This window comes from Microtus oregoni, unplaced genomic scaffold, assembly GCF_018167655.1.
Source record: "Microtus oregoni isolate MIOR12 unplaced genomic scaffold, Mior012 000025F_ref0000491, whole genome shotgun sequence".
Lineage (NCBI taxonomy): Eukaryota > Metazoa > Chordata > Mammalia > Rodentia > Cricetidae > Microtus > Microtus oregoni.
The window spans coordinates 10,854,579-10,975,885 of NW_024543084.1; the positions used below are offsets into that span (position 1 = coordinate 10,854,579).

Genomic DNA, 121,307 nt, shown 5'->3' on the forward strand with positions numbered 1-121,307 from the left:
AAGCAGGAGGGCCCAGCCCAGTGTGGGCCAGTGTGCCTGGGCAGTATAAGTAGGGTCGCTGAGTGAGCCATGGGGAGCAAGTATTCTTCTGTGGTCTCTGCTTCAGTTCCTACCTCCATGTTCAGGCCTTGGCTTCCTTTGATGATGGACTATGTAACCTGTGAGCCAAATAAACCCCTTTCTGCTTTTGGTCATAGTATTTGATACAGCAAAAGGAACCAATGAAGGTTCTGTCTCTAGGAGGCATCCAGACTTGAGTGGGCCAGCAGAGAGCTGCAGGGAAGTTTCCGAGCAGGGATCAGGAGTGGAGAGTAGATGGGTGTTTGGGGGTGGCATGGGTGGGAGCCCTGGGCTCATAAACAGAAGAAGGCTGGGTATTGTGGAACATGTAAAACAGGATTTGGGGACAGCTTGGACACTTCTTCAATTTCCACAGTGAGACTTCTAACTACTTCCAAGCTCTCCCTAGCTATCCCCCAGCCACTCTGGGAGGATGCCAGCACCCTGACCCTGCCCTCACAGTCAGCCCCAGTTTGGGAAGGCCTCAGAGAAAAGCATGCACGTTCCTCTGGTTGGGATAGAACTGTCCTCCCACCACAGGCTGGGGGACTGCTTTGTCAAGCTGGGATAGGGCCAGGCAAGCCTGAGGACACGCCGTCCCTTGGCCTGGCTTGCTGGAGAGAGGCCCACGAAGGGAATGGTGTCTGACCCTGTGTTCCAGGCAGGGCTGGAGCAGTGTACTTGGATGCAGCTGTACCCAGCTGTTCTCTGAACGACAGTGGGAGATGTCTGTGTCTTCCTCAGCAGCTCTGCTGACCAAAGGGTCCCCCACCACAGGTGCCAGGCCTTTTAAGGGACCCATGACCTCTGAATAATAGGACAGAGTTGGCTTGCAGAGTTTGGGGGAATGGCAGGAGTTGTGTCCACAGCTCTGTGGGATGGTACCCTTCTCTCAGGCTTACAAAGTCACTCAAAGGTCTGACACTCATGTCTCCACCCTGTAAGGTTACAGCAGAGAAAAGACACTGTGACCTTCATCTGCAAGCAGGGAGGAGTCTTCTGACCAGAGCTTTCCCCCAGTCTTGTTTGCAGCATCCGTCTTCGAAGGCAAGAGGGAAAGTCTTCGACTGTTCTGCGGACCCCCACAAACAAGCCACCCCTGGGCTTTGGGTTTCCATGTTGTTGTTTCCCGGGGATCTGGGCTCTGTCTCTGGGGACTTAGCAGAGGGGAACCACCTTGAGACTGAGGCTGGGTAGCTAGTGGGCCCCTCTGAACACTGCTATGTGTTCCAACAGTAGCTTCGTCCCCAGGGAGCCTTCCCTTCAACCCTGTGTCCACTGCCACAGCCGTGGAGGCACAGAGAGGAGTGTTGTTGCCACACCCAGTGTACCCCCAGGACTAGGAGCAAGGCTGGCTGGGAAGAATGACTGAAGAATTGGCTCAATAGTTGTTCATTTGACAATGGCAGTGATACTCAAGACCCGCGTCAGGCTGACTGGCTTCTGAAGTCTGAGCTGATCCTTTGTTGGCTTTTAGTGAATTAGGCAATGTCCCATGCCTCTGTTTCCTCATCTATAAACTGAGAAAATCCCCAGTCCTGAAAGAAGTTGGAGAAAACAAATTGCATTTGTGTTTACGCCATGGGTTTATAGAAGAAGAAAATTCAAAATGGAGTGGGTAGGGAGGTAAGTGTGGATCTGGGAGGAATTATGGGTGGTGTGTGTGTGTGTGTGTGTGTGTGTGTGTATGGTTTGTGAATGTGTTGTGTGTGTTATGTATCTGTATATGCACCCTATGCTTGGTGCCTTTGGAGGTTGGCAGAGGTCATCAGATCCCCTGGTTCTGGAGTTATGGATGGTGGTAAGACACCATGGGGGTGCTGGGAACTGACCCAGGTCCTCTGAGACAGCAACAAGTGCTCTTAACTGTTGAGTCAACTCTTCAGCCGTCTTTTTTTTTTTTTTTTTTTTTGGTTTTTCGAGACAGGGTTTCTCTGTGGTTCTCTTCAGCCTTCTTGATTGATTGATTGATTGATTGATGGATTGTGCACACACATACTTTAACACACATGTGGCGGTCAGGAGACAACTTGTGGGAAGCGGTTACTGCCTTTCATCATGTGGTCCTGAGGTTTGAACCCAGGTCTTCAGGTGGGCGTCAAGCACCTTTACCCGCTGAGCCGTCTCTCTCCTGCTCTACTGTAGACTCTGGTGAGCAGTAGTTGTGAAGATGGAGACGGTGCACACCTACTAAGGTAACACGAGAGAGGGAAGAATCAGCTACTGAGTAGGAAAGGGAAGAAAAAGATATGAAGTAGAGGAAAAGCTGGAGATACGACGCCAAGCTTCAGAACACACGCTGCTCTTGCAGGGGACCTCAGTCACTTCCCAGCTGCCATTGTGGGCAGCTCATAACCACCTGTAACTCCAGCTCTGGGCAATGGCCTCATTGGGCACTTGTACACACACACACGCACCACAGAGTCATACTTAAAATAGTGTGATCTGTTGGGAAGATATAGCTTTTTGCCTTGAGTGTGCTCAAGAGTAAACCCTCAAAACGTGGAAAACAAAATTTGAGCCGATGAGATGGTTTAGTGAGGTAAGGCACTTGTCTGACAACCAGAGTTTAATTCCCTGGATTCACATAGATGGGCACAACTGATTCCTGCTGGGTACCCTCTGGCCTTCACATGTGTGCTATGACATGCATGTGTATACACACATACACACATACAAATAAATGTAGCATTTTTAAAAAAAGATTTATTTATTTATTTATTATGTATGCAGTATTCTGTCTGCATGTATGCCTGTAGGCCAGAAGAGAGTACCAGGTCTCATTATGGGTGGTTATGAGCCACCATATGGTTGCTGGGAATTGAACTCAGGACCTCTGAAAGAATAGCTAGTGCTCTTTAACTTCGGAGCCATCTCTCCAGCACCATAAATGTAGTAATTTTTTTTTTTTTGATTTTTCGAGACAGGGTTTCTCCGTAGCTTTTGGTTCCTGTCCTGGAACTAGCTCTTGTAGACCAGGCTGGCCTCGAACTCACAGAGATCCGCCTGCCTCTGCCTCCCGAGTGCTGGGATTAAAGGCGTGCGCCACCACCGCCCGGCTAAATGTAGTAATTTTTAAATTAACATAATACAAGAGATTCTAAGTTATTTTTTGTGAGAATAAGAGAGTCATTTACAAGTCAGGTTTATGAAAATACACATTACAAACTCACTGCTTTAGGATTTGTATGTTTTGTTTGTTTGTTTTTTGCTTTTGGTTTTCTTCGAGAGAGCGTTTGCCTGTATAGCCCTGGCTGTTCTGGAACTCTTTGTAGACCAGGTGGCCCTGAACTCAGAAATCTGTCTGCCTCTGCCACCTGAGTGTTGGGATTAAAGGCGTGCGCCACCACAGCAGGCAGGTCTCTATGTTTTTATGACAATGGAGGCAACCCAGTTTTCAGACGCTTCAGTCACCTCCGGGAGTCCTCTCGTATTCGTGTGCAGCCCTGACACCCAGCACTCTGCTTTGGTCTTGGGAGATCTCCTTTCATGAGAGAATGGTCTTTCTGATGTTAGGTCTGCTGGGTGTGAAGCTGCATCTCAGTGCTTTCCTCCCTGACGAAGAGAGCTGGAGCCGAGATGTAGCTCAGGGATGGAGGGCTGGCCCCTTATGTGCGAGGCTGTGATGTAGCTCAGGGACAGAGAGCTGGCCCGGTATGTGCAAGGCTGTTGGTTCTATCCCAGAGCCATAAGAACAAAATAAAAGCTCTCCACCATGTCAATACACATCGGGCTGTTTGTTAGCCTTTGGCAAAATGTCTATTCAAACCTTTTGCCCATTTTAAAATTGGGTTTTGTATCTTTTGTGATTGATTTTGGGAATTTGCTCATGTGTTCTGTATAGAACTCCTTTGTCAAATATTGTTTTTCTCTGGTGCGTATCTCAAAACAAAAAACAAACAAACAAAAAAAACCCACAAAACTTAAGTAAAGGACAGTAAGCATCTACAGTCAATCCTGTTGACTGAGATTCAGTTTCTCGGACTTCCATGGTGGAAGGAGAGTACCGACCCATGAAGGTTGTCCTCTGACCTCCACACACCTCCTGTGGACTGTGCGTACCCCCATCCACCCACTCTCTACTGGCTAGATTATTGTGAACTTGACACAAGCTGGACCATTTGGAAAGAGAGAACCTCAGCTGGGAAGACGCTCTCATTAGAGTGGCCTGTGGTGCATTTTCTTTTCTTTTTTTTTTTGCATACTTTTAATTCCAGAACAAATAAAAACAAAACAAAACAAAAAAAAAACACAATACACAATACCCAACCCTGCTATTCTGTGGGAGGGGATTTTCCTGCCTTAAGGCACAAGACAGGGTAAGAGATCCTCTAGCATGAGCAGAGAGCCAGGTAGGTCAGGGCCAGTCAAGGCTGCTAGGGGAGTACAGGGAGACTATACAGAGGACATGGTCTTCCCAGGGCATCTCTAATCTACTTCTTCCATGCGGGAAGCATCTTCATCACCCTCAAGTGGGGGGATCTCATCAGGAACAGCAGCACTGGGCTCCTCTGCTGTCACCTCATCTCCATCAATACCCAGGCCTAGTTTGATCATGCGGTAGATGTGGTTGGAGTGGGTCTGGGGATCCTCAAGTGAGAAGCCAGAGGAGAGCAGAGCAGTTTCAAACAGCAACACCACCAGGTCCTTAACAGCTTTGTCATTCTTGTCAGCCTCAGCCTTCTGCCTCAGGGTCTCCACAATGGGGTGGTCAGGGTTGATCTCTAGGTGCTTTTTGGCCATCATGTAACCCATTGTAGCGTTGTCTCGAAGTGCCTGGGCCTTCATGATCCTCTCCATATTGGCTGTCCAGCCATAGGTGCTTGTCACAATGCAGCAGGGTGAAGACACAAGCCTATTGGAGATTGTCACCTTCTCAACCTTCTTATCCAAGATCTCCTTCATGAGCTTGCAGAGATTCTCAAACTTTGCCTTGCTCTCCTCCATCTTCTTCTTCTCTTCCTCATCCTCTGGCAGCTCCAGGCCCTCCTTAGTCACAGAGACCAGGCTCTTTCCATCAAAGTCCTTGAGCTGCTGCACGCAGTACTCGTCAATAGGCTCAGTCATGTACACCACCTCAAAGCCCCGCTTCCGCACACGTCCCACAAATGCAGAATTGGCCACCTGCTCTTTGCTCTCACCAGTGATATAGTAGATGGACTTCTGTGTCTCCTTCATGCGAGACACATATTCTGACGGGGAGGTCATCTCATCTCCAGACTGAGAGGTGTGATAGCGGAGCAGCTCAGAGAGGCGCCGGCGGTCAGTAGAATCTTCATGGATCCCAAGCTTTAAATTCTTGGAGAAGGCCTCATAGAATTTCTTGTAGTTCTCTTTGTCTTCAGCCAACTCAGAGAAGAGCTCCAGGCACTTCTTCACGATGTTCTTGCGGATGACTTTCAGGATCTTGCTCTGCTGCAGCATCTCTTGGGAGATGTTCAAGGGCAGGTCCTCAGAGTCAACCACACCACGGATGAAGTTGAGGTACTCAGGTATCAGCTCGTCACAGCTGTCCATGATGAACACACGGCGGACATAGAGTTTGATGTTCTTCTTCTTCTTCTTGTTTTCAAAAAGGTCAAAGGGAGCTCGCCGAGGGATGAAGAGCAATGCTCTGAACTCCAGCTGACCTTCCTTCCACAGAGAAGTGCTTGACTGCCAAGTGGTCCTCCCAATCATTGGCGAGACTCTTATAGAATTCACCATACTCCTCTTGAGTGATGTCATCAGGGTTTCTGGTCCAAATGGGCTTAGTCTTATTCAGCTCTTCCTGATCAATGTATTTCTCCTTAATCTTCTTTGTTTTCTTTTTCTTATCTTTGCCACTGTCATCCTCCTCATCCGATCCCACATCTTCAATCTTAGGCTTCTCCTCATCATCCTTATCTTCCTCCTCTTTCTCGCCCTTCTCTTCCTCTGCCTCATCATCACTGATCTCCTTCTCTCGTTCCTTCTCCAAATATAGGGTGATGGGATAGCCTATGAACTGGGAGTGCTTCTTCACCACTTCCTTGACCCTCCTCTCCTCCAGGTCTTCTGTCTGGTCTTCTTTGAGGTGAAGGATCACTTTGGTGCCCCGGCCAATGGGCTCACCGTGGTCGGCACGCATTGTGAAGGACCCACCAGCAGAGGACTCCCAGGCATACTGTGCTTTGTGATCACAACCACTTTCTCCGCCACCAGATAGGCTGAGTAGAACCCAACTCCAAACTGCCCAATCATGGAGATGTCTGCACCAGCCTGCAGAGCCTCCATGAAAGCCTTTGTGCCAGACTTAGCAATGGTTCCCAAGTTATTGATGAGGTCAGCCTTGGTCATGCCAATGCCTGTGTCCACCAAAGTCAGCGTGCGCTCCTGAGGGTTGGGGATGATGTCAATCTTCAGCTCTTTACCACTGTCCAACTTGGAAGGGTCTGTCAGGCTCTCATAGCGAATCTTGTCCAGGGCATCAGAAGCGTTGGAGATCAGCTCTCGAAGGAAAATTTCCTTGTTCGAATAGAAAGTATTGATGATTAAGGACATGAGCTGAGCAATTTCTGCCTGGAAGGCAAAGGTCTCCTCCTCTTCCTCTCCATGGTGCACTTCCTCAGGCATCTTGACAGAAAAGCCAAGTAATAGCACAGAGCAGGGTGGGCACGGAGCGCGTCCGACTCGCACGCCAAGCCTAGGCTGCGCGGGGGGTGACTCCTGTGGTGCACTTTCTTGGTTGATGACTGCTGTGGAGGGCTGAGCCCACTGTAGATGGTGCTACCCCTGGGCAGGAAGTCCTCGGGTGTGTGAGAAAGCAGGCTAAGCAAGTCACCAGGAACAAGCCAGTTAACAGCATTCCTCCAAGGCTTTTCCTGGAGTCCCCATCTCCAGGTTCCTGCCTTGAGTTCCTGCCCTGACTTCCCTTCATGATGGACAACGTGTTCTAAGCTGAAATAAACCCCTTCTTTCCAGGGTGCTTGTGGCCATGGTGTTTGTCACAGCATAGGACCTCTAACTAAGACACATACAGTACATATACACACAAAATGAATTTCTAAAATGCTTAAAAGGTTCTTAAAAAAACTTGTTACAATGTATTTTAAAGGGCAAACATTTTAAATGACGACATTTCAGTTTAACAATTTTTTTCCCTAGTTCACACTTGGCATCCTACCTGGGACTCTTTGCTTAATCAAAGGCCACAAAGCTCTTCTCTATGTTTTCATGTAGAAGTTTCTAGTTTTTCAAGTTAATTTTAGAATTTGGTGAGAAGTAAAAGGTGAGGATTCTTTGTTTCTTTAAAATGTTTTTTAGTGTATATGCATGGATATATATTGTGTGAGGGTATGCACAGATGTATGTGCGTGTGAGGGTGTGCACAGATACATGCATGTGGGAGCGTGTGGAGGGCAGTGTTCCATGACTCTCCACTTTATTCTTGGTGTGTGTGTACATGTGCACATGTATGAGTAGAGCCCCCCACCACAGTGCACGTATGGAGGTCAAAGGACAGCTTTGTGGAATCAGTTCTTTCTCTTCCTCCTACAGTGGTTTCTGGGCCAGGCTTGTACAGGAAGTGCCTTTATCCTCTGAGACACCTCTCAGATCTCTCCTTTTTTGTTCCTTCATTTTTGGAGACAGGGTTTCGCTGTATAGCTCTGGCTGTCTTGGCACTCACTCTTTAGGCCAGAATGACCTCAAACTCACTGAGATCTTCTTGACTCTGACTTCCAAGTGCTGTGTTTACAGACTTTCCCTTCTTTTTGCAAAAGAACACTCACTGGTTTTGGCATCCTTTGATTTTTTTTTTTTTTGTGACAGGGTCTCAGTATGTCTAGCTGTCCTAAAACTCTCTGTAGAAACCAGGTTGCCCTCAGGTTGTCCTCAAACTCACAGAGATCTGGGTGGCATGAGAGGCACCATTCACACAGCTCATGGGCCTGGTGAGAGCCCATGCTGCCTCTAGCAGAATGTGCCTGTGGTAGCTTCTGCTTTGTTGCTCACTTCCGGTTTGTGCACTGGGGTTTTGCAGGTCACTGCCTGACATGCAGCAGGTCAGAGGGCAGGGGGCCACTGCAGTTCCTGTCCAGTGAGGAGAAGCTACTTCCCAGATGGCGGCATAGACTTGACAGCCAACTGCTCCCAGTGCTCACCGTCCAGTAAGCAATGCACAGCCACTTATATGGTCACAGCAACATCTTCCATTTTTTACCAGAACAGGGCGCCAGGGGCAGGGGTCAGCACCAGGACTAGAAATGCCTTCCAACTAGGGCCAGTTGTAGCTCTGTCAGGTTATAGTCTCAGGTACACCAAATGAGACAGTCAAGATGGCCGAGATGCCCAATGAGGTTGCAAATGTGAGGAACCTCAGGGATGTGGTTCACAGTCAAGATGGCTGAGATGCTCAATGAGGTTGCAAATGTGAGGAACCTCAGGGATGTGGTTCACTGTGGAGTGACCATGAGGATGGGAAGGATGTGGTTCCTGAGGGCCCAATGTAGCAGAGCCGGTGTCTAGGAGTGATGAGCCAGACCTTCAGGGTCTCTGAGTTACCCTGTGCGGGTCTTCTGTCCTGTGATTTTTAGAGTCAGTTGGCTGATTGGAGGCAGGGTGAGGCTCTATAGCCTGCTCCCTTCTTCTCCCCAACTCAGTGGCTCCAGCAGCTTGGTCTGAGGCCACTGCTTCCCAGGAGTCTGGAACTGGGGCAGTGCTTATCGGCTGCTATTCTGTGGCTGACTGCTGCTGCTGGTGGTGTGTGTGTGCATGTGTGTATGTGTGCGTGTGCTGGAACAACTTCCAGATGTAGCTACAGCCACCTGATAGCCTGGTTCCAGCTGTGGCCTAGGGTCATCAGGCTCCAGTTGGCCAAGCTGTTAGGAAAACAAAACCCAGCGAAGGTGAGGGAGACTCAGCTTCTGAAAGGGAAGGAAGCAAAATGAAGTGAAGGGAAAGGAAAGGGAGGCTCAACCAGGCCAGCCCAGTGCCACGCTCCTTTCTCATCCTCGTGACTTCCTGCTTTTGCCAGGCTGCCTACTTGACTCTGAATGTGGGATGCTCAGCTATCTTCCAGCAACTCTGACCAAAGGGGTTACCTTGTGGACAGACCAGAGTCCTCATCTTTTCTATTGCCATAATGCATGCTGGTTGAGGAGGTGGAGTTTGCATAAAACACAGCTGGACAATTTGGTGCCAACAAGATGGTATTCCATGTGTATGTGGCCCAGAGTTGGGATGAATTCTCTGGATGTACTGGGGGCGGCAGGTGGCCCCTCTACCTCCGCTGTCTGACTTGGGTGGCTCTGAAAGAAGCAGCAGGTGCTGCTGCTGGGAGTATTGGGGGCCATGGGGTGGGCACCTCAGAACTGCCAGAAGCACACCAGTCAAGATGAACCAAGAGCAAGCCCTCTGTGGTCAGGGGCTCATTTGCTGAGAGTGGACTCATCGCCTAGGCAGAAGCCTACCCTCAGCAAGGCAAAAGTGAGAATTTGCCTTTCTATCTCCTGGTCATCTATGCCTGACATGTCGCTCCAGAGCACTGGACCCACACTGCAAGAGGTGACGGCCTCATGGCAACCAAGCTTCCAGACATCCCCAGGTCTCAAATGTCCCCTGGGCTGGTGGTCGGCTGCGTGTGTAATTCGTGTTCTGTGTTGAAGTATCCCTTCCCTCTCCCTTTTGACCCATTAAGGTGTGGGAAGCAAGACACTACAGAGACAGAGTGGCCATGGTGCTTTGTTAAACAAGTTGGCCCCAAAAGCTTCAGGCACAACTGGCTTCACCAGTACTCCCAGGAGAGGACAGCCCTGGAAGGCTGGGGACAAGGCCGGGAGACACTATGTGGACACATCTCTTTAATGGATCACCAGCAACAAAGGACCTGCTGGGCTCCACAGCACACACAGTTCAGAGGACAGCCAGGAAGCCCTTCTCACTCTCTCCTCCTCTCTGCTCTAACTGGCCTTCTCTTGCCTGGTGGTATCTGAACACACCTCTTTCTGGCCATATCTCCACTCAGGCCAGAGTCACCCTGAAGTTTCAGACCTTGGGACCAAGTCCATTTAAGATGCCCAGCACAGCCCACATGCAAAGCTCACCCCCCTGCCATTTTGCTTTTCCACTTTTAGTCTCAAATATGACCTTTCCCAGAAGCCTTCCTGAGTTATTCAATCTATAATTCTTAATTTAGAGCATGTTGATTTCGTGGAAATGGGGCATTTGGTACCTCCGCTGGGGCTGATTTCTCCCTTTTGCCTTTGACAATTTGATCAGTCATTTTTCTGTCACTGTAATGACAAGTCATGACCAAAGGCAACCAAAGGAATTGAGAGTTTATTTTGGCTTATGGTTCCAGAGGGATGAGAGTCCATCGCGGTGAGGCAGAGGCATGGCAGCATATGGCAGGCCTTGTGGCAGGAGCAGGGAGCTGAGAGGTCATGTCCTTAGCAGCAAACACAAAGCAGAGGGAGCGAACAGAAGACAGGGCGGCACTAAATGCTCTCAAATCCTGCCTCCAGTGATGGACATTCTCCAGCAAGGCCACACCTCCTAAACCTCCCCAAACTGTACCACCGACTGGAGACCAAGTATTCAAATCCCTGAGCCTATGGGGGGGGGGCATTTCTCATTCAAACCACCACAACAAAGATCATGAAAGACTGTGATATCACCATTGAAAAGTTTCATCAAAGGGACATGGAGGTGGCTCAGTTGGCGGAGTGCTTGCTGCTCCTGAATTCAGATCCCCAGAATTTACTGCAAAGCAGGGCATGGAAGTGGAGATTTAGAAACAGCCTGGACGTTCACTGGCCAGAGAGCCTGACGTGTGGAGCAAACAACAGAGGCCCAGTTGCAAGCAAGGTGGAAGTTGAGGATGGACACCTGAAATTGTCCTCTGACTTCCAAATGACCTGCAGTGATGTATGTCCTTAAGCAAGGCCACACACACACACACACACACACACACACACACACACACACGGGGAGGGAGGATGGGGAGGGAGGGAGAGAGATTTAAAAACATTGTAAAGTGTTATTTAAAATATTGTCCTGGGATGGCAAAGAGAATCAGAGGGCAAAAGTGCTTGCTCTGCCGGCCCTGATGGCCTAAATTCAATCCATGAAATCCCTGGACCCCACCCCAACAGCTGTCCTCTGGCCTTTATGCATGTGCTGTGGCGTCTGTGCACCTACACGCTGGCCTATCAATCTCCACCCCCCCTCTCTCTCACACACACCCACATAATAAATAAAAATATCTAAAAATGCAAAGCTACCACACCTGAGCCCACTAAACTATTTCCCAGCCCCTATCTGCTTCATCTAATCTTGAGAAGATTTAAATGTCAGATTCTGTTTAAAGGGGCAAACTGAGGCTAAGAGGACCCATGACATTTGCCTGAGATGGTAGGGAGAAGGCTGGAACCTGACCTGCCTGGATCGGTCTACATCCTACGTCCACCCGCCCAGCTCTCTTCTTTCTGATTTTAATTTCCTAACCCTTTTCCAAATCGGCTTGGTTCTGACTTAACTCTCTCCAAGGGACGGCAGGCTGAGGCTGCTGATCCTGTTTTTAAAGGTAAACAAACAGTTTGCCGATGTAGAAAAGGGGGCGGAGGTCAGCTAAAGTGTTAGGGTCCATGGTCCTGGGTCCCCATGCTTCTGCTTAACCAGCTCATCAGCCAGCAGGATGGACACGCGGAACAGCTAGCCCGTTCCATCTGTCCTGGGCCATTCTAGCTCCCCAGCTCTCCCTCCTTCTTTCTTTCTGTTCCTCCTCAGCCAAGACCCTGTGGTTGGCCTGCCCACAGAGACCCAGTGCCCAGCATGCTGCCCCAACTACAATCCCAGCTCTTCAAGCAGGACAAGTCTGGGAAGCGGGTGGGGAGCTGTAAAGCCCTTTTAAAGGAGCAATAAAAGTTTTGGGTTTCAGATCTCTTCCTGAAGAAGAGAATAACAGAGACAGGAAATTTCAGTAGCAGACCGACAGAGGCAGGCGGCAGCGCGCAGACGGCCTCAGACAAAAACACCTCTGCACACAGGTCCTGGCGGCTGCCCAGGCGCTCTCCTGCTCCCCAACAGCCTCTCCCCTGCTGGGGGAAGCCAGGCTGCTGCCACAATGGACTGTTGTGTCTACCTAGCTGTAAATGTTTACACTATCCCTTTCCATTTGCCTTGCTGTCAAAGGTAGGGCACACTCTCTCCCTGAGTGGGGCCCTAACAGGGTGTGCCAGGAGGGTATGTGTGCACACTCATTGGGGGACCAAGGCCAAGATGCCTTTGCCCTGGACACCGTGATGACTGTGGTCATGCCCAGGCCCAGGATGGCTGTGATGGGCCTGCGCCCACTCATCTTCCCAGATTTAGATGTGACAGACTAGGAGGAGGGCCCCACCCTCCCACCCATATCCTGTCAGGGAAGCCCCAGCCAGATCTGGGAGTCCCAGCCTCTTTGTTTCTGCCCCTTGTCTTAACTTGGGATTTCTCAAATCTGAACATCCAGGGAACTTAGAAACAGGGCTGTGGCTGTGGGTGTGTTGGGGGGTTGGGGTGGGGGACAGCATAGGACACTAGGTTCAAGCTGAGCTTGAAAGGACCATGTCTGATTTTGAATTGAAGTATGTCTTTGGCAAATGTGCCGGAGACAGGGACATGCACAGGAACCAAGTGCAGGGAGGGCTAAGGCTTTAGCTCGGGGGGCGGGGGGGGGAAGGCTACCCACTGAGAGCACAGAGTGTCCACGCTACCCTTTCTTCGGCAGCCACGGCTACAGCTCCCCAGTTGAGCTGGAGGTTCTTCCTCACAGCATGCCAGGGTCTGCCCCTTGTCCACGTTAGCTCACTCCTGCACGTACACAAAAACTCTGTCTTTGTCAGGGGCTGGCTTGATGTCTCTCAGAGCGGCCTCCCCATCTCCTCCATCTGAACACCCCCATTAGAACTTGGCCCGTTCAGTCTGTGGGTTGTGTCCATTGCACCTCCACCATCACTGAGGCAGAGGGTCCTCTATCATGTCCTTGACACACTATCTCCTCCCCTTCTCTCTGTGTGTGGGGAGGGGAGGTCTAATTCTGTACCACGGACTTGGAGTTCAGATGCACCCCCTGGTCTCTGCAGTCCTGTTCATGACTGCTGCTACTTACAGTTCTGACTCAGTTTACCAACAACCCCTGTGTGCACGATCAGCTGTCCTACGAGGAGACCCTATATCCATGCAGCATCAGGTTTCCTCAGGCAGTGTGGTTCTTCAACTCCTAAAAGCACCCATAGTAGTTTTCCTAAGCACTCTGTAGACAGGGATATCAGGATATATGCTTTTGGGTCTCCCCATCACGCGAGATAGGAGAGGATGTTCTGTCTAGAGTCCTAAGTAGCTGGATAACCTTGGGAGCCCTCTTTGGCTCCACATGCTATGACTCCCAAATTCCAGGGATAGAGACACTGGGCTGGACAGCAGCAGGGTTCAGAGTCATTGGGATCTAAGAGCTGGTCCTTTCTTGCTAGTTTTGAAGTGTCAGTAGCCATTGGGGAGCACAGTGGCTCCTTTTTCCCCTCCTGACCCTGATTAGCGTCCAAAGATGTCAATGTAGACTTTGAAAGAGGCCACAAATGGAGTGCCTAAGGAAAACCCTGGGTGCCATTGCTAGGTCTGCAGCCACTGTCGTGTTACTAGCATCTGTGGTCCTCAGTATTCTCATCAGCAAACTGGGCTTAGGACTGTGCCCAGGGCCCCCACAAGCAGGCATGGGATCTGAGATGCTTGGAGGGTAAGGGTCCATTCTGGAGCCCTAAGAAGCCAGGTACAGGCTGCAGTGGCTGGGCTGAGGGCTGGAGTGCACCTCCTAATCTTCCGTGACTTACAGCCTTGGCCAGGTGCCCAGAAGGCTCTCATAAATCAGCAGCACCACCGGGGAGAGCCCGTCAGGCCCTTTGGCTGGGCCACCTGTGGCCCCTCCCTGCTCAAGGACATCTTGTTGCCTCCAGCTTCCCAAGAGTGGCAGCAGAGCTGGAGGCAGGGTTGCTGGTTTGGGGCTGGGGTAAGACAGAGACGTGATGGGCTGGGTACACCCTGCAGGCACCTGCTTCTGGAGGGGCCCAGACACCTCACCTGGCTTGGTTCATCTCTGCCTCTCACTGGGGTGAGCATCTCTGACTCAGCTGTTTGTCCTATGGAAGTAAGAGGTGAACCAAAGGAAGCCTGGGCTCTAGGACACCCTGTGTCTCTGGTGTGTGAGCTCATGTGATACGTGTTTAAGGTACATAGGTGTATGTCACGTGCAGGTGTGTGTTTACCTCTGTCTGTGAGGTATGAGCCTGTATGTGACTGGAGACCAGATGAGGGCTTAGCAGCAAGATGAGAGAGGCCTCCATATCTCAGTGCCCTTCTCCCTACTCTGTTCCTGGTCTTCCCCCTCTGAGTTTTATTTTATTTGGTTTTTATATTTAGGTATTTTTACTTTTTTGTGTGTGGGTGTTTGCTTCCAAGTATGTACTTGTACCACATGTGTGCCTGGTCTTTTGGAGGCCAGAAGAGGGATCTTATCGTGATCATATCTTCTAGCTCTGGATTTACAGACAGTTGTGAGCTGCTGAGTGGGTGCTTGGAATTGAACTTGGGTCCTCTGGAAGGGCAACAAGTACTCTTAACCACTGAGCCATCTCTCCAGCTCTCTACTCTTTTCTTAGGAGCCTCAGAGCCCAGACTATGTGCCGTGTCTTCCTTACCTGATAAACCTATCCTAGTCCCTAGGAGCCAGGTTTGAACTTTCTGAGGTGCCTCATGGCATCATAGGCTGTTCTATCATTAAAAGTCTCTGGGGCCAGAGAAGAGGTGAGGCCTATGGGTAACCTCTGTCTACCACCAGGGCTTGGAGGGGATGGTGGTAGGGAAGGGACAGGTAGAGATGGCCGAGAAACACGGAGTTGTGGGTGTTCATGAAGGTAGGCATCCAGAAGGCTAGGCTGAGGGGTCAGCTGGGAAGAGAGGAACATTCAAACCAAGTGGTGGAGCTGGCTTCCTTAGGAGGTACAGGAGGTGACTTAGGAGAGATTGCCAGGGCCTAGTGGGTGGGGACCGGATGTGGGTAGCTGCTCCCTTGAAGTGGTACCATCTGGAGACATTAATAAGTCCCAGACAGGTGTAGGTAACTTCCTGCTGGGCCTTGGGTCATCAGGAAAGGGGATGACTGGGGGTGCTGGGGAGATGCAGGCTTGTGAGGTGATGTCTGAAAGCTGTTGTGGTGGCTGCCATGCCCTTTCATGCCCTGCCATGCCCTGGTCCCCAGTCTGTCACAGACAGGACTGTCCACAGTACAGTACAGTCCCAGCAAATCCTGGCCCAGGGGTATTGCCTGCACCCACCTTTCCTTCAGGGCCCCAAAGTAAGCTTCAGGACAGTGTAAAATAAACTGAAGACCAACCTCACCTCCAACCCAGGTACCCAGGCCAGCAGCAGACTTAGCTCTGTGTCTCCCAGCACCTGCTCTTAGGGCAGCTGCTGACCCTGACAGGCACTCCCCAAAGACAGGAACTGTAACACTTAGCGTACAGATTTGTTCTAGGAACCGATGTATGTAAGGTATTCTTGGAGGCTGATTAGAAGTTTACTCTGAGTGGCTTGATCTAAGACCTGGCTAAAGCTTGGGTCCAGGCCAAAGCTGGTTTCGCTGGCTCCAGCTTCCTAAAAGATGGGGAGAGGTTTCAGAACCTGGGCAAGGGGTAGAAGTGGCAATACCAGTTTTCTAGAGAAAAGAGACAATCCAGGCAGGCAGGATTTGGGGGCAAGATAACCTCTGTTGTGTATGCTGCTGGGCTGGGACTGTGACCAGTATCTACTGACCTAGAGCTCTGCCAGGCATACCTATGCTTATGAGGTCTTGGAGGAGAAAATTCCTTTTTTTTTTCCCTGCAACGGAATGAAGCAATTGGTGAACAAGGAGTCCGTGGGTCCCTAAGCAGCGTTCAGCAGAGGGTAGCAAGACTGTTGGTCTCTTGGAGGTGCAGAAGAGACCATTTCTCATTGACACAGCACATGGGAAAGAGTGGGAAGTATCTTGAGAGAGATGGTAGGGCTGCTAGACAGAAAGTCAGGACCAGAACAGGGGCTGTGGTCAGACACAGGTGCAGCAGAGGGTGGAGAAGGTCAGCTTCGCGGGCTCCCCCGCATTCCCAGCCTTCTTGTTGACCTTGGGCAGCAGCAGGACGAAGGACATGGCCAGGGCACAGTGGTAGAAGCTGTGGACATAGGTGTAATCCCATTCCTGTGGAGGAGAGCGAGTCAGTCTGGGGCCTTGGCCCCATCTCTCAACTAAGCTCTGCTAGCCATCTGGTGCCTCGAGGGGTCAGTTGTCCCACCCTGAGAAGATGGCTGAAAGGTTCTCTGCCTCTCTCTGTCCCCTGTCCCCTGGTTCCGGGCATCAGCCCCTGGTCTCTTCCAGGACATGCATGTTGAGTCTTCTAGGATATGTAAACGTCCTGAAGTCAGGGCCTGATTTGACTCCCTGGGACCCTCAGGTCCACGCAGACTATAATGCTGGCACACTAGGGTTGAGGAGTACCAACTTCAATTCCCACCACAACAGAATGCATGACTGGGAGTCTCCCTGTAAAGCCAGCCAATCTTCTGTTAAGCTGAGCCATTTCCAGAGGGCTCTTGGAGGGCTCCATTCCCTCCCCACAGGCCTGGTACCTCAAAGAAGAAGCGAAGCATCAGGGCCAGGGCCCCAAAGCAGAGACCGGGGCCTATCTGCTGAGTGTAGATGCTCTTGTCTGGGTACAAACCCTTCTTCTCCTTCATCTTCTTCAGCTGTGGGCACAAGGTGATAACATTAAGGTTTTTGGGGTGCAGCACAGGGAAGGGTCCCTTTCTGAGTTGTCTGGGCATGATCCCACTGCCGTCCCCTACCATCTTCAGGTAGAAGTGCTGCACCCCTATTCCTCTGCATGCCTGAGCACGTTTGTCAGTTCTGCAAGGACTGGGCACCCCTTGAAGTAAAACTGACAGAGATCTCTGCCTGAGAGATAGGGCTGGGAATCTCTAGGCCAATTCTCTCTGGGACCCCACTGCCCTTGTTGCCTCATTGGGAAGGAGCAAGGCCACTGATGCACTCCTATCTCCCAGCTATGGGGCGTTCCCATGGAGACTGTTAACAGAGAAAGGGTATCAGCTTATTTGGTACCCATGAGCCCTGTACTCCTCTCCAGGTGGTGTGTGTGGCAGTCTGGGACTTCAGTGACATAAAGACAAATACAATCAGCGTTACCAGCTCAGTGATCCTTTTTCATTTACCCTGATTTCTCAGGCCCTGTTGCCTTATGTGAGGGTCTGCTGTGTGTTCAAGCTTGGGAAGACGAGGTATTACACAGACGAGATGGAATACCTGTGGTTCCTCTGTGGAATGCAGACCCCTGGGGCCCGGAGGTATTTTATATCCAGGATGGTTCAGGTTTCAGTGCGGTGGACCATTTATACATACCACCATCCGGGGCATGCAGTGGGCACAGGACAGCAGCCCTTGGCTGCACCCATCACTGAATACACTGGAAACACAAAGGCCGTCAACAGCTGGCCAGAACTGGCTTTACCAGCAAATGAGTGGCGGTATGATGTTTCCGGCATTATTAACTTGCCATTATTAACAGGAGTTGAGGACTCAGTGGATGGTGTCAGTGCTGTGGGTAAAGCTAATTCTCCTGGGTGCAGGCGGTATTGGCATGGGAAGCCTTCATGGGGTCAATCCCGCAATTGTAACCCTGGGGCCCCAGAGAGGGGAAGAATATCCAAGATCACCCATGGGCCTTCCTTGCCCTGAGAGCCCCTGTTTTTCATCTAACTCAGCTTCTGCTCTCCAAGAAGAAGTTCCCATACTTCTTCCCCCAAAGGGTGAGACATGGGAAGGAATGATATCCCCTTTCTAAGAAACAAGTCCAAACCTACACATCTAGTGGTCTAGGAGATGGGATCTGTGCCCCAGATGTGGATGGCTACAGCCTCTCTCACTCCTGTTCTCACCAGAGACCTGGGAAGCCTGGCATTTAGTGGGAGGACACTAACACACACATATTCAGTCAGGATGGGCATACTGGGCTTTAATCCCAGCACTCAGGAGGCAGAGGAAGGCGGATCTCTGTGAGTTGGAGGTCAGGCAGAGATAGAAAGTGAGACCTATCTTAAAAAGATCTGGTCAGATCCAGACCCAGCCAAGGGTAACAAAGGAGCCATGATGGGCGGGAAAAGGAAGCAACATCAGAGGGAGCCTTCATGTCTATTCATTCCAGCTTGTTAACTAACTGTGCAGAACCCCAGCACCTTTGCCACAGGAGGCTCTGGCCTCCAGGGTCAGCCAGGGCCAGCTTCTCCCCAATTAGAGCGAGGTAGAAGTTCTTTATTGCCCTGCTAAAGGCCAAGTCCAGCAGCCACTGCTCACTGGGGCTGCAGGTTTGTCTGCTGAACTCTGTGTACCTTAGCTTTACCCTTAAACAAAAAGCAGAATAAGCCTGGGTTCTTCAGGGCCTACACGAGTAGGAGACGGCTTGGAAGCTTCCTGCCTGCTTTTACCGGTTGTCCCTTTGCTGCAGATGAATTGGAGGACTCCTCCCTCCCTCTGAAGCACTGCCTGCCCTGCTCTGCACTGCTGGGGTTCTACTTAGGGGAACCCTGAGATCCAAAGTGGTCTTGCATTGAACATACACAGGCATGGTGAGAACTTGGGACCTGGGCTGCCAACTGCTTGATCTAAAGCCTGTTGACCTTCCAGGTCTGTGTTTTGGGACTGACTGCTCTGAGTGGGGCCAAGGAGACATCCCCAGATCTAGTCTGCCGTCAGGACCCTTGTTCATGTTGGCTAGCTTAGGTGGGCTCCAGGCCTTGCGGCCAGGAGTGCCTTGGGACTGCATAGGGCAGAGTAAGTGCCAGGCACCACGGCATCCTCCAGGGGTAGTCCTACTTAAAACTCTGCTCCACCCCCACCTCAAACCTTCTTTCCTCACAAGAACTATATCCAAAGCTTGCTCCTTTCAGGCAGGTTCTCCAGCTCAACCTAGCTGCTCTCCAAACAGCTGTTGTAAGCAGCCATTGTCTCTCAGAATGATAATGATGATGTTGATGAAATAAAGACAGTGACGGTCGTGATGATGAGTGGTCTCCTGATCTCTGGGTAAATTAAAAGCCATGTATATGTCTGTGTTTAGAAACAGTCCCTGTGGGTATTGGACCCAGAGCAGAGAAAAGGAGCTTTGGCTTTACTGAGGATCAGTAATTACTGATGCGCCAGCAAGGAATAGGGTTCAAACATGAGTTACCATTTCTAGGGACTCTAGGGGTTTTGGCTCAATTCTTATGTTAGTCCACTTTTCATATAAGGGTATGAGGTATAGGACCCCATATAGGAGAAAGCAAGGTCATGGGAGAATTGCAGGGTCCCTGGACCCTGTCAGCCGAGACATACATAGTACTCACCCACTTCATAGCGATGATGAGGATGGCTGTACCTATGGGGCCTGAGTACACCCCATAGCCCCAGCGGTCATGGAAAGTCCTCACAGCGATGGTGAGGACACCAAACATCGTGAAGGTTGACCTCTGCGGTTCATCAAAGTCGGCCAGGGCTGGAGAGATGCATGGGCATGGTGAGCTGCTTCCCTCCTCTTGGCTGTGCCTCCACCCTTGGGGACCCATTGGGTGTCCTCTCAGTCTGAAGTACCCAAAGGACCCGCTTGGTCCTCACAGGGTCTGAATTTTCGTTTATTTGGAGGAAACAGGGGATGCTGCTTCCCCAGATCATGGTGGCTGGAATTACACGGTAGGTCGAGTAATCAATATTTCCTGGGAGTCCTGGGACAAAAGTCTCAAGACCAGAGATATGTGAGTGGGTGAGTGGTGTATAGGGCTGAGTCTCAGGAGGGACCCTCAGATAAACACAGCCACCTGTGACAGCATCCCTGAGAAACAAGGCTGAGTATGTTTGGTTCTCCCTTTTCTTTTTATTTTCTTTCCTTTTCTTCTTTTCTTTTTTTCCTTTCCCTTTCTTTCTCTTCCTTACTTTCTTTTTCTTCTTTCCTCCATCCTTCCTGCTTCCTTCCTCCCTCCATCCCTTCTGTGAGGGTTTGAAAAAAAAAAAAGGCCCACTCCACCCCCAGGGAGTGGCACTATTAAGAGGTGTGATTTTTGAAATAGGTGTGGTCTTGTTGGAGGAAGCCTGTCTCTGTGGGTAGGCTTTGAGGTCTTAGACTCTTAAGCCAGGCTTAGTGTGCCTCATTTCTCTTCCTGCTGCCTGCAGATTCAGATGTAGAACTCTCAGTTTCTTCTCCTGCAACATGTCTGCCTGCATGCCACCATGCTTTCCACCATGATGATAATGGACTAAGTATCTGAAACTGTAAGCCTACCCCAATTAAATGTTTTCCTTTATAAGAGCTGCTGTGGTCATGGTGTCTCTTCACAGCCATAGAAACCCTAACTAGGACATCTTCCTTCCTTCTTTCTTTTTCAAATTTTTGCAGTGCTGGAGATGGAACCAAGGGATGAAACCTATTGCTCACCAAGCCAGTGCTCTACCACTAAGCCTTACCCCAGGTCCAAAGTGAGGATTTTGAATGACCCCACGCCTAAAACCCAGGACTGAAGATGACCCCTAAGAGCAAATGTTCCCTTGAGCCTGGAGGATGCTCTGGGAGATGAAGTCTCTGAACTGAGGGCATGGTGGTCTCTGCACAACTGAGTGTGGAGACACATTTGGTCTCTCCTTTGTGTGCCTTTGCTTTCCCAGTGTCACAAGTGCTTATTACAGGAATCGCTGAAGGATTAGAAAAAGCGAGACTGTAGGCAGCTAAGAAATGTGTGTGCTTCTTTTAGTAGATTAAGTCGCTGGCTTTGCAAAGCAGAAAGGAGGGAGAGGATCTCAGAGATGGGTTGGGCTCTGGCTGGTCTTGGGGACTGGCTCCCACCCACTGGCAGAGATAGCTACTCACCCATTAGTGAGACCCACATGCTCAGTGCCGTCCCATAGATGCTGAAGTACTCCAGGATGTCGCGGCGCATGAAGCACAGCATAGACAAGCCGGGTCCGTCGCAGGCATGGGAGAACTGCAGGGAAAGCACACTAGGTCAGCAGGCCGTGAGCATCAGTGGTGGGCGAGAGCTGGTCCCAAGCCACAGACACCTCACTTGCTGCGAGACCTTAGTGGCTCTGTGTGTCAGGGCACACAATTGGATACTCCCCCTAGCTAGGTGAGTCCTTGAGGCCTGGAAGTAAATATCACTTTCAGACTCTCTTACCACTGGCCCAAAGCTGGTAGTCACACAGATGAAGCCTGCTAAGGAGGGGACCCTAAAGCACCACACACACACACACACACACACACACACACACACACACCCCTTTTGCCCCTGGGCTGATGTGAAAGTGCACACATGTTCCCGCATCAATCTTTGGATTTGAGCTTTTAATCTTGGACCCCTGCCCCTTCAAAAAGGAGGAGGACCTTAGACTCCCCAAAACAGACGCTGATTCCTGCCACTCTCTTTTCTGCACCTCTCTCCGATACTCTAGCAGGCATGTTCATGACGTGTAGCTGAACAGATTTGCTCTAAAGCAAAAGGCCCTATATGAAGTATTTCCAAGTAGTCAACTTATTTCTTACAGAAGACCTCTCTCTCTCTCTCTCTCTCTCTCTCTCTCTCTCTCCTCTTCCTTCACATTTCATCGTTTTAAGTAATATTTAATTACATGACATAATTATTTTGACAAGTGCGACTGGCCCAAACAAGCCCGGGAGCCAACACAATCAGCTCTTGGTTGAGCCCAGCTCAGCAGGAGGGAGCAGGCAAGCTGGAAAACAGTTCTTGTCTGGAGGCAGCAGGGGCACCACAGGGGGCTGGGGACCCTGGGTGATGGATGTGTCAGGCAAGCACGGTGGGGCCCCGCCTTAGAAGCTTAGAGACCTCCTGCTGATTGCAGTTGCACGCGGACTGTCAGTCAATTGAGAGCATCCAGGGGAAGGGAGGGAGGCGGTGGTCCAGCTTCTGTGTCGGGTCAGCCTCACCCAGAGCTTTGATGCTGCCTTGAGCTTTTGGGTACTGCATCTTTTTAAAGGGGCACTGGGGAAAAGGAGGCTAACCTACTAGGTGTGAGCTCTATTTAGCTCAGGGGAGGACAAGCTTCAGGTGGGGCCAGATCGAGGCTCTTGAGCAGAAGAGGAAAGGAACTCAGCTCTGGGAGGGGCTCCTGCTCTTCCAGCTCCTTATAAAGCCGCATCTCACCTTCTGTAACATCTGTGCACTCTTTTGTTGTATAGCCCTCCCCCCCAACAAGTAAAACTCTCTTGCTGTGAGATTCTGAAACATCGGTACTTTCCCCATGAGGAACAGAAGAGCCTCACTAGACTGGATCCCAGCGTAGTGTGCTTGCCTGTGGGAGGGCCAGAGGTTTTCCAGCAGGGGATCTCACTGTCCTCAGGCCCTGAGGTTCTTTTGGGCTCTGTGTGACTGTGAATTTCCCTGGGGCACCTCCTGCCCAAGGAGTCAAGGCAGTGATGGGTACACTCCCTCACCAGAGGGCAGGTGGATTTGGCCCAATCCGGGCTGGGCTAGGACATAACTGGGTGTGGCAGTAGCTCCAACCCTGCTGTTCACTCAGCAGATCTAGCTGAGGGGTGCAAGCAAGAGGCTGGTCTCTCGGGGTCTCCTCTGTCCAATGGAGTGAGAGCACCTGTTCTGCGGGGCTGGCAAGGAGACCCTGATGATAATTGCATAACACAGCACCCCACGAGGGAATGCTTCTCCTGGGAAATGCTGTTCAAAGTTTGCCTTTGCAAATCAAACTTTCACTCAACCCAAAACCAAGTTAATATTGTGCTTTGAGGTCAGTTAGCATGCTGCACTCACCCACAGTGAGAATGAACTCACCTCTGGAACAAACAGTGCAATCAACCTTTGAATTTCTAGCGTCACCGAGTCCTACAGGCTCAGGTGAACGTATGAACTTTGATTGTTCTATATTCTCTATTTCTCCTTTGGGATTCTTTTACACCCCTGACTCAGAGCAATGTATGTTTGTGTGAGATGTGGTGACCAGGGCTAAGACCATGTGTTAAAGTCAGCAAAGCATTGAAAAACGCCCCCAGCCAACCAAAAAGCATGTTGAAAGCAACATGTGGGTATAGGCTGATACTATCTAATTGTGGCTTTGTGTGCTATGGAGTCAATAGGCTCAGGGAAACAGCTGTCTCCCTTGTGAGACTCCCGGGAAGATTAAGACTCAAATCCTTCATTCTTTTTAGCATATTTGCTGTGCTGTTCAGCACACGGAGGTGACGCTGCTGTCCAAGATTCCTAGATTAGAACCTGCTTTTAGACTCGATGGCTATAAAATTAGGACAGGAGAGAGCAGGAGTCTTTGGAATAAATCAGGCCCACTCTTGGGTAACTGACACCAAGAGCCATCCTTGTATTCTGTATCAGCATACCACACAACTGGTGGTTGCCATGGAGGGTCCTGGAGGAGCCACGTGGAAGGCAGAACTCTGGGAGGCACAGACTGTGGCTTTGAGGCCAGGGGACATTTGTCATAGGAGACAGCTGGCCCTGCCACTCTGGGTGGGGTGGGGCAGGGTGGGCCTCTGAGGCTGGCACAGAAGCAGCTGTAGGCCAGCCCAAGCCCAGGCAGGCAGGGTGACTTAACCGGAGCCTGTGAGTTTCTGGGCTGTATCTAATGTGGGCCTTAGCCACAAGAACCTGGTTTCTGTCCTTGACCTTGGGTCTCGTCTTGGCTCTGACCTTGACTGACCAGGGTCTCGTGAGGAACAAGTGACATTTTGTGGGAAAGTACTGTAGGTAGACCAGGATCTCAGTGGTACCCATGGTGACATTGGTGGCTCAGCTTCTCTGAAACTTTCCTCTTACATCAAATGTAAATCACTTCCTTAGGCTCATGAGTGATGGTGAGCCCCTCCTCACCCTGGTTGCTGTGGCGTGTCATGGTCTAATATCCTCCCCTCCTGAAGTGAACTCAGAACCCTAGAGCTTCCAATTGCCTTGGAGAAACTCACTGCTGGGACCACCACAACCAGGAGGTAGACATGTGCCAACCCCTCTCTGAATGCTGTCAGCCCAGAAGCGCTGGCGGCTTCTCCCACCGCTAGACAGTCACTCTGGCTTACTCAGGATATCGAGTGATGTGTGAACACACGTGTGTGTGCTCGTGGCCTCACTCACTCAGAACCAGCTAAGTATGCTCACACACTCCAGGCTCTTGCCTACTGAGACCCTGCTGCTGGGAGAGGTGGACCTAGAGACCGGACACTATTTTCCAAAGCTTTGTCTACCTTAAGGAGGAGACTAACAGGCTGCTTGCCAACCCTGGGCACGTATCCTACCAACGTGTGGGCCACACACCACACAAACTCCTGAGGGATGGGTGTGATAGAGAGAAACAGAGGCTATGGAGCAGTGAGGGAGATGGCGTGGCCCCTGGTGAGGACAGCAGTGAGGACCAGTGTGAGGGTACTCAGAAGGACTCTGGGGCATAGTGATGGGGGGAGCTTTAAGACAGAGAGGATAGATGGGTAGGTGAATGGACAGGGACAGACGGTTGGTAGACAGATAATAGAGTGATGATAGATAGATAGATAGATAGATAGAGAATAGGTATATTAGAACAACAAGACAAATGATAAATAAATAGATGGTAGATAATTATACAATTAGATAGATGGCAGGTTAGATAGACAGACAGAAGCAAGTTAGATAGGTAGATAAAGCCAGAGAGACGCAGAGGGTAAGGAGAAGAAACGGGAGGAGGGCAGACCAGGGAGAAGAGGAGGAGGGTGAACTTCATGGGGGTGTAATTCTAGTTATCAAAAGACCCAGAGAGAGATAGAGGCGGAGAGAAAACTAGACATTGGACTAGTGAGAGAAACGGAGGGAGAGAGACAGACACATGGTGGGGGTGAGGAGAAGCAGAGGCCCTGACACCAGGCTTCAGAGAAGCTGGCCAGTGCCAGACGTGCCCCTGAAAACAAGAGACTCACTCCAGGACGTTACCAGGGAACAGCGGGGAGAGGGAACTGAGAAGCAGCCAGCCAGACACATTAACAGGATGAAAGAGAAAGGATTCAGAGAGGCTGGCCTTCTCAATGGAGGAACTTCCGATTCTGGAGTTAGATCACCCAGGTCCTCTACCTTCCCTCAACCTAGTGGATCCATTGCTAAGCTTGCTCACTCACCCCTTGTTCTCCCTGGCTCAGCAGCTCCGGGACAAAGTTGGTAGAGAGGAGGGTGCGGGGAGCCCAAGAAGAAGCAGCCTGCAAAGGTTTTCCTCAACTGACACAGGGCCATCAGTCACATGTCAGCCGCTCCCTTCTCCCAAATTCCTGGCACAGATGGGTAAACTGAGATCCATAGAGGAAGACAGACACCAGAAAACCTCTCTTTCCAGTCAACAGGATACCCCCACCTTTCTCTTCCAAATCCTCTTTCTCCATCACCTGGCACAAGACAATGGTATCGACCCTGCCTGTGAGGTCTTCCTCCTAGGCTCCCACTTACCACCACGAAGAACATGGTGAAGAGATAGACCATGGCCTCCATGTAAAACCGCCTCTTGGCCGCGATGCTCACGGTGGGGAGGAAGGCCAGGCTGCTGAGCGTAGGTAGGAGCAGTTTGGCTACAACTGCCCCCATGGACCAGGAGGAAGGTACGGGCTGGGGAGAAGGTGGTGAAGGCCTTCCCGTTCTCCAGGGCAGGGAGAAAAGGAGTCCACTTCCTCGCTTCTTCAGCGGCCCTGACTGCAGCTGTGGCAGCGCCCACAAGGAGGGCTTAAGTGCCCCAAGGCAGCATGTGTCCAGTGACACATGGAGACGGTCCAACAGCTGATGCCCCGTACCATGTGTCCTGCACTTGCCTCGGATTCTCCCTCCCCTCTCTCTCTTCCTTTCTCTCCCCCGCCCCTCTCTCTCTCTCATTCCCTCAATGAAGTTGTATTTCTTCCTTTAGAGGTAGGACTCTCAGGGCGGGGCGGGGGAGGGGGGGTGTTCTATCCAGGTCTTTGTCCTAGGATGAACATGTCAAGGTGCTATTTGGGTCACAGGTCAAAGGGGTGCAGGAGGTGAGAAAACTTAAAACTTAACCAATTCTTTTCTAAGGAGAGCCGGCCCATGGGCCTGTTTTACTCAACCGCTTACCCACCGGCTTCTCTGTTTAGTTACATTGTTTCTTACCTTAAGCAAGCAGACAGAACCTTCTCAGTTGGAAAGCTGTTGTTCTTGAAGCTCTCCTGCTCTCTTTTAACAACAGCTACTTGGCCTGATTTCAGGAAATCACCTTCTCCTGTTGCAAAATGTCATAGAGGAACCATCTGGCAGGGACCCCTCAACCCCCAGCCAAGGAACAACGGGTGTGTGGTCTGAGCTTCTCAGGCCAGCTCTTTCTCAGGTTTATTGGTGATCAGCTTCTTTTGCTATTTGTGCACAAAATTTAATCCCATAGACTGAAGGGTTCTGGCAGGTGCACACACCTGTGGGATACTCAGTGTTCACTCCCGGGGCTCCTGGACAGGACATTCCTTTATGCCCTTTCTGGCAAGCTACTCACTGCTGCCTAACAGAGGCAGCCACCCTTGTTGATTTCTGCCTGGGCCTGACTTCATAGAACTTAAGAGTGGATCGCATAGTGTGTGTTCTTCAGGGTTTGGCTCCTGTACAATGACCCTGAGATCTGTCCATGCTGTTCTGCTCCAGTTCCTTTGGTGGCTGGATGGGCCAGAAGGCTATCCCCTACTTCCCTCGCCCTGGTACCTAGACCTTGGGGTATAACAGGCTCAAGTACCAATACACCCTTAGTGGGCTTTTCTAGGAGAGGTTGTAGGCTTCCTGTCTCTGTGAGGCCTGGCTGCTCCACCCATACTCAACTGCCAACTCCCACATCCCTTTCTGGAAGCCCCTTGTCTGATGTTGTCTGAGATCCATTTCTCCTGCTCACAATGAAATATCTAACTTGAGACACACCTGGCCCTGACATTCTGCTTAAGGCTTTTCCAAGGTTCTCTCAGTCCCCGGAGGAAGCTTAACTCTTCAAAGAGATCCCAAGCTGCCCATATCCATACCTAGACGCGCACCCCAGCCCTTGCACGTGCTAGGCTCTCCTGTCAGATACAGTGTCTCCCCCAGCTTCTGCTTCCTGACCCTTGTTCCAGCTAAGGCCTGGTTCACTCCCAGCCTGGACAGTGTGTCTGAGATGAAGACTTCTGTGATTGACAGATAGTGAGCCAAGAGATTTCTTCGTTCTTCTTCTGCCCCTCCCCCAACCCCACAGCCTTCCTATCTTGGCCCTAACCACTCTCTCTGATGGAGATGCTGGTGTTGAACTGCTTGGGTCTTGAGCAGGGGATCTGTCTGCCTGGCTCTCTGCCATAGCCCCTTCAAGCCCAACCTAGTATTTGTGGGTCTTCAACAAATACCAGAGAAATGAATGGCTGTTAAAAGAATGAATGAAAATCCAGGGAGGCGGGGCTGATTTCAGTCTGGGGCCAGTTCCCTTTCCAAATGGGAAAACCAGTCCCTGCTATATGAACACTGGTGATGGGGGCTGGGGCGCTTCATGGTTGCCCCTGAGCAACTCAGGTGGGGTCTCCCATGCCTGCCACTTCTCCCCTCAGTGGTCCATAGTTCTAACTCAGCCTCAGCTCCCTGCAGGAGTTCAAAGGGGGAGAAGGAATAGGCAAGATGTCACGGCCTTGGGGAGGTGGCAAGGAGCACATGCCCTGGAGCCATAAACCCCAGAAGCAGGAAAACATTCCACAGCTGTGTGTGTGTGAGCGCGCACATGTGTGGTTATATGCACGAGTCTGTGTGTTGCAGCTATGAACTCCAAGCCAGGCTGTAAGCTTCAGGAAGAGAGAGAGGGGTGGGGTGGGGGGCGGGAAGGAGAAGGAAGTGGAGCTGTACAGATGCTATAGCCATTATAGAGGAAGGTGCTGAGGAGAAGATGTTTCAAAGCAGGGAGACAGGTGGCTGGGCCTGGGGTGCTGCCCCCCTAGGGGGTGGACGTGTGTGGCACCCATCCCAGCCTGGCTGCCTGGCCACAGACCAGCTGACTCTGGAGAAGGCATCCAGTCTTGAACAGGACTGAAATGACCCTTGGGTCTCTCTGGAGCAGGGGAAGTGATTTGCCTGGGGCCTGGGGTTGAGGTAAGTAGAATGGCAAGTCAGGAAGCTGCCCTGGGAGGAGGCGTTTCCCTGGAGACCGAGGGAAGGGGTCAAGGGTCCACCTGGGCAGGCTCAAGGCCAACAGAGCCAGCTACCCTGGTCCTTCCCACCTTCGACGCCCCACCCGCCAGCTCCCTATCTGCTCTGTGCTTTATAGCCCAGCAGACCCCAACAGCTGTGCCATCAAACCACGAGCGTCCTTCAGAACACAGCCTGGCTCAGAGTGTGGCTGTTTGCCCATGGCCCTGCCTGGGCAATGTATGTGTATGAAAATCACACATACACGCAGGGCTTGTCCAGGGCTAGCCATGTGCAGAGAGCTCTTCGTGCTGTGCCTCACGGGTCTTCTGGCAACCAGCAGGTGCAAACTGCGGCCTTTTCCATTTTTACAAAAGAAGATCGAGGTTTCACTCAAGGTTACCCAGCCATATCAGACTGCCTGGACTTGTCATTTATTTTCCTTTGTCCTGTGAGACTGGAGAGGCCCCGAGCTGTTGCCTTCTTGTCTTGGTTCATGGGTGGGTGCAGTGGGTTCTTGGCATGACCTGGCTTCAGTGCCCAACAGTTCCAGGTAGCATCCCTTCTCTGCCCAGCAGGTGGCATGGTCCCATTGGGACCATGTAAGGGTCAGCCTCTAGGCCAGAAAGCTTGGAGCGAGGGCTGACCAGTTGGTTCCCCCTTCCCTAGCCCCTCAGCTGAGGGAGTGGCTGGGTTTTATAGAGGTGCTGACACGCATGGAATGCTGAGCTCTCAGCCTTCAGGACAGCTGTCTGTCTGCCCAGCCCAGGAGCCCTGTGCCAGCTGCTGTATTGGCCTCCTCCAAATTTTGAACACTCGGCCTACAGTAGTGGGTCACCTCAGAGCACAGAAGCCTTGTTCCTGTCTGGGGTCTACTGAAGTTAACCTGGCAGAAGAAAACAAGCTTCAAGTCTCTTTAATTCTATCTTTGAGGTCTGTGTCTAGGCTGCCTTTTGGGGTTCTGTCTGTGTGCAACACAGGGACTGTGATTGGCGGCTGTCACAAGCATGAGCACCTCAGGACACTGCAGCCTGTTAACATGCTAGAAGGCCGAGGAAACATCTGCCCTACGGCCCCACGAACTTCTGCTGGCATCTGCACAAGGCCGAGGGGCTCAGGGCAGGCCAGTCCTCTAGTAAGAATTGTGTGGTCTGCCCCACGTATTGGTGGGTTCTCACTGTGGAAAGACACTGGCTATCTTCTGGAGCTGGGTGCTGGAACAGGGCTGGGTCTCAACTCCTGATTCCCTGCTGTTACCTAACCCCCAGACTGTCTGGCAAATGACATTCACTACATGAGGCCAGAGGAGACAGCTATAGGCCAGGTTTTTCTGTGGACCCAGGAACTTGGACATAACTTATAAATCTTCTCTATGAAAAAAAAATCTAACTCTAAGTTTTAATATAGCACTCAAGCTTCTAGATGTAATCTGGCTTGAAAGAGCTATTTCAAAACCTTTCAGCCATTCATATTTGGACCTCAAAAGCCCTAACTAACCAAGAAGGCCTATCAGGCTTTTTATCATTCTTTATAACATTCGTCTTGACCCCTGGATTAGAAGATTCAGGCTAGAGGTATAGAAGTTGGTGGAGATGCCCGTGGGTCCCTTGGGCAGGAGAACTTCTCCTGGATTAGCAGGTCCCCTGGGCTGTCCCTGGCTTTTGTTACTGTGTCCATACCAACCATGGGCAAGTTGTGATGTCTCAGGAGCAACACAACTGCAGTACCAACATTTCCCAACTAGCATGAGCCTGGGTGTCCAGCTTCGTAGCTTTCTGTTGATGGAGCGCCAGCAACCGCTCACTTGCGGGCACCCTAGGGCTTCTAACCCTGTCCTTGATTAGGTTTTGGAGGCAGAGGAACCCTTGCTTTTTGTGGAATCTCAGACCACAGTAGCCTGAGGAGTCTTACCTAGCCAGAGGCCTGGGTTCCCCAACTTGAGCTTCATGTGTAGGCTCCCCACAAAAAGCCAGTATTCCTGGACGAGATGGGTGGCGAACTCAGAAGTCTGTGTGGTGGTCTGACCCAGGACATTCTAACCTTCTTGTCTCTCGGGGGTCTGCAGTCTCCTTTCTGGGCAGCTTACACTGGGTGGAGGGGTAGAGACTCAAAATGTCCTTTCTTCTGCTTTGAGCTAAACCTCAGGGCAAGTTCCAGCCTCAAGTCAGAGAGGCCATTCCAGCCAAATGGGGGGGGGGGGAGCTTCCCAGGAAAAGAAGCCTCAGAGGAGCATCTTGGGGGTCTCAACTGTGGGGAAGAGTGATGAGGCAGAGCCTTAAGGCTGTGGGACAGGAGCCAGACCAGAGGCCTGGAGCTGCTGGCTCCTTTGGTGACTCTAGGCTACCTCAGGCCCCAGAAGTTTAGCGGGTGGAACCGAGAACAGGGATACTGTGGCTTCCTGGACTACATGGACAGGTGATTTATGGGACTCAGTACAAAATGCCCCCATTTGAAAAGCAGGATAGGACTTTCTCTTTCTCAGTGCATCTCCCCTGGCACGTCATGACATTTTTATCATGTGGGGCACTTGACAGTAAAGTGTCCCCCTCACAGGTGTGAGGGAACCCACTGAAGATAGAGAGAGTAGCAGTTATCACTGTGTAGAAGAAGAGCAGTGTGGGGGGCACTTTGAGTCTGTTTCTGTTTCTCTGAAATCTTCAGCCCATTGTGGACCAGGTAGTTACACCATGGCTGCCATAGAGTATTGAATCTGGAAGCCCCGAAGAGTCAGGTGTAGGGGAAAGAAGGCACAGCTAATGCAGGGAGCCAGAGTCTAGAGGGTCACACACTGGTGGAGGTCACAAGGCCAGTGGGATACTGGCCCCATGGGTATGTCTTCCAGGTGTCCAGACTATGGCCTGTGTTTTGCCAGGCTGAGGGAAGATGCTAGGTGGCTGTGTCAGTTGGGCTGCGGGGTCCCTCCCAAGGGAAACTGTTAGTCACCCTGGCACTGGGGCATGTGGGAGCCAGAAGTGCCAGGAGAGGCTGGGTCTATTCCAGGTTGTGCAGGGCCTGGTAGTAAGCCAGGATGGAGGAGAGCAGTGGCAGAGGCTTCCAGAATAAGAGAGATCTGATCTGTGTCTGAGTGAGATCCTGTGCGTACGTGCGTTCATGCGTGTGCGCTTTGTGATCGGTAATAGAATGTCTGTGCTTCAGCTCGCTGGCCCCAGGGGGCAGTGTGGGCCTGGGTAAGGGTCAAGGGAGGTCAGGGTGCCAAAGAGCAGAAACTGAATACCCTAAGGTCGGCTGCTACAGAACAAGGGGAGAGTGAGACCTGATCCCTTGACCCCCTTCAGGCTCTAAGATGGGAGAGCCAGCCGGCAGCTTTGAAGAAGCAGGCAGAAGGAGCGGGCGTGTGGAAGAGGAGCATGGCACTCATATCTGTCCCAGCTTTAATGTGTGGCCTTAGGCAGGTCACTCCATTTCCCAGCCTCGGTGTCTCAGCTGTAAAGTACAGATAATGAAGATGCTTGTTCCCCAACACAGCCCTTTACAAGGCTGAGTGTTTATTGTTACTCCTGGTCATTTTGTTTCTGGACTTTGTCTGGTGGTCAGACACAGTACTTCCCTAGGGTACAATGCTGAGCAGCCCAAGGAGGTAACTGGAGAAGTTCACCATCCAGCAGGGAGGGAGGGAGAAGGAAGAGAGGGAAGAAGAGGACTTCCAGTCCCTACATTGTGGAGGCAGGGGCATGGATGAAATGGCTGAGCCATCTTATGAGATGCTTCAGTATCACTTGCCCTTTGAAGGGGCCTGTTTTCCAGGATGCAGTGCTCTGGAGAGCCAGACACATCAAGGCAGACATCTTGAAGTCTGCTAGAATTCACGGGTAGGACTGACGTTGGGCATCCTTCAGCTCCAGCTCAACAAGACCAGAATCCTAGAGTTCAGCTGGCTTGCCACTAGCTGCCCAGCTGGTGTGGGATCCAGCCAAACTGATACCAAACATCTGCCAAATACCCAATGCCTACCCTCAACCTGATCCTCCTAGGCATCTGGTCAGCAGACTGAAGCACCTCTTCCTCTCTCTGGAGCCATTGGTTGGTTGATCTCTGAACGCCCCTCAGTTCCTCAGGTCTGTTCTCCAAGGATGGAGGGTGACCTGGATGCACACAACCTCTGGACCTCAGTGTCTCCCTGTGAACGGGAGTTGGCAGCTTGGACAACACATGGTTCCCAGCCTCCTATGGAAGCTGAAGTTGGATGGGTGGGGCAAGGGGTTCTTCTTCCACCTTTGTCAACCTCCCTCCACGTGACCTCAGGCGAGTTGCTCCATTAGGGTCAGTCACTCTAGACCCAGGCAAGCCAGTCCCAGGCGCACTCACGGCTTCTGGACTCTGGCGGCAGCAGCCAGCAGGCAGCTGGACAGCCTGGCCATGCTCCAGAGGCGCAGAGCGGGTTAAAGTGTGCGCCCGGCCAGCTGCCAGCAGGCTGGGCGGGGGAGCAGCGGTGGGAAGTGTGAGTTCCTCCCCGTCTGCCTGACAGCTATAAAGGCAGCTGCGGCCACAGAGCAGCCACTGGGCTGAGCGCCCCTCCTGGGAACCCCCTCCCTTGAATGCTCTTTGAAGTGGGAGAGGGAGGCAGCTGGGGAAGCAGGACAAGAGACAGACAGAGCCTGCACTTCTCTGCCTTCCTCTTCCTGCACGGTGCACCTGGCAGCTAGCTCTCACCCCTTTCTCTGGGAGGACAACCTGCTGACCCTGGGTGAGGTAGGCCGCCACATACTTGTCCCAGCTCATATTGTGGTCTCTGGGAGGTGTGAGATACAGCTCAGTCCAGGCCAGACAGCTGCTCAGAATGGGGCTGGGGGATATCCTAGCACCTGGGGAGGGTCTTTATCTACAGAGGAAGGGGGAGCGAGCTGCACCACACAGTGGCAGGGTGGCCCTGAGGCAACAGCCTTGGTGCTAGCAATTGCTGTCTGTGCTGCAAACCGCTGCTGTGGGCCTAGTGAAGGTTTTGGACCCTAGGGAGAGATGGATCCTGTTTGAGCTGGACTTGGCTGGAATCCAGCAGTGTCTGGGAGCCTTAATGAAAACCAAGTGTGAGACTGACTGGGCACCTGTCTTCTGCGGGCGGCAGGGACTGGGGAACCAGGGACGCCAATGGGACTATGTGGGATGGGGGTTCGGTGTGAAAATGGGGATGCAGATTGAGACCTGCAGGGGGAGAGCAGACAGATGGGGTAGGGGAGGTGGTGGGCAGCTGATGCGATGGAGGGGTCTGAAGGATGAAGCTCCCCACTTCAGGATCCACAGTATCATTGCATGCATGGTCTGTCTGGGTGCAGTCTGGGTGTAAGGGTGTTGCTGGCTTAGCTCCCACACACCTGCAGGTGCTTGGGGAGCGAGGGATGGAGGGGGGGAAGGAGGGAGAGAGAAAAGGAGGAAGGCAGGAGGGAGGGAGGGAGGGAGGGAGGGAGGGAGAGAGAGAGAGAGAGAGAGAAGCACATAGTTGGTGTCAGTGTTTCGAGGGTGCAGACAATCTCCAGACTTTCTTTCCCTGGAATTAGTGGGTGCTGGGCTGGGCCCCTGAGTTTGCTGTGGGGTGTGGGGGCAGTAGGCTGCCTGACTGTGTGGCTTTGGGTAAGCTGACTTTTCTCTCTAGACTTGCTGTTTTCTGAAATCCATTGTCTAACTCACTGGCGGCTGACACCCACCTGAGACAAACTCTAGATAGAGGGCATTAGCTCCCCTGCAAAGACAAGGTTTATGCTGAGGCTCAGGGGAGCAGTTTTGAGAGTTGGGGCAGCAGGGCTAGATGCTCTCCTTCATTTGATTCTCCTTCCCCCTTGGTGGGTGTTGGGGTTTCAGGTGTTAGCTTGCTGGGAAGGAGTCAGAACAGGGGTCCTGGGCCCATTACACATACAGGCACAAGCTGTGCCTCCTTCTGCACCTCCCCCATTTCCATGTTCTTGCAAGAGAGAAGGCCCCAGACTCCTGGATTGTGCCCCACCCGAGGACCAGAATACAGAATACCCGGCTATGAGGATGTTCCTCTGACAAGGGAAGGCTGCCATTTTCTGAGGATCATGGGGCAGGGGACAAGTGAAAGTAGGGAGGAAAGGGAGGACACCCCTCATGAACCCTACGGGGTGGTCATTCTCTCACGTGGCCTGCACGTTAAGCAGGTAAAACTCCCAAGATGTGCTGGACAAGGCAATGGACTGAGCCCGGTTCCTATCCGTCGTCATAATGACTGCTCTACCAGGCTGGGCCTCCATCCTCCTTGGCTGTCTCTGTTCTTCACAGCCGTTCTCCAGGGGCAAAGCTTGGCAGAAGACCTCAGATGAAGGGTGTCTCAGACTTGGCACTCCTATCATCCCTTTGTGCCTAAGCCGGGCAGACATCTGTAATCACTTACCAAACTGCTTGCTGAGCCCAGATGGATGGCTCCGTCTCAATCAGATGGCAGCCGCTACCACAGGATCCCAGATAACCTTACCACATGGAGCACTGGGAGAACCCTGAGAGTCTATCCCCAAAGCAGGGCCTCAACTGATAGTGACGGTGGTCTTGCTTCATAGGATGGACGGCAGATGGCAACATTCACACTGGGCTTGGTCTTTGCTGGCCATGGCAGTTGTGGCTGGGGGTACAGCATCTACTGAGGCCTCGGTGAGTAGTCTTGTCCAGTGCCCACCCTCCACCTGCTTCTCAGCCAGTGTTGAGCTCCCTCTCAAGTGGGATTGGGCAGTAAGGGTGGGCACATGCCCAGGGGTGTTGTTGTTCCCTTGGGCTCCAGAAACTTGTTCAGAGGCCTGTTAGACCTGCCCCTGAGCTGGGACTTTGGCCATCCTGGAGTCCCTGACCAGCTAGCCAGAATGTGAAGGGTGTCTGGTGTCTCTCCTTCCATCAAGGGCCTAGAGTAAAACACATGGATGGGAGGTATATGTGAGGGGAGCCTGCAGGTGTAGTGTGGCCTGTGAGGAAGAAAGCAAGGTAGGTTAAGATATACTCCAGGTTCAGCCCACAGATAGTCTCCAGTAGGGTTCTTTCCAGTCACCCGTGAAACTTGAACTCAGGTTTCTGAGAGACCTAGCCAGCAGCCCCACAAGAGGATGTGCCATCTGCTCCCCTCAGCTGCCAGTAATGCCTTGTGGGGCTTGGGGTATAGGTTCTCCTGTGTTGTGGTTGAACCTTCTGCTCACTATTGGGGGGCTTTTCACCCAGGACAACAGCCCCACATCCAACAGCCTGGAGGGGGGTGCCGATGCTACTGCCTACTGGTGGGGGGAGTGGACCAAGTGGACAGCGTGCTCCCGAAGCTGTGGAGGCGGGGTGACATCCCAGGAGCGCCACTGTCTGCAACAGAGGTGAGTTTGTTGAAAGCCCCAAGGGAGGGTGAGCAGAGGCAGCTTGATCCATGAGCTGGTGACTTTTCTCCTGGGCTCGCATTTGGTATATGCAGGCTCCTCTTCCCATTGGCCTTCACGGGGCATGGCGCTACTAAGAGATCTTTAGCAACAATGTTCTGGGGTCCCAGAGAGGGAGCGTCAAAAAGGAAGTTCTGGCTTTTTTTAGAGCTCTACCATTGAGGAGTGAGCCTCCCCTGTTCTCTGAAGCAGGGAAGAGCACAGGCCAAGTTTTAAGAACCCTTGCTCTCAGAGGGACCTGGGTTTGAGTCTTGCCTCTGCTACTTCTAAGCTGTGTGACCTTGGACAGAGCACTTAATCTCTGCGCATCGGTTTGCTCATCCATGGCATCACGTGGAGAGCAAGACGCCAGCTGATGTTTCTGGGCACACATGACATCTCATGTGTTTGCGTGTTAGTACGGGCTTCAGCAAACATGGTTGTCATTCACGGTATAACTCTGTGGCTGGTACTGGGAATACAGAGGGGAATCAGATGCCATCCTAGGAGTCTGGGAAGCTACTGGAAGCTCATAGTTGGCAGAGCAGGTGTCAGGACCCATAGCTGCCACTCCAATCCTGGCTTGGTACCACATTTTCCCACCAGGAGGAAGTCTGTTCCAGGAGCAGGGAACAGGACCTGTGTGGGCACGTCCAAACGGTACCAGCTCTGCAGAGTGCAGGTGAGACTAGATGCCTGAAGCACTTCAGTCTTGGTCTTGCCCCTACACCACGGACATCCTTCTGCTGCCACAGCCCTTTCAGTGAGAGTCCAGCATAGGCTGGCTAATGCCCAGGCTAACACTGGGTCCATCATGCATCAGATGCTGCATGCTTTGTCTCCTGCATGTTGGGAGTGGTAGGATGGCTTGGACTCCAAACTATTCCTGGAAATCTAAGTAACAGTTTCAGAAGCTGGGGTCTTCCACCACAGTCCCAATATGCCTTGAACATTTGCACAACAGGAAGCCACAATAGTTACCTCTTCTTCCCACCTATGAAGCGGTCTTGCTGGGTAGCCACCCCAGGCCTCTCGCCCCAGCTCTTAGGTGTGCCTGCAGGCACGGTTTCATTAGCCTTGGCTGGACGCCAAGATGGCAGAGGCTTGGGAGAAAGGCACTGATTCCAGCCAGGGTTCTGAGGAGTACCCTCTATGGGACCAAAGTCAGTCTGAAACCTGGCTGCTTATCCGAGAGCCAGCAGGGCATGGTGGTTGAGGTGCCAGGTCTACCTGTCTTACTTGGCTTGCCCAGCTGTGTGCACGTGGGGTGTGAGAGCTGAAGGGAATCTAGTGGCCACGGCTGGTCGCGGAATCAGGGTTTGGTGGTCATTCATGAGCTCCTGAAGGAGACAGACACTAACCTAGTTTGGAGTCTATCTCCAGCATGAGCAATTGCCCCCTGTATGCCGAAGGTTCTTTATACAGAGTCCGCTCCTGCTGATTCAGTCCCTGTGTGTAGCCATCAAATACACTGGATTAGTTATAGGCACTTTGCACCCAGGTGTGTCCACATGTGGAGATTCCACATGCCAGAGGATGGAGTGTGGGGAGAGTCACCAGTGTCCCATCTATCCCAAGGTCAGGGTGAAAACCAGAATATTAGGAAGGCTGGTACCTGGTGGTACTGGAAGAATAATCACTGTCCCTTCTAAGTAGTTGGAGGTGAAGGGGAGTGAGACCGGGAGCAGGGGGCAAAATGGACTGAGTCCCTCCCACCAAGAATCATCTGTAGCCACTTCCTGCTCAGTTCCTCCTGGAGCCTGTGCGCCTTCTTCTTTCAGGAGTGTCCACCGGATGGGAGGAGCTTCCGCGAAGAGCAGTGTGTCTCCTTCAACTCCCGTGTGTATGACGGCCGGGCATACCAATGGAAGCCTCTCTACCCGGGTACCTGAGCTTCAGAAATAAGCTCTACGGGTGGGCATGTGGGGAAACCAAGACTCAGAGCCAGGTCTTGTTGAAGGCTGCGTTGGTCATTTACTCTTCTCTAGAAGAGGGCTTGGAGGTCTGTCCCCTCCCTCCCTCCCAACCCCGTGACCTGTGACATCACCAGGGACAGATTGTAGAGCTGAGTTTCCTGCAGGGCTGCCCTCAGAGGTCAGGACTCTCTCACTGTCCCCAGGGGTTAGACAGGAACCAGCTCAGACAAGCCCAAATGAGGACTGGCCGAGGTCTCATGGGACTGGGGGCTTGCGTGTTGTTCCACGCCCACCTTTTTCCCTCTCTCCCCCCATTGGAGAGGAAACTAATTGTTCAGGCACAGTGTAAATGAACCATTCTTCCCCCACCCTGTGGAAACACTGAGGTGTCCAGCTCCTCTGCCACGGGAAACCCTTTTGTGGGTCTCAGGTGTGACGCCCGCTCACAAGGAGGCAGAATTTGGACCTTGGACTGGGCTCATGTCATTTCTGCTATCAGCACTTTGTCAGGTCCTTCCTTTTCAAACCTCGGCTGCCCCGTCTGTGAAATGGAAAGATGCTGTATTAGTAGGAGGGGATGGGTCCAGCACCCTCTCCCCTGAGACTCTCTACCTCACCCCCCCTCCCCAGATGACTACGTCCACATCTCCAGTAAGCCATGCGATCTGCACTGTACCACTGTGGACGGCCAGCGGCAGCTCATGGTGCCCGCCCGCGATGGCACTTCCTGCAAGCTCACCGACCTGAGAGGGGTTTGCGTGTCTGGAAAATGTGAGGTTGTTAAACATTGTACCAAAAGTATAGCCGTTCTCACTGCGCTGGCCACCCTGCCTGTCAGAGGCAGAGGCGCCCCTGTGCCAGTCCCAGTGCCCCAGCGGCCTCTCCCCTTGCTTCTTGCAGCCCATTGGCTGTGACGGAGTGCTCTTCTCCACCCACACGCTGGACAAGTGCGGTGTCTGCCAGGGGGACGGGAGCAGCTGCACCCACGTGACGGGCAACTACCGGAAGGGCAACAATCATCTTGGTAAGAGCGGGTGTGGTAGCCTGAGTGGGTGTGGCCCTGCATCCCACCTGCCAGGTAGGTGTCCTATCCTGGGTCCTCTCCTTCTCTGCCCAGGCCCAGGCAGAGGTGTAAGGCTCCTTCCTGCTGGCCATAAAAAGGGGCTCTTTACATCACCTGCACACCAGTGGACACAGTATGGGATCACATGTGACCTTTGAGGATGTCTTCAGGGAGGACGGAATGGGGAAACTGAGGCATGAGTCTTGGAGTGTGTGGGACTTGACTCTGGACGTGCTGGCTTCAGGGCTCAGACTGAGACTCCTCTCTCTAGTGCTGTGTTTAATGACCTGATGTTTGCATCTGACCCTCATGTTTGGGACCCATGCGTGAGACAGACCTTCATGTATCACTTGTGATAGCCAGTGCACTACAGAATGCATTTCTGTGTCCCAAGAACTGTGTGCGGAGTCAAACTAAGTTATTATGAAGGAAGGGAGGGCAACTTGAAATCCACTTAGCAGATGGGGAAATTGAGGCTCAGTGTGGGAATTGAAGGCTCACGTTCTCCCAGGGAGGCAAGGGAGTCCTACTGAGACCCCTGAAGGGCCCACGAAGCCAAAAAGTCTTGTTTGCCCCCACATGAGAGGTGATCACAGAATCAGTATGGGCTCCAGGAGTCCCTGCAGGAGGCCACCAAGAATGAAGCACCAGTATAGGGCAAAGGGAGGAGACTGACCAAGGAGGGGTGGGCACAGCAGCTGCTTGCGTGTACGGAGTTGAATCTGCATGCCAAGTGTCTCCCTAGTGTGGTGGGCAGATGCTCTTTCTTTGGAGGCCTGAGAAAGGTGGAGTGTGGCAAAGCTGGGCTGTTCCTCTGTCCCCCGCTTCTTTCCACACGCCTGCTGCACAACTTTCTGCTGGACTCGAGGCAGAGATGGAGTCAGGGGTCAGAGGTCAGAGGTCAGGCAGTGCCTCTCCTTTAGAGCACTCAGCTCACGTCAGATGCCACAAGACCCACCTGTCAGGGCCTGTGCTCTGGGTGATGCAGCCTCTGGAGAGGCTGAGGTTGAAGTGAGAACGATCCTTCTTATGCTGCTGAGTGTTTCCCATCCAGGCACAGAGCCAGGTCTGGCCAGCATTAACTCATCCACATCTGTGGACATCGCTATAAGGCAGCTGCTGCTACTGGTGCCCAAAGCTACAGAGACAGCAACGGGCTACGGTGACCTGAGTCTAAGGCCCTGGGCCTCAACCTGGGAAGCTGGGCCCTGGGTCCTAGCTACAGAACCACATGTCTGCCTTGAAAGATCTGGGCTCCCTAACCATATTCAAGGCCAGGCCGTGTCCTGAAGCTCATGGGAACGCTAACTGCTCAGGAGTCTTGTGGACCACTTGCTAATTTAAAAATTAAAGCCAGGTGGAAGTCCGTGGGCTGATAGGGAGTTCATCAGGAGGGCTCTGTCTTCACCCAGAAGCTCCCTTAGACTCCTATCCCTTCGTTCTGAGGCTGGCTGTGGTCGGGGGTGGGAGCTCTCCCTTGGGTGCTGTGGGGCTCACCCCGTACACTCGGCTCATCTGCGCGTTGGGTTTGCCGGCACCCTGTGGGGCTCTTGGTGTGTTGCCTGTTGCCGGCCCCTGTCGGCCAAAAATTAAAGCCAACTGATGGTGTGTGCCTGTAATCCCAGCACTTGGGAGGCAGAGGCAGGAAGATCACTGCAAGTTTGAGGCTGCCTTGTTTTGCGCAGCAAATTCTAGGCCAGTCAGGGTCACATAGAAAGACCCTGTCTCCGCAAAGTGACCACTTCCCAGTCCTTAAGCCTCAATCGGCATTTTGTCTTATGGCCATGCCATCATGAACCTCTTTCCTGCTTTCTGCCTGGAGACACCACGTGAACAATGCACCCTCCAGCAGCCACACTGGGGCAGTGTGCAGCACAAAAACAGCTCAGTGCTGCAGACCAGAGCCCCTCACCCCTGCTTCTCAAGGAGCCCCATGTGAGACTGTCTCAGAGCAGGCTCCTCAAGGACCCATAGGGGAGGGGTCGGGTCAGGGACCAGGCGGGAACATCTGGCCCTCAGCGGCTTGAGTGTGGCCTCTGCGGCCTTCTGCAGGGAATTTAGGATAGGAACACCAACTCTATGAAACCATGTCCTGAGATCCCTCTCATCTCCCAGGAGATGGTTCTGTTCTTTTTAACTCTTTCCTGCCGGGACCCTCTCCACCAGCAGCTGTGGCTCTTTGTCTCCTGCCTCCACTACTGCTCCCTGTTGTACTTGGAATTGTCTATGACTGTCTCCCAACTATTCCAAGGCCTGGGTGATGGGGTCTGAAACGGCCGGCAGCGCCTCTTACAGCCCAGGCCTGTAGACAGTAGCTCTTGCAGGGTGGTCAGCTTCTATCTTAAGAACTGGTACCCACTCTCTTTGTGTGGATGCATCAAGCCTTGGCCATCAACAAGATGTTCTGAGAAGATGCGAGTTGACAATAGCCATATGTTGACATAGTTCTGGGGTCTGTGTCTCTGGACCAGATGAGAAAATGGAGGCCAAAAGTCTCTCAGGTGATAAAGTAGAACATGATCTATGTCTGTAGACTTCAGCGTGTTTAAAGTCTCTGCAGTCCACTGTGTCCCTTCTTGGGGGAGGGGCAGGCCAATGGTCTTGATGGAAGAGGGTCAGCTTCCTGGACAACATGAGCAGTTCAACAGGACTAGGTGAGATCACACACCTATGGCTGGGACAGCCTCTAGGCAGGTGCCCCTTACCTCTCCAGAGCCCACAGATGGCACTGACACCCAGGAGTGGCTTTGCAGGGGACAAACGGCAGCTCCCTGCTGCAGCATCCTGCCTTCCCTGGCTTTGCTCACAGATGCTTCTATTCTCCAGGTTACTCTTTGGTGACCCATATCCCAGCGGGGGCCCGAGACATCCAGATCGTGGAGAGGAAGAAGTCAGCAGACGTGCTGGGTAAGTAGGTGGAACTGGGTGTGTGTGCGTGGATGGATGGGGAATGACACCTGAACTTTGACCTCTATCTGGAGAGTGGGACAAGTCAAGTGCAGGGCGCAACTACGGAAGCCAGAGAAACAGCTTACTTCACCCCCTATGTGGAAGGTCCTTGTCTTTAAAGGTGCTAAACAAGAGACAGGGTTTGACATCAGGTAGTGAGCTCCCCATCACTAGGGAACCTGGCCCAGACAGAATCCAGGGAGCCAGAGGTAGGGTCTATTCAAGAAGTGAGTCACAGGGCTGAGAGCTGGGTGGCCAGACCAAGGCCATGAGCTGCTGAGGAAGGATTTGATCACAGATCTATCTGAGACGCCATGCTGACCGTGCCCAGTTTCCTGTGAGAGGTGGCACTCTAGAGTAGAAATGGCGACCTTGGACATTCTGGAAATAGTGACCAGTGATGAAGCCCCATCTTGATGACAGCCTTTGCATGGGTAGTGGGTGAAGCTGGACTGTTGGCATGGCCTAGTGGCTGAAGCCCCATATGGGCAGGTACCAGTACCTACGAGCCATTCTGCCCTTGGCTCTGCCCTGTATGAGACAGATCTGGGGCCCAGCCTAACTAAGAGAAGTTCTCCGAAACGAACTTAGTCTTGATACTGTGTCCTGTCACCCACTTGACTTCCCATCCCACACCTCAGGGAGCTGAGCATGACAGAGCTCTCTACTCCAGGGATGTAGAGAAAGAGAGGTGTTCTGAAGATCCTCAGGTTGAGCCCAGCACCAGGCTCTCCTGCCTCCTGTCAGGCTCTGAGAGCATTTCAAGGCCAATCCCAGCAAGTTTGCACATGGCTGGCCCCAGGCCTACACTGCTGGGGACATCTGTGGGTTGAGCAGGGAGAGCCGGGCCTCCAGCCAGGCCGGTGGCTCTGCTGTCTGTGAGCTCACTAGGGCTGCAGGGAGGCCGGGAGACGCTGTGTTCTCTGAGCTGGCTGCAAGGCTCTCATTCTTGAGGCAGACACTGGAAATACCAAGGGCTGGGAAAGCCACAGGAAGGAAGGTCCTCGCTGTCAGGAAACAGGTTTTGGATGTGGGCCTTGAGCTGAACCCTGGGCGCAGATCTGGAAGCTGAGCCAGGACAACCAGGCCCCAGCCGAACTTGGACTTGACGCTGTGTTCTGACGTTATTACGTTAAGGGTATTTTTCAGACACGTCCTGCTTGTTGCGTCTGCCTGATAATAAATTAATTGCCCCGGCTCCTCTGCTTGGATTGCGTCAGGGCCTTTGGAAACAGCGCTCGCTCCTCTGGCGGGCCAGTTCCTGGAACCGGCGTTAAGGACACCCTCTAGAAGACAAAATGTCCCCCCAGTGCTGAGGCTGCCTCCTCCCTTCCTTCCCCAGCTCTGGAGGCTCAGAGGACCTTTGCTTAGTCCCCATAGCTTCTGGAAAGGCTAGCTTCCAGGCCGGTGTTTGGCCCAGGCCAGTAGGGATATGGGCTCTTGGGGTGTCATGGGCATATTCCTTTCTGAACCCAGCTTTCAGTGGCTTCCAGCCAGGTCCTGAAAGTACCCAGTCATATCTGCCCAAGGGAAGTGGTAACAGGTGTGTCCAGGCTCTGCTTTTGCCTGATTGGCTTCCCAGTAGGTGTTAACCCAGCAGAGCGGACAGATTAATTGGGTAACTGAATGCCATTGTTTCTACTAAGAAGGGCAGGGCTGGTCATCTTGGGGTGGTCCAGGAAAAGACTTCTGAAAGCCAGGCTGGGCTACAGTGTCAGTCACAGTGGGTCCTGAATGAGGCACTGAGACCCTTCCTCAGCTGAGGGAACTCGAGTCCCACAACCAGGGGCCCAGTCAGGCTGTGCCGTCTAGTCTAGTATCTGGCTGGTACCTGTTGTTCACAGTCGCAGACCCTCCTGGTCCAGACTGGCCACTTGGCTATGGCGCTAGCTCATTACCTTGCAATCCCTTTGGCCCATCTGAGGCAGCCAGAAGGGCAGGGCCAGCCTTCCCTGTTGGCTCTTCCAACTACCCAGACTGGCCTGTGGTTGTTTGTTTTAGACTGATAGGAAAGTGTGTTTGTGTCTCTTAGGCCCTCACTGGCCAGGGCCACATGCTGGCCCCAGGCAGAGTGTCTGTCTGATTCCCTGTGACATTGAATTTCCTGTCTTTGGGTCATTTTGGAGAGGGAAGGCAAGGCTGGCCACCATTCTTGGAACCTGTGTGCTGGCTCCTCCCTGCGTCTCTCTCCTTTCTGCTCAGCCTGTCTAGCCTATGCGACACAGTGATTTTTTTTTCTCTTCCAGCTCTTGCAGACGAAGCTGGCTTCTACTTCTTCAATGGCAACTACAAGGTGGACAGCCCCAAGAACTTCAACATTGCTGGTACAGTGGTCAAATACCGCCGGCCCATGGATGTCTATGAGACTGGCATTGAGTACATTGTGGCACAGGGACCCACCAACCAGGGCCTGAATGTCATGGTGCGTGTGCCACAGGCTTCAGGGCCAGTAAGGGTTGTAGGCGCTGACTTCCCAGAATCCAGCTACGGGTTGGGGCTTGAAGACCCTGAGCGCATTATCAGTATTGTTGCAGCCTGGGAGGGTGGAGGTGTGTGAATGGGGTTTGTTCATTCATTCCATCTATTCACTGGTCACTTTCTCATTCATTCATTCACTCGGATTTTAGCTCACTTACTTCATTTCCCATTGATTCATTAATTCATCTATCCATCCACTTGCTTACTTTCCCATCCATCCATCCATCCATCCATCCATCCATCCATCCATCCAATCTGCACTACGTGCTCTGTGTTAGCTCGTTCTGTGGTCATTGGGAACCTCGCCGGAAGCTAAGGACAGGTGGCTGGAACCACTTCCCATGTTTCAGTTGGCTCTCTGTGTCCCTTAGGTTCATCCTGCCTCCAATGGTACTGCAGTGTTTTCGTTGCTCATGGCCCCTTTCCCCCTTGGATTCTCAGTGCCCTGAGCAGCAGGCAGGGCAGAGTTGGGACCTGTTTTGTGCCTCATGTTTTGCCGCAGCTGGCATCAGGAAATGCAAGTCACTGCAGTACCAGCATGGTGTCTTGTAGAATGGTCCTGTTGTTTTGAATTACACGGGACTGGATCCCAGCTGTGTATGTTGGCTATAATCCACCCAGGTAGAGGGAAGCGGCTCTTGGAGGACTAGAAGGAGACCATATACCACACCAGGACCAAATATGCTCAACCCAAGGCCATGTTAATTTTCTCTAGAAAAGTCAGTACACCTGCAGTAAACCTGAGTATCTGATGCTTGGTTGAGTCTACAGCACTCAACTGGGCTCTGATGACAGGTCACTGAAGTCACAGCCATGTGAGCTGTGAGGATGAGTGTGGGCTATGCTTCCTACTCCTTTGTCCTTGAGGTCACGATGCATGGCACGGACATTTATGACAGCCCAGGAATCAATGGTGTCTCAGATTTGCTCTCTTGGATATGTCAAGTGTGTCAACTTAGCACTGTCCATTGCTTATGCACTCGGGTATGAGGGACCCAGTGAACACACGGCTAGCCAAGACCTGTGCCATCTTCTGGTCATCACTTACCCAAATGCTTGCAATGAGGACAAGTCAGTGGTGGTTAGGGTCCATGGTCAACAATGACAACTTAGACCTGGTTCCAGAATGTCCAGCCTTCTCTCTGGGAAACAGTTGAGTTAGTAGACAGCTGTTGGCCTTTTAGAGGAGAACTGTGGGTCCCTCCCTTGGAGAGTGGATTCTGAGTCTAGAAACTGGTTTAATAAATGGGGGCAAGGGTCATAACCTTGCCTGGACAGCTGCTTCTGCCTCCTTCTCCTCTGGTTTAACCTGTGTCGATCAAGAAGGACCTTTGTGGGCCCGTTTGTCCATCCCCAAAGTGTGGGTGTGGCATTTTGTCTTTTGTTAGCCATGTCTCTGTGTCTTGTTACTCTTACTGAGTGACACAGAGATACTGAATCTGCCTTGTGATTGCGGCATGTCTGGGGTGGGGCATGAATGCATTGGGACGTCACAGGAAGATTTCAGGTGCCTTCTTCATTAGCCTTATTCTCTTGAGACAGGCTTTCTCACTGACCCTGAAGTTCATTGTTTGCGTTAGGTTGGTTGGCTAGCAGGCTCCAGGGATCTGCCTATCTCTGTTCTCTGATGGCAGTGTTACAGGAGCACCTAGCTCTTACGTGGGTGTTGGGATTTTAAACTCAGGCACCTATGCTTGCATAGCATGTACACTTACCTATTGAGCCATCTATCCAGCCCCTCTGTTACTGTTTTCTTTTTTTAGGATGTATTTTTTTTATATTATATATACAGTGTTCTGTCTGCATGTATGCCTGCACTCCAGAAGAGGGCATCCAATCTTATTATGGATGGTTGTAAGCCACCATGTGGTTGCTGGGAATTGAACACAGAACCTCTGGAAGAGCAGCCAGTACTCTTAGCTTCTGAGCCATCTCTCCAGCCCTGTTACTGTTTTTTTTTGTTGTTGTTGTTGCTTACCTTTATCAATTCATAGCCTGCTCATATCTACAACTGCTAGGGAGTTCAGAACTTGTCAACCCCTCTTGCCACCAGCCCTGTCATGTGAGAGTGTACCACACTGTCCCTCTAAATGACACTGATGTCACTTGGCCACCCCTGAGTGAACAGAACGTGAATTGACTGTTGTTGAATCACTCCCCTTGCATCTGCCCTGTGTGGGCCTCACTCAGTCCACCCTCCCTCTTAGCAGGCCAGCATGCTATTCCAGAGTGTAAGAGCACTCTTCAAGGGTCTGCCCTGGTCCCGAAAGCCCAGCAGGAACCGCTGATTCTCTTGGATTTCCCTGCTGGATGGAGAACATGCCTTTACCAGACCCTTTGGCCTGGCACTCAGGGGAAGCCCAAGGTTAGGAAGGGAAGCTTTTCATGCCATTTCTTCTAAGACAGCTTTAAATGCTGAGGAAGAACTGTTCCTTCCCAGTCCCAGACCATTAGGGACATTTGAGATTTCAGCATTTCCAAGCATCTTGACCCAGATCTTTTCTTTGCAGTGGGTCCCACTGACCCAGCCTGACTCTGTCTGGTGCAGCAGACCCAGCAGGGTGAAGCGCTGACCTGGATTTTCCCTTTCCCACCTTTTCTTCCCTGAAGCTTTAGGCATCAGAGTTTCTTGACCACACCTGCAGCCATCTGGTTAGCTTGAAACGATGCTGGTTCTCTCTGCCATCTTGTTCCAATGGAGTGCCTTCCATAAGTCCCTGCTCCTGTCCCCAGCCACCCTTGAGATGTCATCCCAGTGGTGCTATTCATGCCCCGGTGTCCTGTTATGGCTTACCCTGGCACTGCTTAGCTTTCTGCGGTCTGTTTGTTGTCACCCTTTCAGGGTCCTTGTGTGCCATTTCTTCAGCTCTATGGCCCCATGAGCAGCTAGTCCCACTGCCAAATCCACTCCTGCCAGCCTCCGGATCTTAGGATAGCGACTCTGAATGAAGGCTTTGAAGTCTGTCTAGGGGAGAGGTCGCACTGGCTTGTGGTCTCTACAGAGGCTTTGACTATCTCCGGGAGGTCCGTGACTGCGCTGATCCGTTAATGCTGTCCCGAATGGAGGCATAGTCTGGGTTCTAGACCTCATCAGCTGCTCTAGGAGTCCTGGGCAGATGCAATGAGACCAGTGCTATTCGGATTGCTGACCCGAGATGGCAGTGACATGCAGTGTGTCCCCTTTTCCCTGTCCCTAAGGTGACCTGCCCCTCTGCCCCCTTTGTTGTGTCTCATTCGTAGTCTCTGAGCACAGCTACCCTAGGACGAAAGCAAGATGCCATATTCTCGGATCAAGTGTGATTCCCTGGGAAAGACTCAGCTGTAATCAGGGCCACTTTTTGTCTCAGGAGGTTTTTGCTGCTAAGTAGGGGCAAGGAAAGAAGCCAGGTCTCACTTCTTCTCCTTCCCCAGGTGTGGAACCAGAATGGCAAGAGCCCCTCGATCACCTTCGAGTACACGTTGCTGCAGCCACCACACATGCACCACCTGCAGCCTGTCTATTATAGCTTCTCCGAGCCAGCCTCCGAGAGCACCGAGAGCACCGAAGGCCAGGAGCTGGACGGTGCAGGGCTGCTGGGCTTCATGCAGCACAATGGCTCACTCTACCGCCCGGCTTCCTCGGAGAGGCTGGGCCTGAATAACCAGCTGTTTCAGCCTCCAGCCCCTGGAGTGGAGCTGGGCCCAGGCGGAGGCCAGGAGACCAACGAGGTGTGCAAGCGAGCCAGCGGTGGGGTCTGTGAGGGACCTCCCAGGGGCAAGGGCTTCCAAGGTGAGAAAGAAGAAGAGTGGATATGGGAAAGGCCAGGGCTTCCCAGGTACAGAGGCCTCAAGTGAGGAGTGTTGGTTCCCTTTGAAGTCTGCAGAAGAGGCTAGAGAGAATTGCCAGTTGCTTGCATACTCTCTGGGCAAGCACAGTGTGAAGTCTGAGCTATACAGTCATAGCTTGTGACCTGCAGATTGATTATAGACTCATCTTGGATACAGAAATTCTCAGCTTCTCAAATCCCTGTCCACAATGGTGTGTTTGCTTAGAACCCAAACTATCCTCCATGTACCAGTGATCATCACAGCTGACCTAGATGCAGTGTGTGTGCCGTGGGTAGTGATGACACCAGGTGATGGCAAGGTGATACATGACAGGCCCTATGCATCAATGGATTAGTTACCTGTCTTGTTTCTGTAACAAAATACGCGAGAAAAGCAGCTTCAGGAAGGAAGGTTTTCTTTTGGCTCACAATTCCAGAGATACAGTCCATCATGGCGGCAGGAGCTTGAGGCAGCTGGTCACATTGCATCTGCAGACGGAGCAGAGAGAGGTAGAAGTTGGTGTTCACGATCTCCTTTTACATGGGATGGTGCTGCCCACAGTTTTGGTGGGTCTTCCCTGCTCCATCGGCCTAATCTAGAAAACTCCTCATAGACAAGTGCAGAAGACTGTCTCCTTGGCATCTCTAGAGCCTGTCAAGCTGACAGTCAATATTAACTGTCAAAATCACTTCAGCATAGATGCAATTCTTCCTCCTCCTCCTCCTCCCCTCTTTCTCCTCCTCTTCCACTTCCTTTTCCTTCTTGAGACAGGATCTCGATGGAACTTGCCACATAGACTAGACCAGACTGGTCTCAAATTCATAGAGAACCATCTGTCTCTGCCTCCTCATTGCTGGAATTAAAGCATGCACCACCAGACCCAGACAGTACGCAACTCTCTTTTCAAAACATTTTGGTCCTTCACTCTCTGATTCTGAGGATGTAGATCCCATAGCTACAGAGGAAGAAGAGTGGGCTTAGAGAGGAGGTAACCTGTCAGCTCTTCCACCCAGTGGAACTGGAGGTCAAAAGCAGCCACTCCATGGCTCGCTTGGATAGCACTGGGCACCGGGAAATAGATATTGCTCGTGGCCCCAGGTGTGTTGCCTCTCTCCTGAACTGGACTTCTTGAGGTTTACGTGTCCATGTTCTCTCTCTTTAGGCAGGTGCTAGTCATAAATTGAGGGCTCGCCCTACATTCAGGTTAATTTATTTCATGAGCCCATAAAGATCCTCTTTCCAAATCAGATCTTAGGTTGAGCTTCCAGCTGAGCCTGGTCTCTGGGGACACTGCCCAACTGTCTGCCATGGCCATTGGGTTTCCCATCACTTGATGTTGGCCAACTGTGTCTGATGGAGTAGAGCCTGGGAGTCATCCTCATTATGTAACTCACCTGCCACACACAGGAATGTGGAGGAGGAGGGGCAACAAAGACCAACACAATAGCAGCTATGGATGTTGAAACACCCATCTTTCTGCAGACCGCAATGCCACAGGGATGGCTCTCTCAGGGGACAAGGATGACCGGGAGGTCGATGCGCGTTTCCCCTCCCAGGAGCTTCTCTCAGCCAACGCCATCTCCGACCGGCTGCTGGGCACAGGCTCTGACTCTGAAGAGTTCTCTCTCAATGAGACCATCAACAGCATCTTTGCCCAGGGCACCCCCAGAAGCTCCCCAGCTGAGAGCTTCTATGTGGACTATGAGGAGAACGAGGGGCCTGCTACCTACCTGGTCAACGGGTCTTACCTGGAGCTGAATAGTGACAGAATCAACAACACCTCCTCTGAGGCCCCATTCCCCAACACCAGTGCCAGCCTCCCTACCTTGGCTGGGAACAGGACTCACAAGGCAAGGTAAGAGGCTCTTCTCCTTGCCCCATCTTAGCGCCGATGGAGTAGGAGTCATTACAGGGGGGTCTGGCTGGAAGGTGCAGGGACCTGGAGGCAAGTGGGAGAGAACCACACTTTCAGCCACCCTATAAATCTGACATGAGATTGTGGGCCTGGACGGTAACATGTCTTTCTGAAAGGTAGATTCATGAAGCTATGACAGCTTCAACTCCTGATGCTAACCATGAGCTGGAACTTGCTGGAGGTACGCTGCTCACAGCCTCCTGATGCATAGGTCAATGACCCTCAGTGTTAGTTCCTGGGAACTCAGAAGGGGAGGCCATGCCAAGTGCACAGAGCCTAAGGATTTGGGGTCCTGGGTTCTATGCCTGGATAGTCATTGAAACATGGCTATCAGGCACAAGATGAGCTCTGCCCACAGGTGAATGTGTAACCTCAATAGCAGCCTTCACCCCAACCAAACAGAGGATGATAGAGGAACCTGGGGTTCTTTCCCTGACAATGAGACCCTGAATCAAAGTTAGGAGTAGGCTGGAGCTGCTAGCATGGTGGGTCTATGCAGTAAGCCATCATCACAGACAGACAAGAGCTATGGTTGAGAATCAGGTATAGAATCAGGGTTGGGGACACCTGCCTGGAGAGCAAGGCTGGAGATCCACCAAGAGGAGGGCCTGGGGATGCCTGGACAGCCAGGGCTCTGCTGGAGGGGCCTGAAGTCTCATCCTCCTGGGCTAGTGGTGACCCTGGTCCTTCCATGCCCGTACTAGAGAATCTCCCCAGTTACTAAAGTTATTTCTTAGGTGCCGGGGTGTACATCAAGGCTTGCCTAAACATCTAGGGTTAGAATTGTTTGCCTCTGGGGGTGGATGAGGACTGGAGATGGGAACCAGCCCATTAACTTTGTTTTGTTTCCTGGGAACCCACTCAAAATCTTGAGGTGAACTCTATCCTGATGGAGGGAGGCTGAGATGGGGATTTGATGGGAGATTTGACAGTCACTCTAAGATGACAGAGTTTAGGTCACCTCTCCCACTTGTCTAGGGCTTGAGGGTAGCAGAACTGGAGATTCTGTTGCTGCCTCTTCTCTCACACTGCCTTCTGAAGTCTTGTTTCCAAGGGCTGGTGCACACTAGGGACCTTGCTGATGACCCCTGACTAGATGGGATTCTGGACTGGCCTCTTACCCTGACCTTGGCACCATCAAAGTTTCTAGGGGACTCTGCCTGGTTTGGGGGACCCACAGACTGGCAAGGAATGACAGTCTTTTATCCTGGGGGGGAGCAGGATCAGGGACACTGAGAGAAGTCACAGACAGTGGTGATGGGCCAGATGGTTCTGAATCAGAAAGGTCTCTCTTTGGGACCCAGCCAGTCTCCCTGGGATGCTGGCTCTCTCTGCATCTTCCTTGGGGACAACAGGCATGATATATATATATATATATATATATATATATATATATATATATATATATATATATATATCACAACAAAGGCCTAGAAATGGATGCTCCCAGTTAGTCACTAAGCCTCCAAAGATTAGGGAAGGGACTGCCCAGACACCCACAGCCCAAATGGTGACAGCAACCAGGGCTCTATATAGATTTATCAAGTGGCACCACCTCTCCTTTATTCGGCTGTGATATAGGCTATGTGGGCAGTTGTGTGGCATAGTGAAAGGGCAGGTCATCCCTGGGAGGTGGATGCATCTTCATTCTCTTCTAGGCCTCAACTTCTCTGTCTGTCAAAGGTCTGGTGGCTCAGCAATGCAATGCTTCACAGGCCAAAGTCACATACAAGCTGTTGAGAGCAGGGAAGGGCCCAATCAGGCGTCTCATGTTGTTTAGATCAAGCCTTAGGGACTGTTATTTCCTCCTCCCCACAAGAGGTTTGGATTACCCTGAATGGGTGCTCTAAGCAGGTCCCACTAGAGTGCCCAGGAACCAGAATCTCTAGGACACATTTTAAAGTGTCTGTCTCTTCTTATCCTGTCCCTTTAGCCCTGTGGGACATACTGGATTCCCAGAACCAGTCATTAAAACGGGTTGTCAACACTCGGAAAAGTGCAGCTCAGTTAGATACCCAACCGGCTGCCATCAAAGGATGCTGCTGGTGGGGACCAAAGATGGTCTGGGGAGATAATGGGCTGAGGGAGGCCATGGGGGAAACTACCAAGCCGAAATAGCCACGTCTCGGCGTGTTGTCCAAACACAGGAAGTCGAGTCTGCTCTGGGAGCAGGCAAAATCAAAGGGGCAGCCCAGAAAGGAAGGGCTATTTTCATCTCCTAGAAAGGCTTCAAACAATCCCGGGAGGGGCTGTCACCAGACTCCTTGGGAACAGGCGTCTGAGATGCAGAGGCACACATCCCTCTCTGAGGCCTGGAGCGGGGTAGGAAGAGACTTTCTGGTTCACCTATAAACAGTCATTTCAGAGCTTCTGCTCTCTGGGGATTTCAGGAGCCTGTGTCCCGCCAGGTGCTGGACAAGAACCCAAAAGCAGTGGCCACCGGTATCTTGGAAACCATCACGGCCGAGGGCAGGGCCCTTCCAGATTGGGGTGGTGATGGTTTCCAGGGCGTCGTGCTTCTTGATACACCTTCCAGCAAGGAAACCTGTTAGATGCTGCCTTGCAATTCGAGCAGCACCCAGCACCCCACATGTGCTGGAGAGTGGGTGTAGACAGCCCCTCCAGAAATACCTTTAAGGCTTAAAATCCAAAGGGTTATTTTGAACCTGGCGGCTAGCTCTTGAGTCAGGGCTGAGTCATGCGGGCTGTGGCTGGGAAGTGTGTAATTATATAAAGATGGAGGAGCGTCTACACCAAGAGCATCTTCTCTCTTTTTGTTCTTGGAAGGAATTTAAGGCTGCAGAAAGCAGTGGCGGGGTGTGGGGGGGGGGCAGACAATTCCAGCGTTGTCTGGGTCAAGCCTTAGGGACTGATTCCTCTCCCCAGTTCTTCCCCACTGAGGTGTTTGACCCACCCCCAGTTGGTGCTATAAGTGGGTCCCACTGGGAGCTCAGGTCCAGGAACCCTTTCTTTGAAACGAAGGGTCTTGGATCCCCTCCCTCGGTGTTATAGTTTTGTTTGTAAGCAGGAAGGAGGGCAGAGCTTCCCCTGCATAGAGCCAGGCTCAAGGGTTGGTCTGAGCCCCAGGAGAGGTGGCCCAGGCCCCTGTCTCCCTCCTTTCTGCAGGCACCCTCTCCTTCTGAGAATTCACAGAGCACAGCAGGAAACTCATGACTGAGGCTCCTGTTGGTGGATCATTTCCTGGGTTCTCAGAGCATGGCGTGCTATCGGGGCAGCGCTCATCCTCAAAGCACTCTCTTGGGAGACATGAGCCAATCGGAGCAAAACACAGGCGCAGTTCTCACCCACTTGACTAACAGTCCCAACAGCTGTCCCTACCACAGACTCAGCCAGAATGGCTTTTAGAATGTAATGGCCTATAACACCCACAATCCTCCAGTAGTCCCCAGGAAAGAGACGGTCCATTTAAGAGCTGTAATAGGTGTCAGGGCAGAGCCCTTAGCTAACCCCTCTTGATTCCAAGAAAAGTAGAGTTGGCCCAGGCAGCCTAAGGGAGCTGCTATCGGTGGGGCTGGTCCCCCAACTGCTCTTCTTGGCTTTGGAGTTATGAGACTCAGGGGCTGTGCTCTTACTTGAGGGGCTAGGTCTTGAAGCAGACACCCTGGGTGGAGGTAATGCTCCAGCAGCCACATCCTCCCCCTGCAGAGTCCCCAATAGCCTGCACAGGGGGTGTTGAGGCTGGTTCAAAGAAGCTAGCAGTCCTAACAATACTTGGCTGTGGCCACCAGAGCTCTGGCCAAGAATCATAGCTGTTGGCTGGCCGGCCCCCAATGTGCCTCTTCCCGTCAGCTGGTCTGTGCAGCCATCACTGACCTGAGCCGCAGTGCGGGACTAGACCACTCTGCCTCCTGCAGCTGAGCTTTGTGAGTTTGAAAACTGGAAGCTGAATGGCTGGTGTCCCCATTCATCAGCGCCCCAGCTGAGGGAGGCAGCTGGGGAAAATTCTGGACCATCTCGGTCCCGAAGAGCCTTCTGAGATTCCTTCTGGGGTGGGAAGAAGGGATCCGCTGACCAGAGTGAGATGACCAGAGGGAGAGGTAGCGAGAAGCCCGTGTTGAAGGGCGGTTGCGATGTTGGTGAGATCCTCATTGTTTAGTGTATCTCTGAAAGAACAGAGTGCCCCCAGGGTAGCCTGTTCAGTTCAGTTGCGGAGATGGGAAATGACCCATGTCTGCTCAGTGCCAATATGCGTGTCTCCTTTTGTGTGTGTGTGTGCGTTTATATGGGTGTGTGTGTTCCAGAGGGTGGGAGTCCTGGTCTTTCAAGAGGGTACTGACTCAAGCCCAGGAAGGTGTGTCTTTAAGGAGAGTGTGTAGCCTCAGAGGGGATCCATCCACCCAAGAATGAAGCCCATAAGCATCTAGTTCTCTCACCCCACTCTTCTGACCTTGTTTCAGGACCAGACCCAAGGCGCGCAAACAAGGTGTGAGCCCAGCTGACATGTACAGGTGGAAGCTTTCATCCCACGAGCCCTGCAGCGCCACGTGCACCACAGGTACTGAGCCCTGAACCACTGGGCCACCTCGCTGAGTCTACCTTTACAGTGGCTGGGGCTCAGCTAGAGACTCCAAAGTCAACCCCAGGGAGCTTGCATGGTTTCTCCATCTGGGAGGTGGAGTGGGATGGCCGGAACTGGAGGGTCAAAAAACAATCCTCATTCCCACGGCATGCAGGATGACAAGCAGGTCCAGGCCCCTCTGCCAGACCTAAATATTCTCTGACATCTCAGGAGAGGGGCTCTTCAGAGTAGAGATGAGAACCTTCAGCGTTGAGGGTCTGCTCATGTTGGCCCTGCCCCCAGACACACAATGCTGCCCTGTACCTAATAATCTGGAAGCAAACAAACACATTGGGATAGAGGAGCATTTGAACCATACTGCCTACTGTATCACACACCAGGTTCTCAGCAAACCACTCTTATTTCTACCTGTGAAAGGGAATGCACTGTACCGTGACGAAGGTGTTTGTGGGATGAATGAGAAGAAACCACCTGTCTGGTTTAAATTCAGTCAGTGAGCACTATTGCTACAGACCTGCTGTGGGTTCCAAGGCTGAAGCTGGCCCTAGCCCAGGACCAAGCCAGATGAGCCCTGCAGGGTGCCTTTCATAGGGATGGACTGTCAGGACCAAACTGTATGGCAGGCGCTGTGGCCCTTAACTTCTCAGAGCCTGTCGAAGCTGGGTGTGGGCACGCTATGGATCCTTCGAGCCATCCTGGCTGTGGAGCTTCCCATGTGTTGTGACAGTGGAAACTTTCTGGAGGCTGGGGAGGTGACATCACTTTAGATGTCTCCAGGTTGAGGCAGCCTTGGTGGCAAGGGGCCTGATGAATGAGCCCTGCTAGATGATGTCTCCAGGGACAGCATGAAACTATTGTCTTTTAACACTTCGACAGTGGCCAGGACAGGGAGCAGGGCTGTTCTGGGTTTCCCACAGTGCAGAGCAGGACATGGGAAGGAAGGAAATAGGACAGGCCTGATACTAGGAAAGGGACGAGGGCTGCCTTAGACAAAGATGTCAGAAGCAGAGAGGCTCCTGTCACCCCAGGAGGCACTGATCCAATTGGGTGACACCAGCAGAAAGGACAGAGAAGGGTCCATACTGTGGACAATTCACTGCCTCGGCCCCTTCTGGCACAACCTCGTTCATTGTCTGGAAACCACACTGAAGAAGCCAGGCCGTGTAAGTGGGTTTTGCCAGCTGCGGACACACACACTGTCTGCAGATGTTCTGTGCAGTCGTGAGTGCTCCACTTCTCTCTGCTCCCCTCATGCTGAGATCTGTTCTCAAGGCTGTGCTAGGTTGTGGGGCCTGCCTTCTCTGTACCCTGAACTCTCAACTGTAGTTAGGATCTTAAGTTTGTTCTTTTGGAACAGCAATGCTGTTAAGTGGTCCTGGACTCTGCCTGGGACTCGGGGTATGGCTTCTAGACTGTCCCTCAGTCTCCCACGGCACAGCAAAAACTTCCCAGGATCAAGGAAATTGGTGGGACTGTTACTGAGGATGGACATCTGTGGCTAAGAAGTTTTGAGAAGCTCCCTACTCAAGACAGGTGTAAGGAAAAGGTGCAGAAAAAAAATGATATTTTGATCTTGTAGCATTTCTGGAAAGTTCTCATTTTGGAGATGAGCAATCTGGGGTTTTGACAAGTCTGGTGGTCCTAAGTGGGTCTTGGATTCCCATCTGAGTGTTTCCATTCCATTACAAGTCAGTACATAACCAGGTACTTGGGGCAACTGCAGAAATCCCCAGCCCTGTCTGTACATCCTTGGGTCCCAGAGCTAGTGTCTCTGAGGCCTGAAATGTTCCAAGTAGACCTGGCCAGGAAGCTGTCTCCTCCTCTGGCACACTGAAGACTGCTCAGCCCAGGGTTGGCAAGGGAGGAACCAGTAATTGCAACCTGGCTTGGCCCTCATGGAAAACACACACACACACACACACACACACACACACACACACACACGGTTTCTTCCCGGATTTGGAGCAGCAAAGGCTGCTGGGTCTCAGGGAAGGTAGATACACTGAAAACCCCAGGAGGCTCTTCCACACTGGCTTTCCCCAGCCACACACATCCCTGGCACACCTTACTTTGAGGGAAGGAGATGCTCAACTTCTAGAGAGCCCCATGAAGGTTTGCTCTTAGGTGTAGGAAGTAGGTCCAGGAGGAAAAGAGAGACCAGGTAGCCAGGGAATCCATATGGTTAGGAAAAGGCTGGCTGGTGATTTATGTGTGTAACCCTTCCTGTCCCCAAGCGATTTTAGACTCCAAGAATCCCAGGAAAAGTCATACAGATGGTTAAAGATTTGGAGGCGCTGGTTAGGAGACCTTCAGTAAGAGCTGGGGTACCTAATCTGATATCTGGGGCCAGGGCTGTCAAGGACGGCAGTGGTTTGTTCTTTCTACTTCCTAATGGCTCATTTCTTACAATGGGGTTTATCAGACAAGTGCACATCAGGCTTCATGGCTGCACTTTCTCAGCCTCCATAACGCTCATCTAGATTTATGGCGGGTGAGCTAGACGCCTGGGCTGGGCAAAGAAAGAGGTCAGAGGTCAGAGGTCAGATCCTGAGACTCTGTCCCACAGAGCTTCCCCACATCCGGCTCTGGGTTTTTACCACCCCCAACCCAAGAAACAGATCTCTGAGCGGTCATGTGACCCATCCAAGATCACAAGGCTCACCCATCCGCTGGTATCCAAGGTACTTACTGCTAACCACACAGTTTACAGACCCTTGCCTTGCCCCAAACCTAGGAGTCATGTCCACATACGCCATGTGTGTCCGCTATGATGGTGTGGAGGTGGACGACAGCTACTGCGATGCCCTCACCCGTCCTGAGCCTGTCCACGAATTCTGCGCTGGGAGGGAGTGCCAGCCCAGGTACCTGTCCTCGAGCACCCAGCTGAGTGTCAGAATGAGTGTGCGCGCGCATGCGTGAGTGCATGTGTGTGTGTGTGTGTGTGTGTGTGTATGTATATTGTGTGTATGTGTATGTGTGTGTATGTTTGTATGTGTATGTGTGTGTATGTAAGTGCGTGTGTGTGTGAGTGTATGTGTGTGTATGTGTGTGACTGTGTGTGACTGTGTGCATGTGTGTGTGTGTGTATGTATATGTATGTGAGTGTGTGAGTGTGTCTGTATGTTTGTGTGTGTATGTGTATGCGTGTGTGTATGTGAGCGTGTGAGTGTATGTATGTGAATTTGTGTGCATGTGTGTGCATGTGTACAAGCACTCATGCTCACACTAGGCTCCGCTTTGCCTCTGCCGCAGGCTGAGCTGTGGGGCTATGTGGGGAGCAGAGCAGAGCACATGGGATAGTCACTGAACACTTTCTATCACGGGGTGTTTTCCACATTACTCTCCACACTAGATCGATATCTCTGTGCTAACTAGGGAAGATTACACCCTGGGATGTGAGTGGGTCCCCATCTTTCTAGCCCCTATGTCTCATATCTTGTCTTCAAGGCAGAAGTAGAGCCTTGGTGTCACTTCCAAGGAGCCATGTATCTCTGGCTCCCCAACATGCTCACACTCATTTTTTTCTTCCGGCTACTACATCTGAGCATTTGTTCCTTGCTGGAGCAAAAGACCACAGAGTTGGCCTGAACTTGATTTAGATTCTTCTCCAAGTGTGTCTTCTCGAGGACCTGCATGGAGGAACCTGGTCTTTCATAGCCCCACACAGTACAGGGCGCAGACGGGTGGTCATCCCGCACACTGGAGATGCCCTGCTTTGGGTATAGAGCTGGACCAGACCTTTGGTTCACTTCCACCATTGCCCATGAAGAATCAGAGTCCATAATGGGCCACAGTCACCTGTGTGACCCAGCAGGGCAAGTGAGGCCTGGGACTCTGGGGCACTGGAGTATGGACCTGAAGGGTGGCAAGTGTGGAAGGGGACAGAAAGAAGGCCTGGAGGTGAGGGTAGGTGAAGGTAGCCAGGTACCCTAAGGCATGGGCCCTTGCAGGACACTCACCTAACATTCTACTTGGGACTACCTAACACAGGCTTATCATGGGCATAGCCCCCACTGGTTGGTCTCACCTCCTTCCAGTCTGGCTTGGCCTGTGTGATTTGGGGCCACTGAGGGCTTTCCTCGCTCCCGAGGCAGGTGGGAGACCAGCAGCTGGAGCGAGTGCTCACGCACCTGTGGTGAGGGCCATCAGTTCCGGATCGTACGCTGCTGGAAGATGCTGTCTCCCGGCTTCGACAGCTCCGTGTACAGTGACTTGTGCGAGGCCACAGAGGCCGTACGGCCTGAGGAGCGCAAGATATGCCGCAATCCGGCCTGCGGGCCACAGTGGGAGATGTCTGAGTGGTCAGAGGTGAGAGCCTGCCGATGCTGAGGTGGTGGCCTGTGCCCCCGAATGGGGGTGTCAGGATGTCTCTCACCCGACTTCCTTGCAGTGCACAGCCAAGTGTGGGGAGCGCAGTGTCGTGACCAGAGACATCCGCTGCTCTGAGGATGAGAAACTGTGTGACCCCAACACCAGGCCTGTAGGAGAGAAGAATTGCACAGGGCCTCCCTGTGACCGTCAGTGGACTGTCTCAGACTGGGGACCGGTGAGGGCAGATTCGGGGCATGGGGCTAGGGACGGGACCCTGAATCTGAGGACTCTGCTTTGCTGAGCCTCCGTGTTCTCATCTATCTGTAATAAAGGCATGAGAAGAAAAGCACAATGACCCCCCCCCCCCCGCTTCCATTCTTTTAGGAACTCAAACAGGAGTGGACATAACTATCCCATCAATGATGTCTCTCTTTCCACCTCGCCTGACATCTCGCCTTGTCTCTCCTTTCTGTCTGCACGTCTTTCCCTGTCTCTGATTCCCCATGTCTCTTTTCCCTCCCTGTCTCTTTCTCCATCTGTCTGTCTCACCCGGAACAGAGTTGCTCACGCGCTAGGAAGGGTCCTCTCCGGTGGTGGGGGCTCAGGTGACCTTTTGAGCTGTGCTTTTCTCCATGTGTGTTTTGCACTGAGCATGTTGTTTCTGTAATTAGAACAGAAATGTTATTTAAAAAGCGGTTGCCATGGAAACTGCTTCCCCTACACTGCCCTGGATGCTGTTTCTCTTCCTCGGGGATGATGCAGGTCGGGGGCTTGTGGAATGGCCCCTGATATTCCACTGGCCCCCGCTGTCCTCTCTTGCAGTGTAGTGGAAGCTGTGGGCAGGGCCGTACGATCAGGCACGTGTACTGTAAGACCAGTGATGGACGGGTAGTCCCGGAGTCTCAGTGCCAGATGGAGACAAAGCCTTTGGCCATCCACCCCTGTGGGGATAAGAACTGCCCGGCCCACTGGCTGGCTCAAGACTGGGAGCGGGTGAGTACCCAGGAGCCTGCATAGAGCCTATCTTTGAGTCATGTAGGGGATGGGGGAATTAACCTAAGTGCCAATGGCTGGTTACAATGAGGAATTCATGGCAAACCATGAAGAACAATTGACTAACAATCTGGAAAAAAGCCAAAAAGAAAAGTAGTAAAACCACTTCCTGTCCCCTCTCCCAGAGATGCCCGCAAGTCCCCAGTATCTTCTCACTGGGCCCTGTTCTGGTGAACACAAAGCCAGAGACAGGGTGTACTGGCTGCACACTTTCAGCCTGCAGGCCTTGATGACCTTTTGCTATCACAACCCACTTGTCTTCTGTCCCCACCAGCCCTTGTCACCAACGTGCCATTTCAGGCGATTGTTCTCCGTCAATGGTTTCAGGCGGGCCACTACTAACTAAATAATCTCGGGCCAAATCGCTTTCTGCAGAATTGATTTTGGCCTAATCATCCTTGGACAAATTACATTAGCCAATTTGTTTCAAAACAGATGGTTTGGGGCCTAATTGCTCTTGATCAGATCCGGATGGGGCCGAATGGTTACCTAACAAAGCGTTTGTCAGCCAATCCCCCAGCTGAAAGTGCTTGTACTTCCCCCAAATATCATTGACCAAACTTTGGCCACCAGAGGTGCTGTGGTCAGGGTTCTGGTTCTCTGGGCTTCTGTCCCACTGACCCATCCTGGCTAACCCCTTTCAGTGCAACACCACCTGTGGGCGTGGCGTGAAAAAGCGGCTGGTTCTCTGCATGGAGCTGGCCAATGGGAAGCCTCAGATGCGCAGTGGTCCCGAGTGTGGGTTATCCAGGAAGCCCCCTGAGGAGAGTACATGCTTCGAGAGACCTTGCTTCAAGTGGTACACGAGCCCCTGGTCAGAGGTGAGTACCCAGCAAGCCCTCCCCCACCCCCAGGCTGCTTTAAACCAGGCCTGAGGTCTGATCCTGCCGCAGAACATCCATCTTGGCCCATGTCCATCAAGCCTCCCTTCAGGTGCTTGTCCCTGGATGCTTCTAGATCAACTGGTGGAGAGGCGTCACTACCCAGAAGCCATTGCTGATCTTACCCCGGTGTTCCTGCAACTCTTTTTGTGGGCCTGTGTGGCTTAAAAATGAGCCTTTTAAGTGTTGTGTTTGGTAGCAAGCATACCTGATATTCTCCAAAGGGTAGTCCAATCCTGGTAGATACAGAGGGTAAGGTTGGCTGAGTCTTAGCTAAAGCAAAGATAAGAGACTCGGGCATACATGCGGCAAAATGTGAGTCCTAGGTCAGTGGGCAGAGCAGCAATCTGTCCTGACACAAGCCCGACTGCCTGTTCAGTTCTACAGGCTTCTAAGCATGCTAGGCAGGATAGAGCTGAGCCCTCGTTCCTGCAGCAGAAAAGGAGCCATCACCTGTTGCCACAGAGGTCACTGAGGGCAGCTGTGGCCCAGCACTTGTCCCAAGGTCTCTTTTCCAAGTCACTTACCTAGAGGAAGAAACTGAAGTTGAGAGAGTTTTCCAACCTGGGGCCAGAGTTTAAGGTGTGTTAGACATGGGGCTGAGGAGTCTGCAAAGGGAAGGAGGTGCAAACCAGTCCATCCCAGGAGTCCAGGGCAAGGAGCCTAAAGTGTGAGTAGCCTCAACCCACAGGCCAGTAATGGGCAGGCAGAGAAGTGTAAGAGGAATGGGAAGGTCCCCTAGCCACGGGGTGGGTGTGGCTCCCTTTCTAGTCTCTGACTGGCACAGCGAGATAACTGCATCTCAGCTGCTCTCCATCCTGCTTGAGAAGTCAGACCACTCCGTGAGGCTCATCAGCATCCTGAGCCTCCCAAACATCACAGAGGCAATCACCTAGATGTCAGTTCTTATTCATTCACATCAACATCTAGAAGCCATTTCCACCTCCATGCTGCCCCATAGCAATAGCATCTGCCATGTCGTCCCATAGTAACAGTATCGGTCCTGGGCAAGGACATGGGGGGGGGCGGTCCAGAGCCATCTTTAAGCATCCCTGGGCAAGATGAGGGTGGAGCTTCTGTGTCCAAGCTGAGTAACCCGGGGTTTCACTCTGCCTATGGTTTTGATTCCCACATAACTCAACTCTGAATGCTTAGGGGTAGTCATGGAGTGTCAGATGGGGTCTGGAGCCCAGGGCCTTCATTGTGGGGTACAGCATCCAATACCCCAACACATAGGTCCTCCTTGGGCTCAGTTGCTGAGATAGGTGGTTTACAATTCCAAGACTTGAAAGTCCAAGAGCTCCAAGGGGTGAGGCCCCAGTTGTTGCCCTTCTCAAGCATGGACTTGGGAACTCCAGAGTTCTTCTGTACACACACACACACACACACACACACACACACACACACACACGAGAGAGAGAGAGAGACAGAGACAGAGACAGAGACACAGAGAGAGAGAAAGAGAGAGAGAGACAGAGAAACTCTGGTGTCCACCAATGCCAATCACCCTGAAGGTAAGAAGGAAGGGTGGTATGGCTGCGATTGCCGAGAGGGTGCATGGCAGAGATTGAGGACCATTAAGGGAAGAAGGCAGAGAAACACACAGGTGTCTCTGGAATGAAGGTCCCCTCTGAACTGACTGATCACAGCTGGAGTCTAGCTGCGGTCTGGGAAGCCCAATAGCTCATGGACTTTAAGAACACTGGTCTTAGGGTAGCTGTGTGGCCACAACCGAGTAAGTCAAGGACCATGTTGGATGATGGGAAGGGGAGAGAATGAATGAGGAGGATCCCCAAGGCAGCCATGAGGAAGGGGTGCTTCCCACATCACCCTGATGAGCTAGCAGGAGCAGATGGAATCTGTGAGTGGTGGATACGTGGAAGTCTGTCCTTTCTGCTCCTGGCTGGGGCAGTGTCCTCTACGATTGCCCCATCATGATGTACCAGCTCAGTGTTTGTTCGCCCAATTGTTCTGTCCCATCCATCTCCAGGGACAGAAGAGCAGGTGCCAGGACCTGCTGGGAGCCCACTTATCTTCAGAGGCATCTGCAAAGGCAAAGTGTCCTCTGGTCGCCTGTGCCAAGCCAGCCTCTCCTCTCCCCAGGGCGGGTGAGCGGGCAGGTGGCCTCATGCCAGCCTTCATCAGCTCCTCTGTGTCTGGTAACCAGACTGGGGTGAGCCTGGGGCGGGGGCCTCCCCATACCTCAGGTCCAAGGCATGCCTGGGTGATGTGGGGTCACCACATCAGGGAACCACTGCCTGCAGGATCTTGGCAGGGGAATAGCGGGGTAATTGGGGTCAGCAGATGTCCCTGGTATTCTGGGTAGCTCAGCAGGCTTTCTGAGGGGAACATCTGGACTCAGTGTGATGGCTCTGGAAGTTGCATTGATTAGCCCATGGCAAACTCTCTGTGTCACTAATCTCAGACAGATGGGACCTGAGCACCTAGTAGGTCATCGTTGGCACCCTCTCATTGTGAAGTTGGGAAAACTGAGGCAGAGAAGCCAGCCAGTACCTTTCCTCCAGTTACCTCTGCTCAGCCCCAGCTCAGGCGCTAGATTCCAAAGCGCGGGTGTGCCCTGGGCCAGCCTGTGGATGGTTAGGGCGTAGAAGGGAGAGTGTTGAGTGATGAGATTCCTGGTCTGTCACCATGGGGGGCCTTGCTATGGACCTATGTGTCTGTCTGTTCCGCACCAGTGCACCAAGACGTGTGGAGTAGGCGTGAGGATGCGAGACGTGAAGTGTTATCAGGGAACCGACATTGTCCGAGGATGTGACCCCCTGGTGAAGCCTGTGGGCAGGCAGGCCTGCGACCTGCAGCCATGTCCTACAGAGCCCCCAGGTGAGAAGAAAGAGGCCAGGGACAGGGTGGGGGGCTGGTGGGAGTTGTGGACAGAACACCAGGCATTAGTAAGGGAAGCAGTTAGAGAGACACACGGGTGTGCCTTCAGGAGAGGTGTTCTCTAATGGGGAGGGCCTTGATAAAGCTCAGGGACCCCACACAGAGACCTGGGTCTCAGAAAAATCACTGACCTAAAATGTGGTTGGGGGAAGCTGTGGGACCAGGGACCAAGACAACCTGGCCTGAGCAGCAGGTGCTGACTCTCAGGAGGCAGGCAGGTAGGAGCTAGGCATGGTCTCTGGCTTGGGTACCTGGGAAGATAGACAAGGCTCAGTCTCCAGAGTGCATGCCAAATGTAGAGGAAGGTGAATTTTATTTTGGGGATTCTGATGCAAGGAGAGAAGAATCCACAGGTCCTGGAAGGGTTTGGACTTTTCAGAGGGGACCAGGGACTATCCAAAATCCCCGGGTTTTACCCCCTCCCTCCCCCCTGCCCAAAGTGAACAGATGGAACACCTAGTGAGATCCATGTTTTCCTGGAGAGGGACTTGGATTAGGGAAGGGGTAGCAGAGACATAGAGCTGGAAATCTGTAGTAGGTGGGGTGCTCTGGACCTAAGCTTGGTGGGTGCTCATCATAGTCATTGTATCACTCTGGGATGCCCTTAGTGAGCTCCTAACTTTGTGAAAATACTATGGCAAGAGTTGGGGACCCTAGGAGCTGTTCTTCTTGGGCATCCTGGTGTTTCATCCTCCCCCCGCCCCTGTATTGTGTCCTATCCCCAGATGACAGCTGCCAGGACCAGCCGGGTACCAACTGCGCACTGGCCATCAAAGTGAACCTCTGCAGCCACTGGTACTACAGCAAAGCCTGCTGCCGTTCCTGCAGGCCTCCCCACTCTTAGCTGGTGTTGTGGCCCCTCGAGACCTGCTCACCACATACTGGGGCTCTCGTTGGACACCCACCCTGCAGGAGGAGATCCTGGGCTGTAAAGACGTGACACAGAGAACAAGTGACAAGAAGGGACTTTGGGGAGAGCCTCCAGAGCCCACGGGCCCCTTCTCAGATGGAGATACCCTGCTGCGGGAAGCCCTACTCACTCCCAGGATCCTGTGTCTGTGCCCACACTAGAGGGACCAGAGTCTAGAACCCAGAGTAGGCAGTAACTGCCCATTTTCCAGGCCCTTCTCTGAGGTGGAAGAACCCTCTCGAGGTGACTTGAAGATGACCCAGGAAGGGGAGAGTCTCCCTTCTTTGGCTGCCTTGGGCAAGGCGGGGTCTTGGCTCAGCTGAGGAGCCCAGGCTGCCCTGTCTCTGGAAGTATCGAAGGTACCCCATCCTAAGGCATTAGTGCCACCATGCCTCCCCTCCTGGAATTCCTGTGCTGGATGGAAGGGACGGCCCCTGTTCTTGTGGTGTCCCTGCCACCCGCTCACTGGTGCATGTTAATAAAGTGGCTGTATTTATGGCAGTGTGCTGGGTTCACTCACTTCGGGCAGAAATGGTGGACAGCCTCAAGAGCTTCAGGGAGGCTGCGCCAGGGTTCCTCTGTTGGACAGTGGGCGCAGAGATGGGTGGGAACAGGGTGGTCTGATACAGAAAGTAGGCAAAAGGCAGTGAGAAGAGCAGGGAGTGTACAAGGATGGGTGCTGTGGGTAGCAGGACAGGGTTGAGATGGAACCTAGCATGAATCTCCAGCCATCTCTAGCTGCCCTTGCTCTGGGGCTTATCCCTGGGATGGAACACGGGGCTATTGGAATGCTGGGGGAGCCGAGGGAACAGAAAGGCTAGAAGATACAGGACAGGACCACCAAAAGTACGTGCTGCAGTGGGCTCAGGTTTCATGTAAGGTCCTCCGCTGCTCTCTGAGGACCATCCTCAGGGCCATGAGCCCAGATTCCCACATCAGGGTGGCTCCTTGTGGGTGCAGGGATACAAGGGAGCTATCAGATGGAGCTGCTTCAGTCTGGTTTTTCTGGAGTGGAAGAGAGTGGAAAAGAAAACAGCACATATGTGTGTGCACAGCTCCCAGGGAGGCAGGGAGGAAGGGGCAGAGTCTGAGATGGCAGCGGTTAGTCAGTCTCAACACCATGGAGGAGTCCCCTGGGCTCAGGTAGTAGGGACACTGATGACTGTCTCCTGGGCTTTGGGGTCAGTCTGCCCCAGATAGGTCTGTCATACAGCTCTGTTGCTGAAGTGCTTAGGATTTGGGAGGAAACAGAGGCAGCCACACAGTCCAGCGCACTATTGCTCCTCTGTGTCCACAGGGACTGGATCAAGATAGCCGCCCCTAGAGATTTTATTTTTGTCCCCCAAAACCAGAAGTTAGCGATTTGGGAGATGGCTGTGCTTTGGGTCACCAGCTGGGCTTAGAGCAGTTTCCTTGGGTCTCAGCGGCTGGGCCTCCACCATACCTAAGACCCATCGTTACTTTCTTCCAGGCTCCCTCCCTTCCTGATTTCCTCCCTCTTTACCTCATCCCACACTCCTCTCTGCTGGCCTTTGGTTTATACCTAGCTATGCCAGGCTGTGTCAGGCATGTCCCCAGCACTGACTAGTTTAATCAATTTTGAGGTGGGAAGCATGAGTGTCCCACTAAGCTGATGCAAGCTCAGGGACAGTCAGCCACTTGTCCTCAAGAAACACAACCCATCATGTCAAGTCTGCTCTTCAAATTGTTGAATGACAATCTTGAAAGCCATTGGGGGCACTGAGAAACAAAGGTGGCTTGTTATAATGCCCCGTTTGCCTGAGAACTCTTACTAGCCCCTCTGCGCAGAGCTAGAACTCACCAACTGGGCTGGGAAGGTGAACTCTGTCTGGTTCCAGAGAGGGTCTGTGCCTGAGAGTGCCCAGTGGATGGACAAACAAGCAGTCTAGTGCCATGGTGTGGGAAACAAATTTATTGGCTTTTGCTTTCTTCAGGGTGCTTGGTGGGTCCCCGGCAGGTCCCATGGTGGTGTTGAGTGAGCTGGTAGGGATAAATGCTTAATTCACTTCGAGGATGTCTATGGAGCTATACAGAGACACTGGAGGTTAAAAAAAGGAGAGGGGCTAGGAGACAAAGACAGAACAGCCCAGAGCCCCCCTCCCTGCGTCACCCATACCCCAAGTAATGCAAGGGACTGATACCAAGGGGTAGAATGGGACAAAGGAAGTAGAGGGGAAAGGTTGGGGACTTCTATGATTCTAAGGGTAGATTCTGTTAGCAAGACCAAACTAAGGCAAGGAAAAGAAAAGGAGAAAAAAAATTCAGAATGCCAAAGACAGCAGATCCTCACTAGCAAGGGTGGAGGGCCCTGCTGTGGTATCTGGCTCAGGAGTGGCCGCTGTTCTATAGGAAGGCACCTTCACGGGGCACCTGCTCATCTCGGGCTCCATTGCAGGGCTTGGAGATGAACTAGGGTCCTAAATAGAAGGGCCTCTTGAGGCTGTGCCACCAAAAATGGTGTCTCTTTCAGAGCAGAGAACTGTACTCCTGAGGGCCGAGGTCCTGGGCTTGGGGCACCCTCGAGGGGTGGTTACCTGATACCAATTCCTCATTCAGAGGAGGAGGGCTTGGAGCTGTGTGGGTAGAGACGGGGCTTCCATACAGGGGCAGTCAGCTCTGGCTGTCTAGGCCTGGGGCCTCATTCCAAGCAGGAAACAGGAAGTGGATGATCTATAGCTCAGCTCTCCCAGGGACCTCAGTTCCCACCGAGGACCAAAGTTTCAAGGGCTTTCTGCAGTCAGCTTCGCCCCTCCCACCCCCCACTACCTAGATGGGGATGCAAGCCCATGGATGGGGTGGCCTGCCCAGGAGTCACTCCTGAGACCCCTATTGCATAGCTGGGCCACCTCCAGTGCATCAGCAACCTTGCTAGATGTGTCTGTGGTCAACTGGGTTTAGGGATGAATACTGGATGTGTAAATTTGAGTGTCAACCCTCCCAGAGTAGCGTCCCCTGTCCCCATGCCTCTTCTCTCATGGAAAAGCAGATTGGGTAGAGAAAGCGTCCCAAGAACACTGCTGTCTCCTAAAACTCTGCCTTCTACAGGGAGACTTGTCCATTCTCGGGGGGGGGGCAGCACAATGGGTATTTTAAGCTTGGGGCAGATGCTTGGCACCTAGGTTCAGGAGCGTGAGTCAAAGAGGCTGGGAGAAGGAATGGAGAGAGGGTGAGGAGAAGGATGGGAAGGGGAAGACAGGGCGAGGGGAGAGTTTATTTGGTCCACCGTCTCTAAGGAAGGTTCATGCTTGAGGGCCACTGGCAGCCAGTGAAGCCCCTGCTCCCTTGAGCAGGTAAAAAGCCCAAAGCCTGGAGGGAGGGACAAGTTAAGGCCATGAAGCCAGAGACAGACAAGTTGTTGGGGTTGACACTAGCCATCTTCTTACTTCCTGGGAACAAGACCTAGTACCTGTGCCCCAACACTGCCTTACCTTATCCTCCTGACCCCCGCCTCCCTTCTTGGGTCAGCTGTCCCTAGGAGCTGCCACACCTGATTCATTGGACTTTATCCCTGTAAAGGGCCTGGGGATTCCCCATGCCTAGAGCCCCTAGTACAGGGATAGAGGGAAGACATGGCTGAGCAGAGGTCTGGGCATGGGGCCAGGGCATGCCATGGGGATCCTGCCATGATCTCAAGACCTTCCAAGGCTGGATGCCTCGGCAGTATGGAGGCCTGTCACACGTCGGTGCTAACGCTGCGGCTTCGGGAAAAGGCCTCACGCATGGCTGAGAGGCGGTTGGGGTTGAGCGCCTGCAGGCCCTCAAAGGTCGCTGGGGGCAGCTCCACGTCCTCCTGGCTGATGCTTTTGTAGGCCACACGGCCCCCACCGTTGCGCACACCCTCAAAGTCGTCCTCCTCTGGCTCCTGCAGGAAGAAGGTGGGTGGCTCGTAGTAGGAGCAGCTGCGGCAGAGGGCGCGGGCCTGTGGGGACTTCTGGCTGAAGGAGGTGGCAGCAGCTGGGTAGAGAGTGGGCCCGTTGGTCAAGACAAGGTTGCGGTTGGAATGCAGGGGCGGCAGGTGCAAGGGCGCGGCAAAGTCGGGCTCCTCCTCGTCCTCCTCGGATTCGTCCTTCTTGCAGCAGTAGTACTGTGGACAGAGGGACAGGTGACCACAGGGCGTTTCTTACCAGTGTTGACCAGAGGGTAGCCTTCAAGATTATTGGGTGACCCTGCTCAGTCTCCTCCACCTGTTCCACTACCACCCAGCATCGACCCCGGGGCCGCTCCGAGCTGAGGCCCCCGCGATCATGTCACTTATCTATCTCACCCACACAAACTGGATGTAAGTCTCATTTCCAATTTATAGGCAGGTAAACTGAGGCACAGCTGGGCTAAGAAACCTGAAAGTGATAGATATGGGTAAGCCATTTCAGATCCTAGAGCTGAGTCATAGGCACTGGGTGTGCCTTACGCACAAGTGTTCACTCCTGTCAGGAAGCCATGGGGCCTCAGAAGCCTCTAAAGCTCAGGGAGGGAAGGGTAGGCAAGGCAGCATACTCTTTGCTCTCCTGAAGGGTGACTGCGCACCACTGGAGAGTCCTTGAGTCTCTCTGAGCCTCAGCAAAAGCCTTGAGTGAGCTGGGTAACTGGTCACTGAACTGCACAGAGATTCCCCCAGCCCCATTGCTGGGCATCTCCACTGAAATCTGACTATACCTCCTCCACTACATCCTGGACCCTGGCCCTCTCTGTCTTCTTGGGGGCTCCCCCTGCAGAGCCACCCTCAGGCTCCAACCCAACCAGGACCCCCCCCCCCCATCCGTTGGGAGTACCTGAAGCCGACAGTAGCACAGAACAGCGATGATACAGAGCAGAATCACAGTTGCCAAGATGCCCCCAGTGATAACCACAGTCCCGGCTGTCATCCGCCCACTTCTCCATCAACAGCCTGCAACAGATACCACAGGGCACAGCATTGGTAGTGCCTTATGCAAAAGGCCAGAATGTGGATACCACAAACCGGAGATCAGCCTGGGATGGAGCAGGCAAGAGGAGAGGAGATCCAAGCCTCTAAGCCCTGTTCTGCCTCTTAACCTCAATTTCTCCATTTGCAAAAGGTGAATGTTAATAGTCAGACGTGGAAGTTACTTTTAATTTTTATGTGTATGGGTTTCACCTGCGTGTATGTCTGTACACCATGTATGCTGTGCTCATGGGTGCTGCAAGGCTTTAGATCCCCTGGAACTTGAGTTACAGACAGCTGTGAGCGTCCATGTGGGTGCTGGGAATTGAACTTGGGTCCTTTGGAAGAAGCTGCTGGTGCTCTGTTATGTTGTTGTTTTTCTGAGGTTTTTTTGTTTGTCTGTGTTGTGTTTTGTTTTGTTTTGTTTTTCAAAGACAGGGTTTCTCTGCTTAGTCCTGGCTGTCCTGGAACTCACTCTGTAGACCAGGCTGGCCTAGAAATCACAGAGATCCTCCTGCCTCTGCCTCCCAAGTGTTGGGAGGTGCATCCCAGTGCTGGAACTCGGGTTGTCAGGCTTGGCCACAAGCGCCTCCATTTGCTGAGCCTCCCTGACAGTCCGTTGTTTGAGCGAGAATGGGGAGAGTTGTTTGGTTGTATTTTGTTTTGACAGGTTCTGTCATTGGCTTGGTATTTGCAAAATAGTTGAAATGGCTGGCCAGCATGCCCCAGGGGTCCACTTCTCTCCACCTTCCCTATGCTGGGATTGCAAATGTGCATACAACATCTGGCTTCGTACAGGGGATAAAAATCAGGTTCTTGTGTTTGAGCAGCAAATGCCTCACTGATGGGCCACCTCTCCAGTCCTGTCTTTACCACTGTTAAGTGCTCAGTTCAATACCAACTAAGCGGATTTTTTTCTAGTACCTTTTTATATCATGAAACTGAAAACAATAAACAATTTTTTTATTTATGAAATTTATATTTAGAAAAAATATATTCCCAGTGACATTATAAGGAAGTGATGATGAGCCCCCCTCCCCATGTTGTAGAATCAACCTCCATGACTTTTTCAGAATAAATTCTTAGAAGACAGATTCCTGTGGTCCTGATGCCATGAGCTCTTAACTGCAGGGAGCTGGCAGCCTGCATCAGTGTGCTGCTTGCAGGGATCGTCCCGATGGACCTGTGCCCCCAGGACACAGACTCTCCTTTGCTGTCTTCCCTTGTCTTCTGCAGGGTGACCATTCCAATCGTGGCTGGTGTCAGCTGAAGCGAGACTTAGCAGCTTTCCCGCAGCCCTTCTGTCTTCCAGGGTCCTTCCCTGAAAGGCCGCAAGACCTGGGCAAGCCCATCCCTTCCTCTACTCCTAAGATGTTCTGGTTTTGTGGGGCCTGGTGGAGATGGCATGGAGGGAATAACCGGACCATTTTAAAGGAGAGCCAGAGCATCTTAGTCTACCGACCAGCACTTCTGTTCTGACAACCAACGGGGACTCGGAAAAGCCTCCACTCTGCTTGGCCTCCCCATCCTCTGAGATGTCGTCCTTACCGTGGGTCTGTACGCATTAGCCTCCTATTCGTGTGAGACCCTGTTATTCCTGAATGCCTCAGTTCTCACCCGTCCTTCTCCTGCCTCCCTGCCATGTGGTTAGAGAGAAGTGTACTCATCCATTGTACAGAATCTTCTATGTATTAGAGTTGGCGTGTTTCTTTGTGTGGCTGCTAACAGGTCCTTTGTGACCATTTGGAACTCTAAGCTGGCCTCCTTATACGGCACCTTCAAGTCCTAGGGCCAGTTCCCCTTCTCGTGATGTTGCGTTGACAGTGGTTCTGTCTAGTTCTTTCGTCATGCGATGTCCCATCCTGATTGCTACCCAACTGCTCTAGCAATATCACAGCAAATGCAAAGCAGTGACTTTTTTCCCCCTCAAAGTTTCATTTCTCTCACATTATCTATTCAGGTTCTTCCAGATAAAGTTATAAAGAGCTTGCTGAGCCTGTGATAGCAAAGGCTCATCTGAAGATGGGAGGCAGCTATGCCCAGTTCTTCCCCCATCACCTCCTAGGGCAGGCAGAGCCTCCCTGAGGCTTGAGGCTGTGTCTGAGGCTCACTGCAGCGTTGCTCACCATTTGGCGTGTTTCCATCTACTGCAGTCTTTATCCTGCAGTCAGTGGTCACACTGTCCCAGTGAGTCTGCGGGTTCAGAGGCTTCTCCAAAGCTGCTGCTGTGCTATCCTGGCGACCTCATGAGCCTTTGGTGGAGTTTAATAGGAGAAACCCCCCCTGTTTCAGTGTTCACAACAACCAGAGCATGGGCATCTTCTATTGTGAATGAACTCATTATTTTACTTGTGTGTATGCCTCGTTCCCTTAGACAGGGTTACTCACTGATCTTGGAGCTTGCTATTGGCTAAGCTGGGGATGAGGACATAGGGATCCTCCTGTCTCCAACTCCCTACTCCCAGGGCTACAGGTGCTGGGGTTCCAAACTCAGATCTTCATGGGTACACAGCTCTTACCCACTGAGCCATCTCTCTGGCCCAACAATTTTAGCTTAATTTTTTCGAGACACAGCCTCATGTAGACCAAGCTAGCCCTGAACCTCCAGTCCTCCGAGCTCTACTTTCCAGGTTCTGAGACTCCAAGCATGTGCCACCTGCCAACATGCTTTACATTGTCGGAAGCAGACACCTAAGACGTGAGTTCCTATTGATATTTGCACTTAAACTTTGGGATTCTAGTTTTTGGGTTTGGGTTTTTTAGTCATTAAAATTGGATCTTTGACTTCTCTCTTAACATCCTACACTTCCTTGCTTTCTTCCTTGTATCTGCAGCAATTTTGAAATGACAGTATCAGTGTTCCACCAAAGTCTCCTGAAAGCCTGCCGTTCGTCTCTCTGCTCGCTCCCATGAGGACGGAGTTGAATGAAAGGACTTTCAGAGGCACGGCAATTCTTCACAGTGGCTCCCCACCAACCCCATATTCAGATTCATTTTTTCCTCATTTGTTTCAAATATAAAAATTAATGAAAATTTTCTTCTCAATTATACAAAGTGCTTGGTTAAACAGACCACAGCATAAATCCAGGAACATTTGGAGGCTGGTCTTCCTTCCTTTCTTCCTTCCTTCCTTCCTTCCTTCCTTCCTTCCTTCCTTCGTTCCCCTCCTTCCCTCCCTCCCTCCCTCCCTCCCTCCCTCCCTCCCTCCCTCCCTCCCTCCTTATGCTCTGCCCTGGAAGCAACAATCTGTCTTAGCTCTGCTTTTCTCCTTCTATGGCCGCGTCCTCAACACACGCCCAAGAATACTTTCCCCTCTCAGAGAAAGAAGGCGCTGTTAAGTCTGTGCCCTCCTTTCCTTCATGCACAGTCTGACCTGTGCTACAAGGAAAACCTTAGGGAGCCTTCTGATCCACTGTGGAGCTTGCCTGGCCTCCTCACACCCAGGTCACGCTCCTTTAGGAGAAGAGCCCAGATCACCCACAGACACTGTTGTTCACCTTTTGCTGTTACAGAAACATGCACACGTTTCTGAATTTCTGCTAAACCTGGCCAAGACTTGCTGGCATTGGGGTTGACTGATCAGTTCCCAAAAGTGTAGGAGAGAAACTGGAAGTCTGGTGCTTTGTTCTGACTCTCCAGGTCTGGGTGAGGAGGGTGGATATGAGAGGCGTTCGCACATATTTGCGGCTGGACTTGGGAGAGGGTCAGATGGCCTCGTGGGGTCAAGCAGGGGCCTGGGTACAGATGGAGGAGACATGGACATGTACTGCCAAGGAGAATCTTGCTCAGGCCATGCTGTGAGCCAGAGGCAAGGCTGGGACTGGAATTCAAGCCCCAGAAGACAGATGGACAGACAGATGACAGATAGGTCCAGACAGACCCAGAGAGACAAGGCAAGAGACACAGACAGACATAGGGACAACTCCAACCAAATACAGGCAAGTCCAAACAGCTCCGAAGTGTGAGACAATGGGGTGTAGACACGCTGGAGACCCAGACAGGGAAGGAGCCCTAGGGACCCTACACATTCCTGGGCGTGCTGCCTGGCAACTCTAGCCCCCTCAGCCTCTTGGGAGGCCGAGGCCAGCTGGCTAGCTGGCCTTGCTAGGGCCGCAGGTCTACAGAGCTGGAGCTTGGAGTCAGTGTGCAGTAGAGGCGGCTGGAGGACTGTCCAGGTACATTTTTCTTTCAGGAGGGTGACCCTGAACTGTGCTCACTGTGACCACTAGACTCGGCTGCCCTGCTCTCATCATTCTGTTGGGGTGCAAGAAACATTGATTTTTCTGGGATCGCTGAAGAGATCCCAGAAAGCCCTCCTTAGTGGTCAGAGGAGCTGAGGAAGGTGGGACAGGTCCTAGAACCCTGATGCTGTAGGCAAAGGGTCCACCTGGGAGGTGCACCAAACCGAACAATGTCCTAAGTGAGGTGACTGGGCATGTGTCAGGCTAGCACACACTGGTATCTTATGGCTGAAAGCCATGACAGCAGGGACAGGGCCCGGTAAGAGGAGAGAGCAGTCGAGGTCAGTGCCTTCATCCCTATCACCCCCTGCTTGTCAGACAGACCCTTCTCTCTGAGATGGCATGGGCCCCCATGGCCCCCATGGCTGTCTGCTTGCGGTGATGTGCTACCCATAGCTCGGAGAGGGAAAGTGGCCTGCTCTATACCAGTCCCAGCAAGGCAAACACTCTGGGTCAGCTTAGAGCAAGATCTACGAATGTGCATAGGAATGTGTGGGTCTCTGGGGCTCCCTCCTTCTACCTCAGGACAGGAATTGTCCTCTGCTACCCCTCTCCCATGACTACCTCACCTGCACGAAGGTCCTGAATCCCATGGCACCCTCGTGGGAACACGCACTGCAGCAGACCACCGATGTGGGGTACAGCGCAGCCTTACCCTTACTCTCCTCTCTGGGCTCTGCCTCTGGGCCAAGAGGTGGTGGTTGCATCTCTACCCTTCTTGCTTGTCTGTCCTTAGATGACAGCAGGGATTTAAATGGGCTTGAGGTGAATGCTCATCCTAGCCTGGGATGGACAGCTTCTCTCCTGCGGAAAGGAGTTAGGAGATCCACTGGTCCCTAACTGTCAATGGCCTGTGTGAAGCCACGTGGGGCGAGGGCGTCATGTTCGGCCAAATGTGTGGAGAGTCAGAAAGCTCTGCAGAAGTAGGAGAAATAGACACAGAAGTGGAGATGTCCTGACTGAGTCTCCAGGACCCTCTGAGCCGGTAAAGATGCCACTTTAAGTGGGTTTCTGCTGTCCACACCCAAGACAGATGACCATAGAGAGAGCCCCATGGGTCACCATACTGGTGGGAACTTGCTGCACTCAGAGAGGCCAAGTGGGAGGCAAGTGGCCAGCAAGCTGGACTTTAGTGCCCTGAAGGTCAAGATTGAAAGCCCTTCAATGGGCCACCCCATCACGGGGTTTACACGCAGGCTCACTGACAGTCACAGGGACTGGGGCTGGGTTCTCCTGGCAGTATATGCCCCAGTGAAAGGTATCTCCATGAATGCAGGACTGGAGCTGAGGGAGGAGAGAGCTCACAAGAACTATGACAGGGCTGAGGGACCTCTGTAGGACATGGAAAGGAGTGCTCTATACAATGACTCAAGCAGAACCTAAGGACCAGCCTAGTGCTTCCCTGGTCAGTCACCAGACAGACCCCAGATGCCTTTGTTTCTTCATGCCTCAGTTTCCTCCCTTGGAAAGTTAGGGAAACACCGAAGATTCTGTGAGGGACAGGATGATGTCATACTAGAGGCACGAGTCCTTCTTTGGTTCCGAGGATCTGGCCACACTCGCCACAGAGCCTCTCCCAGGTCTGAGAGACATGCATCCCTCTCCTGGCCCAGGCTGTTTTCTGCTGATCTTTAGGGCCTGGGTCCTCTCCAACGGCAGGCAGCCTGTCGGCATGATGGGAAAGATGCCAGCTTAGGCCAGGTGCCCAGGGCTGTCAGCAGCCGCTGCTCCAACACCCAGGCCATCCAGCTGGAGCGTCTCAGCATCGCTTTTCTGATACACATACCCCCGCAGTGGGTGCCAGGTCCCAGGGCCGGCCCGGCATAGACACACACTCAGGCCACTGGCAGCTCTGCTCACATCCAGCCTGACATCATCTATATTTAACTACCAACAGTCTCGGGGGTGACTAGACCTCCCTTGGCTCTATCCACCTGCCTTCCCTCTGGGGTACCCCTTTGCCCACACTTTCATTGCCATCAAAGCCCGACATATGTTTGCTTAATCCAGAAAGCCTTCCTGAATCTCTCCAGCGTATCTCTCCATCTTTGAAAAATACCCATGCTAGAAGGAACCACGTAGCATGCTTCCAGTCGATGGAAACAGAGTAAGGACCAAGGGCCGCTTCCTTACACCTCACCCCGCTGTCCGTGAGTTCTTCCCTACACTTCCCTTCAGAGACTTGGGCTTTCCACAGCCACCTCCTCTGCCCCCACATCAGGGCAGAGGCCTTCTCCTGAGCCCCAGCTCCCTCCTCTGAAATGCCGACTCAGTACAGGTTGTCCAAAGGCTTCCAACGTTGGTTGGTTTTTAATCAGTTTGCAAGGGGTCTTGGTGATTTAGCTATGCAACCAAATGTAAGGGCCATGAATGTAAGAAGCGCCTGGCACGGAGTCAAGGTGTCAGGGACAGGATTTCGGATTCATTTGGACTCGAGGGAGGCTTCCCAACAGGTTCCGAGAAAAGCAAACCTGAGTGCCTAAGAGAACAGGAAGGCTTTGGGGCTCAGGGAGGGAGTTGGGCTGGACCGCTGGGAGAAGGAGCCCAGGGAGCTTCCTGGAGGAGGAGGAGGAGGAGGAGGAGGAGGAGGAGGAGGAGGAGGAGGAGGAGGAGGCGGAGGAGGAGGAGGAGGAGGAGGAGGAGGAGGAGGAGGAGGAGGAAGTTTCTATGCCAGTCCTTGAGGGAAAGAGAGGAGAGAAAAAACTAAAGAACCCAGGACAGTCCAGTCAAAGACTAAAGCAGGCCCAGTGACACCTGGCAGAGACCACCCCACAGTCTGTTTGCACCTCCATGGCCACTCTGCGGTCTCATGCCAGCCAATGAAATTTGGCAAGGCTCTTGCCAAACTGTTAATTGCCCCCCTGGGACCATAAACAGGTTTATGGCCTTATAAACACATGCTCCCCAGCCCCAGCCCTGATTTCTTCAAGGACAGAGTATAGGATGGAGCTACTCTGTGCACCCTCCACCCATTCTTGGAACCTGCCTATGGTTCTGGTGAGTGACAGTGTGTTTCCCATAACCCAAGTCTAGGCAGCCAGCCTGGAGGATAGCCATGTTACAAGCTCCCGTTGTCTCCTGTGTAGAGGCCCAAGCGTCGGGGGCGGGGGCGAGGCAGGAAACACCTGGCAGCAGAACCAGACGCCTCTACCTGCCTCCTCCGGTGAGCTCCCTCCTCTGGCAGGAGCCCCCCACGTAGCTGCCATCTGGACTGTGCATTCTGTATTTAACCCACTCCTTTCTCTGCCTCCCCCACTGTGCCCACCTTGTCTTCTTAGCCTTAGAAGACTTTTGCACCCCACTTTAGCCCCTGCCAGGGTCCCACAGGGTACAGGACACATAGATGGCTTTGTGAAGGCCAGTGCTCTGGGGCCAGGGGAAATCCAGTGGCCTCATTGGACCTAGGGACTTTCAACATCCCAGGGCACCAGAATCGAAGGCCTGGCAAATGCAGCTGCCTTGGGCCACAGTGGGGCAGCATGGGATCCTGAAACTTCCTTGTTTAATGGGGATCTCTTCCAACCCAGTGAGGGTATTGCTGCTCACTTCCAGATGGAGAAACTGAGGCTGGGACAGAGAGGGTTGGCTCTGTCTGGGAATCCTGGCTGGCTGGCCTCACAGCCTCTTTTTCTTTCCAGAGTCTGGGCAAAGGCTTATGGGGACTCAGAACCCTTTTCCTCCCCCGAGCACATCTGTCTGGTTACAAGTATTTCTGCTACCTGGAAGCCCAAGGGCCCTGCGGTCCTGTGCGAGCGGAGAGCGGCCTGCAGGGTTCCTGTCTAGACCTCCTCTGCATTTGTTCCCAATTTCACGCTCTGCAGGCTCCCAGATTCCTGTGTTCGTTCAATAATAAATAGATGGGAAAGTGTTCAGCAGCTCTGTGTGGCTGGATTGGTCTCAGAGACACTAACCAGAGCCCACCAAAGGGGAGGGCTGACAGGAGGCGGCTGGCTGGAGGGCATGCCAGCAGTGTCGGAATGTGTCCCCTGGTACTGCCAAGCCCTAACAGTGCCCCCCTCCAAGGACTCAGGAAGATTCCCAGGGGCTCATAAGTTGTAGCAGACCCCAGAAAATTTCCACAACAAGGGGATTAATAAACCTAGGCCCAGGGTTGGTTAGGGAGCTGCTGGCACAGGAAACATGGGGATGTCCAGAGCTTGCCTGATTGGTGGCCTGCACTCTCTAAGGGTCCCCTCAGAGGGAGCATAGGGACCCACACATTCTAGCAGCCATCTCCAGAGTATTATAGGTGGAAGATCATCTCAGGCCCCAGTTGAACAACTCAGACTAAGCCAGACCACTGAGCTTGGCCATGTGTAATGGGCTGAGCCCATTTAACCCTCGGGCTCTCCGTAGGTGGATGATCTTTCCTGGTGGCAGAGTGAACCAGCCAGCAGATGCACCGCAGGCCTCTGCATATCTCTGCAGACATGATCTGACCCACCTTCTGTAGGAATACACAGACCAGAAAGATGATACGACCAACCAAGACAACAGAGGTGCCCGTGTCCCTGGAGGAGCCTTCCTGGAGCTCAAAGTCTGGTGGAGGACATTCTAAAAGGTCACATGCTGACCAGTTACAGCTGGCTCAAAGTCTAAGAGCCGCACAGACAGAGGATCCGCAAGGCAGGAGCCCGGTCCCTGCCTGCATGGACGTGGCTCAGAGTTGGGCAGGAGAGCTTAGAGGGAGGTGAAACCAGGAGCAGAGAAGAAACCATGCATCTCCAGGGTGTGCTACCCTGGAGAGGAAGCCCAGGCTGAAAGGGAAGCTGGAAACAGGGGAGAGCTGGGCTCTCTCACTTCTTAAGGTTTATCCCTGCTGAGGTTGCCTCAAACCCCATGAAAAAATCCTGCATTCTTCCTGAACCCCAGAGAACTCACAGGGTTCCCAGACCCACAGCTTGGATGTAGAGAGAGAGCTGGTTAGGCAGGGTACAGAGAAAACGATGCTACTGCCTGAGGGCTGCGGCTGGCTTCTTGGGCGGGTGGGTACTGGCCCTGTGAGCATCGAGCACCGCTACAGCCTGTTGGGCACAGTTTCCGTGGGTTTGCTCCAGAAGCCAGTAGATTTTTTTTTTTTAACCCTCAGCCTCTACTTGATCCAGGACTCAGTTTCCTAAACCAGGGTTTTTGTGTAAGGGTCTCATGGGTCTCTCTGAGGTAGAGAGAGATGGAAAGAACACGGTAGAGGAGGGAGGGAGAGAGCAAGAGGGAAGGGGAGGGCTGGGAGGCGGACTCGGTAGAGTGTTTGCTCAGAGGGCATGAGCACCACAGTTTGGTCCCCAGTACTCATGTAGAACCCTAATGCTGGCAAGGCAGCTGGCCAGATAACCTCAGGGTATCAGCAAACCTGAGATTCAGTGAAAGGCGGTGTCTCAGAAATAAGATGAAAAACTGTAGCGGCAGACACTTGATGTGAGCATCTGGTCTCCACAGGCACGCACACTTGCATGCACACACATACGTACATACATACACACACACAAACACGCGCATGTACACACAGACATACACACAGGCACATGCACATACACACACATGCACATACATATACACATATACATACACATACACGCACACACACACGCACACATACATACATACACGCATACACACGTACACATACATACACGCATACACACATACACACACACACACACACACATGGCAAAAACAAAGGAAAGTGAGAGGTAGGACTTAGAAGGGAACCTCGAGCCTCTCCCCATCTGATCCCCCATTGTACGCCATCAGGGAGAAAAGCGAGAAGTTCCCTCCTCGCGCTGAAGAACCTGATTTAAAAGAGGACACTGTTGACAGTCAGGCCTAAAGCTGTGGTTGGTACTAGGTGGACTGTGCCCACAACTGGAGATGGGGCGGTGGGAGGAGTACTAAGTGACATAGGAGGGTAGAGCCCCCTCCCTCCTGGGTAGAGGAGGGTCTCTGCCCACAGAAGAAGGAGCTGTGTTTCAGTAGGGGAAACAGTTTCCAGGCTGGGGTAGGAGGAAATGCAGGTGTGAACATGGCAAGGAACAATGTCTTATGGTTTCCATTGCTGTGAAGAGACACCATGACTATGGCAACTCTTATAAAGGAAAAACATTTCATTGGGGTTGGCTGATAATTCCTCAGTTGGGTCCATTGTCATCATGGTGGGAAGCATGGTGGCATGCAGGCAGACATGGTGCTAGAGAGGTAGCCGAGAGTCTGAATCCACAGGAAACAGGAAAAGAATGAGACACACTAGGGCTGGCTTGAGCTTCTGAGACCTCAAAGCCCACCCACAGTGACACACTTCCTCTAACAAGGCCACACCTACTCCAACAAGGCCCCACCTTCCAATAATGCCAGTCCCTATGAGCCTATGGAGTCATTTTCAATCAAACCACCACAGACAGACTCCTAAAGGCTGAGCTCAGCTGCTGCTCAGAAAAGTGCTGAGAGGTCTCCCTCCCACCTCCCGTGCTCTGAAATGATCACACTCCTGTGTAGTTGGCTTCCATCTCTGAAGACAGCCCTTCCACTGCCGAGCTTGCTTATTCTAACCAAGCTGAGACAGTCGCTCTTCAACAGGAGGATGCTCAGAAACATCCCAGGCGTGAGCCATCCTCATGCAACCCGGGGCTCTAACCTCTTTGGTGTTGTCGCTGGGCTTCCCAAACCCTAACATTTGTGCTACAGGTCACTGCCTCACTCAAACACCCTGACTGTGTTCCCACTGCCTCCTCATAACAGTAAGCGCACACCCGTCGCTAGTCTCAACACCAGGAGAGATGTGATCCCCTCCACCACCTCTTTCAGTCCCTAGGACACCCAGACAGGGCTGTTATTAGTCTGTTCTACACACAGGAAATAGCACAGCCCAGTATTTGGAAAGACAAGCGCACACAGTCACACAGTAGAGATAGATACACAGCAGAGAGGGGGAGCATGCTATTCAGAGCTGATGTCGTCACCTGTCGCCAGGTCCAGCTGCCTGCAAGTGTGAGGACAGGGGTTTACTGTCTCCTCAGCTCCAACCCCACCTCAGGAAAGACAAACTGACTTCCCACCTGTTGGCAGTCCTCCAGCCACAAGGGGGCAGTACTGTAGCATACAGTGGGGGCTGTCTCGGTCTGCAATTGTGTGGGCTGGGTTGGTGAGGGAAAATACTACAGGGTCCTGAGTGTGGCAGGGGCACCTAGTGGGAAGCGGGTCTAACTTCTGTGGATCCTGCTCTCACTTGCCTGTTACAGCATCTCCTGAGGGCACAAGTCAAGAGAGCTGCTGGGCCTTCCTGGGATTGTAGTTTCTTCCTCTTAAAAATAACAAGGTGCAGAGGTCCCGTTTCCAATCCGTTTTACTGCTGTTGATTTTCTGGTTTTATGTCTTGTTTGTTTGTTTTTATTTTTTCAATTGCAACTTCCTCTCCAGCATAATCCTTGGTTCAGGGCCTGGCCGGAGGGGTGGAGAGTGCCAGGCCCAGATATCTGGAACCGTTAGCACCCCATTTATTAAACAGGTACCATGTGCCAGCACTCGGTTAACCCTCACATGTCATGAGTGGTTGGAACATGTTCACAGAGAGAAAAGTAAAGGAGGATACAAGCATGGCCAGGACCCATGTCCAGATGCCTCAAATTCAAGTCCCATTTTTTAGTAAAGCCCTCACTGGCTGGAAGAGAGGCCCTGAGACTCCCACGGTTGTACCCCAAGGGCTCAATAATGTGAGGCCTGCAAGGCTGGAGAAGGGCCTGGTTCCTGGCCCCTGTATATGAAGGGTATGGAAAGGGAAGGCAGCAGCCCAGTGAGCAGGGGAGGTTGGGGCAATTGAATGCCAGCTGGGTGGGCAACCATCCTGTTAGTCTTCCCCCATCCTAACCTGAGATAGACAGACGAGGGATGGACCAGGTCCACAGTCTTCTTGGCTTGCTTGACCTCTGGTTCACACCCAGCTGGGCTTTTGTACCAGACACCCACATTTATTGGGTCTCTGTCTGGCCCGCCATCTCTTCCTGACAGTCCCGGGGATGCAAGGAAACTCCCAAACCCTAGCTGGCAACACGGTCCAGAACTCCGACCCCAGCCAGGAATTCTAGACTGTGCTGGAGTTCCCTCTGTGAATGACCCTGAGTGCAGAGGGGCTGACATGTGTGGAACAGGGCTGGGGGAGTCGCTGGACACTGCGCCACCTACCCCATGTCTTCTGGAAAATGAGTGTGCCGGGACCCTGAGAGGGACTGGCTCTCGGACTCATGGCTCTGCTTCAGCTGCAGTCTCCCCTAGCATCCATGTCTAGCCCTGAGAAGATTGGCGCATTCTGGGCTGTTAACAAAGGCCGAGCACCTGCTCCCTTCCTCCCCATGCTCTTCAGGCTACCCCACAACACTCTTGCCATACCCCTGCCAAGGGTGGCACTGAGAGGCCATCAGTCTTTTAAGAAGAGGTTTAGCTACGCCTTGGCTTTGACCCCTGCCCTGCCTCCTTCGATCCACCACCAAGGCAGGCTTCGCGTTCACTTAGAACTCACTGCATTCCAGGCACTGTTTTGGTCAGGGAACACATCACACTTAAGCTCAGGAGATCAGGTCCTGGGTAGCCTGATGGGGTGGGAGTAGTAACTGAGTAAGACACTGCCAGTGTTCCCTTTATCCTGTCCCCTCCCTAGCTTGTTACCTGCTGGGCACATGCACACTGTCAGCCAATTTCCAAAGGTAGTCTGTCTACCTTCCTCCAGGGTTCTGTATCCGGATGACTGGCTCTATCTTCGGGGCTTCTGATGCAACCAGCTCAAGAGCCACATGCTAAAAACCTTGTACTAAAGAAAGAGACCAAGGCAAGTCCAGCCCGACGGTGTCTCCAGAATACAGGCCTTACTCCTTGGGTCCCAGCTCTGTGTCCTCCGGGCCTGGTGGCTGTCTCTGCTTCAGAACAGGACAGCACTGGACATGCAGGTGGTTAGCTCCCTCTGATCCGGAAGTCCCCCCCTCACCCCGGCAATGTCTCTCCTGGTAGCTCTGCTGTATGTCTGACCTCCAGGGGTACCAGCTCCAGATTTTCCAGGCTAGATTCCCTAATGCCTCCGGTTCTACAGGGGCTATATCATGACCTCACCCTGAGACAGAGGCCCTGACAGACAGCAGGTACTCTATAAATGCCAGTGTGGTGAAGCAGAGACACTGGAAGCCCACTATGTGGTTAGAGTGGCAGTGTGCCGTCATCTCCTGGTGATTGTTTGTTTGTTGTTTGTTTGTTTCACGGGGTCTCACATTTCCCAGGTGGGCCAAAAATGACCGTGGACTTCTGCTCCTCTTGCCTCGTCTCTTGAGCACTGGGGTTGCAGACATGAACTACCATACCCCGTTTCTGTGTCACTGATGACTGAACCCTGGGCTTTCCGCATGCAGGGAAAGTGTTCTTTTGCGCTCCTATCTCTGAGACTTCCTCTTGCCTAAGGGTATATGGACAGCTCTGAGCATGGGAGCCTCAGGTTGGAGCCCTCTCCTGGGTTGCCTGAGGAGAGACTTCACAAAGGGGCACCTCGTGGATAATTCATGGCTCTGGTGCAGGTCACATACCAGAAGGGGCAGGGAAGAAAGAGGCCTGAGCAGAGCTGCTTCTGGTCCTTGCCAGTTGGGTGCCTCTGGGAAACCCTGTAGCCTAAGATAACTCAGTTTATTTGCTTTTAACACTGGCATGGTGACAACTTAAGTTTCCGTAGTGCAAAGAAGAGTGCCCTTGACACCCCCGTTAAAGCCTCACCACCATCCCAGAACTGGAGTTAGGGACCTCATCTTACAGGACAAGGAACCAGTTCCAGAAGCAGTGTCACCTGTCAAGGGTGCAGGACAGGAAGAAGCACAGTGTGGCTGAGCTGGGCCTGGGTGTCGGGCTACAGCTGGGATGGGGCAGAGTGAGGCTGAGCCTGAGACTAGAGCTGGGATGGGTGCTGGATCTGGGCTGTGAGCAGAACTGCTTTTACTTGGGGCTGAGGCTGGAGCAGGATTGGGTTGTTTGCCCCTCTCCCCATGCACCTCTGCCTCTGGCATCCCCCAGGTCTTCTCATTTCTCTAGACTAGGACCCAGTCAACCACTGAGTGTAACCATGGGTCTCTGGTTTGATAGTGGGTCCAACCCTGGCTGTGGGTGGGTGGGAGCACTGGAAAGACTGGCTGGGAGCAGACATAAATAGAATGAGAGTTAAGTAGGTCAGGAGTCAGCCAGTAGGTCCGGTGGGCTTTAGGAAGAGAGCCGCTCCAGTCAGGCTAGGGGATGGGTAGGAGTCAGAGCTCACAGGTAGGAGTGAGCATTGTCACTGCAGGCAGCCCACCTGGGAAACAAACTCTGTCCCTTCAACACTGCACAAAACCACGCCCATGTGGTGTGCTCCAGGCCTAGGTATTAGCAACGCCAACCACCTCAAGGGGCCTTGTACTCCAAACAGCCCATGCCCAGGCCCGTGAGTGCACAGGTCCAGGCAGCTTGATATCATTGTCTGCCTGGGTACCAGAAAGACCAGAACAGAAACTTAGACATTCCTCCTGTTGTAGTATTCTTGTGTCCTGGTTCCTCACCTTATTTTATTTCCTGTGACAGGATCTAACTATGTAGCCCAGGCTGGTCTAGCACTTTCTCTGTAGCCCAAATTGGCCTCAATATCAGGATCCTCTTGTTTCATCCTCCCAAGTGCTGGAATAACAGGGTTGTGCCACCACCCCTGGCTCTGTCCCTTATTTTGGGACAGAATGATCATGCTGCTCTTTAGACAGCCCCTCTCACTGTTATGCTGACTGCGTGATGAGCACTGGGCTGCACTGGGTGTCTAGGGATGAGCAGGGACACAGTCCTGCCTGTTGAGCCCCCAGGATCAGGGCTGTTGGGCAGGCTGGCCACATCCTAGCTCAGGCCTCATGTGCAGCCATGTTCGGGCAGTGTTGTGGCCTCGGTGGTAGCACTCGCTTTCCATTTCTATTTCCTTTGCAGAATCTGAGTTCTGGGCAGGCCTGTCTTGATTGCAGTCACTTTCCCTGGCCCAGCACAGGAGTTAAGTCGAGGGGACAAGAGCTGCCGTAGGAAGGGTGTCTAACCCCTGGGGATCTGCAGAGTGGTGGATGGGGATGTTCTGTTCTCTGTGCATGAGAACAGTCCTGGCAGGCCACAGCTCACAGTCTCCAGAACAGTACCCTCCTATTGTGTCCTCACCAGTCTCTCAGTACAGAACTTCAGGACCTAGGCCCAAATATCTGTGTCCCTAGGCTCTCCATGGTTGCCCGCCTTTCCCATCCCTACCCTCTGTTCTGCTTGTAGCCTCGGTATCCACCAGGACTCCTTGAATTTATCTATGCAGGCACTTATTCCCTAGCCTGCCAACTGAAAACCTAGTAATTTGTTTTTATTGTCTTGGGGACTTTGCTAGTCATCCCTGAACTCCCTCAACTTCTTGTTCAAAGCCATCATTCAGCCAGTTCCTCGAGCAAGCCATCCCTGAATCCCACCCTTGCTCTTCCCTCTGGAACCCAGCAGTACTCACTGCCCACACTGTACACTTGGCATTTAAAAATCTACCCACAATTCAGGTGAGGTCAGGCACTTTCAGGGTGTGAAGACCTAGACATCTCCCTACAATTCGGCAGCAAGTACTCGCTGAGTTCTAGCACATCCCGGGCCTGGATCTATGTCTCTACCCTGTGCTGGACAGCTTTATGTCAACTTGGCACAAGCGAGAGTCATCTGAAAGGAGGGAGCCTCAATTGAGAAAATGCCTCCATAAGATCCAGCTGTAAGGCATCTTCTTGATTAGTGATTGATGGGGGAGGGTCCAGCCCATGGTGGGTGGTGTTATCCCTGAGCGGGTGGTCCTGGGTCCTATAAGAAAGCAGGTTGAGCAAACCATCGCAAGTAAGCCAGTAATCGGCATGGCCCCATGACCTCTGCATTAGTGCCTGCCCTGCTTGAGTTCCTGTCCTGTTGATGGACCATGTCGAAGTGTAAGCTAAGCAAACCCTTCACTCTCCACCTTGCTCTTCGGTCACAGTGTTTCCCTGCAGCAGTAACAACCCTGACCAGGACACTAACCCTTGTGTTGGCTTAGTCTCTCTGGCAGTGTGAATATATCCTAATCCTAGGAAGCAGAAGGAGGAAGAGTAGAAGGTGCTAACAGGGGAAAGAGAGCTAGGAGAGAGAGGACAAGCAGGATGCCAAGTCTGAAGGTGAACTGGGGAGGGGGTGATGAGGGAGAGAGCACCCCACAAAGAACATGTCAGGCAGGCAGAGCTCAATGGATCCGAGCGTCAGAAAAGCTCGATCTGGGGTTGGAGACAGACCTCCGCTGTGTAAGCAGGAGAACTGAATTTGATCCTTAGCAAACAAGTAAAATCTGCTCATGGTGGCATCTGCCCTTAATTCCAATGCTGGGGAAGTGGGGACATAAGAATCCCTGAGGCTTGCAGGCCAGTCAGTGAGCACCAGGTTCAATGAGGGAGACACTGTCTCAAAAAAAAAAAAAATCCTCATTATATAAGAAAGCATCACAATTCCTGGAATACTGGAAAGTTCTGCAGGGTTTGGGCTCAAAGTTGCTCTGGTCTTGCTTCACAGAACTTATAAGCAAGCTTTTAACAGTTTGAAGGTGGTTTGTCTGCACCCCAGCAGCACTAGAGTGAATCGTGAGTGTGTGTGTGTGTGTCTGTGCTGTGCAAGCTCACATTCATGCAGGTGACAACGTGTGCCCATTAGGGTCAAAGGACAACTTACAGAGTCAGCTCTCTGCTTCCATCACATGGGTCCCAGAGAGTGAACTCGAGCATATTTACCCAGTGAACCATCTTGCTGGCATGAGAACATATTGAAATACACGAATACCTAAGGTCAAAACAAGGTAAAAATCAACAATATGTGGCACCCAGGGAACAATTGCCTCTTGTCAGAAAAACAAACAACACACAGTGGAAAGAAAATCCAGCCAAAGACACTAACTGGAGGCAGGTCAGGTGACAGAGTCCGGAGATGTGAGGGCTAAATAGTTACTGTGTCCTATAGTAGAGAAAACCCGGGGATAATTGGAGTTAAAAGAAACAGAACAAAGTTTCACAGGTGAAGAAGTAACAATGTCAAAAAAGGCAAATACACAACAGCTCCGATTAACATCTGGTTAGACCTAAGGAAACAGGGGGGGGGGCGCTGGGGACCATAGAAATGATGCAACATGGTGGAAATAGAACACAAGTAACTAAATAATAGAGCCTCCTAAGATGTGGGAAACCGCAAGTGGCCCAGCATCTGGGTGATAAATCCCCAGGAAGATCAGAAGGTCGGCTGGATAGTTTTCAAACTGGGGGGCCAGCGACATGGCTCAGAGGGTAAGGGCACTTGCTGCAAAAGCTTGAGATCAATTTCCAGAACCCATGCAAAGGTGGAAGAAGAGAACTAACCCCACAAAGTTGTTCTCTGACCTACACACACACACACACACACACACACACACATTTTAAAAAGAAAGCTTTAGATCAGGATAACAATAATAAACCTTTAGTTCCCAAAGCACAATAAACTGCACACAGGAAGGGCTTAAAGGATACAACAGCCAGGCACATTATTGCAATATCCAGAGAGCATCTAAATCACAGAACAAAGACTCAGGGACTCTCAGGAATGGAGGCAAGAATTACAGCAGACTTGGACTGGTGACAATGGCAGATAGGAGACAATAGAAGTGTGGTGGCAATTGGTTAAACACAAAGACAACACCAACCTAGAACCTTCTATACAGGGAAGAACAAAATCCTTTCCAAAGTGAATGGTGAATCTGCAGCACCTTTAGAACTGACTTCACCCCAAACTACAAGGTCCTGGAGTGTAGACCCGCACTGAAGCCGGCCTCTTGCAGGATGCACCGTTTTGGAGCTGACACCAGCAGATTTTTACTTTCATTCTGTGGCCCAACCTGGGTAAGGGACAATATCCATGTGGACCAGCCTTGGGCTTCCAGTGAGGACTTTAGCCCTCACAAAACCTTGCCTCCCCAGGGTCTGAGTGGGTGTATACTCTGCTCACACAGGAACCTGTGTCTGTTGGGGGAGGCCCAGGCTGAGAGCAGGGACTCTGAATACCCTACCAAAGGCAACAGGAGTTGGGTGTGAGACGTGCTGGACACAGGGGTCTGAGCAAGCCTTTGTTCTTAAGCCTCACCTAGCACGAAGATACACGAATGCAGAAGAAAATCAGGAAAAATACATTTTTACATCTCAGTAGTTTGTAAGGGCACTTGTGATTTCCATAGCTACCAAGGTGCTGCAGGTGTTGAGACAAGAAAGTGGGGCTCTCCTCACTCCTGTGTTTGGCCCTGTTACTTCTACGCTGGAGTAAAATCTGTATTTTTTCATGCTCCAAAGTTTAGGCCAGGTTCTCAGGTAAGACAGTTCCAGCTAAATGTATTTCATAGGTAGGAAACTGGGAGCAGGCACCCATGACAGGGCAAACAGCAGGGGGTAACAGGAGCCTCAGGTCCTCTCAGGGCCACACCTCAGGCTAAGCAGTTTAGACAAGGACGCCCTGACATCTCTATCCAGCAGAACCCTGGTCTGGTCAGGAGCAGGGCTGGTGCTCCCCTGTGACAGGCCATTCCCTCCCTTTCACCTGTATTCTCCTCATCTGCCCAGATTCATGTCTCCCTTCCTGGCCCCTCCTCTCCTCTTCTGGCCCCTGAGGGCCTCACCTGCACCAGATTCTCGCTGTCTCCTTGCTTTCCCCTGCCACTCCATTTCCCCAGAACCACCTCAGGCCTCACCACTGTGTCGGCTTCCTCTTCCAGTCTCAGCTCAGACTGGCCCTTTGGGGAGCTCTCTTGACCAATACTGATCCATCCTCTGGTACCTTCCCAGTACAGGGCCCTTGCACTATGTGTTATGACCTGGGATGCCTTTCCAAGCGTGTCAGAAGCTCTGTGCCCAGGGACAGCAGGAAGGGCAGATCTCTCTACCCGCCTGAGTGTCTTCTCCTTTTCTTGCCTCTTCCACACTCAGGCTGTGCTGGGAGGGACAGGCCTCACCTTCCCTCCTCTTCACTCCAACTCCCTCCTACCTGCTTTGTCCCCACGACCGTGACCGTGACAGACTTTCTCTCTGTTCTCATACAGACACGCCAGCAGAGGTGCGGAGGCTCCTCACTCATCCACGCAGTCTCCCTCTCCCCAGCATCTGCTCAGGGTCAAGGGTCTGCCAAGCCCGGGAAAGCAATGCTAGCGTTAGCTGCATGAGCATTTACAGGGTTCCCACTTTGTGCCAGCCATTGTCTCCTCACCCCATCATCAATTTTACCAGCTCAGACCGCCAACTCATTTCTCTGCTCCGACTGGAGGAAAGTGAGGGAAAGGGGTGTATTCCCTGTTCCTCCCCCATCACTTCTCCAGATTAGTGGAACTAGGGCAGACTAGACAGCAGGAGCCAGCCACGAGCTTTCATCTCTGTAAGACCTGCTCATGATAGCAGATCAGGAGGGCTTGAGTCTAGCCACTCCTAGGAACTATCTAAAAACGCAGACCCGTAAGCCTCCTCCCTCCCCTGCAATGGGCCTCGTATTATCATGAGAGTGACAGAATCTTACCCTGGTGACCTTGGCCTTGGTAAACAATGAAGCACAGGAAAAGAGACCACGTTCCAGTTCTAGGCAAAGTCTTGAAGAAGCTGCGTTTCTGGGATCCATACACCATGGCCAGAAAGCATATGCTCAGAGACTGGAGCTGTGGAAGCGTCCTGGGGGCCTAGACTGGACACCCATAGTGAGCGGAACATTCCCCAGCTACCTATAGGCCTGTAAGCAAGAAGAGCTTTGTTTGCTGTTCTGTTGGTAAATGTCAGGACAGCTTGTTACACAGTCACTATGCCCAAAACTGACTGATACATACAAGAACTATCATCAGCCTTGCTACTCAGGCTGAGACATCACAAGTACAATAGAGCAAGGATGACCAAGAGAATGCCCAGCGTCTCTGAGCCAGCAGAAGTTCCCTAGGAGCTGGCAGTCAGAGAGCATGAGGGTGCTGTGTTGCTGAAACAGTCAAGTGGAAGCAGCCCAACAGGAGGCATAGAATCTTCCAGAAGCCTGGGTCATGTGCCTGCAGAACGAGAGCTGGACAGTGTCTCCAAAACAAGGTGTTTCTTCTTGTCCTGTGACTGCAGAGGGCACAGGATGAGACTGGGTGTGTCTCTGGGTGTATGAGTGTGTGTGTGTGTGTGTGTGTGTGTGTGTGTGTGGTAGTTCTAGAGATAGAACTCAGAGCCTCTTGCATGTTAAACAAACTGTCTACTGTAGGGTTACATTTGCTCTGTACATATGTGTTGTATATATGCATATGCCTTTGTGTGTCTATTACACACATGTGCCTGTTGTGCATGTTTATGTGTATTTTGTGTTTCCACATGTGTGTATTTATATGCATGTCTCAGTGTGTGTCTTCTGTGTGTGTGCATGTGTGTTTTGTATGTGTGTCTGTGTTGACTCCCATGTGCATATCTCTGAGTATCTGCTAGATGGATGACATTTATGGGCATAGTTATATTTGTGCATGTGTCTGTGTGTGTGTCCATGTGTGTGCCTGTATGTACATCTGTGTCTCTGTATATCAACTGTGTGCATGTCTGTCATGTGTACATGTATGTGTTTAAGTGTGTCCCTTTATGAATGTCTCTGTGTCTGTGTGTGCTTGTGTGTTTCTGCTTGTGTCCCATGTGTATGTCTCCCTGTGTCAGCTGTGTTTTTTTGTTGTTTTTTGTGTGTCTATTGTGTGTACATCATGTATGTATATATGTCCCCATATGCATATCTGCGTTTACCTGCATATTTGTGTATATATCTGTATTTGCCCCTGTTGTTCATGTTTGTGTATGCATGTTTGTCTCTGCATGTCCCCATGTGCATGTCTCTGCATGCGCCTGCTGTATGCATGAGTATCTGCATGTGTCCCTGTGTGTGTGTGTCTGCTGTATTGCTGACACACAGGAAGAAGATAGAAACAGAGTGGGGGTTGAGGTTCCAGACACCCCACAGATGTCGGTCAGTCTGCTCAGCAGTGAGGGAAGGGCCGCAAGGCCTCTAACACCAAGCTGAGATCCTGCCTCCTTCTCTTCCCTGGCAACTCTCTAAGTTCTCTTAGAAGTGGACGTGTGAGGTCCTCACCTATATACACACCGAGTAGGGTCAAGCACCAGAGTCCTGTGCTGTCTGTCCACCATGCATCCTCGACCTCCCTGGCTCCTTCATCTCCTCACTTAGCTGACTGGCATGGCTCCTCCACCCGGAGCAGCCCTGAACAGCAAGGTTCAGCATAGACCTGCCTGGAGCATCTTCATTTTCTGAAATGGGGCTCAGTCGCGTGTGGTGAACACATCTATAATATCACTACTCAGGAGCCAGAGGACTGCCCTGAGTTCAAGGACAGCTTGGGCTACCTACTGGGATCTTGTCTCAAAACAAAAAACAACAAAAGACAAGGTAAACAAACCAACAAACTAAACGAGATTTGGGGATTCTCAAGTGAATGGAGCATGCTCGATAGGTCCATCGTGCAGATTAAATCATCTTTACAACTTTTCATGGTCATGAAGTGACAGTGTTGACCGCTAGGTCTGATGGGGTGAGGCTCCCCCACCTTGAGTCACCCTTTGTCACGGGCAGCTCTGTGGCAGGAGAGCTGGAATGAGACAGTAGGCCCTGGGGGCTGCAGGCAGGCAAGTGCATCCTGTGCCCCAGTCCTGAACACACTGGACAGGGGTTCTGGAAGCAAGTTTTCCTGAGGCAGTAGCCACTTCTGGCTCTAACGATGGGTGTCTGGTCTGGAGTCCATTCAGGGCCACGTACTAGCCATTGCGCCTTTTGGGAGATGGGGTTGACCCTCCTTCCACACGGAACTACCCCCAGCAGGGCCCATTGTGTCCCAGGCACCTCACTGGCTACAGGGGTTGGGGAGGGTATAAAGAGCAGCACCTGACCCCAAGCCCTCCCAGCCTCGATGCAGACAAGAAAGGACAGACCTGACGCTGACAGACAGAGGGAAGCAGGGGGAAGACCCTCGGGGGAAAGGTCTCAGAAGTCCCAGAAATGGCACAGAAGAGCACATGCAGGGCATGGCAGGGCACAAGTAGAGGTTGGGAGGGTGAATTCACGCCAGGAGGGGCTCCATGGGCTGCGGCAAGGTGTCTGAGTTTCTCAGCCACATGTGGTACAGCAGTTGGCCAGCGGTGTCTCTTCCATGATCCAAGCCCAGAGACCCCATAATCTACTGTCATGTTCCACCGTGCTCCTGCAGGGACTCGGAATCATTCCTGATGACAGAAGGGGAAACCACACCTGTCTTGATATGCCAGGAAACTGGAGCAAAGAGGGGATGGTGACCAGCAGGTCTGAGGTACCTATGGCTGAAGGCAGACCCGATCTCTTCCCATGCTCCCCCTCCTTTCTTTCTTATTCTCTCCCCATCCTATCTCCTGATCAGCGAGGCGGGGGCTCCCAAGGAGAAAGCAAGACACAGAGCAGTGGGACTATGAGCAACTGCGAGAGTGATCTCCCGAGACACTGTGCCGTGTAACAGCCTTCTGCGACAGAGTTTTGTTTTGTAATTAGAGGGGCATCTCATGTGGGAAGCCTCATGGAGGTAAAAATCACAGACGGCTGTACTCTTTCATTCTGTGAGTTGGTTTATAAGGAGCTTCCCACGTAATGAGTGTTTTAACCAAACAAACGCCAGACACAGGTAAACACCAACCGTCCTTATGTCAACCACGTGGGCAAAGACTACCGAATTCTAGAGAGAGACACAGACTGCCCCCCACATCCCCACCCTACCTCCTTTCAAAGGAGATGTGATCAAGGCCTCTCACACGTACAGGGCGTGGTGTCAGTCCTGGGGTAAGCCAGCCTGGACTGTGGGGCTCTGGAATGGGCTCAGAAAAAGGAACCCCAAGTGGGTGTCTGCCTATAAACTGGAAAAGTGAACATCTTTATTTTGCCTTAGGGAAGTTCCTGAATGTTCCCAGTGAGACTGCGTATGCCAACCCTTAGTGGAGGGATTTGGAAAACACAATATAAGTATTGCATTTCAAACATTGTAAGGTGAGCCCCAGACACATGCTATGGTGAGTTAATGGTGACCCCAGTGTCCTCCTATTGCCCCCCAGAGCTCTGTAGCCTTGCTCCCTGAGCCTCCTGCTGTTCCTGGCATACTGAGAGCAACCAAGTACTAAGGGGTGCACTACCAGGCAAGGTCCAGCAGCAAATGAACTGACCGAGCAGGAATACGGGGGAGCCTACAATAGGGGATCCTTTGGCCAGGGCCAGGAAGGGGAAGTTGGCTAATCCTGCTTCAGTAACCAAAGCACAGAAGTGGAGGTCTTAATTATACTCACATAGACACAGTTAGAAGCCAACGAGGCACCTGGGACTAGCCCCATCTGGTGCTCTCTTTCCCTCAAAGAAAACTCAGGGGCATTTCTAGAGCCCACTGCTTGTTAACCTCTCCTGATGACCTCCCTTGCCTCCGGGGATGGTAGAAGTGTCTGGCCTCTGCATTACCTGCTCCCGTGACTGTATCACCCAGTGGGGGCTCAGCTCTGATTGCATCCAGGTTGCCTTCCTTTCCGTGAGGTGATTTCCATAGAATCCGGAGTACCTGCCTCCATGCTGCCAACCACACAGAACCATCCCACACTGCAGTTTAATCTTGTTACATGCCTCCTCCCACTCTCTCCTCCCCCGGCCAGCTACTAGGCCCTTCCACTCAATACTTACCCCTCAGTCAACCCCATAACAGACAGAATCAGTGGGTAGCACACAGGCCTGTTGCCAGACCAACTAGGTAAGTCTGGGAGGCAACGGCCATGCCCTGCAAAGAAAGCCAGGCTAGGGCTCGGGCTTTGTGACAGAGGATGGAACCCCGAACCCATCCCCAACAGGAGAGCAGGAGTTAGGTCAAAGGACAAGGGAGGAACACTCGTGACCAGGTGTGACTGAGGTGCAGTGTGACTGCAGAGGAGCAGGTAGGCCACAGCCAAGGAGTCAAGGGCTTTTACTTTGCACACAGTAAGCCGAGAAAAGCTAAACTGATTTTCCTTTTGCAGCAAACACACGTTTCTTTTTAATAAAAAAATATTTGACTATATTATAAAAATGAATATATATTAGGCAAGCACACACAAGGCAGAGCATAAAAGAGACAAAAAACACCCATCATTGCTTTCTGCAGGCAGAGACTGTTCCCGTCATGGTGGCTGGCACGGGAGTTTGCTCATCCAGGGCTGGGGAGCCAGGGAACCTAGCTCCAGAAATGTTGGCTGCTAGTCCCTAGGTCACAGGTCAAATGCCAAAACAAGTAACACCAGGCTGTTAGCAGCCTGAGTGCAGGCTCAGCCACTGGGCAGAGCAACCTGGGAATACCCAATGATCAACTTAGCCACTGGGCAGCCTGCAGGAAGCCTGGATCTGGTTGTAAGAGCTGAGCCACAGGTGGTGATGGCTTTGCCCATTGTAGGCTTTGACTGACTGACAAGGGCATCTCTCCCCTGCTCTGAGGTCGTCTTCTGGTTTGGCCAGGAACAGAGCACCATGGGAGTTTCCCAGGAGCGTGCAGACTCTTCTAAGAAGCTGGACTCTCGTACAAGGTGAATAAAGAACTCAGGGACCAAGGGCTTAAGTGACCTCGTTAGGGACATGTTCTTGAGATATAAACACAGTTCTGGTCAGTTCCTAAGACTGTGCTACCCTACTACCCACAGCAGCTATGGGAGGTGGTGAACGTGGCTGTAACCCCAGGAGCCCGGCTTATTCCCGAACCACTGCCCAGGCTGCTATCTAATCCTGATTCATAGATAGCTATGCAGCCCTCTTCCCAACCAACTCACTACAGGAGAAGTGGCTTTAGAATCATGAGCACACATATGTGTGTGCGCGCGTGCATGTGTGTGTGTGTGTGCATGTGTGTGTGTGTGTGCATGTGTGTGTGTGCGTGCGTGCGTGCCTGTGTGTATCTCAGAGGACAACATCGGGCGTCATTTCTCAAGCTCTGTGGACACTGTTTCTGAGACAGGGTCTTTGCTAGCAAGGAACTTTTCCAAAAAGGCTAGGGTACCTGGCCAGGAAAGCCCTGGGACCTGCCTGTCTCCACCTTCCCTGTTCCAGGATTATAAGCATTCATCCTTATGCCTGACTGTCCTGGCTCCCTTTCATGGTGTCCTAGAGATCAAACTCATGTCCTCCTGCTTACAAGGCAAGCACTTTACCAACCGAGCCATCTCCTCAGTCCTACAACTGGAGAAGTTGGACAAGAGCGCAGGTGACCGGCCCGAGCTTTTCCCACAGATGCCCTTTGGGTGGGCTGGGAGGACCAGAAGACAGGTAGTAGCATCCCACTGGGGTGGGATGTACAATCTGGTGCTACCATGGTGCTAAAGAAAAAGCCCTACTCTAGGCCCCCAAGGGCTGCCTCCGCATATCTCACACAGCTCGCTCCAGACTCTAGTGTAGGCCAGTCCTGGGGACGTTTCTTCAGTCCTGGGCAATATCCCCCACGTAGCTGGCACCTGCTCAGTGCCCACCATTATGGCCCAGATGGACATGGTGACCTCTTCTAAGTCCCCTTGCTTCTTGCCTTCCCTCTCCAGTCAGGTTCTAAATTGCAGATTACAGTGTTAAAGCCATGCTTGACCATTGTCCACCAAGGTTTAGACTTCAGCAAAAGCGCCCCCCCTCCCATAGCTCACAGATAGCTTACAGATTAATCCTGGATCTCACACCAGTTCATCCCAAGTCTCCCCACTTACAATACCCCTGGAAATTAGGCACAGAGTCCCTGTGTCATATCTTAGGAGTGTAAATCAGGAGCCCACATGCTAGACTCTGCACTCCAGCCTTCCATGAGTTAAGAGCATACCTGTGCCTTGGGATAGCAGGGTTCATCCCTTCTCAGACCTTTCAAGGCAGTTCCCAGGAAGGGAGACAAGGCAGAGGACTTGGACAGGAGAGGCCTCAACAATGTAAGCCTCTCCCATGCACCGTATTCCTGGGGGAATGGAGAGCTTTGGGAGGAGAAGAAAGGAGCTGGCAGGCACTACGGCTCCAGCTTGGATGAATCCCCTCTGGAGTGGATCCAGAAGGGCCGAGACTGCAGGGAAGTCACAGTGAGAGCAGCAATGAGGTAGACAGGAAGCCCCTTCCTGTTCCACCCCATCCTCACCAGACTTCAGGTCATGCACAGGTGCCACCGAATACTCGCACAGAGACAGAAGCACCCTTATTTTTGCAGATGAGGATGCTGCGTGATTTGCCCGAGACCTGAGGCCTTGAATCCACATTCCCACCACACAGATCAGCACTTCCCTGCCACCTTGATCAGGGCTTGAAGAGGAGCAGGCCAATGGTGGCAGGGTGGGAGCTGAGTGGACAGTCTGGGCAGTTTGCCACCCTACCTTCCCACCCCCAGTCCCTGAGAATTTAGAGTCCAATATAATTGACTGTGAGGTGACAGATCTCTGCTTTGAGCACTACAATCATTCCTCATGGGATTGCTAGGTTTGCAGGAACAGGTCCCAGGCAGTGAAACCTCCCTCAGAGCCAGCACCGGGCTTAGGCCCATAGATCCGGCCCAAAAGTGCAAAACCTCCTTCGGCAACCACATAAGTAGATGATGGGATGGGCAGGGATGCCGAGGACTGAGAGGTACCCCAGGGAGAATGAGACCATTCAACTCATCTGAGGTCTATAAAGGGACAGGAACTGGCCCAAGGTCACCCATGAAGATGAGCAGAACTGGGCAAAGTCTTGACTCCTCCATCTGTGCCCACATTCTCTGTAAGTTCTCTGTCCATGCTAGATGCCTGTGCTGGCACAGCAGAGGCCTCGGGCTCTGGGCACCTCTCTCACTAGAGGAAGAGGAGAGGGTAGAGAAGTCACAGCGTAGTCTGGGCTCCCACATCTCATGGCATCGACTTGCCCCAGAGAGACAGTGAGGTTCTCCAACTCCCCACCCCCAACAGGTATTCCAGGCACCCAGTTTGGGAACTGTGCCTCCTCCCAGACCCTACACCCTCCAGGCTTTCCAAATGGGTCAGCACCAACCAGCCCTACAGGAGCTCAGGCGATGGGAACCAAGACTGCAGCCCAAGACCATGCCATCTGTCTCCTCTATGGCACGAGACAAAGGTACAACAAATGACTACCAAAGAGAGGGAGAGGGAGAACGGGAGGGAAGGGGGAAGTGAGCCCCCGGCCTCAGGAATGGGAAGAACTCAAAAGCCAAGCCACACAAAGTCGTGTCCATGGACGGTTTCAAGCACATCCTGCTGGCCAGAGGTGTCAAGTTAGGAGAGCCTTGGAGAGCCTTGGCTTGAAGTCTTTATACTCCCTTCTATCTCAAGAAGGTGGAGGTGGAACAATGGGCCTGTGTGCTTTTATGTAGCCATAAACTTCTAGGAGGTGGACACTGGCCCTGGAAACCTGCCAAGAACTTGATTAGCATAGGAAGGTGGGACCACAGGGGAGCAGCCTGGTGCTCTCCGGCAGACCCCTGAACACTAGCTTCCCCCAGCAGGGGCAAGGGAACATGCTGGACCCTGAGACTTGTCACCCAGGGTTTCTTGCCCGAGTCCTATCAACAGAGCCACGTGAACTCATGTGACCCTGGCCTAGGGAGAACAGGACATTGAGTAGGGTGAGAGAGTGGAGGCAGGAGGATGGACGTGAACCTTCTTTCAGAGGTTTGATGTTTTAGGGCGTGTCGTTTCCGGCTTGAAAAAATACAACTGCCAACCTGCCGTGCTCCTCCTGTCCTCACTATTGAAGACGAGGCTTCCAACAACATGGGAAAGAGGTTATAGCGGCTCCGCCACCTGTTAACTGTGACCTTGGACAAGAAGTCAAACTTCTCTAAGCCTCAGTTTCCTCATCTGTCCAAAGGGGCCCCAGCCCTTTCACACAGACACTGAACAGAATGGATGTTAGCAGTAGCCCAGGTCAAGCACGCAACACCAACCTGGTGGGAAGCGGATCTCACCAAGGAACCAAACATCTCAGTTTGGTTTCCAGGCAGCAAAGAATGAATGGAGCCAGGCTTCCAGTCTCTTCGGACAAACTTCCTCTCCCCATGCCCCTTCCCCTAATCAGGCCACCCTTGGAGGGAAACAGAGCCTCTCTTCTGTCAGAGGGTTCCTCTGTCTTTAGGCTAGGACCCCACTGCCCATCTCAGGGCACTTGGAGGGTGGGTCACACTGGGATGGAGTATGCTGTACAGGCACCTGTATAGGTCAGAGCACCTGATGCAAGGTGGCTAGGGCAGGCTGCAGTGGGAACTCCAGATGAGGTGGGTGCAGAGCCTGGACTTCCCATCCTGTTTCGCCTGCTCTCACACCGTGACCTGCGCACCCGCTTGGCCCTTACCTTGAACCATGGGAACCACGCTGCCCCGGCTGGCGGAGGACTTGGACACACGTGACAGGGCGGGCGTCCCTCTGTCCCGGGCACAGAGTAGCCGCAAATGCAGCCCAGGCCACGGTCGGTGGTGACTGCTGGGACCTGACTGGTAAGGAGAGCGCCGAGAGGTTCCTGGAGGCCCCAGAGGAGGCAAGTGCGTGGCCCGGCGAGAGCCCCTGCCAGCTGCGCGTTGCAGCCACAGCTCTGGACGCCCAGCTGCCTCCCTGAGAGCTACACGCGCGACTCCAGCCCAGTCCCGGGCGCGGGGAGCGCGCTGGAGGGGAGGGCGCGCGCGCTAGCCTGCTGGGGTGTGCGCGCTGCGGTCCTCGCGCGCGCTGTTGGCGGCGGCTGCGGGGGAGCAGCCGAGGAGCTGTCCCTGGTGCTGACGCTCAACCGCGGTCCCCCGTGGCTGCACCCATAGGCAAGGTCTGGGGACCCACATTTCAGTGCGCGCCCTGCGGGGTTCTCGCTGATCCTCCACTAATCTGTTTCTGTCTCCTTGATGTTTGGTCTCGGTGGCGATGGGATTTGCCTGGCTGTGGACAGCGCAACCTTGGAGCAGGTCCCTGGTCCTTCTTGTTTCTGGGATAACTGACAGCAGGGCCTTTAAGGCTGATCTAAAACTGAAAGGCGAAGATGATAGGCATAGCACAGCCTAAGTGCTTGATAAATGCTCATCTTTGCTCTTTTTGTTTCCATTCTCTGGGTCGGTCTCATGTATCCCTGGAGGGCACTGCATAGTCTCTGTACTGGGCTAGCTGGTGACTGGGGCCTGTGACTGATTGAGGTTTCCAGCCATTGGGGAGGAAGCAAATCTCTGCTACTTAACCCCCAGGTGCCGCATTCAGCCAGTGGTTGAAGATAAAGCAAGGCAGGTTTGAGTTGGACATGAGAAACTTTCTGACCTTTCCTCTTGAGAAATATGGCCCCATCCATGAAGATACTCAGGAGTGCACTGTGTCTGCAGACCCAACCTGAGGGGCATATATATTGAACAAGGCTTTGAGTTAGAATACACAACACTCTGAGAAACCTTCCTGGAATACTAGGAGTGCCCTATGATTGCCTGACTGTGCTGCGATTGACCTGACCCTCTGTAAGAGGCGCTGTCCTGGTTGGAAGGGCATATGCCAGCCCATTCTGAGGGGCCAGGGAGTTGGTGGAATCTCCTTCCCCTTTGCCCGCTAGTGGGACATAAGAGAACCAGCAACTCATTCCAAGATGGTCACAGGGCCAATGAAGCAGGTGCTTCAGCAGACACCTGCACGCTCCCACATGCCAGCTTCTCTGCTGGGTCCCTCCTAAGAGTCTTCACTGAGCTCCCCAGTGATACTCAAATTCTTGGTGCTTGAGAGCTTCCTTACAACAGGCTGGCAACATCCTTCATCCCACTTAAGTACCGGGAAGAGCTGACCCCTGCCTTTAAGTATCTTCACCCCTTGCAAGACGGGTAATTAATTGTCACCTGCCTCATTTCTCCAGGGACTGGTGGCTGCGTTTGATTCATTAATTAACTGTACTCAGAGCCTGCTTGCAGAGGCTCTTATCTCACAGTAAACACCATGCGTTAGGTGCTCAATGCCTTCCAGACGCAAACATTGTCTCGTTTAGCCGGCTCAGCGATGGCCAGGGAGATTCAGCCGGAAGCCAGATTGCAAGTGAGAAGGAACAACAGGGTCCTTGGCGGCGGACCAGAGCTGGGGCTCCTCAGCCTGCTTGTGGGTCTCCCACACTTGACAACAGTCCCACTCAGAGGCAGGACAATGGACTCCATAGAGAAGATTATATATAAGGGGAGGGTAGAGAGCCCCAGAAAGCACCAAGGAGAAAGCACAGACTAGGCAGCCAATCAGCTCCTGTAACCTGCTTTTCACCATCTCAGTCAGGACTTCTTGGCTTTAGGTGATTATCTCAGATCCTTAGATGCCATCAAATGCGTGCCAAGAATTTCTAAAGGAGCCTTACCACCAAACCACACCTCTGCCCACCAGTTCACCCACACTTCCACTTCTTCACATGCCCACATCCACCCCAGTGAGTGTGGTAGCCTCGGCCTAGCAGCCAAGCACCCGGGAATGGCTTGGCCTTTAACTCTGGGCTCCAGGGTCCTATGCAGAACAGAGAGGTGCATCTTCAGAACTTGTGGCAGTGTGACTATCCATCTCATTTAAACCATGACTGTCTTCAATGACCCACAGCATGCACAGTAGACACCTTGTGTGTGAGGGTGTGTACACATGTGTACTGGTATGCCCATGCATGTAGAGGTCAAAGGTCAACAATGATGATCTTCCTCTGTCACTCTCATTGAACCTAGAATTTGCCATTTCATCTAGATTGACTGGTCAGTGAGTACGCAGGATCCTTCCACCTCCGCTTTCCCCCAAAGCTGGGGTTACAGACACATGCCGCCATAGCCAGCTTTTGATGGGTTTTGGGAAGCAACACTCAGCTCCCATGCTCACACAAGTGTCATTCTCTGCAGAGCCACCCCTATGGCCTTTATTGCCTTCACTTCGAAATGTTAACAGAGAGGTGAAGTGACTTCCCCGAAGTCACACAGCCAACAGAGAAATGCGCAGGGCAGGTTTCATTTGGATTGGGATACAATGGTCACCACTCAGCTACCTTTTTGTGTATGAAAGCATGCCTTGATTTTATGTCTTAAACTCGTTTCTAAAATTAGAAAAGGGAGGACTACGGAGGAGCCTCTGAGCTGACTTCATAGAAACAACATAACATACCATCAAGTTTCCTGAAACAGCAAGTTCTGGTACAAAAAAAGAAGTCTAGCCCCACTCAGTTCTTCAGGTTGGGCAGCAGTCCTGGGGGGATGGGGGCCATTCCACTACAACAGGCTTTCCAGTTGCGTGGCAACTTTTGTCCTGTCCCAGGCGTCTTTCCACAACATACAGTTTAGTGGATGTAACCCAAACCCAACAGATGGTGGAGGTGTTGAAAACTGTCCAGCAGGCAGCAACATGTGGGGCCGTTTGCAAGGCTTGCTTTCCAGTCTGGGCAAGTGTGGCTTTAGTGGGAGCAGCCTTTTATGCTAGGGAAAGAGGACCTTTGGGTGGGCTGATAGATAAGCAACTTCAGGGCTGATGGCTGAGAACACCTTCATGAGAGGCAGGGAGACCAAATAGCTCTCTCCAGTGCTCTGCAAATATCCAAACTCTCTGGTGGGGTGTGGGAGAAAAATTACTAGTGAATAAAGGACAATGAGCACTTGGCCATCCTTACACACCCCCAATCACCGTGAGTTAATATCTTCAATACAGCAGGGTCTAGAGCCACTACAGAGCCGATTTCTATGTGTCTCTATGAAAGAGTTTATAGACTGGGCTAACTGTGATTGGAAAACACTCTGGGTATGAGAATACCAGTCTGCAGGCTGGAATCCTGGGATGAATAAAAGGGAGGAATAAGCTGAGCACCAGCATTCATTCTTCTCTGCTTCCTGGACACAGATGTGCTGTGACTAGCTGGCTCAGGCTTCTGCTGCCACGCCTTCTCCACCATGATGGGATGTGTGGTCAGATGGTAAACCCACATCAGGAGTCTTGTCACAGCGGGAAAAGAAGAAGTCAATCCTGCAGCCACCCACGTGTTGTGCAATGGGCACTAGGTCCTCTGGCTCGAAGGGCGTGCGCCCAGCTTCTGCTCATGACTGGGAGCATCGTTCTGCAGCGTGGAAGGCATGAAGTACTCCTGCAGGAAGGAGGCTTCTGCCAGGACCTGCAGAGCCAGGGCCAGGAACAATTTCCAAGTCTCTTTCGGGGAACCCTTGGAAGGAGGGAGCTTGAGACTCCAGAAATATCATAGTGAAGGCTGGTGGGGATCCTTTCTGTCCCGGACACCTGGGAGAGTTTTGGAAAGGTGCTGGCTGGTGGGCAAGTATAAAAGTTTCTATTGTTGAACACTGCCTTGCTCTCTCAGGCTGTAGGCATGTGGGGCTCAGAAGTTGATTTAACATGTCAGGTGGCAGCACCGTGTGTCTACCCAACTCCAAGTGATCTTCTGAGGTCAAGACCGTCCAGACAATGACTGAATTAAATATAATCAGAGGCTCAGAGACTATCAGGCAACTGCGATTATTTTGTGTTGTAAGGCAGAGTCACCCTCACATATTGGATCAAGACCTGTTAGACTGGGCAGCTTTGAGGCATGGCCAGGAAGATGAACGTGTTGGAGAGAGCAAGAGGATGAGACAAGTGTGCAAGAGAAGGGAGACTGTGAGTGGGTGGGGTGCTCACAGGGATGCGAAGCCCACGGGGATGGGGGTTAGTCTCTCAGAGTTCCCAACAGAAGCCTCGTCTCTTTGGAAAACGCTTGCGATGGCTTCTAATTGCTGCCACATCCTAAAACATTGTGACAGAGCTCAATGTTCTCATTCTTGAGAGATCATGGAGGATGGTGGATGAGGAGGTATCAGTCCTGAGGAGGGGATCAGTCCTGAGCCTCTTGGGGTTCCTTGTGTGAGTCACAGGCTGGGAAATCTTGATGGCAGGGGAAGGCAGAATCAGGGGGTTTATTGTCCTGGAACTTTCATTGGCTCTCAGGACATTTCGCTCTAGAGAAGCCTTAACCGGAAGGGTCCTGATCAGTCCCTCATTTCCTCTAGGTGACTGGCCCCAGCAACCCAGAAAGCTGGATCATTCGAGCTTCATTCATTCCTTCACCATACACTCTGGATGTGGTGAGAGCAGAGGAAGAGCCTTTGTGTTCTGGGAGCTCAGAGTTGAGCGATGCCTCAAAGAAGTGCGTATTGGCAGCTGGGCATCTCTCCTATGCTGTCGCATCTCTGAAATATGTTGACAGTGGCAAGTGGAGAACTGGTCTTTCCTTTGACAACTTCACAGCAAGGAACCTGTGACAACAGCCAGGCCCACGGGTCTCTGAAGTCCTTGCTGGTGAGATCTTGAGCCCAGAGTGGCACCCTCCATCTCTTATGATTTAAAAAAAAAACATAAAAATGAGAGACTGACTTTTTGATTTATGTGAACCCCAAGTTAAAGCGCCTCCCCTGCTTCTCTTCATGCTGCTTTGTGAGACGGTGCACACTGGGGCTTAATAAAAGCCTGACACAGAATCTCTTCCAGGATTGACACATGCTAATACGGCGACTTGACAATAGACTGGCAAGACAGACTGAAGCCCGTTTGCTCCTGCGAAAGACGGAGTCTTTCTCCTGGGCTGGAGTCTGCAGGCAGAGCACTCACCATCAGCTTTGTCTGTCCAGGACCTGTCGCAACCCCCACACCAGACCCAGACCCAGCACAGGGAACGAAAACTTGGACTTATTCGTTGCTCTCCTGTCAGAATTGATTGCTATATCAGTCTGACACCTGCTGACAATCTGGAAAGGGGTGATAGGAGGATGTGGGGAAGGAGGAGGAGGGGGGGGGGAACAGTAGGATGGAGCTGGGGAGCAAAAAGAAGCATGGCAGATGAAGCATGAGAGATGGAGGCAGGAGGGAACCCCAAATCCTACTGTCTGGGGTTATGGGTTGAAAGGGGCACAGGTGTGATTTGCTAAGCTCTGACTTTAGGGACTGTCCCAGTGCCCCATCCAGGTGGCCTTGGGCGACAGGAAGGAAATCTCTGTGCCCTAAACATGATCCCTTGTGACCCACCCTAAAGCCTGAGGGCAGACGATGTACCAGCCTTCCTCTTCCGCCTCTTTACCCCATGTCCATGAGTTTTACCACACCCCAAGGCTTCCTGGGATGCCATTCCCAGCCTCTGACCTGGATGGCAGAACAGTTAAGATGGAACTCTCTGCCTCTTGCATTCTGCTGGCCGTACCACCTCTGTGGCCATTGTCTGAATGAATGGTAAACCTTTACAGGAGAAAGCCATGACCCGAGGCTCTGCAGTATCGTGAGCCCTGATTCCAGCAAGCACCGTTGACTCTAGATTTTAGACACCAGACAAGCAAAGACTAGCAGCAGATGTTTTCCCGGCCATTAGAGACCACCAGCCGTGGAGATGCTTCATGTGGGATTGGCAAGGGACAGGTGACAGGCTGGGCATAGAGGCGGCATAGCAGGCAGCCTGGCAGTGCCAGCTGACAGATCCAACTGGCTCCACAGGTTCAGAACTGGGATTACAAATGTACACCATCACACCTGGCCCTTGTGTGGTGGCCGGAGTTGAAACTCAGGTCCTCACGCTTGTTCAGCAGTCACTTTATCCACCGAAGCGTCTCCTAGCCCCCATGCTGCACTTTCTAAAGTTACCTTTTCTACATTGCTGGCTTCACACTATTTGAGCTGGATGTCTGAAGCCAAGTGTCCAACACAGACTGGCTCACACATTCATTGAATGCCTACTACATGCATGTACACTGTTGGGTGCTAGGAAGCAGACTAAGCAGGGTAGTCTGTCTTGCTCTCCCAGGAGCCCTTGTCTTCTAAGCTCGAGACGAGACTCGGGCCTGCACTCAGAATCTGCCAGTAGCTGCAGGACAAAGTCCCTCCTGCTCTGAGTCAGGTATTGGATGACTCAGACTTGCAGGGGAAAGAATGGAACTCCAGCCCACCTCTTTCTCACTAGGGCCTCTTCAATTGGGCCTAGTTTAGACCTCAGTTTGCCCACAAGCAGCCTGGAACTACAATCATCTTTTTTTCTAGATTGGGGGTGGGGTGACCCTCAGGCTTGCTGGCTCACTGGGATTGACCAGCCCAGGCGCTCTGCTGACTAAACAATAGGAAGAGAGAACCATAGTTAGGGTCCACAGGCATCCTTGTGTTCCCTTTTGGAATCTGTTTTCTCCTACCAGTGATGGCTCTGGATCCTCGATCTTGTGGCCTCATGCTGAGGAGTTCAGTGATGAGGTTAGGGGTGGAGGAAGAGAAGACCCCACGGGGACAGCCTTGGTGCCTCTCATAAAAGTAGGAGCGTAGAAGACTCAAAACTGTTCAGGCTGGCCTTCTCTGCTCCTGGCTTCATCACTACTGTCTTGTGGGCTCCAAACCCCTAGGGGTTGTCCCTCCTCCGCAGGGCTGAAGAAGGCTTTGCATTTTTTTCCCCTTGGCAACGCTCTGGTTCCTGGGAGGCTGGGGGTGGGGACCTGCAAACAGCAAAGCCCTGGAACATCTGCATGCAGAGTCCCACAGCACCAGCAGTCAGATCCCAGGAGCACCAGCATGCAGAGCCCTGCAGCACCAGCATGCAGATCCCAGGAACACCTGCATGCAGAGCCCTGCAGCACCAGCATGCAGATCCCAGGAACACCTGCATGCAGAGCCCTGCAGCACTAACATGCAGATCCTAAGAGCCCTGGAGGACCAGCATGCAGATCCCAGGAGCACCAGCATGCAGAGCCCTGCAGCACCAGCATGCAGATCCCTGGAACACCTGCACGCAGAGCCCTGCAGTGCCAGCATGCAGATCCCAGGAGCACCTGAATGCAGAACTCTGCAGCACCAGCATGCAGATTCTAAAAACACCTGCACGCAGAGCCATGGAGGACCAGCATGCAGAGCCCAGGAGCACCAGCATGTAAAACACTGGCCCAGATGTAGAGTTGCTGCTTTCTCTTTCCCACCCCAGGAAAATCCATAAGAAATACCAAGTCCTACCCTGGCCCTTCCTCAACCCTGACGTAGCGTCAGCACCTTCCAGAGGGGTGGATCTGGTCCATGAGTGAGCCCTATTAGTGCTTCCTGTCCTGATTCTCCTGGCCAGGGAGGGAGCTCTGGCCCTGCCCTCCCATCCGAAACAGCATCTTTCTCCACACCTACCCAGCCTCTCCTGTATTTGCTTTTATTTTGTTGTGATGAGAGGGTTGGGGTAGATGTGAAACCATGAAATCAACTGCACAGTGGCCTGCATGTCACTACTACTGAGCAGACTGCCTGCTGGCCTCAGACCTTGGTAGCTAGGACCCATCTGGGAACGGCCTTGAGAGCTTGGGACAAGATGGCTTACTTAGGCTGTTTCCATTTCCCCTCAAAACCATTGACTGAGGATTCCACTCGGCTTCCTTAACAGGGTTTAGCTTATGAACCCTTAGGAGAGGATCTAGAAAGGGGTCTATGGGCCACCCATATAACGAAGTGAAAACGGTCACCTTTGCCCATGTGCACAATGGGCTCCATTGAGGCTGCAGAGACTTCCAAACTCCCTGTAGGTGTGACATAAGAGGGAAGAAAAGAGAAACAGGGAGTTCTCACAACCTCCTAGTGGGACCCCACCTATTGGGCCCATCTCTCTCTTCTTCCCCTTCTTCCAGTGTGAAGTATGGTCCAAGGAACATAGGTAAGCAGAGAGAGCTGAGGCATGCTTCCTGATGGTGGCTCTCCCCATCCTCAGGAAGAAAGAGCAGGAAGGCCCAGGGATTGGAAATGGGAGGACTCCGGGATCTTATAAAACACCCAAGCAAGTGCCCAGCCTTAGGTTTCTCACATCCTGAATGAGTAAGTTGTTACTTTTCTTTCTTTTCTCTGCTGCTTGGCTGGCTGTCTTCCCTGGTATCTGTTCCCTTGTTTGCGGTGCCAGGGAAAGAACTCAGTGGTCCCCTAACCCACTGCCATCACCTCCGTTACAGGTGTCTCTGGTGAGTCCCCACTCTCTCCCTTCCCCAGTCGTGGCAACTGTTGCTCACCTGTGCCATTAGCTGCCCGGCCCACCTCTCATTAAGATCTCCCAACACCCTGAGGCTGAGCAACGGGCCTTCTCCTCCACAGAGATGTACCCCCTCCTAGCCTCGGGTGGCACCTCTCTCCTCCGCTCTTGTTTGGACCCTGCCTGTTGCACAGCTCCCAACCTCTGTCACCTGGCAGCTGGTGAAGCTGGGACTTTTCGTCACACCTTCACTAACCAGGGTTCCCGCTCTGTGTCTTAGCTCAATCTTGATCCGGGATGTTGTTCATACATTCTGAACTGGAAGACTTCCTGATAGGAATGGAATGGCTCTTCATGGCCTCTTCCTCCTCATCGGCCCAAGACAGCTACGGCTGCGGGTCTCACAGCCTTTATAGAATTTTTATATTTATCTTTCTTTTAAAACAATTTTAATCACGTTTATTTATTTATCTAGGTATAAGGCTCATTATGGAGGTCAGGAGACAACTCATGGAAGTTCTTTCCTTCCATCATGTGGGTTCCAGGACGGAACTCAGGTCAGCAGGTCCCGCAGACCTTAGCTGCTGAGTCGTCTTGCTGGCTTCATAGTTTTCAATCCATCCAAGATCTTGAGAGCCGAATGCAAAGTAGAAATTTAACCTTTCTCCTTTGTCTTGCATGCATAGGAGCTGGCTGCATTCTTCTCTACTACACAAGCAGGGCTCCATTCTTGTTTCCTATGCTGTCTACTTCATGGATAGACAAAAAATGCCATTAATCTTAGCTCTGCAGGGCAGTGTCGCTAAGAAGCCAATGTTCCCACACCAAAGACCTTTCCTTTTTCTGTTATTTCCCCTTAGTGATCAGCTGAATGACTTTTTATAAACCAACCTGTGAGGTATGATACTCTGTGGACTTTAATTAAGGTTGGGTTCAATTTTAGATTAGGTGGAAGAAATCGGCAAGGGGAAACCCAAGCGGCAGAGGCTCAAAGGAGCTGGTCTGAGTTCTCCGCTTCTCACTCACGGTTATCTTGTGCAAGCTGATTGACTTGTCTGTGTCATGGCTCCTTCATCTATAAAATAGGCTAACACTATGCAGATGTAGGCCTGACACAGAAGAGCCACTCGGCTAATGCTATCCTGGTGCATATGGAATCAATGTCTCTCTTAAGGTAAGTCACGGTTGTGTTTACTACCAGAAAAGGAAGAAAATAGGGCAAGAGAGCTCTGGTGCATCCTTGGTTGCAAAGTGCATCCATTTCAGGAATGTGTACATGCTCAAGACTTTTCTTGAGGTGACTCCTGTGCCTGTTAACTTTATAGCTGTGCCATGCCAGCCCTGCACAGAGAACACCCATTATTTTTATTGACGTGCCTTTTCTTCATCTGTAACTAAGACTTTACAGCAGCCTCCACACTTATTCTGAGGGTAGTCAGTGACTTCTTAGGAAGGTGAAGGGATCTGCAACACAAGCCGCTGGAGAACGAGGGCCAGGAACCTGAGTCCTTCATCCGGTCTTTAAGGATGCTGAGGGAGCAGTTCGTCAAGGTTGACACTTTCTGGTGATGCAAACTGGCCAGCTGGGAAAGGATACCCAGCCGGAAGAAAACCTGGAAACAAGCTAAGCTCTGCATCCTCACCCCTGAGGAGGGCAAGGAACCTGAAAAGACAGAGGCAGAAAGGAAAGGTCATAAATATCGACCCGGAAGAAGCCGGGCTCTGACCTTTCCTGACATGCGGAAAATTCCACTTGATAAATTTGAATGAATGTATTGAAGCTTTAGTGGGATAAATTTTAACTTTAGCAAACTGACAGATACAAGATAAACACTTTTTAAAGATTAATGTTTTGTGTTGGGACTAATGAGTCCTGGCCTTTAGATGGGTGTTGGGATTAATGAGTCCTGGCCTTCAGCTGCTCTTCCCTCCTAGAACCTTCTATTGAAGTTACTAGAAGCTGTGCCTAGCTTAGAGGATCAGAGGATGGGATTTTCACCTGTTGGCCATTGACTGCAGTGTATTTAAGCCTCCATGGTGCTATTAAAGAGGGACTTTGGGATCAGTGTTTAAAGGTCTGCGTGTCGGTCTGTCTCTGCGTCTGTGTTCTCAACCTCCAGCCCCTTGCCCAAAGATCGCGAACTGGGGTCTAGCGCATAGAGCGCAGATCGGGGCCGCGGTGCGCAGCAGTTTTGGGCTGTTGAGATGGTTCAGCAGTTACAGACACTTGCTGCTGGGCCTGTTGTCCTGAGTTTGGTACCCACAACCCACAAGATTAAAGAACTAAAATTAAGTCCTGCAGATTGTCCTCCTGTCTTTACACACAAGCCACGGCAACCACCACCCTCAAATTAGTACAAAAATAATTATGTACATACAAATGTGAACGTAATTAGTGTTCCATCTCTAATTTCCATAGCCCATCACTATGACACTTAGAAAACGGATTGCATATAAGAAGTCTAAAAGAGGCTTTATTGGCTCCTGACGCAGACACATCTCAGCGGACATATGTGTCATTCGGATGGTGGTGAACAAAAGGGCATTTGTGGCATGGCTCACCGCATCTTTCTTACATTTAAAGTCTGTCACGAAACAAAGCAACGGATCCCATCTCTGGCAGCTGCAAGACTCCTTAGGCTTGATACTATATCCCCCTGGGTTTTGACTAGCCCCTCATTCTCTCTGTCCTTGGCTGCATCTTCCCTGTGTTACCGTTTTTGTTTCATCGGAATACACCCTGGAGTAACTCAGAAAGGAGGGTATTGTAAATCCACTGTGGCTGGTTTCTATTTCATTTTACAGTGAGAAAGCTGAGTTTAGGAGTTGCCAGGAAGAAGCTGGTGTAGGCCTCTCCCCTGTAGGGTATCTCGTTATATGTCTAGACTCTTGTTATTTATTTATTGGTGTGTGTATGTGCATAACTGCTGGAGTGAGAAGGAGGGTGCAAAGGTCAGGGGCCAATGTCAGAGCCTTCACCCACTTTCCACCTTGGTTTTCCTTAAAGGTTTATTTTTGCTAGTTTTAATCATGTGTAGGTGTGTGTGTTAGCATGTGGGTATGTGCACATGTGTGCAGGGGCCTGTGGGGCCAGCGGCATCTGATTCTCTGGAGCTGGAATTACAGTTAACTAAGGACCAACTGGCATGGATGCTGGGAACCCAACTTGGGTCCCTGGAAAGAGCGGCAAGTGCTCTTAACTGTTGAGCCATCTCTCCAGCTCCAAACTTCATCTTGTTTTTTGAGACAGGGCTTCTCATCGAGCCTGGAGTTCATGGATTCGATAAGGTTGTCTGGCCAAGGAGATCACGGGGTCCTCCCAGCTGTGCTCCCGCTAAGAATGCGGTCACCATAGGGCTCTGCTGTTGGGTTTTTATGTGGGTGCTGGGGATCAGACTCAGGTCCCTACCCTTGCCTGGCAAGCTTTTTGCCAGCTACAGCGTTCCTCTAGCCCACTCCTCCAGACTCTTGCTCCCAATCGTTCTCTCTTGAATTTTCTCTGAATATCAGACTCCTTGTCCTGTTATTATTGGCCTGTCGCGGGCCTGCTTTCTATGGTCTGCGCAGCAATAAGTTCATCTGCTTTGAAGACAGTGTTGTCCTGTGCTTTGAGAACGGCTGGCCATTTTCTCCATCCTTTCCTTCCCACCCTCCCTCTAAGAATGTCTGCCACCCGCACGGGGGGGGGCCTCTGGAGCTGGTCCAAGTCCCCCACCTTTCCCCTTCTGCCCTTTGCACTGAATTCCTCGGGCAGCACCTGCCTGAGCCTCCAGCTCACTAATTTGCTCCTCAGATGTCTCTCTCTGCTTTTCAGACCATCTATTTTAAATCTCCGTGATCTCTAATTAGTTCTTTTATATAAAAGCCCATTCTTGCTTCATGAATACAATAACCGCATATCTCTTTAAGGATAGTAATTATACTTATTTTAGAGTCTCCTTCTGTTGATTTGATCAACGTTGCTTCCTCAGGCATCGGCATTTCTGCCTCTTTCCTTGTGGTTTCAGCTCACATGTTTGGTTGTGCGGGCAGCACGCCCAGGTCTGCGGTTGAGATTCATCATTTATCTGTCTGCCACTGGGGTATCTGTTTCTGCGTTTCTAACAGAAGTCAGAGAAGTATAGCCCCTTACCTTAGGTTCTATTTTATGGCTTTTTCATTTTGTATTTTAGCTACCCAGAGGTCAATCTGGTCAAAATAAATATTCAAGGGAAGATTCCAGAAATAAACACACATAAGCTGCAATGCCTTTAATTAAGAATATGGTTGAGTCACTCTGAGTTGCTACTGGACTCTTCCTGTATTTGACTTATAAATTAAATTTGATCCTAGGCATGTGTAGCCACACAGGGCTCCCCAGTACATGCACAGGAGCTGCTGTGCATGTGCCCAGGTGAAATGGTGAAGAGTTGTTCTCCTCCCACTGAAGTTGTTATCTTGCCTTGAGGTCAGCAGCTAGCTGGTCACTCATTTGCCACAGTAGCCTCTCTGGGCCCCAGCTTGGGGTCAAGGACTACAAAAAACAGCCAGGAGCAAGTAAGCAAGTAACCAAGCTGTTGGGACAAAAGCAAAAGCTGAGTGACCCTACCACACTCTCTGCAATAACCCCATGGCTACTGCCTACCACTATTTCTACTCACGCCATGACCGCTGCCCACTTCACACCATGACCACTGCCCACTTCATGCCATGACTACCGCCCACTTCACACCATGATCATCATCCTCCCCACACTGTGGCCAAGGTTCACTCTCTACCATATCCCAAGGCCACTTTCCCCTCTATCCCATAACTGCTGTCCACGCTATATCATAACCACTGTCCACTCCACCCCATTGCCCACTCCACCCCACTGTCCACTCCACCCCCACTGTCCACTCCACCCCATTGTCCACTCCACCCCATTGTCCACTCCACCCCACTGTCCACTCCACCCCATTGTCCACTCCACCCCCACTGCCCACTCCACCCCCACTGTCCACTCCACCCCACTGTCCACTCCATCCCACTGCCCACTCCACCCCCACTGTCCACTCCACCCCCACTGCCCACTCCACCCCACTGTCTACTCTACCCCACTGTCCATTTCACCCCCACTGTCCACTCTACCCTCATTGTCCACTCTACCCCACTGTCCATTTCACCCCCACTGTCCACTCTACCGAATAGCTGCAGTCTACTCTACCTGATGGCCACTGTCCACTCCACCCCCATTGTCCACTTCACCACCACTGTCCACTCTACCGAATAGCTGCAGTCTACTCTACCTGATGGCCACTGTCCACTCCACCCCCATTGTCCACTCCACCCCCACTGTCCACTCCACCCCACTGTCCACTCTACCCAATAGCTGCAGTCTACTCCACCTGATGGCCATTGTACATTCCTCCCAATGACCACTGTCCACTCCACCCCACTGTCCACTCCACCCCCATTGTCCACTCCACCCCCACTGTCCACTCCACCCCACTGTCCACTCTACCCAATAGCTGCAGTCTACACCTGATGGCCATTGTACATTCCTCCCAATGACCACTGTCCACTCCATACCATGGCCAATGTCTATTACATTCCATGACCACCGTCCACTCCATCCCATGGGCACTGTTCACCTCCCCCATGGACACTGCCCATCTTAGCCCATGGCCATTGTCCACTCCCCTCCATGGCCACTGTCTCCTCCACTCCATTGCCACTGTCCACCTTATGGGCATTGTCCACTACTCTCCACAGCCACTCTCTTCCCCACTCCCTAAGCACTGTTCAGGCCATGGTTGCCATGACTCTGCATCAATTCCCTCATCTTCCAGGTTTCTGCATCTCTCTTACTACATGAATCTTACAGGGGTCTGATCTGCTGAATTCTTTTTTTGTATGCTCCTGGTTGCTGAGCCCAGCACCTCCTACAGTTAAGTGCTCCACCCTGAGCTAAATCCTTAGCACCCCCCCCCCCCACAAAGGTAACACTCAAAGACAGCCCCTCTCCAGGGTGGCGCAGCTCTGGTCGGTCCTCTGGATCCTGCACCTGCTGTTTGGGTGATACCTGAGCATTGACAAGAAAAAAAAATTGAATCTCCTCAACCACCAGAGACCACCCAAGACCACCAGAAATGAGACACAAGGCTCATACCCTAAGCACGATCCATGACAATGCAGAGCCACCTGAGGTCTGTCTTGACCCGTGTCTTAATTAGGGTTTCTATTGCTGCAAAGAGACAGCTGATCGTGGCAAAGCATTTAGCTGGGGCTGGCTTACCGAACAGAGGTTTAGTCCATTGTCATCATGGCAGGAAGCATGGCAGCACACAGCAGATATGGTGCTGCAGAAGGAGCTAAGAGTTCTACATCTGGATCCACAGGCAGCAAGGAGAGGAGAGGAGAGGAGAGGGAGAGAGGGAGAGAGGGAGAGGGAGAGAGAGAGAGAGAGAGAGAGAGAGAGAGAGCGCACCTGGCTTGTACATCTGAAACCTCAAAACCCACCCCAGTGACACACTTCCTCTAACAAGGTCACACCTACTCCAACAAGGCCACACCTCCTAATAATGCCACTCCCTATGAGCCTATGGGGGGGCATATTCATCCAAACTATCACATCCCACACCTCTCTCCAGTTTTGGGGAGAATAGCTGGTACACCCTTCCATTCCAAGGAGGTATGGAGAAGGAAAGATGTTTTAGTTGTGGGGACAATTGCACAGACTGGGATATGGATGCTGGGGATGCTGTGTGTGATCCATCCTCTTCAATTCCTGCAGCGGACCAGGAAATTCCTAGCAGTGAGCATATGGTGGCCTCAGCCCTCCCCAGTGCTGAGAGCTGTGATTCAAAGATTCCTGTTCCAATAAGTGGGCCTTTGGCAGCGACATCCAACAGCGCCTGCCCTTCTAAAAGATCCCACCCCTCCAGACATTGACAAGTCGTTACCCAGAAGCCAGTCCTCAGCAGCACCCAGGCTCACACGCCTCCTCTCTCCACCTCGGCACAGTTCCTCCGCCCTGGTCATTTTAATCTACCTTTTCCCTGGTGCCTTAGGCTAAAGTCTCGGCTAACTTGATCAGCAGCAGGGAAATTGGATCAGGGTGTGCAGATCAAGGCCACTCCTGCTGTATGGATGTCAGAGGCCCCTGGGCTCAGAGACCTGTTCTTTTCTAAAGCTTCGTCTTTGACAGGCAGATGGCGAACCTTGGAGGGCCTTATTTAATTTGTCTTTAAGGAAATGATGCGTCCGATTATCGCTGGAGGGAAGCAGTCTAAGCTAGAAGCTAATGTGGCCTATCTATGAGGCTTAAATCTACTTACCTTTAGGAAGGCCATGTGCTCCGTGGGGACAGCTGGATCTTCTGGCTGGTGCCACAAGAGTCAGAGACTAAATGTTCTCCTTGCCTTGTGACCCTGGAGGCTGTCTTTTGGGGAGAGCTGAGATACAGCTTTCTTGTGCCGGTGCTCTATCCGTATGCAAAGTGGACATAGGAAAGTTGGCGACAAGTCAGTAAGGACTAGTGATGGTCCCCAGAACCTGTCTGGTGGCGGCTTGAATGAGCAGCACATAGTGTTTTAGCACTTGGTCCCCAGTTGGTGGCGCTGTTTGGGGAGGCTTAGCAGGTATGGACTTGCTGGAGGAAGTAGGTCACTCGGGGTAAGCTTGAAGAGTTTAAATCCTCACAGTGCTTCTGCCTGGCTCTCCCTGCTTCTGGCTTCTGGTTCCAGATGTGAGCGCTCAGCTTCCTGCTCTTGCAGCTGTGGCTGCTATCTTAGTCACTGTTCAGTTGCTGTGACCAAGACAGCTTACAAGAGAAAGCATTTAATTGGGGTCTTGCTTCCAGTTTCAGGGGGTTAGTCCATTAGCATCATGATGGGGAGCATGGCAGCAGGCAGGCAGGGCTTTGGAGCAGTAGCTGAGAGCTTATACCTTGAGACACAACCATGAAGTAGAAGGAAGCAGTGGAAAGAGAGGGAGGGGGTCTAACTGTGAATGGCAGAGGAAGCTGACCCCAGTGATGATTCTCCTTCAGCAAGGCCACACCTACTAATCCTTCCCAAACAATTCCACCAATTACTCAACTACATGAGCCTATGGGAGCATCTTCATTTAAACCACTACAAAGACTAACGCTGAAAGTGGGCAGCACCATTCCCTGGGGTTGGGTCCTGCATTGTATCAGAGTGGAAGAATCGAGCTGAGCATATGCATGTTCACGTTCATTCTCTCGTTGCTCTTGGTGCTCCATGAGCAGCTGCCTCGAACGCCTGCTGCCTTGAGTATTTCACAGTGATGGACCTAAAATTGGGTGCTAAAATCAACACTTTCTCCCCTGAGTTTCTTTTTTTTTTCCAGGACATTTTATCACAGCAACAGAAATGAAACTAGGACGCCATGCAAGCAGGAGGACATGAGTTTGATCCCCAGCACCCCCATAAAAGCCAGGTGTGTTGGCACCCAGTAATCCTAGTGCTGGGGAGGTAGAGACAGGAGGATCCCCAAGGCTCCCTGGCCATCAAGTCAAGCCTACTTTTGAGTTCTAGGTACAATGAGAACACTTGTCTCAAACGATGAGGTGGAGAAAGGATTGGGTGAAGACATCAACCTCTGGGGTCCACATTCACAAGTGCACACAGACACTCGTGCACACAAATGTCCTCCCGCAGGTGGTGGATAAGTAACGTGCTGTCCACCCCCAGTAGAACATCATTTAGTCTTAAGTCTGACACCTGTTGCAACATGGCTAAATCTTGAGAACACTGTGCTGTGTGAAATAGCTCAACACAGAACATACACATGATGTATGTGCCATTCCACATGTGTGAAGTCCCTCCAGTGACGGAGGTGATATCAACAGAGAGTAGACTAGTGGGTACCAGGCCTGGGGAGGAGGAGTGAAAGGTGAGGGATGTCCATGTGCTGAGGAAAGCTCTCTGGACACAGACAATGAAGGCCACTCTGCAAGATGAGTGTGTGCGTTTAATGGCAGTCACTCCTAAGTACGACATTCTAGAGTTCTGTTTTGGGATTTCAGGAACATTTGCAGCTTTGTAACAGCAGGGATCGCTAACTTTCTGGGGTCTGCCCGTGACAACTCAGAGAGCCACCCTCCTCTAGTGCACCGCCCCCCTGCTCACCCCAGAACCTGTCACATCGCTCCATCGCTGCCCTGGAAGAGGAGGAGACCTGAACCAGAGGCCACAGCATGTGGTCCCTCCTCCTTCTGTCCCTCACAGCAACACTCAGTTCACTGTCAAGCATCAGGGGTCATCTTTGCTTCTAAGTGGCCAAGTGCTGAGCACGAAGCTGGAGGCGATGTCGTGCAGGAGACCTCAGCTGCTCACTGTCCCCAGGCTTAGAGCCTGAGATCCGCTGACACTGAGAAGTTCCCCTTTCCACTTTGCCCAGACCAGGTTCCCTGGCCCCATGTGCCCCAGAGTTAGTGGGAGTGGAAGTTAAGGCAGGTGACTTCTCAGACTTTGGGACCTCAATCTGCTTGTCTCAGCTTAAGCAGTTGGATGAGTTGGGGGCCCTGGGACTGGGTAGCAGCAGGTTGTGTCAGTGATGCCAGGCAGCAGCTAACACAGCTGTCCTTGGTGTAATATGGGATGTGGCAGCCCTGATACTTGGAGCAGAGGTGATGTGACCACAGAGACCTAGGAAGGGGTCTAAAGGACAATTACTGGCCTGCATCTCGAGCTTTAGCCACCATTCACAGTCTCTGGGGCTGCAATGCAATCATCAGTCCTTTGAGGTGCAGCTGAGGCCAACAAGGTCCCCTTTTCCTCCCCCTCTTCCTCCTCCTCCTGTGAATACAGAAACCCGTCCTGCCCAGTAGACAGTCTGCACTGTCGTGGACAGACCTTCATGTGGCCTTGAGCAGAAAGAAGAGCAAGGGTCAGCACACAAGGACACCCAGCTCATACTTTGTCATCTGGGGAGACGCTATGCTGCAGATAGACCTGAACAGAGAGCATGGGGGACTTGCAGTGATAGCTGTGACAGCATTCTCAAGCAGGCTCCTTCTGTGTGCCAAGCAAGTGCCCAGGGCATCCTCACTCATCTCTCTCACCAGTCTGCTACAGGGTCATCCCTGGTACCCAACCTTCTCCCCAGACTAGCCTGTGGACAGGCTTGGTCCACCTCTGAGAACCAATGCCTGGTAGCTTCTTTCACTGGTGATGGTAACAAGGGGGGCGGGGAGACTGGCTCTTTGTCATCTGGGTGATGGTTTGAGGTGCACTCCAGTCTCATCAAGTTGCCCTTGGAAGCTGTTCGCCAACACTCTGCTTACTCACTTCTTTCCTTCTCCCTGTGCACCCTGGGATTGTCTTTCATTTAACCACATTCTATAGCAGTCCTTACCTCAGTGTCCATTTCTAGCCTGACCTGAAGGTGCTCAGTGCTGAACCAGCTGGATGGGTTGGAAGAGGAGCAAAGGCTGGGAAAGTGGGGCCAGGATGGAGTACACATGACCCCTCTGGCCGCTGCAGTGAGCCCTCAAACACGCAGTTCTGAGGTCTGAGGACAGGCTCTTCCTGGGGCTTAAGAGTCTATTGCTGCCATGGCCTCATCCAGAGGTTGCCACACTCACGCTTGGCTATTCTTTCAGTATCAAGCCAGCGACGTCTCTTCTGCAGATTTCATGCCTGTTGTTATATCCACTCTGATCCCTACCTTCTTGTTACCTTATTCCAGGGATGCCCTTGCTCTTCTGGGCTCACTGGGATAACCTAGCACCATCTCTCACTTCAAGATCCCCTAATGAGTCTGGGGGATGGCGTGGTTGGTTAAGTCTTTTCTGAATAAGCTCAAGGGCATGGGTTCAATCCCTGGAACCCACTGTCATGTGTCATGGTGGCTTGTACCCCCAAGTTCTGGGGTTCAAGCAGAAGCAGGCAGAATCCCTCAGGCTCTCTCTCTCTCACACACACACACAGAGGCACATGCACACACACAATTGGTGGCTGGCACTCAAAAAGATACCTGAAGTTGGTCCCTGGCTTCCACATACCCATGCATATGCACCCCAAGTCATGCAAGCACATACAAACATGCATTGCACACACAAAATTCCTCTACTAAATGATGTGGGAAGCAACCAGAAGCTTCCTCCTACAACTAAATAGCACCTACAGGATCCCTCTGTTCTGTGACTTTACCTATATCCAGGATTGGGCACAGATATTGGGGTACAATTATGACAATCTCAACATACCCTGGGAACCAGGAAGCACTCTGCGGGTAGGAATGCCAATCACATGTCTCTCTGGTACTCTCCTGGGCTTGGAACCCTGGCCATCCAGCTACTGTGGTGTAAGGCATATAGTTGCAGCAGGGAACTCCTTGGCGGACAGACTTCACCTCTTTAGATTGGCAGATTTGGGTCAGCAGTGCGTGAAAGATTCCTGGAGAGCTGATTGATGATCTCTGAGATGACCAGGCTGTTGACCTCCATGTGCTATGTGGTCTCACAAAGATACAAAACTGTTTGTTAGAGGTGCTTGTGTGTGTGTGTGTGTGTGAGAGAGAGAGAGAGAGAGAGAGAGAGAGAGAGAGAGAGACAGTGTGAATGTATGTGAGTGTGTGTGAGAGTATGTGTGTGTGTGTGTGTGTGTGAGCATCTGAGAGAGTATATATGAGTGTGTGTGTATGTGTGTGTGTGTGTGTCTGGGGCGGCTGCCTCCCTCTTCACCCTCTCTTTGCCCAGCATACTCAGGAGAGATGGAACATGACAGGGACATCAAGGGTCCAAGTCACTTACTCTTGAAGGTTTGCTTATGGTGGGCTGCTCAGGTACACATAGGGTTGCTGGGTACCCCACACACAGGGCCTTGCTCACAGATATCTACTCCTGGCCCGGTAGGGAGCTGGGGGCTCCTGGATCCTACCCTGCGTTCCAGCACTGCTGGGATGAGCTCCTTTGGTATCCACGCTGCAGGTCCTTTTGTGCCCACTGTTCTGGTTGCTGGACATCTCAAGGCACAGATATCCCATGGGCTCATCCTGGGAGAACATGCCCCTTCAGCCTTCAATCACAGGCACTGTGGTTGGATGAGGAGACAGAAGTCAGCTCTCTAAGACAGACATGCTGTCTGTCATAACCTGGCGTGTTGATCTGCCACAAGGAAATCCCTAGGGACTCAGCTTCAGGCTAGGGGTCCTATGTGGTCCTGTAGCCCATCTTACTGCTGAGGAGCTGCTTGCCCTGACTAGTCGGGAGCAGATCTCCGGGCCACTTCCATACCCACCCTGCTCCAGTAGCTGTGCTGCTGGTTGTCACCGCCCACGGTTAGGACGTAGCCACAGCTGGCCTCACGTGGCAGAGCCAGTGGGGGATTACAGCTCCTGAGGGCCTCCAGCATCAGAGAAATTCGGGAAGGCACGGGGCTTATTAAAACACTGAAATTGGTTCTAAATGAGGTCAGCCATCGTCCATGAGCCTTGGAGCGAAGCCAGGCACTGAGCAGAACACGGAGCCTATTTCCTGACGTGATGACAGTGACATCCCGGGTGCCACCCCCAGCCCACCCCTACCTTGGGAGGGCAGCTGACACAGTCAATCCCTAGCAGAACCAGCAGGGTCGGGGTGCAGGAAGAGCGGGAGAGAGGGCTCTCCCCTATCACTGGACCTCCCAAACACCATGAGAAATTGTGTCTAGACAGTTCAGTGTTTATAGGCGTTCAAAGGACCTGGGATACAGGTGAAATGAGTGAACATGGTTCCCATCTGACCTCTCCAGGGTCAGATCTCTCCTTTTCAAGATGAATAAGAGGAAGGGCAAATATTGATAACAATAATAAATAAAACTAAAACCAACCAAGATTGAAATGTAAGGGCTGGGGAGACGGCTCAGTCAGTAAAACGATTGCCTCACAGGTATGAGGGCTTGAGCTCAAATCCCAGCTCCCATCTGAAAAAGCCAGGCCTGGGCGCGGTAGCACACACTTTAAATTCCAGCACACAGGAGGCAGAGGCAAAGCAGACAGCCCTCTGTGAGTTCAAGGCCAGTCTGGTCTACTTAGTATAGTTCCTATCTATAGATAGATAGATAGATAGATAAATAGATAGATAGATAGATAGATAGATAGATAGTAGATAGATAGATGGTAGATAGACAGATGAAGAGGAGGGCTCACTATCGATACTGGCCAGCACATCCTCATGACTCCTATGGTGATTGTCCTGACCTTGATTGTCAGGGTGCATCCCTACCCTTTATTCTGCTGAAAGATCCCATTTTGGGATCCCTTAATGCTGTCCTACCCTGCTCTGCCCTGCTGTCCTGCCCCTGGAGGCTACGTCACCCTGGGTACCCATCTCCCCCTCTCTGTGGCTTTATCCCCTTGTGTGTCAGATGGGGACAACTTCAGGCCAGTTTCTCAAAGCCAGCAAAGCAGGCAGGCCCACTTCCCTCTCCTGCTAACTACCAGGACTGGGTAATTGTTACTTCTGCAGTTGGCTGAATCACTTCTGCCAGCCTCCCAGCCTTGTTCCGAGCTGCAGAACGGGAGTGCTCTCTGAATCTGTTAAAAATAACCGTGAGTGCGGCACTCTGCTGTTTACTAAGGACCGTGCTTCTCCTCCTCTGAGTGCAACTGTTGCTCTCGCCCTGGATCCAGGAGAGAGACTCAGCTTGCTGCAGTCAGGTTCCTGCCTTCTTAGGAGCCTGAGGCCATTAGGAGCCTCACTGCCCCAGGTGACCCCAGGGCTCACTGAACACCAGGCCGTGGCTGAGCAAAGCACACCCCCACCTCAGGGCCTGCGACTCTTGTCCTGACTTTGCAGAGCGATGCACGATGCACCTACTTAGCCCTGGACCTCTGTCTCTCAGCTTCCCAGGGGCAAGGCTGGGATTCCCTGGAAATGCCACCTGTGTGCAGGACTGGGGTCCCTTTTCCTTGGTGGGACAGAGCTCAGCGCAGAATAGGCCTTGCTGCTGGAGGCTCAGGCTGAACGACTGTGTTTCTGAGAAAGCAGGAGGAAAAAGAGGGAGAGAAGGAAGGAGGGAAGGACTCACAGCTCAGTTGAAGGGACCTGCAACCATAGTCAGATGCAGAGGAGGGTGGCTTTGGATAAAAGCAGGAGGGGAAAGTAGAATTTGGGGGCAGGGACTGGTAGGGGCAACGGGAGCAGGGAGGCAGTAGTACATATCCAACTGTTTCTCATCACGAAAGGGAAAGAACAGAGCAATGGGAAGGTCCACACTTCAGATTGGTGGTCAAACGGGTGCAGAGGCCCTGTGGTAAGTATGGGAGAAATAGGGTGGGGACCAGATGGCCTGAGAGACAAGAGGAAGTTGTACCTTTGAGAACTTTAGAGAGGAACAGGTGTGCCCCACCCTCCTGTTCCCTGAGGACTATCTCCACAACCAGTCACCTCGCTGGGGGGGGGGGGGGCATCTCTCTATTCAGCTCCCTGTCTGCCTGCCCCATGCTGTCTTCTCCAGTGGCACCCCATGGCAATCTGTACCCCAGCGCTGCACCCACTCCTTCTGTAGCAGCCGTGGTGCCAGCTGGAGCCCGTGGGGAAACAGGAGAAAAAGTGGGAACAGCAGGCCTGGGAGAAAGTGTCTAAACATGGACTATTTGGGGACTGCCTTTTATTTTCAGTTTGAAATTTGTCCACCCTCCAGTATTGTAAAAAAACAGGAGCTAGAAGCCCACCAGTCACTATCACCTGGAAAAGAGACCCTCAGATCTCAGGTGGATCATGTATAGGGGGCCTGGCACCTGGCTGCCTGTGAGATGGCCATTGAGGCCTGGCTGGAGGCATCCTTAGGACCGATGGCTGCAGAGTAACTGTTTCCAACAGGCATCAGAGCGTTGTTGGAGGACATCAGCT

The 121,307-nt window shown here is 52.2% G+C and overlaps 3 protein-coding genes and 1 pseudogene across 3 annotated transcripts; 1 reads left to right on the forward strand and 3 right to left on the reverse strand.

Annotated features, from left to right (window-relative positions):
- Positions 1-4,473: 4,473 nt before the first annotated feature.
- On the reverse strand, positions 4,474-6,670 carry LOC121462832 (annotated as a pseudogene).
- Positions 6,671-16,135: 9,465 nt separating this feature from the next.
- Positions 16,136-25,704, reverse strand: Mymk (myomaker, myoblast fusion factor). The gene is made up of 5 exons (XM_041674106.1): positions 25,570-25,704; positions 20,994-21,108; positions 19,483-19,631; positions 16,714-16,830; positions 16,136-16,285 (listed from the first exon to the last, which is right to left on the reverse strand). Exons 1-5 carry the CDS (start codon positions 25,702-25,704, stop codon positions 16,136-16,138), a joined length of 666 nt encoding a protein of 221 aa, XP_041530040.1.
- A 7,055-nt stretch (positions 25,705-32,759) lies between these two features.
- Adamtsl2 (ADAMTS like 2) lies at positions 32,760-64,820 on the forward strand. The gene is made up of 19 exons (XM_041674701.1): positions 32,760-32,955; positions 34,773-34,863; positions 35,419-35,561; positions 36,207-36,282; positions 37,382-37,484; positions 38,147-38,292; positions 38,417-38,540; positions 41,406-41,486; positions 43,775-43,950; positions 47,418-47,775; positions 49,296-49,668; positions 54,147-54,244; positions 57,003-57,129; positions 58,363-58,576; positions 58,659-58,814; positions 59,402-59,572; positions 60,277-60,453; positions 63,210-63,354; positions 64,140-64,820. The coding sequence occupies exons 2-19, from the start codon at positions 34,774-34,776 to the stop codon at positions 64,256-64,258; spliced, it is 2,877 nt and encodes a 958-aa protein (XP_041530635.1). The 5' UTR covers positions 32,760-32,955; position 34,773; the 3' UTR covers positions 64,259-64,820.
- A 1,429-nt stretch (positions 64,821-66,249) lies between these two features.
- Fam163b (family with sequence similarity 163 member B) lies at positions 66,250-98,193 on the reverse strand. The gene is made up of 3 exons (XM_041674123.1): positions 97,880-98,193; positions 69,115-69,230; positions 66,250-68,429 (listed from the first exon to the last, which is right to left on the reverse strand). Exons 2-3 carry the CDS (start codon positions 69,205-69,207, stop codon positions 68,019-68,021), a joined length of 504 nt encoding a protein of 167 aa, XP_041530057.1. The 5' UTR covers positions 69,208-69,230; positions 97,880-98,193; the 3' UTR covers positions 66,250-68,018.
- Between the last annotated feature and the right edge of the window lie 23,114 nt (positions 98,194-121,307).

Bases quoted from the DNA above. Each gene is read 5' to 3' on its own strand.
- Mymk (XM_041674106.1), bottom strand. From the start codon at position 25,704: ATGGGGGCAGTTGTAGCCAAACTGCTCCTACCTACGCTCAGCAGCCTG. The intron at 21,109-25,569 runs GTAAGTGGGAGC...CTTTCCCTGCAG, and splicing joins TCACCATGTTCTTCGTGGTG to TTCTCCCATGCCTGCGACGG. The intron at 19,632-20,993 runs GTGAGTAGCTAT...GCATCTCTCCAG, and splicing joins CATGTGGGTCTCACTAATGG to CCCTGGCCGACTTTGATGAA.
- Adamtsl2 (XM_041674701.1), top strand. From the start codon at position 34,774: ATGGACGGCAGATGGCAACATTCACACTGGGCTTGGTCTTTGCTGGCC. The intron at 43,951-47,417 runs GTGCGTGTGCCA...CTCCTTCCCCAG, and splicing joins ACCAGGGCCTGAATGTCATG to GTGTGGAACCAGAATGGCAA. The intron at 47,776-49,295 runs GTGAGAAAGAAG...ATCTTTCTGCAG, and splicing joins CAGGGGCAAGGGCTTCCAAG to ACCGCAATGCCACAGGGATG.
- Fam163b (XM_041674123.1), bottom strand. From the start codon at position 69,207: ATGACAGCCGGGACTGTGGTTATCACTGGGGGCATCTTGGCAACTGTG. The intron at 68,430-69,114 runs GTACTCCCAACG...CTCTGTCCACAG, and splicing joins TGTGCTACTGTCGGCTTCAG to TACTACTGCTGCAAGAAGGA.